The sequence below is a fragment of the Mustela putorius genome, unplaced genomic scaffold, assembly GCF_011764305.1.
Source record: "Mustela putorius furo isolate JIRA1106 unplaced genomic scaffold, ASM1176430v1.1 tig00537248_pilon_pilon_pilon, whole genome shotgun sequence".
NCBI lineage: Eukaryota > Metazoa > Chordata > Mammalia > Carnivora > Mustelidae > Mustela > Mustela putorius.
Genome location: NW_025422387.1, coordinates 8,989,470 through 9,131,626, shown reverse-complemented (window position 1 = coordinate 9,131,626; position 142,157 = coordinate 8,989,470). Strand labels below are relative to the sequence as shown.

At 50.0% G+C, this 142,157-nt stretch overlaps 1 protein-coding gene and 1 long non-coding RNA gene across 5 annotated transcripts; one reads left to right on the top strand and one right to left on the bottom strand.

The window, feature by feature from the left end:
• Positions 1–58,671: 58,671 nt before the first annotated feature.
• Positions 58,672–62,432, bottom strand: LOC101686275. 2 transcript variants are annotated; one of them, XR_199473.3, is made up of 2 exons: positions 62,028–62,432; positions 58,672–61,759 (listed from the first exon to the last, which is right to left on the bottom strand). It is a non-coding gene; the product is annotated as an uncharacterized LOC101686275 (long non-coding RNA). The 2 variants fall into 2 exon arrangements; XR_001179549.2 differs by lacking the exon at positions 62,028–62,432 and adding an exon at positions 61,911–61,993.
• A 238-nt stretch (positions 62,433–62,670) lies between these two features.
• On the top strand, positions 62,671–110,286 carry TBX5 (T-box transcription factor 5). Of its 3 annotated transcripts, none has more exons than XM_013056570.2 (10): positions 62,709–62,796; positions 64,961–65,097; positions 66,797–66,981; positions 68,582–68,676; positions 70,813–70,932; positions 71,702–71,849; positions 75,304–75,456; positions 83,566–83,657; positions 98,772–98,998; positions 108,144–110,286. In XM_013056570.2, the coding sequence occupies exons 3-10, from the start codon at positions 66,835–66,837 to the stop codon at positions 108,716–108,718; spliced, it is 1,557 nt and encodes a 518-aa protein (XP_012912024.1). In that variant the 5' UTR covers positions 62,709–62,796; positions 64,961–65,097; positions 66,797–66,834; the 3' UTR covers positions 108,719–110,286. The 3 variants fall into 3 exon arrangements, with proteins under 3 accessions (XP_004753354.1, XP_012912024.1, XP_012912023.1); XM_013056569.2 differs by lacking the exon at positions 62,709–62,796 and adding an exon at positions 63,945–64,326; XM_004753297.3 differs by lacking the exon at positions 64,961–65,097 and having other exon boundaries at positions 62,671–62,796.
• Positions 110,287–142,157: the final 31,871 nt, after the last annotated feature.

The following is a 142,157-nucleotide window of genomic DNA, read 5'->3' as shown; positions in this document are numbered from 1 at the left end:
CGTAGGAGCTGGGGACTTTGCACAAGTTCCTGACTTCCTTGAACCTCGGTTTCTTCGTCTAAGTAGAGATAAAAATACCTTGCAGGGCAGGGCACCTGAGTGGCTCAGCTGGTTGAGCATCTGACTCTTCATTTTGGCTCAGGTCCTGATCTCAGGGTCGTGAGATCGAGCCCTGCCTTGGGTTCCACAATCTGCGGGGAATCTGCTTGAGGATTCTCCCTCTCTCTCCCTTTGCACCCCCCACCGCACCGCCGCCTCTCTCTCTCTCTCTCTCATAAATCTTTAAAAAAAAAAATACCTTGCAGGGCTAATGTATGGATTGAGTATAGTTTTATATCTAGTAAGGGACCTGGTAGGTTCCCCTTATTCTTCAGCAGGCATTCACGGGGATCCCCTATGGCCCAGCCGCTCAAGGGGTCCAACCTTGCACCGGGAAGTTCTTCATATCTCTCATGGGAACCCCACTAGCCCTGCTTTCCAGAGAAGGAAGGAGTCTCTCTCACCAATGGGCTGAGAGAGGGATAGTCTTATAGGACTTGCCACAGAGAGGGTGGCCAATCTCTTGACATTAATCCATCACCTGGCATCAACCCATCATTCTTCAATAGTACCTTCTTGGCAGATGGGCAGGTGCCCCATGTGGTTAGCAGCTAGTGGCTTCTTTTCAGGTCAGGTGATCCGTGCAGCTGCCAACAAGCCTCCAGTCACACCCAAAGCCCCATCTTTTCAGAGCCCGGGAACCAAGAAACCACTCAGTGGTGGACAGCTCTCCACGGTCCCACCTGGGTCCCGTGGGCTCACTGTGCACAGTAAGGATGCAACTGGCCCAGGACCCCGGAGCTGGAAGGGCTGGCACAGGACTTTGGGGCCACTGTATGGCACCTCGGGGCCCCCCAGGATCAACGGGCTGTGGGTGGTGCTCTCTTTGGACTCAGGTGCTGGATTCACCCCCCGTGGGTCTGCATTTCTGTGTGTCTGTCCCTCTCTCTCCCCTTTATCAGCTTCTGGTTCACTATTCACTTATGCTTTTGTCTTTGTTTTCATGCAACTCTTTCCTTGAGGTCCATCTCTCTGTTTCTCTCTCTACATCTCTCCCTGGCACCCGACATACAGTCCTAAGCTGAGAAGCCTCTCAATGCCCTTCCCCAAACCAGCCTCCTGAGGCCGCTGTCCTTAGGGACCCCAGAACCCCTTGTGTCCACTTTGCCTACCTCGCTCCTGCAGGGCCCACCCTCCCCCGCGGCTGCAGGAGAGGAAGGGACAGAGTGAGCTCAGCCCTGCAGGGGCAGGACCAGGCACCCCCCTCTCTACTGCCATGCCCCGGGGTCCCTTGCCATCAGGAGATTTCAAAACAACAATTTGAATTAGGCTTTCCATTACTCCTAAAACATGTATTTCATCCTTTGGGTCCATGAGCCTGCCTGAAGAAGTCTGGAAGCTTTCTGCAATCAACTGAATCTGCATTTCCCAGGCCTTCCAGGGGCCAGTCCCCTAAAGAAATATCTTTGGGCATCAGCCAGAGGTCTTGGGATTTGATGCCTTATTTAGGGGCAAAGCGGGGGGGGGGGGGGGGGGGGGGGGGGGAGGGGAGGGGAAAGCAATTTAGAAGCCCTCTCTCTGCACCCCAGGGCAGGAGTGAAGGTCTTGGGGCCCATGAAGAAAGGACTAGCAGAAAGGACCCCGGAGCCCCAGGAGGTGACCTCGCCAGAATCAGGGGTGCGGGAGGAGTTTCCAGCGCGCCCCGGCTGTTCAAGCTAAGCCAGAGCCCCCAGCTACAAGTCCTGACTGCCAGCTCCTGCTTTCTCCAGAACCGGGCTGTTTTTTTTTTTTTTTAAATTCCAAAGTAATAATTTTTAACAATTAGGTCGCGATTACTCCAGGCAAACAGTTCTCATCCCATATTTCAGTGGGGGAGCGTTCAATTCCAAGGCAAACGGCCCTGCAGAAAGTTTTGCAAAACCTTCCCCTTATTGCGCAAAACCGGTTCCACCCGCCCTACCACCCCCCAAAAGAGCGCGGACGCGGCATGCCCCTAAAAAGCACTGTTTGCAGGGGGAGAGGGTCCACAGTGCTCATCCAATTTTCAAAGAGCTTCTAGAAATCCACCGCCACCGCTGGAGGGTGAAAAGGTTAAGGAGCCTTGCGGAGGTGGCCGGCGCTGCGCGTTGCGCCGGGAGGAAAACCTCCGGCTGCCCACCCCTCTTTATTTTGAACTCCCCTCCCTCCGCTCCTCACCCCACCCCCTTTTTCCTTTTGCAACTTTTCTTTGACATTTCAAAGCCCCCTCTCCTGGTTTCGATTTGAAGCTCCCGGATAAAATCGATCAATTTCAAAAAGGGATGGATTCCGGGTCTGGAATTCCAGGCGCTCGCTTTAGGGCGGGGGCGGAGCAGGAGCGACAGGCAGGAGAGCATAAAAACGTTGCTCCGGCACCTCATTTCCCTGCTGCCTACCCCCCTCTCCCCGACTGGTCTCCACCTCCCAGAACCTGCCCCCCCCCCACCCCCGCCGCCCCGCCCCTCTGCGGAAGGAAAAAAAGAAAGAAAGGAAGGAAGAAAACGATCAAAGAAAGAGGTTTTAAGTCCTCGGCGCGAGCCAGCACCGCGCACCCCGAGCGCGCGGGGTCGGTTGAACTTGCCCCGCCCGCTAAGCGGCAGGAAGCCCCCAGCTCTGTTCACTACCTGCCTGGGCGACCTCAGGTATTTGAGGAAGCCAGTCCGGCGACTTGAAAAGGCTGCGAGGTGGCCAAGGTCATAAACTGGAAGACAGGAAGCGACTCTTGGAGCTGAGAGCTCATTCCTGTTTTATTGATTAAGGAGAGGAGCCCACAGGAGTAAAAACGAGAGGGAAAGTTGGACTGTCCCACCCGAGGCCTCGGGCTGGCTTTCAGTCCAGAAAGTCTGACTTGTCACCCCAGCTCACCTCGGGCTCAGGGAAGGGGGCGTCCCAGGGAGGGAAGGTAGAAACGGATGGCTGTGGCCCTTACGGGAAATTCAGGATGGGGGTGGGGACGGCATGAGGCCAAGGCGGGGCGGGGCCGGCAGACTTAATCTCACCCCCTAGGCTCAAGGTGTGGGCCGCAGGTGGGCAAGGATGCCCCGACTTGCAGATCCTCTCTGGGCTTCAAAGACTGATGTTTGGTTCGCGGTGAACTTATTTTTGAATTAATTGTGATATTTAAAAAAAAAAAAAATACATCGCATTATTATTATTATTTTTTTTTAATCTTGAACACTGAGGTTTTTTTGGCCCCACTTTTTCTGTTGTACTTGAAGCCTGCCTGGGTCCAATCTCTCGCGCCCCCGCCCCCTCCCTGGCTGGCAGGGCAGCTGGGATCTGGAAGGCCACGTCTTGGTTTGGGACACATATGGGGGGTTGGGGCGCTGCAAAGAGACATAGGCACTTGGGGGGTTGCAGGAGAAAGTGGGGGAAGATGAGGATTCCAGGGTGCAGAGCTTGGTTCCCTGGCTGGAGGAGCGACTCCCACCCAGTCACAGGGAAGCCAGAGAAAAATCCGATTTTTCTCCCCTCAGATGTGGTACCATTCCCTGGGACATCTCTGACTGGGACTGAGAGCCAGGAGCCTCAACCATCCCACAATGTGGGGACAGAGGCCTGGGTTTTGTTGCTGGGAGCCCAGATCCAACTTCCTGTGTGGCCTGGGCCTGGCTGTGCTGTGCCCAGACTGTGGCCTCCTTAGGGGAGGTTTTTTTTTTTTTTTTTTCTTTAATGGAAAAGACCAGCCAGATACATCCAGAACATGTTAAATAAAACAGTTTTCCAAAATGCTTCTTGGCTCATGAGTACGTCCTTTTTTTTTTTTTTTTTTTTTTTAAAAATCCCCAGAAAGCCTCTATTTTATTAAAAGGCTTATAATAATGGCTAGGATTTATGGAGTGTTCACCCCAGGTCAGATGCTTTGCCAGCGCTTTCAAAGCATTATCTCTTTAATCCTCACAAGGAGCCCAGGAGATGGGAACAATCTTTTATCTCCATTTTATAAGGGAAGAAACTGAGGATCAGAGAGGGGAGGTAATTGGCCTCGGGTCACACAGCAGCTGAATAGTGGACTTCAGAGACCAGGTGAGTTTCTTCCAAAGACTCAGTTCTTAAGCGCTGCATGTTTAGGAACGCTTAGCTGCATTTGCATTTAATAACAAAGGGAGTCCGAAAAGGTTCAGAGAGGTGAGGCCACTTGCTCAAAGTCACACAGCCCGGGAAGGCTGCAGGAGTTGTCTCTGGAGCTACAATTCTGTCTGCAGATTGGCCTTCAAAGCAGATTCTTCCCTACCCTGTCCATGTACCCCAGAATGAACTAAACCATGATCCAAAAACAGCTGCTTTTTAGCCAGTAACAGCCCAGGCGTGTACTCTGTGTACCAGGGCCGTTGCAATAAGCCACAGTTCCTCAGGCTGACAGAGAAGGCTCTGAAAGCCCAGAGCCGGCGGACAAAGCAGACAGAAAACATGAAAAGAGAAGCTAGGAAGAGAAAATGTTCTGATTCCGCCTAAAATTCCAGGAAACGGGGGACACGTGATTAAAGGGATGGGTATAAGCAGAGTTCCATAGCAAGAAACTCGGCCTGTTGGTGGCTCATTAGTAGCCATTCATATCTCTAGAGTATTTGTTGTTGAAGGGGAAACAGCTGTCAAATTAAAAACACTTCCTGAGTGAGGCAACTCTGTGTCCCACAGAAGCTGGGACACATCTCATTTCGTGGGATGCATCCAATGCCGAAGCCAGCGTGATTAGACTTCTGAGATTTTCATAGAAACCATTAAGGGAAGGCATTTGGGGGAAGGCCTTAGATTTGGGGTTCAAATTTTTGGTTCAGAAAACAAGGTCATCAGAGATCAGATGGGCAGCTGGAAACGGATGACCCATAAACAAAATCTGAAATATTTGTTCCGGTTGCTAATGATAGTAAAAACTTTGATTCATAGAGTGTTCACTCTTAAGCACTTTAAACACACTTCCTCATTGTCTTCACCGTGTACTTCCCTGTGATAGATTGGTAGAGTCCTTCACCTGTGGAGAAACTGAAGCCCAGCAAGGTTAAGGTACTCATTTAAGGTCACACAGCTAGTCAATGGAAAAACTCAGATTCAACCCAAGTTTTTGTTGTACATCAGACACCATGTTCTTAACCCATTCCAGGAACCTTTGGGTCAGGGGCAGAGCTGATGGAGCATACCGAATGTTTTCCCAGGCCATCCTGGGAGACTCAGAGATTCAAAACATCAAAGAAATGCCAGAGAGAGCTTTTGAAAAGTTCTCTCTCTGTCCCCTTTTCTAGACAGGAGGCAAGAGAGGAGGCATGTTTGGGAGCTGAAGGGCAGCATGGGTTGCCTGAAGCATGGCAGGCCAGGGGGATGAGTACTGATGGATGGGTGGGTTGAGATTGACTGAGAGACACTATCCCCCAAACCAGATGCTATATGCGATTTCTCAGTGACTAGTACATGCCCAGAAGAGACATCGTCTTCCAACTTGTTTGAGCCAGAACTCAACGGAGCAGCCACCATTTGCTGTGATCTGTCAGCCATGCCCATCAAAGTGCTGAGAAAACACTTGGAAGGCTGCATCAAATTTTCTCTTCCCAATCATACGGAAGAATTATCAGGCAACTAGGTACAGTTGTGCAGGTCATGCACTGCACAAACAGCGCGCCATTCCCAGCCCTGCCTTTAGGCATTTGTATTTATTACAATGGATTTCCAGCAGATGGCAGTAAAGTGCCTGGTTTTCATGAAATCTGTATATTATGACAAATTTCCAACAAGAAAATAAGGCAACTTGAAGAAAGCGTGCCTCTTTCTAATTTTGCAAAGACATAGTATGAGCTAGTGGCCATAGCTATGATCATCCTTCCCATTCACAAGTGGGCACATTGAGGCTCAGAGAGGTGGAATCCCTAGTTCTGGGCCACAGAGCTGGTTAGAGAGGAAGTCAACTTTCGAACCCAGGACCAACTCTAGTCTGGGCTTCCAACTACTGCATTAGGGAGGCGGGCAAACAAGAGACCCAAGAAGTTGGGAGTATTAGTTCCTGTGAGGGTCTATGGAACATATCCTGGAAAGGAATAGAGGCTTGGTCGAAGGGAAAGCTCTACATTGGGTCCGTAAGCCTGATATCTAATGCAGCACTCACTACCGGCCTAAGATAACTCCTGGTGCTTCTCTGGGTTAAATTCATGCCGAGCGTATTCTCCTTGTGCTGGGATTTGCTGAAAGCATGCATCATCACGGTGTCAGATGTGCAGACCTGCCTTCCGGATTTGAAAATCTTTTCATCCCGCAGGGACACAGCTCATCTCGGCCATAGTGCATCGTGGCTCAGAGAACGGGCTTCTGGGAGTCACCCAGCTCAAGGATGGACCTAACTTCTCTGGTGCAAAGCTGTCGTACCATGAGCGAGTGCTTCATGCCCTCTGAGCCTCCGTGTCCACATCTGTAAAGTGGGAGTAAGAACAGTGCGTACCGCAGGGCAAGTGGGATAATGCCAGAGAGGGGCTCAGCACGGGATCCTGCATGAAGCGTTGCTCTGAATAGTGTCTGAGTCTTTTGCTTTCATCCATGTGCTGCGTAGACAGATGGCTCTCCAGCCAAACCCTACATCCCTGCACCAGATTTGTGCCTATGGGGCATGTGAACGTGCTTTCTAAGTCACTGGAAGGGTCTCTTGTTTGGGGACATGCTGTTGTCCTTTCTTTCTTTTTTTAAACTCTCTCGTTTCTTCAGCTGGAGGTGGAGGAATTATTGGGGCTGGGGGCACCGAGATGTTCTGTGCAGCTATGGTTGTCTTGGGTTCCTTATGGAGAGAGAAAATAAGAGAGAGGAGGGAAGAAAGAGGGAAGGTAGAAGAGATGGTCAATCCAGAAACTTCCCTGAACTTCTAAATATATTTTGCAAACGAGGACTTTAATAATCCAAGGCCAGCAACCTCTGCTGAGAAAGTCGAGTGCCACCTCATTCGGCACCTCAGTGACATTTGGAATTTAGAAGCCTGTCCCCTCCAGCCTGATGATGTCACCAGATGCAGACGATGGAATTTCCACCCGCTCCACCCCCCTGCGCCCCCACCAAAATAACCTTATGAAGGACGCTGGGGAACTTACCATTTTTAACATTTATTATATAATTGTTATGATTATTACCACTCTAATTTATTTCCCTACTTAAAAATGTTCTAGCAACTGTAACTCATTTTCGGCCAATCCTCGCGAACCAGGAGAGCTTGGGTTATTTACAGAGAGAGAAAGAGCATTCGGCCAGGTGTGTGCGTCTCAGATTTCCTCGAAATTGCTGCACAGCCTCGCTCAATAGAGAAATAAGCAAAGAACAGTGTGTGTATTATATCAATATTATGATAATGTGCACTGAACGCAGATCATAAGTGATTAATTCGGTCGTTTTCCAAGTTTGTCCCCCCGGGGCCCCTCGATCCCGACTAGCCCGTGAATGAGCGCACACACACACATAATCCCATCTTCCTAGGGCTCCGTGGAAAAACACCACGATGCAAACAAAGGTCGAGAAATTAGGTAGGGACACGGGGGGAGGAAATCAGCTTGTTCGTTGTAGGCTCAGTCTTGTCTCTCATCTGCATGAGGGGAGATTCAGGGGGCACAGAGCCATGAAAAATGACCAAATCCATTATGTATTATTTCACTAGTATTTTGCTATTACACATATGAAAAGCTCTTATAGGACGGGGGGAGGGGGCGGTGGAGTTTGCATCTGAGGTTAAATGGAGTATTTGGTCTGAAAAGCCTCTGACGAGACAAAGAAGTTGGACTCCTGCATGAACCGTTAACATAGACCAGTAGGTGTGTGTTTCTGTATGAACTGAACAATTGAAGGCTTTATGTTGAGTACATGCGCTCTGCTGTTGTGACGATGATAATATTAGGGCGAGGTCACTGAGCATCCTCTGGGGGAGGATGTGATTGGGTTCTGGAGACTTTGGATTGTCACAGCCGGTGGGGATGAGGGGACACTACTGGTGTGTAGTGGGTGGAGACCAGGGAAGCCGCTGATCATCCTACAGCTCCCCATGGCAAAGAATTATCCAGCCCAATCCAGTAGTGCCGGGGTGGGGAAGCAGTCCGCTAAGGGCTTTACATGCCTCAACCCGTGTAATATTGGCAACAATTCCTCAGGCTAACGTATTACTGTGTGCTCCCCTCACAGACGGGAAAAGGAGGTTTGGAGACATTCAAAGGACTGTCCAAGGTCACTCAAGGACTTGTTGGAGCCAGGATGCGAAATCAGGTATGTGGGACGTGGAGCGTCCTTACCTCCGGCGACAGGATAGACAACCCCTCTGCAGAGACAGCGCCCCCCCCCCAAGTCCGAGATGTGTGTTTACACATGTAGGATCTGCACTGAGCGAATTCTGGAAGGATGTACTCTGATCTATTGGTGCTTTTCTCCGGGGTCAGACAAGAGGACGACATGGTCCCTGTATCAATTTCATAAACAGAACACAACCATGACTTTAAAAAATGATATACGTGAAGTCCGTGTAGTAATGTGAGAAAGAAGGTACTATCGTTTAGTAAGTGAAAGAGACAGAGTGGGGCGCCTGGGTGGCTCAGGTCATGGTCTCAGGGTCCTGAGATCAAGCTCTGCGTCAGGCTTTCTGCTTGGCAGGGAGCCTCCTTCCCCCTCTCTCTCTGCCTGCCTCTCTGCCTACTTGTGATCTCTTCCTGTCAAATAAATAAATAAAATCTTTAAAAACAAGAAAGAAAGAAAGAAAGAGACAGAGTAGCAAAGTACATCTCCTGGGGCTACTCTTGGCTTTGCAGGACTGTGAACTGTGGGTGTAAGCCAATCCCCTTCCTGGAGGAAATGCTGGGGCTGGACTCCTTCTCTGATGTGAATTGGGGGACAAGCGCTTTCCCCCTCTTGTCCACACTGTCTATTAAATTGTTTTATCGCAGACTCGTATAGGGTTTGCATTACTGTTTCTTTTTTGTAAATTAAAATATGCTTACAATAATAACAGAAAATGCCTGTGTCTTATTTTAGCACATTTAATTTGTTTCAGTGTAAAAGAACCTACGTTTTTCTGGTGGGTCTTCATAGCTTTTTATAGATTCTCAAATAGATATAATGACCACCCAAATAATTATTGCAACCAGTGTAAACCTAGCATTTACTTTGTTCCAAGAATTATGCTAAGTGGTCACAGACATTATCTTACTTACTGCCTCAACAACACGATGGGGGGGGGGCGCATACCATTTTTGTCCCTACTTGATGGATAAGAGACAGAGGCTCAGAGAGGTTAAGTCACTTCTCTAAAGCCCCACAGCAGCAAAGTCAGAATTTGAACCTGGCTCCTCCGGACTCCCAGAGCTTCCTTTAATCATGCACCTCATAAAAAGAGCTGAGAAACACAGGATTCAGTTATTCTTCAGGGCTCTCCCAAGGATGACATTTTATTATTTTCCAAGAGGGTTTTAGGAACATGTGGGATAGAACACTTTGTATCACCCAAGGACTCGTGCTCTGATGAGGCAGGGACTAATGGTGTGCGCATGGTCAGAGAAAGATACAAACCTTGTCTCTTTCCTGCTGGAAACTGGCCAAAGAAACAATCCCAAGAGAATCCCTAAGGTGCCCAGCCTGGGGGTGTCGGTGGTATCAGAGGAAGGCAGCTTCCGTCTGGTTGGAAGGGGGCAAAGAAGAGCTCGAAGAGTAAACAGTGGAGACAACTGTCTGGAATGGCTACGGATATGTTCGAGCTGTTTTAAACACACTAAGGAAACTCAAGGCAGCCTCTAAGTGTGGGCCTGTCAATCAGGGAGGATGGTAAATAGTGTGTTCCCCGTTGGCAAGACTCCTAATTAACCACAAGCCACCATCTCTTAAACTTGGGCAGTGTCTTCCACGGTGGCTCCTTGAAGGGTGGAAGAGGGTATTAAATATGTCGGTGCGGTGAGAGTGCAAAGTGGTGAAACCTTCAGTGGGTCATTACCTGGAAAACCATGACCAGCTCTGGTTATCCCAAAGCAGGCCAACCCCAAGGCAAACAACAAGGCGACTGGGTTTAGATGTAGCACGAGGACTAATACTCATGCCCACAGGTATGGAGTGGGGTGAGGGTGTGGGGCACCGACAAAACTTAGAAATCGAGAAAAATAGCAGTTTAAACCCTGTATTCTTAAAAAATCAAAATTAATGGAAAATAATCTATGACCTTTTATCTATGACCATTTTATTTAAATGGCAAATAAGAACAAGATCCAACAGGTCCAGGATGAAGGAGAGGAGAAGTAAGGGCAGGTCCAGACCCTGCTTTTATTTAAAATTGTTGCGGAAGAATTTTAAAAGAAATCCCAGCCATTGTGTTATTTCATCCTTATATACTTCCGTGGGCATCTCTAATTAACATGGACATTTTTCTTACAGAACTTTGATGTTATTATCACATTAGCAAGTTTTCTTAAGATTTTTTTAAGTTGTTTTTTTTTTTTTTCTAAGTAATCTCTACACTCAATGTGGTGCTTGTATTCACAGCCCTGAGACCAAGATTCGTGTGTTCTACTGACTGAGTCAGCCCAGCGCTCCCACGTTAATAAATTTAACAAAAGTTCTTTACTATCATCTAATACAAAGTTTAGATCTGTATTTTCCTGATTACCTTTAAAAAGTCTTTTGTAGTTGTTTTGTTGGTTTGTTGGATTAGGGTCCAAACCAAGTGCACATATGACAGTCGGTTGATATACTCCTTAGATATCTTTTCATCCAGAGTGTCCTCCACCCTTTCACGCCAATGGACTTGTTGCTGTAGTAAGACTTAGACAAGGTCCCACATTCTGGATTTGCCTATTTTTTTCCCCGTGTGTCATTGAGCTCCATTTATTTTTTCTATTGATTTCTTGTTTCTCATTTCATTGATCATTGCTGTAAGTTTTATTATTTCTGCTGTTCCTTTGACTTTGAATTTATTTTCTTCTTCTTTTTCTAGTTTCCTAAGGTGGAAGCTTAGATTGTTCACATTAGGTCTTTCTTCTATTTTAAGCTATACATTCAATGCTATGAATTTCCCTCTGAGAACTGCTTTTGCTGCATCCCACACATTTTGATAAGTCGTGTTTTAATTTTCATTTAGTGGAAATATTTCTTAATTCTTATTGAGAACTCTTTGACTCATGTATTATTTAGAAGTGTTGTTTAATAGATTCTTAGGTTAATCTATTAATCTATTTTTTAAAGGTTTTATTTCTTTATTGGACAGTCAGAGACAGTAAGAGAGGGAACACAGGAGGGAGAGTGGGAGAGGGAGAAGCAGGAGCCCCACTGAGCAACCCAAACTATTGATCTATTAACATGCTATTTAGAATGTCTTGTTTAATCTCTAAGTACTTGGGGATTTTTCTAGCTATCTTTCTATTATTGATTCCATTGTGGTGTAAGAACGTAGACTGTATGGTCTCTATTCTTTCATATGTGCTATGGTGTGTTTTATGGCCCAGAATGTGGTCTGTTTTGGTGAACATTCCTTGAGAGCTTGGGAAGAATGTGTATTTCACCGTTGTTGGATAAAGTAGTCTATAGAGGTCAGTTATATCCAGTTGGTTGGTGTTCTTGCGTTCAGACATGTCCTTAAAGATTTTATGCCTACTGGATCTGATCAAGGGATACTGAATTCTCCAACTGTAATAGTGGATTTCTTTCCCAGAGCTACACAGTGGATGAGCAGAGGTGGGGAGGGTGGTCCTCTCCACAACTCCTGGGCCCACAAGCAATGCTGCTTGATCCCAGAGTAACCCGCTTTCTTATGATATCCCCTTACATCGTTCTGCCACCAACCCCCATTCCTTGCAAGCAACTCTCAAACGCACACCTCTCTCTTCAAAATCATGCTCCCTACAGGACAATGCAATGGCTCAGGACAGACCAATTTCCTTTGTAAAATGACCACATCTTTATTAGCACAGAGATCAGTAACCTCAAAAGTGCAGCTCCCAACGATACTCAACAAAAAAGTGTTTTCTCCATTTTGGTGATTTCCCCCAAAGCCCAAAGCCAAAGCAAAATTTCCATTTCCAAAGATAAAAAAACTTCTTATGACTTTTAAAAGAACTTTTCCCACAGGTGATTTTCAAACTATTTAACAAGAGATACAACAGGGACATCAGTGAACCCAGACTCTGGCCATAAAAAGATACAATAGACTTGACACGTGCCAAGTGTGATATTTAGTCCTGGTTCTTCTCTCTTCCACCTCCAGTGTTTTGTTGCAAGGATCTGGCTGCATCTAGGGTACCTGCTTTCAGATGTGAAATACCCCAAGACACTCTTAAATGATGAGCCATTTTTCCATTCTCCTAATAAGGCAGCCAGAGATTGGGGGATCTGCCCCAGATATTTTCACCTCTGCACGGATGCCATTTCCACTTCATTACACCAGCCTTGACATTGTACACACAGAAAAGCTGTCACCGGTTCGACTAAATGAAGCTTGGATCGATCTCAAGCCCCGCTTCTCCTCTACTCCTCTGGAAGCTTCAGTTTATTGAGGGAAGTTAAATAGAACCTAGAGAAGAAGAGGAAACTTTGGTTTGGTTTTAAACTTCAACTTCAAACCAGTTGGGAGCAGGTGTTATGACAGACCAACTTCAAAGGGAAGGTTGGCCCTGAGCTGATGAAGAACCAGGTGTGTAGAGAGGAGCCATCTGGGGTCCTGATGTGCCTTGGGGGGCCCTGGAGTCCTGGGGGCCTTGGGACGATGACAGGAATACATCGTGTTCTGGCAAACCTTCTCCCCTGGTTATCTCTGGGGCAGTCTCCAAGCTTCTCCCTTTCCTGAAGAAGTCTGGAGGATGGAAGGGCCTCTCTGAATGCTACCTGAGTGACGGGCACACCTTTCAGAACCCACTTGTCTACGGTGAGGCAGGCATTCAGCATGATTCATTCTCATACATGCACTCATTGACACCTCACGGCAATCCTACAAGGTAGACAGAACTATTCACTCTACAGAGGAATAAGCTGGGGCTCAGAAAGGAGAGAAGGGTCTTGTTATTGCAGCGAGGAAGTGACAGAGCCCATGTTAAAACCTGTGCTAACTTTGTCTGACCCCTGTATTCTACTGCCTACCCAGATCTGTTACTAGCCCAGGTCAGCTTCCCTACTCTAGGGATGAATGGGGAAGCTCTCAACATAAGCAACAAAGCCCAATTGGGTGCTGGCAGGGAAGGGTTTATTTTACTCAACAGCAGCCCCAGGTAGGGTGGGTTTCAGGGCTGGCCGACTCACAGTGCTCTAAAGGGAAGGCATCAGGGACTCAGATTCTTTCCCTCTCTTTGCTCAGCCAGTCTCAGTGAGTGGACTTGGTCTCCAACAAGAAGATCTTTTATGTCCCCAAGTTCTCCAGTCATTTAACTTGACATGTCCAGAGTTAAAGGGGTGTTGGGGGTATCTTTCTTTATCTCTTTCTTAGAAGCCAGGAAATTTTTCGAGAAGTTTCTCTTTCATGGTTCCTTAAGGTGACTGGGTTCAACGGGGAAGTTCTCACTTGGGGTCTCTCATGAGACTGCAGTCAGATGACCATTGGGGCTGCAGCCATTTGAATGTCACATGCCTTCACTGTCCAAGATGGCCACTTGTCCAGTGCTTCAGCTGGGATTGGGGAAGAGCTGGAGGATGGCCAGGAAGCTCTCTCTCTCTGCAGGGCTTCTCCAAGTGGCTCATCTGGGCTTCCCCACAGCACAGTGGTCTCAGGGAAATCAGAGTTCACTCAGCAGCCGGCTTCCCCCAGAACAAAAGAGGCCATTGGGAGCTACCAGGTGGCTGCCACAGTATCCTATGAGTCAAAATTAAGTCCTAGGGCCAGTCCAGATTCAAGGGGAGGAGACAACACAAGGGCAACACTTTGGAAGGGGGCATCTTTGGAAACTAACCCCCTTCTTCCTAGGAAACTTCTGCTTTTATGTCATTGGCCAGAACTGTGTGACAGATCCACTCTTCAACCAATCACCGTCAAGGACATCAGATTTGGTAGGATTGATCATCATATTCAGGGATGTCCCACAATGAGGGGTCACCACCATCGGAGGATGAACTCCACGTTTTTGTGAACCCCACCATTGGCCCCACATTTTTGTGAATTCATTGTGGTTGGTTCTCACATTAATCCCTTCCCCCAATGTCCAAACACCATCTTATCTCCCTCAAGGCGAACCAAAGAGCTGAAGGCTTAGCCCAGTTCTGGATGGTTGCCCATCCCCGCTGCCATAAAGCATAAGAAGGCTGGAGCAAGGTTCTCCGAGATGTTTTTGCTCAAGTGCAGCTTGTCCTCTAGGTGGCATGGACCCACTTGCTGTCAAGGACTACTTAATAATTTAGTTAGCTTCTAGAAGCCTCTGAAGCTCTCCCGTGTCTACAGTTGCCTCCACGTGAACCATACAACAGATTATTCACCTATAAATGATAATGATAATTGCAATAAAATATAGTTGTTCAGATGTTTGAATGAGATACTACCCAGAAAAAAAAAAAACATGCAGTGTTATAGAAGTGGACGCTACCCTTCTGAGAGCAGGCAGAGAGTCTCTGGGCCTGAGGGTGGGGGCAATAGAGTCAGAAGCTCGGGATCTGGGCTCTGCCCCTCCCTCACTGTGTGTGTTCTTGGGGAAATGACACCATCCCACTCATTCTCAATTTCCTTATCTGTCAGAGGAGGGGGTGTTGGTAACAGCTGCCTATCTGTCTGGCAGAACTGGGAGGGGGGAAGTTCAATTGAGATAAGAGATGCGAATGAGATTTGAGACCCATCAGATGCTCTATCCATGGAAAAAGGAAATACAAGAGGGAAGCAGATTTGTTTATTAAAGGACGTGGGATGGGGTTGCTGTAGATGTCTGGAGTTGGGTCTCCAGACTCCAAGCCTGAGACAAGACTTCAAGTGTAAGGAGCTGATTTGGGAGGTGACTGTCGGAAAAAGTGCGGGGAGTTGAGAAGAACGTGGTGGGGAGGGGAGGAAGTCAGTGCAGGGTTACTCCTACAGGTTCTGGAACTTAATCCCAGTGGGGAGTTGTGGGAATCCGTGTAGACAGCACTCCACAGAACAACCCACCCTGGGGGCAACAAAAGTACGGATTGTACTGTGTTCCATAGGTCATTGATGGAGGGTCTGCCCTAGTTGTGGAGGCGAGGCATTAATAGCTTGGCAATTCCAGTTTGCTCCGACCCAGGAGGGCAGGCTCCAGTGGCAAGAGAAATTCTTCAGCCAAGAGTTTCAGGTGCTGGCAGTTGGGATGTTCAACCAGCATGCTGAAAATGAAAATGGGAACACATGCAAATGGTGCCTCTGCAAAGAGATGACCACAGTTACCTCTTAGATCCAACCTACCAACCAGACGGTATAGAGAATGAAGCCATGGTCAGTTCCAAGGGTTGTCTACTGCCCAAGGGGTGTTATCTTGTTTGATCCTCATAACAACCTGTGAGGTTAAACAAGATAATGTATAGAGAGTGTTTTGCCTGGGGTCTGGTGTGGAGTAAGCATTTGAATGCAATTAGACATTCTTCTTGTCATCATTATCACTGCAAAGGAAGGAGCTCTCACCATGCAGAGAAACTCAGAATTTGTGGTTGACCTTTGAGAGGTCTCATTCAACATCTGAGCTTCTTCATCCTTGAAAGGGGATCCTGACTGCTTCTCCCCTCCCTCCCTTTTCTCACTGGGCAATCGTTGGGAGTGCTGGGCATTTGGGGTCCCTTATAAGGAGGCCCAGCGTGACCATAATCTTCAGAAGTGCCTCTCACTCCAACCTGGTACAGGGCCCCCACTCCCTCCTCTCAATCTTGGCTTTCGTGCATCTGGAAGTCCTTCTCATCCCACCCAAATACCCATAAACCTCTTTTTATTAGTCTTTTCCCCTGTCTCCCCCCACCCCCAGTCATTTTACAGTGAGGACTTCAGAGGTATTTAAAATACATATAAAGGAGTCCATTCCATTGAGAGCAAAGAAGGGAAAATCATTTTCTTCCTTCCTTCTTTTTTCCCCCCAATATCTACAAAAGAACTCTTTCTATGTACCTTTCAGAAACATCAAAAAATAGGAACAAGCAAAAGAGAAAAGATGTAAAGCATCAGCAGACCAAAGTACCCAGAGATTGCCAACTCTGCATGTCTTTTAAAACATTGTTCTATGCAAATTCACAGTCATTCTTTGACTATATATAATTTCAGGGTTTTTTGTTTTTTGGTTTTTTTTAGAGAGAGAGAGCATGTGCAAGAGCAAGGGGCTGGGGGTGGGGGTGCAGAGGGAGAGAGAATCTCAAGCAGGCTCCATGCCCCATGACTGTGAGCTCAATCTCACAGTCCTGAGATCATGACCTGAGCCGAAATCAAGAGTTGGGCACTTAACTGAATGCACCATCCAGGCGTCCTGTATTTTCAATGGGCAAACATTCACACCATTCCCATTTCTGTAGCTACAAAAGCATAGAGAGTGAAAACTCAACGTGTGGCCCCTGCAGTTCCATTCCCCAGCCCAGACGAACATCGTCATCACTTCCTTGGACATTTGGGGTGGCTCAGTGGGTTAAGCATCTGCCTTAGGCTCAGGTCATGATCCTAGGGTCCTGGGATCCTAGGGTCCCATATTGGGCTCCCTGCTCAGCAGGGAGTCTGCTTGTCCCTCTCCCTCTGCCTCTTCCCTCAGCTGGTGCTCTTACTCATTCTCTCTCAAATGAATGAATAAAATTGTAAAACAAACAAACAAACAAACAAACAAACTGCTTTGTGGTAGGTGAGAAAACCATTTTCACTCATGAGCTTCAGTTTGAAACAGATCAGTGAATCAGAATGTCACTCCGGCAGGCATTAAGGAGACAGAGAAGGAGGAGAAAATCGCAGGTATAAAGCCTCGAGTTTTTGCGTTTATTTATTTTGAAACGAATGAAGTAGCAGAGCTGCTTTCTGGTTTATTTCTTCTCCAATAAGGATTCCTTGTTTTAGCTCATACCGTGCAAATAAATTATTTATAAATTACATTCCTCGCTTTAAAAATAAACACCACTCCTCCAGAAATTTAGATAAATAAAACGTCATCTACTTATCAAATTGAACTCTTCATGCCTAATAACCCATGGCCTAGCTAAAGGAATTGTTATCTAACAGCCAGGTCAAAAGTGCAAGAGTCCAGACTTATTAATTCTAAGCCGAGCCAGGCCATTGATTAGCTCTGTTGAGGGAAGAGTAGGAGGGAGTGGCCTGTGGACACTTCAGTTTTCTGGGTCTTCTCCCCTCGAAGATGATACCAGTGTCCCTGGCCTCAGCCTGTGTGTTTAACAATGTTTGTGTAGTGCTCAGATAAAAGGCTCAGGGTGAGACTTAAGTGGTTGTTAAAATTGTCAGCCCCAAAGTCATCAGAATTCCGAATGATAACCCGCACTTACAGTGAGAGGAGAATTTGTTTTTTTAGGGAGGCTGATTTTCCCTTTTTAATGACTGGGAAAATGCCCCAAGGCCACTTGCACTTTGGGATATTTTTATCACCAGCACCCTAGATTTTATTAATTTATTACTATTATTACTTTTACTCCAAGAACTGAGCCTCTGAACTAGCAGAAGAAGCTCAGAACGGCCTGATTTGGAAAGTCAAGATAAGTAGCTTTCACAAACCCAGGGTCTGAGAGCGATGTATAGTCATGGAAACCGAGGTCCGGTGGAACGAGGGGCGGGGGGCGAGGGGTAGCAAGGAGCCGTGGGGAGAACCGCCTTGCCAGGGCACGTGAGTTGGGATCAGGTCTGAAATCAGGACTCGGTTTCTTCACTCTTGGCCGTGTTCTTTCCCTTAATGGTTTCTTGACGGCTCTACTGAACTGAGACCACTCCCGGGGACCCCTTTAACAGGTGGATTAACCGAGGAAGAGATGACCACACAAAAACCCAAGGCGAGCATCCAGAATGCCTAATCGCTGCTCTACATGCTCTCTGCTCCTCAGAAACCTTGGAACCTATTTTGCATTCCACTACACTAAAATCCAGTCTAAGGTTTACAACCGTCTAGCTACACAGGAGAAGTGTTCTGGGCCATGGCTGGGAGGCAGCCTGAGTCTCCATCGCATCCTGAAGGTGGTGGGACTGACGGGGTGGGGTGGGGTCTGATCTGCCGTCACTGCTTATGGGCTCTGTGGCCATGGGACAGGTATCACCCCAGGCCTCATCCATGAAATGGAGATACTAATAAAGAAGCTTGCCTTTTCCATTTGTGAGAACAAAATGAAATAATCCATGTCCAGTTAATGTCTATGAATTAAAAAATGTAAAAAAAACCCTCTATGCTTAGCACAGTGCTGGGCTCCCGGGAAGCCGTCAGTCAATGATGCCCTCTTTCCTGATTGTTGCTTTGGTCCTCGTTACCTTTGGGCAAGTCGCTTTACCTCCCCATTTCCTTCCTGCAACCATTCCCCCTCCCCCTTGTAAAATAGCTCTACTACCTCCTTGAAGGGATTATTTGAGGAAGAAATGAGATAATATACCCACACTTCTCCACGGGGTGTCTGACACGTAATAAATCTGAAATAAAGGGTAAGTGTAATATTTACCTAGGATATTTACCTGTAATAAACAGAAAATAAATGGTGGGAATAATATTGACTTTGTAGAACTCGTTTCTTTCAGCATGCCTCAGGACCCTCTAGAAGCGAGCAACTGTGATGCCTCCAGCAGTGTTCTAATTGTGGGGAGCAAAAGAGTGACCTGGGTGAGTGTTAAAATTGCAAAGGCCGCAGATTTGGATTCATAAGCTTGGGGTGGGACCCAGGAATTACTGTTTGTGACCCGTCTGTCAGGGGATAGGGAAGCAGGTGACCTCAGACAAAGCCTGAGAACAGTCAGGAACTCATTGATGGGTATGTGCCTACATCAAGTAGTTACTGGGGCCCACTGGGTTCCAGGCACTGCAGAGGCCCGAGTCCCACAGAACCGATGGGGATGATACGTGGCCACTCAGTTGCTGAGCCATCGGGCTCTATGTCTAGCTGTGAAAATTTCCCCCTCGCCCTTCGCTCCAATGCCACATTGCAGGTGTCTGCCACTGGTTGGCTACGAACATCTACTTCTGGTGCTTCCTTTAAGGAGTTCGGCCAGAGAGGGCAATAATCAATTTTCTTGAAAATGGCTCAGTCAGTGCCTAGAACCTCTGTAATGGGACCTCTGTCCCCCTCTCCCACTGCGGGCGGGTCTCCGTGGCCCCACTGTCAGAGCTTTCAAAGACCATTTGGAATTACTTAGCCCCAGGGTCACTGGGCCTCCCTCCAGCCCACTGAGATGTCCGACTTTGCCATTTTCCTGTTTCAGCTCCACTCGGTTTCTTCATTCATAATAGCAACCAAATGTCCCCCAGGCCTAAAAGGGCCTCTGCACTCTCCTAGGGACGGGCCTCTCTAGGTTAACTCCTGGCCCCACAGAATAACCTCTTATTGCCGGCTCACCTAATTGACTTTGCCAGACTTTGTCCCTTTTCCAGCTCATTGTCAGAAGTGCCCAAGCTGACAGCACCCATGGCCTCTGCTCAGGTTAGCAGGATATAACTGGGTCTAGAGCCCCCCCACCCCCGCCCCAGAATCCAGAACCCTGGCTGCCAGAGCAAAGAAGCTCCGAGGGGAACCCTCCTACGGGAGCCACAAAGGGAAAATGAACTTGAACAACATCTTTTGTACTTAGCCACACTTACGAAAGAACTCTGCATCGCTATCAATGTCGAAAATATTATGGAAAAATTTTGGACATGCACAGACGTAGAAAGGACAGCATTAAAAACCACCATGATTTCACGCAGCTCTAAGATAGCCATTTGGAGGTGGGAGATTAAAAAAAAAAAAAAAGTCCAGGAGCCTGGGTGCCTTCAGCTCAGGTCATGATCCCAGGGTCCTGGGATGGAGCCCCGCATCGGGCTCTCTGCTCAGCGGGGAGCCTGCTTCCCCCTCTCTCTCTGCTTGTCTCTCTGCCTACTTGTGATCTCTGTCTGCCAAATAAATAAATAAAATCTTAACCCCCCCCCTCAATTCTGTAATCCCCCCCCCCTGATTGTTAATATTTGATGTACACACAACACCTTTCTAAAATTGAAGTAGAATCAGGGCCCTTAGAGGGCTCAGTCGGTTAAGCGTCTGTCTTCAGCTTAGGGCGTGATCCCAGGGTTCTTGGGATCGGGTCCCGGGATCGAATCCCTCATCGGGCTTCCTGATCGGCTGAAAGCCTGCCTGTCCTCTCCCTCTGCATCTCACCCCGCTCGTGCTCTCTCACTCACGCCCTCTCTCTCGCAAATAAATCAAATCTTTAAAAATAAAATAAATCACATGGAGGTCAAATCGACCTAAAACATATATTATATGTCAGGTGAAGAAACCTAATGATGTGAAATCTGTGCACACCACGAAATGATCACCGTGGTAAGTCCGGTTACCATCCGTCACCGTCCGGAGTCACACAAAAAAAGAAAAGAAACGTCTTTTCTCACGTTAGGAACGTTCGAGATCCACTCTTGCCGAGACGTTCCAACAGGCCAAACAATACGATTAACTAGAGCCCCCGTACTGTACAGGACGTCCCCGTGACTTATTATTATTATTATTATTATTATTTTTAATAAGTGGAAGTTTGCGCTCTTCTTGGCCCCTTCGCTGGTTTGGTCTCCTCTCCCCACCCCTCCGAGAGCCACCGAACTGTTCTCTGTATTTGAGGATTTAGTTTTGTTCATTCATTTCAGTTTTAAATTCCACGCGTAAGTGAAACCGTACACACACACCGTCTTCTTCCCGGGTATGTAATTCACACCAGCAGACACACGCACCTGGAAAAGATGGGATCGTAAAGATACTTACTACCTTAAGTCTGTTTTTCTCGCTTAAAATCGGATTTTTAGTGACTACATACTATTCCACCTACAGAGGAGACATAGTTTTACCAATCTTCTACTTTGATACGTCTAAGCTCTTAACTCTTCTTCTCGTGACCCATTTCACGGCGGTGGACATGCTTACAGAGCTATCCACATTTCTGTCTATTGCTTTAGGGAACTTTGTAGAAGGGTAGCAGCCATGCATGCATTTTGAAAATAAACTGCAACTCCAGGTGCGCCATTTTCGATTTTGAGGCCCCCCTAGAATGGTAAAAAGAGACCCACTGTTTTGGTTAAGATCAGCTCTCCAAAACCCCTGAATTAGAAGGCCCCAGAAACGTGGCATGCATTCCTTGTCATAATACTCCCTCCCTGGAGAAAGGGAGCTCTGAGGAGAGACCCGGAAAGAGGGAATGAGAAAGGGGATAGCTGTAGAGAGAGGAGAGGAGACAGGCAGGGGGAGGCAGAAAGGCAGGGGGGGGGGAGGAATGCAGGAAAGGGGTAAGGATCACACGGGGGCAGGGAAAGAAAGAACCAGAGTGAGAGGCGGCAAGAAACAGAAAAGGACCAAGAGAAAGGGGACATCACTCTTCTTTGCTAGGGAGCTAGAAACGGCGGGGCAGGGGACAGCAGGCAAAAGCATGGTTGTTCGTGTTCGAGACAACTTGAGATCTTGTGGGTCCAGCAACTTTTCACCAAGGTGCTGGAGGCAGGCACCCGGAAGACGCTCTGTGTTTATAAACCCTATGAATGCAAGTACAAACACCATCTGGGAGAAGAACTTTGCATGAGTGATTTGAGCCCAAAGGCAGACAAAGGGAATTTATAAAATTAAAAAAAAAAAAAAAAAGTAGGTGGTAACCATATTGGGGTTGGTGGGCAGGAATGGAATGAAAAGGCTGGTGGCTTAAATTTGTCTACACCCTGGCAGAGAAGGTCACACGGGAAGCCAGACCGAAATAGGCAAGCCTCATCCCCGCCCCGCAGCTCCCTTGTCCTGCGGGGCTGCTGGTGGCGCTCAGCCCTCCGCCCTGAAAGCCAGCCCCTCCGCCCAAAACACAGAGTGTCTCTCTGACTCTACCCGGTCGGTCTCCCGAGAGACCATTTAAGGCTTTGAAGAGCTCCTGCTCTGAAATGCAAGTCCAGTGACACTCCCGTGCCAAGAGCGGATGAGCATGTTTTGTTCCTGGGACATCTGCTATCTCCCACTGGAATGCAAGAGCTGTCTGAGCCTTCCAGATCCTCACTCCTGCCTCTCCATTTTCTCCCTCCCCTTCCTCATTTCTGTCCCCAAGCAGCTGAAATGACCCTGAGCAGAACTTGACCCCACACGATTCCCCAGGAAACCAGCCCCACCAAGGCCCTTTTCTGTTTTTTTTTTTTTTTTTTTTGTTTGTTGGTTGGTTGGTTGGTTGGTTGGTTTGGCACTTTCTCCTTCTTTTAAATGCACGGTGATCAGCGATCAAAAGCCCGTCATTTAAAAACGCATCAGCAAGTTAGCCGAATAATAAAAATGCAAAGCAAAGAGCAGTTTGGAGCGGGAGGTATGTTTGCAATGTAAAAGGAGGCAGAACAGAAAGAAATACACAAAACACAAACTTGGGGACAAACAGCTGGGAATGGGGGGAAAGTGGAGGAGCCCTGGTCAGCTAATCCTTGCACACTATCCTCTTCTCCTGTATGGGTTTTTTATCATGTGCATTTATTTTTTTAAAGCCTTGATTTAGGGGTGCCTGGGTGGCTCAGTGGGTTAAAGCCTCTGCCTTCGGCTCAGGTCATGATCCCAGGGTCCTGGGATCAAGCCCCAGATTGGGCTCTCTGCTTCCTCCTCTCTCTTTGCCTGCCTCTCTGCCTACTTGTGATCTCTGTCAAATAAATAAAATCTTTTAAAAAATTATTAAAAAAAATAAAGCCTTGGTTTATTAATTAATGTTTTAGAAGGCGGATGGATCAGGTTCAAATCCTGCTGTATGCACTAGCTGGGAGAGAATGGGGACATGACTCTGGGAGCCCTTGGCTGTGAATCGGGGCCACAATATCGAAGTCCTGGTGAGAGTTGTTGCAAGGAACAGATGAGTTTGTGGGGGTGCCTGGGTGGCTCAGTCGTTAAGCATCTGCCTTCTGCTCAGATCATGATCCCAGGGTCCTGGGATCGAGCCCTGCCCCCCCCCACGGTGGGGTTCCATGCTCAGTGGGGAGTCTGCTTCTCCCTCTGCCTCTGCCCCTCCCCTGCCCGCTCACGATCTCTCTCCCTCTCTCTCTCTTGCTCTCAAATAAACAAATACAATCTTAAAAAAAAAAAAGAAAGAAAAAAGATAAAGTCAGCGTGCAAAACTCCTAGCACCAAACCCAGCCCTTCGTCATCAATAAATGTCCGCCATCACCATCACCATCATCATTATCCTTAGTGTTCGTGTCTGTGGCCGTTCTGCTGCCCCCAAAGAACCTGGCTGATTGTTTGTTTCCTGAAAGCCAGGAAGCCCCTTGTGCTATCACCCACTGGCTGTTCTTTGAAGTAGGGCTGCGAGCTCGGCCGGGGAGGGAGGGAGCCATGTGTTACAGTCCCGAAGCATATAGATCTTCCCCCACAGATCATTAGGCCTACGTTTGTCACATTTATTTTAAGGAAACTGGTAGGCAGAGGGTGGGTGAGGTTAATTGCTCTGTGGATCCCGGGCGGCCCTGTTCTCCAGATGGGGGAGGTTCAACAAAGCCTGGAGTGACCCCAGAGGCATGGCCAGGACCCCAGGCCCCAGGCCCGACCGATCAGAAACATGCCCCAGCCTGGAGAGGGGCAGCCGGGATCTATGCTCTCATAGAGACCCCGGGACACCCCATGGGGCTAAGCGGGAACCCCGAATGGTTTGGCTGCAATTCCTGCCGAAGCTTGGGAAAGCTCCAGGCTTGATCCCAGCCAGAGGGAGTCCTGCTGGACTCTGGAGCCAGGGCCAGGCAAGGGCCATTGGGTTTGGAACTCTTTTCTGGCCTGAATCATTTCCTAGGGCAGGGAAGAAATGGCACCGGGGCCTTTCGGGGTCTGACCGCTCACCTCGTAGGTGGCAGACGGCTCCCCAAGACAGACTAGTGAGTGCATCTTTTCCTTCCATTGCCAAGGTTCAAACTTTCCACTTTCGATACACCTACTGTGTGCCCGGCTGCTCCGGGCTGATCTTCCTATAGCCGGGGGGATTCTGGGACCCCAACCACCTCTCTAAGCCTCCACGGATTCATCTGCAAAGCGAGGAAAATAACAGTCCGCACCCTCACAGACCTTTTTGAAGAATTAAATCACGAAAGCACTTGGTATTAAATGCTAGCCACTATTTGATGACGATAGTGAATTTTTCAGACCAATTAAGGGCCAGCATCAGTTTTCTCCTGAGAATCTTTTCCTATCTCTTAAGCCCTCTATTTTCCAAAAGAGAATACAAAACAATCCATTAAATGGTGTGCCTCAGCCCTTCCAGAAAATAATCAGGAACACACAGCAGCCCCGGATAAATTGGTAGAAAACTGGTATCCAGGAACAGGCAATAGGTCTACCCGATGTTGATTTTCTGACCACCAAAATATTCCTTTTTACGGACCTGCTCGAGTTCTGTGGATTAACAACTCCAGGCTGGGCCGGGCACTCGGGCACTCATCGCCCACCCAGGCAAAGCTCCCCAGGCCCAGAGAAGGTGTGACTTCAGACCTAATGGTAAGGATTGGGGGGGCGGGGGCGGAATGCAGGCCTGTGTGTGAAGTGATTGTAACCAGAAACACCTCGGCAGGCATCTCGCTGCTGTCCTGAGCGCCGCTGGCAGGCCGCCGGGCCCCGGAGCCAGGAGCCGGCCAGAGGTGCCCTGGCTCGCCGCTGACCGCCCCTCCTGGGCCCGGACGGCCGATAGCTTATCGGGCCCACTCGGGGGGCGCCCAGTGCTACAACCGGAAACGCGGCCGGAGGCCAGTGGATGCTTGATGGAGCGCTTTGCGCCCGGGCGCGCGCAAGTCCGCGCTTAGGCGGCCGGCACGGGCCCGCGTCCACACGGCGACCAGGTAAGGCGTCAGGTGGGTGGGGAGCGACTGACGTGCCTCCACTCTCCGGGCACTGTTCCCTCTGGGGCTGCGAACGGCTGGTATTTTCAGAGAACCAGAGGGGCGGGGAGGAACATGGAGTTGAGAGCTCAAGCAAGGGATGGAAGGGGTCAGTGCAACCTGGCAGCCCAGGGCTGCAGAGTGGGGATGTTGTGAGGGCGGGGAGGAGAAAGGAGGTGTGCACCCCAAGTTGTCGGGAAGGGTGCGCCTGGGAGGTGTGTGCCTGGCTTCTGATGCGCGTTGTCACTTTCCCACTGTGGGGCTGGACAACTCCTGGGCTCCGGCCAGGAGCAACATGTGCTCTCATCCCTTGTGAATTGGGGTGCTTGTGTTTTGGGATGGAGGGGCCTGTACTGAGAAGCTGATTGCAGTGCATCAGCAAAATGACAGGGATTTGGAGTCTGAAGCCCTGAATTTGACTCCAAACTCTGCAGTTTTTACTGTGCGCTCTTGGGCCAGTGGCTTAACTTCTCTGGGACAAATGTTAATAGTGAGTAAGTGGGTTGTTGCGGTTTAGTAAGGTGATCCTTTGAAAGATCATTTTAAAAATAGGAAGAGCCTTATTTTGGGTGGTCTATTCTTAGAAGATTCTGGCACTGGCTGGAGGGAGCCAACCAGCAGCCCAGCTGTTTGGGGTGTGCCTTCCCCTGGAAGGGGACCCAGGTGGGATCAAGCAAGTTGAACCACAGCCAGCGTCTGCCCTGAGCAGGTGTCCCCAGTCCCGGGGAAAGACGTTTGGGGGGAAGAGAGACCGAATCCGTGAACTGCAGAAAGACTTGGCAGACGCCAGCCCAGCGTGCCTTCAAGGCCTCTAACTCCAGCACCCCAAACTAGTTGCTCGGGACTGGGCTCTGGGAGATCCGGCCGGATCCCGGCCCCCAGGAAGGCCTCTCCAGGGCGCGCCCTCGCGCTGGTGCAGCGCGCTCCCAGCGCTCTTCCAGTTCACTCGGGACCCGCGGGCAGACGCGCAGACAGACAGACGCCGCGGTGCCGGGAGGTCTCCGGCTGCGCCCGGGTCTGCGAATCAAAGGAGGGGCGTACTCCTCTCCCCCACTCCCCCTGCTCGGCTCGCCCGGGAGCACTGGGGGGCTCGGACTCGTCCGCTTTCAGGCCTCGAGCCCCTTTCTAAGGCCCTGCTCAGGGCTTGCTCTCCATCTCCATCTATCTGCTTTTAGCAGGGGACCTTCACCTGTCCAGGGACTCCAGAAAATCAGAAGTGAAACTGACGACCCAAGTGCGTTCTTTCTTTGGTGCGGAGAGGGCTTTTATTTTTATTTATTTTTATTTTTTTTTATCAGCTTCTCAAAATGACTACATTGCGCGGGAAAGGTTAAGAAGCCCTCTTCCCCACCAGGACTTTAAGGCCTTATCCTTGGCACCAGGTTGAGCATTCCAGATTGGGCGTTCTTCTCCTCCATCTGCCCTCAAGGCAGCTGGCTGTGAAAGACAGCACATCAGCGTGTAGACACATCTCAGAAATGTCCCTTCCAAAAGCTTAAAGGGAAACTGAGGCTCCAAGGAAGGGCTGCCACTGCATCAGGGTCAAGACAACTAGTTAGAGGCTGAAAACCAAGCTCAGGTCCCTTGGCTCTTAATCTAATGCTGGTAAGAATCCCCAAGTATGGTGAGTCCAAAATGGAGCTCAAATAGACATCCAAAACGCCCTAGCTTAAGGCTCTGGCTTCTGGTCATTGTTAGATTTCAAAAATGACACACGCGAGGCTGGTTTGAAGGACCGAAGTTTGCACAGAGCGGGCAGCTGCCAGCAACCTGGGGAGGTAAGAGGCCCTGCTTTGCTCTTTCCTTAATTAGGGGGCCTTTAACCTTTTGGATGACAAGGTATCCACAGAGAAGCTGATGAAAACTATGAATTTTCTTCAGAAAAGTACACCAACGTTCACAGTTTCGTGAAAACCATCCAGGGCTCTGCGGACCTCTGACGCCCATCCATGTGGATCACGCTAAAGCCACTTCCCTTTAGCGGAAGGGAAGATCGCAACCCCGGGCAGAGAGGCTGATTTGGGGAACGCCCTTGGGAACCGCATCTCTGGAAGAGACTGGTCCCCAGCAGTGTGTGGGAGTCTCACCCGCACACGGGTGCATGCGCGCGCGCGCGTGCACTGGAGCACAGTCCATCCGCAGACCCACACAGGCACACCTCGTGGTTATTAGCGTGGCCTCGCAGAGCCCGGGCGATGCATCCACGGGCGAGCTGCGGGGTAGCCCGGAGAAAAGTTCAAGTCGCCAGCCCACGCTTAGCTGAAATGGTCTTTAACACCCCAGCCCCTTTAGCCCCATTGTTTATCCATCCGAGCGACTCTCCTAGCCCGGCCCACTCCCACCCCCACTTTTCCGAGGTCGACTATAAAAATAAACTATTTTTCCTTGTTAATAAATCTCCGCCCGGCGCCCTCTTTTAAAGAACTTAAAAAAAAAAAAATCACTGCGCCCCGCGCGAGCGAGCAGAGAGATTAATCTCGAAGCAGGATTTATGTGGCGCGGGCATCCTCAAACAATTGGAGTCATAAAGTGAAATGAGATTCGGAGGCGGGTGGGGGAGGGGGAGGACCTCGGGAACCACAAACACATTTGTGTAGCTAAACAATGTGGAAACTCTTAAAGACCCTTTTCTGCAGACATCTTGCAGCAACGGCGCTTCCCTGTCAGCCCGCGGGAAAGGGAGAGAGATATATTAACTGAAGACACAATCTAAAATTACTTAGGGGTTTTAAACATGCGGGCAATGGGGGCGGGGGCGCTGATAAACTGTTATCCATATTTCCTTCTCTCAGTGTATTATTTTCAAGACATTTTACCCCCCCCCCCCGTCACAATGTCCCCTCCCTCCCCATCCCTTCTTTTCGCTCTCCATTCATTACGCTGACTAGCGTGCAGTGGCCGAAGCCTGGCGGGACTGGAGATCCGCGGACAGCATCTTGGTTTGCGCCAACGCGCGCCGCGTAACTGTGCCAGTGCGTAAAGATGCGGGTGGGGCGCACAGCGCGATGGCTCAGGGGCTTAAGTCACATCTGCCTCTGGGTGACCTTTCTCAGGACCCTTTTCGTTGTAACCTGCGGCCGCTCTAGGTTCTTCGGGGCTTTAGGAATTCCGAGCAGTATTTTTATGCGCCGCATTGGGCAGGAAAGCAGAAACTCCTTTTCTTCTGCCTCAAGAGAGAGCGCGCGAACCCAGCAGCCTGAGAGCGCGCGAACCCAGCAGCCTAAGATGTGACGGGTCCCAGCCCTGATCCGGAAGTTTAGAGATGGTTACAGCCTCCTTAAAGCGTCTGGGCTTAGTCTGGCTGGACTGCTTGGCTCCAGATCCAGAGCGAGGGGTGAAACAGATCCTCGGTGCCGTTGTTTTTAAAAATCTGGAGAAAAATGGGGGCCACGGGTTCAGCATTGGTCAGACCCTGGATGTGGCATCTAGAGCACCGAACTCACACAGTCATGAAATCCCTGCATGAACCAAGTGGTCTGAGTTATCGTATTTGAGCTCCTGGTTGGTCATCTGTAAAATGGGGGTATAACAGTGTCTACCCCTAATAATTGTCGGGGAGTCAGTGAACATAAAGGCTGATGAAAAGCATAGGTGGTCCGTGAGTGTCAGCTGTTTCTGTGGTTATCACATATTATGACTGAGTCTGGAGAGCCTGGCAGGGGCCACAAGCCTGCCCCGTTACTCTACAGGGGGGACGATGGTCAGAGACAGACTTCCGGTGTCCCAGAGGGGGATTATGATACCGTTAAGACTGAAAGCCTGATTTCTGGCTTCATACATTGATTTCATAAATATTCCATTGTTTTCAGTCTCCGTCCTGGGCCCTGGGGACCCAGCTGTGACCAGGACGGTCGTCTACCCCGTGCAACCTGCCTATCCCTGGGGGAAGAACGGTGTTGAAAATCACAATGCCTTGTTCGGTGCCAAACTTTTTTTGCCTGTTCGAACTTTTGCCTGCCCCATTCCGTAATGTCTTTCTGGTCACAGCTGGGGTGCTGCAGGCGGAGCTGTGCCCCAGGGGGCATACAAATGTGGAGGGCACTGAAGGAAGTGGGGGGGGGGGGGGGGGCAAGCGCGGAGGAGCACACGGTGGCCGCCGCTCAGCGCCAGCCTGGGACCAGCGGCGCAGCTTTGCCTGGGCCGCCGGCTGCGGCTGTCGCCCTTGCGGGGCGGGCGGCCAGAAAAACATTTCCAAACGTGTCTGGGCCCGATTCCGGAGTGTGAGGCAATCCCTCTGGCCCACGCTGCCGGCGGACCCTTTATTTAGGCGCGTTTCAGCCGGGCAGCCCTCGTCAGCGCCACTTATGTCATCTTTGTTGGGTCCGCGCGGGCAAATCTGCTCTGAGCGCACCCAGCGACCCTCCCCTCCGAGGGGCCCCCACTCCGGCTCCTCCGAGAGCAAGGCATTGGCTCCAGGGGGGCTTGGCCCCCGCCACCGGGCTGTTCTCAGGGCCCCACCAGCGTGCCCCAGGGGGACATGCCAGCCCTGACCACGCCTTTTGAAATGAGACAAAACGAAAAACACCATTAAATTATTTACCGAAATCGTTACAAATTCCCCCATCCTATGCCTCTGGCATTATAGGGGCGGAATGGCCTGTTATCCGGATGTTACACTGAATTGTCCAGAATTTCTTGGATTTGCCAACTGGTCAAAATCTGCTCTTATGGGGACAACTGTCCGCATTGTATTAGCAAGAGTGAGAAGTTCCTTCTTCCAGCCCTGACTTTGAAGGATATACCGGCTCCTGAAATTTCCAGATGCTTCTGGTGTTTTTCGTTTTCCCTTTTTGCCAATTTCCCCCTGCCCGAAGGCTGGCAAGGAGGGAGGAGAGGGGGTCTGGTGAGGAGGGTGGTGAGGAGGGTGGTCAGCTTGGCTTCTTCTCAAAGGAGGCATCGAGACGCTTTCTTGGCCTAGGGAAGAGCCTCAAATTTGGCCCCACGTTTCCCACACGGAAGCACGCATAACCCCCGCCCAGCCAGAAATAGAAAATCAAAGTGCTCCTTCTAATCACACAGATACTAGAAATCTAAACTTCCCCCAAATATCCAGATCATTAAGTACATAGAGGGGAGGGGAAGCGAAGCCCCAAATGTCTGGATTATTGTCTAATCTTTCAGCCCCATTTTCCCCAGGAAGGTGTGGATACACGTTTTGTTTTGAAAGGCAAGCACAACACAACACAACAAAAAATTCTGTATTTGTGGGTTCGGTTTAACCCCCCCCCCCCCCGACACACACACACACTTGGCAGCGGTATGCCCACTCCAAGCCGGTGGAGGCAGTGGGCAGCAGGGACAGTCGGGCCTGGGGACAATTCTGCGGATTTCTTTCAGCCTTTGGAAATGTCCATCAGATCTCATCTTCCAGCGGATACCATTTTGCTGCAGAAGGGGCAATTTCTCACGCTTTTGTTTCCTGGAGAGCGCCTCCAGGAGAGAGTGTTTCGCTGGTATCTTGCTAAGGATAGACGCTCATTTTACACTTACAAAGCCCAGTGAATTCACCCACAAGGTTCCCCCCCCCCAACAATTTGGATATTTGGCAAGGAAACCCGGCTGGGGGCTGGGGCTTGGGGGGGGGGGTCAAATAATCCAGGTGGGCTGGGTCTGAATTCCTTTCCCGGTCCTACATTTCCAGGGAGGAGCGCTTCCCTTGGCAGCAGGAGGATCTGAAAATCCAGGCAGGGAAGTCCCCTTCCCCAGATGCTCTCCTCAAGACCTTGGTCGGTGTTTTCGTTCGTCCTATGGTCCCTAGGGACTTTTGTGAGGGCACAGTAATCCCTTGGTGTTTACAGTTAGAGGGAGGGGACTAAATGGTGTCCTCCACCAGCACACAAAAAGGAGGGAAGGTTGGGGTGCACGAAGGATCAAAAATCCTCTGCCCCGTTGTCTCCCCAAGGAAGCCTGTGGAACTGTAACCAAGTCACAAGCAAGGTCTTGGACCCCAGTCACGGTTCCAAAGACTTGTCTTAGGGTGCATCGGCCTCCTTCCTCTTGGAGAGGAGACCCAGAGTTTTTATTGTCTCTAACCAATCCTCTCCACCAACAGTCTCTCACCTACCCTTGGACTCCGATTAAACCGGGATGCCTTGGGGTTGGGTTGGGAATGCAGTTACCCGAATCAAAATCCTTCTGGGGTCTGAAAGCCTGACCTGAAACTCTGCCCTCCTTTGCTGAGAGGCATTGGGCAAACTATCTAACCTCCCCAAACCTCTTCCTCATCCGTGAACCACGATGAATACCCTCCTTCCCTCCCTCCTAGGGTTGCTAGGAGAGGCAAGGCACGTCTACCCTGAGTTCTCAGCCAGAGGGTTGCAGAGCGCAGGCTGGCAGTGCTTGTCTCAGCCACCCAATGCCAAAATACATTAAAATACACCCATATTGTTGGTCTAGTCCAGAAACAGCAGCAAGTAGTGCAGGGTATCTTTCCACCAAGCTGGGAGGGTAGATGTCTGCTTCCCACCCACTTCGACTGCCAGTCTTCAGGTTCTGGGTTCCAATCCAAGCCCTGCCCCTTTCTAGCTTGGGAGCGCTCAGCAAACACTTCTCCTCTTTGTACCTCCAGTGCAGACAGCGAGAAATGAGTCCTGCCCCCAGGGTCTTTGTGGGGATCAAATAAGCCAGTAAGTGCGCGTGGGCACATGGTAGTGAGATTGAGAGATACAATATCACAACACGTCGTAACAAACACATAAGCACAGCCTAACACAATATACACATCCTAATGGAAGGTAAACGCGGTATAATATTCGATATTACGATGTGTTATATTGTATTATAATTCTAGGCACACGTGTGAGCGCGCTGGGAGGGACTGACTGCCTTAGCCAGGACGTGCTTCGCCATTGCAGTGCCCGTGGGGGACACATGGACTTGCTATCCCCACTTTTCGCCTGGTGGTTGCCGACTGGGGTTTTGCAGCGCCCAGAGAGCCCTTGGCAAAACGCGAGGACTTTCGTTTTCTCCTGGTGGCACTGCTCTGGGCCGGTTGTATCCGGCCCGGGAAAATTTTAGGAGGCTCCGGGACACTGGGGAACCTTGGTAGGGTCTGGGCGCTGTGCGGCGGTAGCCAGTTACCCGTGGGCTCCAAGGAGACCCTACATCCGAGGGAAATCTTGAGGCGCAACGCGGTGCTGTGTAAACGCACGCAGCTGCTGGAACGCACAGACCCCGCGGAGCAGGAAGTTTGGGGGAGGCAAAGAACCCGAAAACGGCTCCCCTCTCTGCTTTCCCTTCGGCAGGGGGAGCAGCCAGAGCCCGCGTGGGAAGCAAGGCACTTTTTCTTTTACGCTGTTTCCCGGGACTTGGGCAGTCCCGAAGGTGTGCAGTCTGACCCACCACCAAGAAACGATTTTTTGGAGCCCTTTCTTTGGCTCTGCAAAGGCGTCACACATCACCACGGTTGTTTGCAGCGGCAGAGTCCTTGGCGCGAACACTAAACACTTGCACACGGAACAATTTGCCCAAGGAATTAAATGCACGTAGAGGTACCAGCACAACCCACCTAGTTGAAACGTCGAAATTATTTGCACATTAGTAACAGTTTGCACTTTCCGAGCCTCGGATAACTTGCGCGTAATTATCTGTAGACAGAATCATCTTTGCGCACACAGTTATTCGCACGTGCCTTACCGAGTACACACTTCAGGATATACATGCAAATGCGGGCACACCGCCGCCTTTGCACTTCTGCACAGCCTTGGCACGCACCCACACCCTCAGACCTGGTGTCTTAAGAGCAGCGTGAGATTGAGATCTCCAGTCTAATCGGGAAAAGTCCCGGAGTTTGGCCGGGGGCGGGGGGACTCGCTCCAGTCCATGTTGGGTCTTTTTTTTTTTTTTTTTTCTTCGTTGTTCTTTTTTCCGGAGAGAGGTCCGGAAGCCAGACGATTTTCCTGCTAGGAGAGGTATCGGGACAAAGGCCAGCCAGAGAGGCACGGATTTTGAATAGAGGTCCAGGAAAGGTTCCAGGGTTCCCGGCAGCGCTCTGAGCGCAGAGCTCTCGGCGCAGCCTCCCCTCCTCCCCCGCAGGCCCCAGAGCCAGGTGGGGCCAGGAGGGACCCTCGGCTTGTGCTCAGAGGCCCGGGAGTTGTGTTTATTTTCGAGTTATTCTTGGCCGCGGTCCACGCGATTATTTGGAGCAGCACAGGGACCTTCGGGGAGAGCTGGGGCCTTGGGGGTGGGGTGGGGTCCCTCTGCCAGGCCCCACGAGTTTTATGGCGTCGGAGCTCCGGGGGCGAAATTACAGGCGGAATCAAAATGTGTAAATTATAGGTTTGTGTTGTAAAGAGGCCTACGCGCGCCCGCCGGAGAAAGGCGGTTGTGGGTTCCGAGCGGACCCGAGCCAGCGCCGCGTGCGCCCCTGCGCGCAGGGCGTCTGCGGGCTCCGTCCCCAGGCGCAGGCGGCCGGGGCGCCGGGAAACAGGGCCGCGACGCAGGCCTGGGACTCTGTCCTACAACGTGTGGCCTCGCCGGCCGGAGAGAAAGAGACCAGGCCGGATGACCAGCAGCCAGGACTGAGGGAGCTGGGACGGCTGTCGCCCTCCGGCTGTCACCGGGGCGATGGCCTTTTAGCTGCAGCTCGCTGGTGAGGTTTCGTCGAAAATGCCTTTCTGTGCCCAGCCGTGAGAGGGGTGGAAGGCTCGTTTAAGATCTGAGATGTCTCTGCCACCACAAAAGCGGGTGGCAGATGACCGTTGGAAAGAATTTCAGAAACATCACCGTCCAGAGCTCTCCTGACTTAATTTTCCATCATCTGGTTTCTCCCTGGGTCTTTTCCACTTTCTCTTCTGTCTTATCTCCCCCCACCCCCCACTTTTATCACATCTTCCTTTACCGTAGCCTCCTTTCCCCTCTCCCCTGCCTGCTTGCCTGTGGTCCCTCTTCCTTCCCTCCTGGATTCCCTCTTTCCCATTAGATGCTCAGTGTTCTTTCTTCTCTCCCGTCTTTTTCTCCTCCCGGTTGCAGGATTTCAACCCCACCCCCACCCCCGCCCTTGCTGGAGTCTTTCCCTTTATTTACACTATTTTGCATCCCTCCTTGGTTTTCCTCACACCCTGCTCTTCTGCTCTCCCTCCTCCCTCGGCCCTTTCTACTCTAGCCCTCCACTTCTGGACTTAGAATGTGCTGCTGTTGAACTTAAACGTTCTTGACCATGGAAGAACCATATGCCGCAGGTCGCCTTGGTCTGGAGAAAATCAGAAAGGGGAAGAGGACATTTTAAGAACCATCCAGGAGTCCTGCACTGGGTTAGCACCGCCCTTCCAGGCACCCCCATGTGTGTTGGAGAGGAGGAAGGGTTGGAGGATTACTAGAAGCTCAGAAACTCTGTAGTAGTCATCAGGACCATCGAGGATGGGATGAATACCCAGTGACCACCCCATCCACCCCGGGTGTTACTCCCACGCGTGTATATCAGGCTCTGTGCAGGTCTCCTGCCCATTTGATTCCCACCTTTGTTCTGAGGGCCCAGGAGAAAGCCTTGCCAACAGTTAGCAAGGATTTCAAGAAGACAAACAAACCATCCGATGTTAAAATCCTTCCTAAGACCACGTAGCTCCCTTTCTGGATAACAGATTTCTATCCCCCCCCCCCCCCCGGGCCCCATGAGCACACACCTCCCCCTTCACAACAGCTGTTCATCCATTGTTGTATTTATTAGGTAAATAGGAATCCCATAAATACACCTGAATGAAAAGCGTCATGTTCCATGATTTGCCATTCAGAGCCACCAACATTCATCTTCCAACCGGTTCACTTCTTTGGTTTGACAAAGAGGGTAGGAATGCCACACTCTTGCCCCTTTTCCTAAGTGATGAGAATATTAACATGTGACCACGCTGCCCCCATAAGTAGCCTCCACCCCATCTACTTTCCCAAAGCTTCCTTATTAAGAAGAGGTCATTTCCTCCCTAGGCCTTAAACCCAGGCTGCAGCGCAGACCAGACAGGGAGAAAATGTTGACGTTTCTGAGCCCCTGGCAATGCCGGGTGATCTTAGCCTCTGAGGGGCGTGGGGAGCAGAGGGCAGAGGCTGGCTGGGGACCCATGTGGGCCACCTATGCTTCTAGAAGCAGGAGAAACAGGTGTGCCTGTGTGGAAATCAGGGAGGGGCCTTCAGGAAAGTAATACTAGTAGCACACAGTTCATTTCCCAGAGCATTTGCTCTTTACGCCTGGCTTTCTGGAATGACCCAAGCAGCTGGCTGATGAGCCCTATTTCTTTAAGTCCTGATTGCCTGTTTGTTTGTTTGTTTTTTTAAGAATTTTATTTATTTATTTGACAGACAGAGATCACAAGTAGGCAGAGAGGCAGGCAGAGAGAGGAAAGGAAGCAGGCTTCCCGCTGAGCAGAAAGCCCAATGAGGGGGCTCAATCCCAGGACCCTGGGATCCTGGGATCATGACCCAAGCCTAAGGTAGAGGCTTTAGCCCACTGAGCCACCCAAGCGCCCTAATTGCCTGGTTTTCTTAAAGCTTAGAAACCGGTAAGATTGGTAAAGATGAATGTATTTAATTACCACACAGTCAGGCACTCTGAGAAGTCATGAGTAGGGAGAGGTGGATGGTTGCAGCCAGGGTGGGGAGGAGTGATTTGAGATAGCCACCCAAAACAGGAGAACAGGACACTTTAACTCAGCAGTTCCACCCCTCCAAGCCAGATACCAACCCTACAGATAATCCTTCATATGCAAAATGATAGGTGTAGAAAGATATTCAATGCAGCACTGCTTTGATGGCCAAAAAAATTGATAGATTGATCGGTTTTGTTTTGTTTTATTTTAGATTTTTAGTTTATTTATTTGACAGACAGAGATCACAGGTAGGCAGAGAGGCAGGCAGAGAGATGGGGCGAAGCAGGCTCCCAGGACCCTGGGATCATGACCTGAGCTGAAGGCAGAGGCTTTAAACCACTGAGCCACCCAGGCGCCCCAGATTGATTGGTTGTAATGGGATTCTGATTTAGATGAACTATGGTAAAAAGGAACAGGTAAATGCGGTGCGTATGTAGAGAAGATGGGGGAGCTGTCTGTATGGGTGAGAAGAGATCTCTGAGATATAAGTAAAAAAAAAAAAAAAAAAAGGTGAAGGGCAGATCCGTTTGTACAGTGTTTTCCTGTTTGTGAGAGGAAATGCAATCACATGCGCTAACGTGTAGACGGGTGTAGGAGATACTGATCCTGCCTCCGTTCTTACTTCCGGAGCCTAACTAGATGGGCAGGAGAGGGAGATTTCCTTTCACTCTATAGTCTTTTGTACTTTGGCTATTGTTTTGCCCTTTGCATGTCTTGCCTTTGCCAGGAGTGTTTTTTGTTTTGGGGGGTTTTTTTTTAGATTTTATTTTTAAGTAATCTCTACACCCAACATAGGGTTCAAACTCACAACCCTGAGATTAAGAGAGGCACACTTTACAGACTGAGCCAGCCAGGCGCCCCGGAAGCAATTTTTTAAAAAAGATTTATTTATTTATTTATTTATTTTAATGTTATTTATTTATTTGACAAACAGAGATCACAAGTAGGCAGAGCAGGGGCAGAGAGAGGGGGAAGCCGGCTCCCCACTGAGCAGAGATCCTGCTGTGGGACTCCATCCCAGGACCCTGAGATCATGACCTGAGCCAAAGGCAGAGGCTTTACCTACTGAGCCCCCCAAGTGCCCCCCAGGCACCTTTTCTAAAAAAAAGGTTTATCTTATGGTTCTTTCTGAACAGCACCCCTACCCCTGTCACCCCCTTCCCTGCTTCCTCATCTTCAGCATAGCAGTCCCCATCTGATGAACACTCACCATGGACAGAGTCCTTTAAAAACTTCTCATTTCAGGGCTGGCATCTGCCTTTGGCTCAGGTTTATGATCCCAGAGCCCTGGGATCAAGCCTTGGGATGGAGCCCTGCCTTTGGCTCCCTGCTCCTCCGTCCCTCCCCCCTGCTCATGTTCTCTCTCCCTGTCTCTCTCAAATAATATACAATTAAAAAAAAATCTCATTTCATCCCCACATCAGTTGTGCCAGAGAAACACCCTTAGCCCCATTTTACAGATGATTAAACTGCGGCTCTGGGGCAAACCCCTTGCCCAGAGTCACATACTTACTAGGATGCCCTCAAACCCAGATCCTCTGTTTCTGAAGCCTGATAACTATGCTTGAACTTACTGCTGTTTCGGCTTCCTTCTCCTCTTCCACTTTTTTTCCTTTTCCCAAGTGCTGGAGCCCCTCGCCAACGCCTTCATTTCCACCCTACCTCCCACCACTCACGATAAGTAAATGAAAATAAAATGCTTGCAAGAGGACAGCTAAGTCCAGACCAACATGAACCAACAAGTTCTACTGCCGATTCAAAGACAATTGGCTAGAAACCACGGTGGCATTGAGGTAGACTTGATGGAGACAGAAGTAAGACAGGCACACCCCTTAGCTGTTCACAGGAAACCCACCCATGGACTCAGGCTTCGAAAGGATTTGGTTCTGAGCCTGCCCTTCTCCCCTGCAGTTCCCATAAATCCTAGCAGGCCTCCATTCCCGGAGCCGGTGCTAAGCCCTGAAAGGTAATGGGGTGTGAGAATATGGCTTCGAAAATTGCTTGGTTAAGATCCGGATGTGGGGCTAAGATTCCTGTGGGGATCCCTTAAACATAGGAGCTGGGGCTGTTACCAAAATTCCTCTTATCTGAAGTCTGGGCTTCTGCCTGTGATGCCTTCGAACTTCAAATGCATTCCTTCACTACCTGAGCGACACTCCAGGAAGATACCAGGAATCCTGTTTTTTTGGCAGATGGGACTAACTCACGGTCAGGTCAGCAAATAGCTCTCGAGAGCCCAAGATGTCCAAGATGCTGCACACTCAAGATGTGGGAGCGTGTGTTACTCTCACACACGCTTGTATACTGTACGCATGAAATTTCAACTCTGAGAAGTTATATTGGGGGGGGGCGCCTGGGTGGCTCAGTCCGTTGAGCGCCCCATTCTTGGTTTTGGCTCAGGCCATGATCTCTGGGGCCTGAGATCAAGCCCTGTATAGTGCTTAGTGCAGAATCTGCTTGTCCCCCCTCCCTCTACTCCTCCCCTTGCTCGCTCTTTCTCTTTCTCTCTCTCCAATAAATAAATAAAATCTTAAAAACAGTTACAGAATGAAACTATGTCTCCTGCTCCATCCCTCCCCCCACAGCCCAGTTTCCTTCTTCCCAGGCAGTTCCCGCTGTGATCTCTCTCTTGTCTATTTTCTGGATACAATCTATGCACAGTTAATGTCTTCTGATTTGAATGGTAACTTTTCCTACTCAATATATAGCCTGGGCAGAGTGGGTAAGGGCCCGGTGCCTGGATCCACATCCTGAGCCATGACCTTTTTAGGTCTGTGTCCTTGGGCAAGTTCCTGAACTTCTCTGCCTGGGTTTTCCCATCTGGATACTGGTGTCTGCCTTAAAGGTTTCCTATGAGGATCAAATGTGACTGAACATGCCAAGCACCGAGGATTTGGCCTGGCACCCAGAAAACATGCAATGACTATCAGCTTGTAATATTAGCTAGTATTTTTTTTAAGAATTTTTTAAAGGTTTTATTTATTCATTTAACAGAGAGGGAGAGTATAAGCAGGGAGAGCAGCAGGCAGAGTGGGAGAGAGAAGCAGGTTCTCTGCTGAGCCAGTAATAATATTACTATATTATTATATAGTAATAAGTGTAGCTAAGGTAAGCCCGATGGGGGACTCCATCCCAAGACACTAGGATCATGACCTGAGCCGAAGGCAGCTGCTTAACAAACTGAGCCCCCCAGGTGTCCCAATGTTAGCTATTATTATCAAAATAAATAATAAATAAGCATGCTCTATTCATTCTGTGTTGCTATCCCATTCTCCTTTGCTGGGTTCCTTCCTGATGCTGGTCATGGTGTCTTAGCCCATTGCTTAAAAAATAACTGAGGAATGATTTTTATGGAAGAAACTCACAACTTGAAGCATTTGGAAATAAAAGGAGAAAGAGGCTTAAATCTTCTAATCCTGGCTTCCTCCAAATGGAGAGATGGGGTAATGTTGTACACAGTAGCGCTGGTGTTTCTGTTACTGCTGTGGTGTGTGTGTGTGTGTGTGTGTGTGTGTGTGTGTGAGAGAGAGAGAGAGAGAGAGAGAGAGATCTCAGCAGTTGAAGCAAATGCCTACCCCCAGAATCTGGCTCCTCTGAATGTGGGCCGACCTCAAGGAGGAAGGAAGTTTGCATTAAACTTGAAAATGTTTGTGGTCATATTAAAAAGTAGGGTGGCATTTACAAATTTAAGGCTGTTGCACACACTATAAAAGGTCTATTGACTTTTGAAATGAACTTTTCTGGCTAAAAACCCATTCCCTTTCCTACTGTGTTTTGGAGCATTGTTTACTTAAATTAATCCTATCTTTGCATAAAGTATTGGTGTGGCCTTGGAAAAGGTATTTTCTCTGCATTCCTTTGAGAGACCTTGCAGGTTGGCAAAGGAGGGGGAGGCGCGCGGTTCAGAGAGTGGGTGAAGGTCTCTATATCTTACGGAGACAACCTTGATCGCTGGGTTCTTCCCTGGAGATGTGTCTTGAAAATGACTTCCTAGTTCTTTGCAAAGATCATCTTACAGTTGGACGGTAAATGATGCTTTTCTTTTTTGGTCATTAGTAAGTAAAATTCACGCCTCCTTCCCACCAGGAAAGAAGCCAAAGAAATAGGAGGGCAGCGAGCAAGAATGACAAACGTGCTGAGTGTGAGGTTCTCCTAGCAACATAAACAGAGAATTTGGGGATCCCTTCTTTACACTTGGAAAAAATTCTGTAAAGACAGAAGAGCGCACTGACTATCGCATCTAATGTCCGTGTGCTTCCCACCCAGAAAGAAAACAGAAAGTCACCTGTAGTGCTATCGGCTTCAAATCCTTCTTTAAATACCAGAAGTTCAATGTTATAAAGCTGAAATGATTTTCCTTTTTCTGATACCATCTTCCTCTCTTCCTCTCCTTAAATGGAACCATTATCATCATTTTGGCAAATACCTACAGTTGCATTTTTTTGCTTTCATAAAATATGCACTTCTCCCATAGTGATACAAAAATTGAGTTGTTGTTTTTTCTTAATTTGCATGAATCTCATATTGTGTATAGAGTTCTCCAGTTTGCTTCCCCCCCCCTCCACATGGTGTTTCTGAGAATTACAGTTAGTATTGCTAAAAAGATGCAATATGTAATTGCGGGTATCCTAAATATATTTTGCTCATCCTAATCACTGCACAGGAATTTATTATATAGTAATAAGTGTAGCTAAGGTATGCACAGCACTTTCCAGGTACCAAGCAGTTTATTTCATGAATTCATTAAGTGAATTTATTTAATGAACTCTCACACCTATGAGAGAACTGCTATTCTTACCTCATAATTTAGATAAGTAAACTGAGGCATACAGGAGCGCCTGGCTGGCTTAGTCGGTGAAGCGTGTGACCCCTGATCTCAGGATTGTGAGTTCCAGCCCCACATTGGGCATACATATTATATAAAAAACAAAACAAAACAAAACAAAAACCAACCTGGGGCACCTGGATAGCCCAATCGTTCAAGCATCTGCTCTTGGTTTCAGCTCAGGTCCTAACCTCAGGGTCCTGAGATCCAGCCCTGTGTCAGACTCCCTGAACAGAGCCTGCTAAAATTTCTCCCTTCCTCTCCCTCTGTTCTCCTTGCCTCGTGGGCGCATGCATGCTCGGTCTCTCTCTCTCTCTAATAAATAAATCTTGAAAAAAAAAAAAAAAAAAAACCTTGAGGCATATAGAGTTAAGTAACTTGCCCTGGGGCACCTGGGTGGCTTGGTGGGTTCAAGCCTCTGCCTTTGGCTCAGGTTATGATGCTGGGGTCCTGGGATCGAGCCCCACATAGGGCTTCTGCTCGGCAGGGAGCCTGCTTCCTCCTCTCTACCTACTTGTGATCTCTGTCTGTCAAAAAGTAATTTGCCCAAGGTCACTTTCTCTGTTGATGGATATCTGGGTTGTTTCGTGTTTGTTTTTTGTTGGCTTTTTTTTTTCCCACCATTACAAACAATAATACAGCGAACATCTTTACACCTGCTTCTTTATATATGCTGGTGACTTCTCTGTGCAAGAGTTTCTATCAAGTAGAAGTCCAAAAGAAGTGCTGACTTAAGAGTCTACATTGCAGATTTTATTAACCATTTTCAATGTCCTATTTGCATGTGTGACCTTGGGGGGAGCCTTGACCTTGCCGATCCTTGGTTTCTTTGTATGTAAAGTGAGGCCATATAGGCTGGCTTAGGTGGTGAATGAAAGGGATGTACAGGGTACAGCTGGTTGTGGAGTGGTTCCAGGAGTACTCATAGCTGTTAGAGTCACTAAGGAGAATATTACTGTTGCATTTTACCGTGGCCATGTTGGCCAGACTCTAGTCAAGGATACATCATCCAAAGTTGAGAACTGATTGTGAGGATCAACCAGAAAAACTCTTCTTAGTTGCCGTCTCATTTTATAGGATTGAAAATAAGGCACAGGAACTTCTGTTGAATGTTTCTATCAAACCACATCAAACAACCTGGGGGGCGCAAAGTGAAGCAGAGACTTAAGATACAGAACTTTGGACCAGCTGGCGGTTGCTGTGTGACCGTAGGTGGACCACTCGACCTTTCTGTGTGTCTAGTTCTCCAGATCTCATGGGACAATAATTACACTTTGTCGCCTTACTACGTAAGGCTGCTGTGAATGAACATAGATGGTCAGGTGGGGTGGCGGATTGAGTGAATCCTTTTTGAATTATTGAAGATAAAAGATTTGGCATATGTTTATTTTTTTAAGTTTTTTAAAATTTATTTGAGAGAGAGAGAAAGCATGAGCAGGAGGAGGGATAGAGAGAGAGGGAGAAGCAGACTTCCTGCCAAGCAGGAACCCAACAAGGGCTTAATCTCAGGATCCCAAGACTCTGGGATCATGAGTGGAAGGCAGATGCCCAACCGACTGAACCACCCAGGTGCCCCAGATATGGCGAATATTTAAAGATGTTGTTTTCTGTACCTTAGATTTGGAGGGGCACCCAGAAGCCATTTTTCTGCTGCATACACATCTAAAACATTCCAGAAAATTCTATCTTAACTTTCGAACTTGGTTTTCCTTCAGAGATAAAGAGAACACTGTATATGGAAGTGTTATGGGATTTTTCTTGTTACTGTGCCAACTTCTGGTTCATGAAAATATGAAAACTTTCTTTCCCTACATTAACTGAGGCAGCAGAAAGAGGGGACGGAGGGGAAATACACATCAAACAGTTGTTTTGCAAACACTTGGTGACTTGATGGAATTCAATTCCTCGTTTTCCAAAACCTCCTGGTTGACCAAATTCGGTCTATCTGCCCCCACTGCCAAGATGTTAACCAACCCCCCCTCCCCAACTAGTTGTGTTTAAGATTTCTTCCATCAGTTATCAGCTAAACTCAGCTTCTTTTTATGTCAAAAATAGCTCACTGGTAGCTTGAGTAAAGCCAGGTGGCATCTCTTCAAACTGGTTTGTCTGAGTCTTGGAGCCACAGGAAATGCTCTGGTCCTGCGCCCGGTTGAGACCTCATTGATGTCAGTTGGAATGGGGCCATTTTCATTTGCTAATAAAGCCCCAGAATCCGCGGTGAGGAACCGATGAAAGACGCTGGCTGCTGCGGGTTGCCCGGAAACAATGCAACATATCCTCCGGGGAAGGGAGAAGGGCAGAAGGAAGCTGAAGCAGTCATCCAGACCTCTCTGGCAGCCCAGTCCTGATGGTATCCTGGCGACCCTACTCCTCCACAGGCTGATGGTGTGGGGAAAAGCGGGCTCAAAAGAGACAGGGGGTAGGTAGGGAGACAAAGAGGGATTGGAAGCGAGGAGGTGATGGAACAGCTGTGCTGTATTTGTGTGTATCATCCCGGAGAAGACTGGAGAATGGCTCTCACTCCAACATAGAAGAGAGAGTTGGTGTTCCCTGGGGTGGGAAGTTCTAGTGCAGCATCGGTTGTGTGTAGGATGGCTGTGTCACGTTGGGCAGAAGTAGGGCCTTGTTACTATTCTGCAGTGGGCATTAAATATGATTTTAGGAGTTGCGTGTCTGGGAGTGGCCATGGTGGCTTTGTACGGAGTCATGTATTATGGAATCACTGCTTCCCCAAACTGAGTCTTGTTCGCTGCGGGATTTTTGCCACCCGCAAGCCCTGCCTGCTCAGTTTTCTTTTTCCCACTCACCTTTCTAAGCCTGAATATCCATTTTGGGCTCATTGTAAGCAACCGTGAGTTTGATGAGTGAGTTTACTTTTTTAGTAATGATCATAAAAACGAATATATAAGAATTAACCTTGTTTTCTAAAGTTCACCTTGTCCCACCTAAAATCATCTCAAGAATGGCCACGTTCGGGTACGCATTTTAGGGTGATGGTGAAAAACACAGGGTTTGGCATCAGCCAGACCAGACTGACCCCGGCTCTTACCCGGAGCAGCCGTGTAAATTCCTTCTATTTATTCGAACGCCTTGAGCCTCAGTCTCCCTATCAGTAGAATGGAGCTATTAGTGCCATGTAATTTTTAAAGATTTTATTTATTTATTTGAGGGGGGGGCATGCTCACAAGAAGGGGGAGGGGCAGAGGGAGAAGCAGATGCCCCACTGAGCAGGGAGCCTTGACATGGGGTTGGATCCCAGGATCCCAGGACCTGGAGGTCATGACCTGAGTCGAAGGCAGACGCTTAATGAATGAGCCACCCCGGCACCCCAGTAGTGCCATTTTTATGGGGCTTTTGGGAGAATGAAATGAGATGGAGCATGTACTGTGTTTGCACACTGCCTGGCACAGAACGAGCTCCTTAACAAGTCAGGAAAATCCTGTCACTGGCTGAACTGTGTTCTCCAAATATTCATGTGCTGAATTTCTAACCTCTGGTAGCTCAGAAGGTGACTGTGCTTAGAGACAAGTCTTTTAAAGAGGTTATTAAGGTAAAATGAGGGTATTCAGATGGGCCCTAGTACATGGTGCCTGGTGTCCTCCTGGAAGAGATCAGGGTACAGACCAGAAACACACACAGAGGGAAAGCCCCCATGAAGACCCAGGGAGAGGAAAGCCATTGAAAGCCAAGGAGCGAGGACTTGGAAGAAACCAGCCCTGTCAATACCTTGGCCTTGGGCTTCTGGCTTCCAGGACTGTCAGAAAATACATTTCTGTTGCTTAAGCCCATAGCCCACGGTATGTGGACTCAGGCAAACGAGTATCAGATAGACAGCGTATATATGGACAGGAGGCTCCAGGTAGAGTCCTGGTAATGAGTCATCTGTGGACAGCGATGCAGGCTTTGTTCAGATTCAAGATGATGATAGAAACCACCAAAAGTAATAGTGGAAACTGTATCAAAGCAGCACCTTCTTGCTGCTTTCTTGGAAAGTCCTTAGAGATGTCATCCTGGAACGTGGTTGTCACGTGGGGAGGACAACTGAGTACCAGTGAGTCTCTCCGAGGTAGTTTCTAAGTATAGATCTGGGGCTTTGGTGAAATGCAGGCCTTATTTATTTATTTATTAAAGATTTTATTTATTTATTGGAAAGAGAGAGCATGAGAGGAGAGAGGTCAGTGGGAGAAGCAGGCTCCCTGCTGAGCAGGGAGCCTGATGTGGGACTCGATCCCGGGACTCCAGGATCATTACCTGAGCCAAAGGAAGTTGCTTATGCAACTGGGCTAACCAGGCATCCTGCAGGCCTTTTTAATCAGGTTCCAATGTCCTCAAGAGCTTCTGGCCCAGAGTCATGGTGCAAGATACAGTTAGCGTTGTCAGAGGTTTTTAACAGTCTCGCAGGCCTGAGAAATTAATGTTCATCGAAGAACGTGTTTTCAGGGATGCCTGGCTGGCTGATTAGGTTGGGCCTCTGCCTTTGGCTCAGGTCATGATCTCAGGCTCTCTGATCAGCGGGAAGCCTACCCCCACCACCGCCCCGCCCCCTGTCTGCAGCTCTGCCTACTTGTGATCTCTCCGTCAAATAAACAGATAAAATCTTAAAAAGAACTTAAAAAAATGAATGTGTTTTCAGCTACTCTTGCTTGGCACCATGCCCCTGCCCCCCCCACCACCTCCTCACCACATGCCCAGCCCATCACCAGCTAGACTGTGTTTATGAGTTAATGAATTCCAAAAACATGGACTAATTATCATCACATACCAGTGTCCACACACTCCACTCCCCACAAGCTGTGAATACAGTCGGCCAGGTGGGGCACACAGGGTCTTACACCACTCCTCACGTAAGTGGATGTTTGAGGGTTCCATCCCCATGGAAACAGTCTCAGTGAACGAGGGTGAACTTGGCCCCTGTAGGCCAAAATGAGATGAGAATTTGGGTGGGTGGAAAAAAGAGGAGACGCTATTTCAAGCAAGGAGGAAAGGTTGAGAAACGTCAGAGGGCATTGTCTTGTGACCCTCTGTTATGTGTCTATCTCTTTATGAGACCATGGTGAGACCATTAAGGGGAGGGACAGGGTGTCCCTTCTCATTGGACACATGTTGTAGAGCACGGTGTCTGCAGCATGGAGGTCATCCAAGGGAAGGTAGCGGTCATTGTCAGGACCCACGCAGTGCTCCCCGTACCTCACTTAATTGACAGAAACATGACTCAAACTGGCTTAAGCGAAAAACATTTAAAAGGGGAGTGTTTTATTGGCTCATTAAATTGGAAAGTCTGAGGGTGCATTGGCTTTAGGCATATTTGGCTCAAGGACCTCAAGAATGTGTCAGTGCTCAAACAGTTTTCAGTATCGTGAACTAGGTATTTGTATGTGTATACAGATCTCTAGTCACCTCTCTGTAGGGCTGGAACCCACCATTAACTTTGAAAATAAAGACCTTCATGGTCCTTTCCAGGAAAGCATTTGAGAGAAAGCTGGGGACAATACAGTTGACATTGCGTTGTGCAAGCCTCTTATTCATTCGTGGTTGAGCAGCGTGACATTAACATGAGCTGTGTGAGGGCTGAGATGTTTGTGGAGCTGGGTCCACAATCAGATGTAAATAAATACATCTAAAATTTTTTTAAAGAGTAATATGGGGTTATATCATTAAATGATTTCCAGGTATAGCTCAGATCTACATCTATTAAATGTCTTTTGGTTGGGTCCAAAGATGGACGCAAAAAAGATGCTCCCAGCCTTAGACCCGTGGGACCAGTAACTGAATGCCAACATTTGAGCCGAGGGGGGGGGTGTTAAAGGGGAATAACTGTGAACTAAAGCAAAATTCAGTCCCGTGGACTGGTTGTTCTGATTCCCCACTGAGGATTTCCACCATACCCCATTTCTAGTGATTGGGCTCCCCTGCTGAGCCACGCACTCCACAACCTTACCCGTAACCTATCAGGTGGGTTTCTTTTCAGGTAAAGTCACTGAGGCTAGAAACCACCTCTTCAGCATTGGTTTTCTTTTCCTATTAAAGACTAGAACACATTGTTGTCAGTTAAGGGAAGCACGTTTTCACAGTTCTACACATGGACCACAGAGAGGAAGAAGGGTAATTTTGCTACATCTGCTGGCCCTCTGTCAGTGGTGTGTTAAGTGTTGTACACGAATCTCTTATTTACTCCTCTTGGAAATCCCAGAAGGGCAGTGTTAGTGTACCCATTTTGCAGAAGAGGAAACTGAGGCATAGAGTTTAGTAACTCGTGCATGGTCACCCAAGTTGGCCTGCCTGTGCTCTGAACCATGGAATGCAAAGGCCCTTCGTGGGGCATCTGACTCCTGAGCTCTCTTGAAAACATGCTTTGGCACTGAGAATCCTTTTCCCAGCCCTGCCATCCCCCAACAAACCCCTGGCCGAGAAGTCCTGGGCTGTTTTCACATCACACTAGAGATTACTCCGCGCTTCGCCATCCCTCTTCCTCCAAGTCAATGAAATGAGACAACAGATAGTGCGTGGAAGTGTTGCTAAGAAATGTCCACTGAATCCAGGAGTGGCCACGTGAAGACACCCTTCTGGACAATGTCCAGGGCTGCTGAGATGGGGAAATCAGGCTGTGGCCGGTGGTAGTGACCGCTGGCTCGACCGTCGGGCCCTCCATCCAGATTGGAATGACTGTAAGTCAACTCCGAGCATGACTGCCCTCTTACTGCTTACCAATCTCCTGGGGATCCCTGGGCATATTGTACCCCTCCACTGTGCTTTCTTTTTAGGGGTGTAGAAAGGGATATAAGGCTTTGCTGTAAATAAACAGAGACTAATATTCTGGGGCAAAGAGGACGTGGTCCTTGTGATCCATGCAGGCTGAACCAACATTTCTTTCATTAAAATAGAAATGGTTCCAAGTAAACTACTCATGTCTCATAGGAGATGGGTCAGCGCACAGTCACTCACTGTCTCTTCCTATAGATCAAGGCATGGTTGCCTGTTGAGGTGGGAGGACAAGGGGCAGGTGGGTGACAGAAAGACTCAACCAGACAGCAGGCAGCTGAGCTGTCATAAAACAACACCTCGATCTTTCCAGGTGTTTGAACCTACACTTTTGCTTTTGGGGTTTTGAGCTCCTGGTGACCTTGCACAATCTCAGCTTCATTCACTAATGTCTCATCTAGAAGTTTCCTCTCTCCAAAGAAACATGTCCAGCCTTTCCCCAGGGAACTTGAGTCGAGTGATCTGCAGCAGAAATTTTAGGTCATTTGTCTTGCTCAGTGGGGCTCGGCTCCGAGGATGTGGGCCATGATGTATGTGTACTTAAGCTGTTTTTCAAAACTGGGGTTTAAAGCAAGCAGCAAGGCTAAAACTGGGGTGAGGGGAATCACTAACAGTTACTGAACACTCAGTAGGTTTGCTAGATTGTATGTGATGCCTATCATTTAGGGGTATGTAGGGGAACACATATTATTAGTCATTTAGCTATCTTCCCCAATATGATAAGGCAAATCTTGAAATTATTTTTGATTTTAGACATGAAGATACCCAGGCCACGTGGTCTGTAGTTGTCAGTGTCTGGACTTGAACCCAGATCTAAAAGGGTTAACTATACCACATTGTTCCTCAGCAACAGGCCAGGCCCCTTCATTTTCCCCAAGCCACTTGCATTCTTTTTTTTTTTTTTAAGAATTTTTTTATTTCTTCATGTAACAGAGAGAGAGATCACAAGTAGGCAGAGAGGCAGGGAGAGAGAGAGAGGGAGGCAGGCTCCCTGCTGAGCAGAGAGCCCGATGTGGGGCTCCATCCCAGGACCCCGAGATCATGACCTGAGCCGAAGGCAGAGGATTAACCCACTGAGCCACCCAGGCGCCCTATTTCCATTCATTCTTGTAGCGTCTTGCCTCTGCCGTCAAGCTCAAGGGACAGATGAAGAAGGTGAAGCTCAGAGAGAATAAGAAGTTCATCCAGGAGCTCATGGCAAAAGATACAGATCCAGATTGAAAGCAGCATCTCCCTCATGACTTTTCCAGAATGCCTGCCTCAAAGACACTGCCCTCACAAATGTCCCTCTGACCCACCACGGCTGTGAATTTTACTTATCAGGACCCTGGAGATGTTCAGGGGGTTGGGGGGGGTGTGTCTGGATGTGCGCTGTGGGTGACCCCAGATGTTACCACCCTCTTGCTACAAGTGGCATTGTATACCCCACCCCAACCCCTCCAAATTCCAGCATCAGGTCCTAACTCCCAGGACCTCCAAACGTAACCTTATTTGGAGAGAGGTCTTTATGGTGTTAATTAAGATAAAGGAGGTCATTAGGGTGGGACCTAATCCAATACAACTACTATCCATATAAAAAGGGGAAATTTGGACACCGAGAACCCCAGAAGGGAGAAGGGGATTGCTGACGCCTTGATTTCAGCAGCGAAGTTATAAAGGTCTGCTGTCGAGCCACTCGGGCTGTGGTACTTTGCTAAGGAGCCCCCCGAAACGAACCCAGCCCCGAGGAAGGGAGGCATGCAGGATAAACTCAACCCAAAGTCAAGTGCTGCTCATGGCAGGCAAGAACTCCTGCAGGGGCCCACCGGTGCCGCTGGTGACCAGAGGGAGTTCAGGGCGGCTCATCTCAGACCACCCTCCCTAGGGCAATGCCTGATGAGGCTCAGGGTTCTCTTCGCTTGGAAAGCCCGGCTTGCGGGTTTTCCTGGCGCATCTGGGAGTGTACGCCCCCGGCCGTGTTCACCGGCGTCCCCGTGCACAGAGAAAGCATCATAAGGACACTACCAGGTATCTGCTCAGTTTAACCAGTAACTAAAACTAACCAGTCTTAGTTACTGGTTAAAACGCTGATCGAGCCCAAAGATGGCATCCAATTAATCACAAGAGCTAACACTGAAGGATCACCCGGCTGGTACGTGGTACGTTTCATCGATTATCTCATTAAGCCCTGGCCAAAATTCTAGAAGAGAGTGCAATGAGTATCCTCTTTTCACACGCAAGAAAAATAGAGTCCGAGAGATGCCAGAGCACTCGCCCATTTGGGCAGGCTCTTCCCTCCGGGTGAACGCTAGGCAATAGGCGTCCATCTTCCTGTATTTCCGGCGGAAGTCCCCCCAAGAACCTCTGATTGGATAGAATTTGGACACACGCCTGTTGTTGAACCAATCACTGTGGTTGGGGGGATGGAATAGGCTAATTGCGCATCTCCGGGTAAGAAGAGAGAGGAAGGGGTTATTTCCCAGAGCACACCGGGGGCGCTATGGCTGAAGGAGGAGCCGGGTGCCTTCCTCTGTGGCATGGCAGCCTGCCCTAGGGAAAACCTGCCATTGTTCTCAAGAGTCCAAGCATCCTGCCTCCCTAAACCCATGTCTGTGTGTTTTCCGTGAACCAGGAAGTTGGTTCAGGGTAGACCTGGCCTTATAGGAATTCTCCCTCATACGAATTCTCCCTCATTTGTCCAAACCAGTTTCCCCAGTTTGGAGATAGAAGCCCCAGTCTAGTTCTGTTCCGTTCCGTTCCTTTCCTTTCATTCCATTCCATTCTATTTTATTTTATGTTTTTACTTTCATTTCTATTAGTTAATGTATAATGTACTCTTAGTTTCAGAGCTTCAGGGATTCATCAGTCTTACATAACACCCACTGCTCATTACATCACATGCCCTCCTTAACGCCCATCCCCAGTTACCTTGTCCCCCCTTCCCCCATCCTCCCCTCCAGCAACTGTCAGTGTGTTTCCTAGGTTAAGTCTCTTACGGCTTGTCTCCCTCTCTGTTTCGTCTTGTTTTATTTATTCCCCTCTTCCCCTAGACTCCTGTTTTGTTTCTTAAATTCCACAGTGAGATCATATGATTGTCTTTCTCTCATTGACTTATTTTGCTTAGAATGACCCCCTCTAGTTCCAGCCATGATGTTGCAAATGGCAAGATAGCATTTTTGATGGCTGAATAGTATTCCACCCCAGTCTATCTCTGATGCTTTAAATAACCAATCCTGGAAATGGAACCCAGGGCTTGAAATTGTGCAGCTGGAACCTTAAAACTCCTTTCCTTGGTAAAAATGGGAAGGTAGGGATAGTCAGGGCTGGATTCAGATCAGGGCTCTGTATCAGTTAGCTACGGCCACAGTAATGCCATGTAACAAGTCATCACCACACTGGCCCCTGTAGCAATCATTCTTATTTTTGCTTATGGGACTGGGTTAGCCAGCTGCGACTGCCAAGTGGGGCTTGGCAGCCAATGAAGTGGCTTTCCTAGTCTGGGCTGGGTTGTCTTAGTAACCTGGGGCCTTGGCTGGGACAACTGGTTGACTCAACTCTGTGTCCCATCCTCCATCGGGCTAGCCCTGCCTTTGCACAGAGATGGCAGAAGGACAAGGGAGTAGAGACCCACAAGGTGCCCAGTGTATTACTGTGCCATTGGCCATAACAGGTTCCCGAGGCTAAGTCTGGAGTCAGTGTGGGTGGCAGCCATGCAAAGGTGTGAAGAAATTGGGTTATTAAATGCAATCAAGCTTCCATAGGTCCCCAATGTATTTTTCAAGTTTCCTGATAAGAGGACACCCAGGAAGTGAGAACTGTACTCCAGCTAGCAGAGAAACAGGATCCTCTCACTCCCAGCTCCAGGCCCTGGCCTCATGGACACCCAGACCCAGGACCACAAAGCCAGAGAGAGGGCCTGGCTCCATTCAGTCTTTCAGCCATTCACAGTGAACGTTCTTCAGGTTCTGGGAGCTGCGGGATGATCAGAAGTGCTGTGTCCTAGGGCAACAGGGCCTGGAAGTCAATCGTTACTGCTTAGGTTCTTAGCCAAGGTTCAGGAGCTGCTGTCACAGCATGGGGCCCTGCCATAGCCCCCGTCCCACAATACTGAAGTCACAAGAGAATGGCTGCTCTCACCTTCCTCCCCTCCCCCTGGAACAGAGGCCAGGGCTTGCTGGGCACTTCTGGCTTCATTCACCTGCCCTTGCCCTCTCCTCTGCCCCAGAAATCTTTGTCAGAGAAGACCTGGCTCCTCCTTCCAGACACTAGAAGCTGGTCATCCGCTCTCAACGACTCAGTCCCTGACCTCCTCTCTGTCCTCCTCCAGCCCCGGGCTGCACCCCCACACAGCCCCCACTCACTGGGAGAGGATCAGCCTTCTTCAGCATGGCGCGTTTCTCAGTGTAGTTGTGCCTCAGTCGGGCACTTGTTACTCTAAACTAGCACCAGACATCTAAATAGATCATTTCTTTTTCCCTCTTAATAACCACTGAGGCTGGTGTTCTTAGGAGACCCATTGTACAGATGGAGACACTGAGGCTAGGGGAGACAAAGAGGCTTGCTCAGGTCACACAACTTGGAAGGGGCAGGGGTGGAGCCGGAGCCCATGACAATGTCCAGGAACTGAAGAACCAACTTTATGGGCTTCTTCTCTTCTTCTGGAGGCCTTTCCCACCCCAGATCTCTGCTCTCTCCACAATTCCCGGTCCTTGCTCCTCTTTGTACTGTAACACAGGAAAGTCCTGCTCCAGGAGCCCAAGAGAGAAATGGAGGGACTGGTCTGGAAATATTGGTTTGTGAAAAGCCCAGCAAATGCTCCTTTTAACTGGACATTTCCCTCAGCTTCCTAACTCTGTCCCGCGAGGAACCCAGTTCCCCCCCTTCCTGCCCCCGGGAGCCTCCACCCGGGGAAGCGGGAGGTCAGAGGGTGGGCGACAGGCCAGCAAGATCAGCTAGAAACAGTTCTTTCTTTTCTGCCAGTGACGGGTCCACACCCTGGCTACATAAATCCTTTCTTTTATTTTTATTATTATTATAGCCCAGGGTCTAGCATGGGCCATAAACGGATTTAAGAGGCTGCTAGAGTATAGAATTTAATATATTTGGCATCATTAAAGAGTGGCGTAGCAAACCCACTTGGAGAAGGCTGGACCCCTCCCCCAACACCACCCTTCCTCCCCATCTGTCTCACCACCCCCACCCCATCCCACAAATCCTCTTGGCAAAGGTTTCCTGTGGGGCAGCCCTCGCTGGAGGGAAGGGCAGCAGGGAAGGGAGCAGAGGCAAAAAGGCAGGAGGGTGGAGAGGACATTGGGCAAATGACCAATTAGGGACACTTGGGGGAAACGGGACAAAGCTTTCTAGATAAGCGTGGTTTTTATCAGTCTATAAAAATACCACTTTCACTAATCTACTGGCTCCTTCTCCAGACTCCCGGGACCAGATAGAAGGGTGGACAAAAGGAAGGTCCAGAGGACAAGGGACAAGGGAGGGGTAGTAAGGGAGGGGTATTCGGGGCGGGGGTGGGGGGTGAGGTGGGGGAGGGGCACGTGGGATAGGGAGAGAGGAAGCATTTCAGGACTTCAAGGCTCAGAAACCCAGAACTAGGCATGGGTTTTATCTCCCCTCTAAAGTTACCACCATTCAAACCTCACTCCTTATTTTAGTGCCTGGAGCATGTAGTGCTGTGCCCTTCAGTATTCCTTCTATATGTTCTATGTCTCCACATCTTTGACTCTTGAGTTCTTCTGTTTAATACCTTCACATACTTTATTCAACAAGTATTTATCTAGCATCGACTATGTGAATGGGATGGGCACCATGATCTCTGTCCTCAGCAGCTTAGACTCTAAAGTGAAGATAGATAATAGACAAGCACATAACAAAAATGACAGGAGGCATGGCCATGAGGAAAGCTGGGGAGGGGCAGAGGGAGTGGAACATGCAAAGGCCCTGGGGTAGGAATAAAGGTTGGTGCAAATGAGAAACTGAGAGGAGGGTGGATGGAATGTGGAGGTGGAAAGGGGACCAGGAGATGAGGTGAGAGCAGTGGGTGGGAGCCCACCAGCCCCCCGCCCAAACATGGGGGACAACATATGAGAAGGAGTTGGGATTCTATCATAAAACTTTTGAGATGCCATTTGGAGGACTGTAAACAGGGATGGGATGGCACTGGAGGCAAAAGACGGGGGTCCTAGTTCCAGCTCTGCTCCCAAATCCTGAGAAGCTTTGGCAATTCCGTTTCAGATCGCAGCACCTCTAGACCTCAGTCTCCCCACACGTAAAATGAGAGCTGGACTAGTTAGAGCTCAGGGCCCACTAGAGGGTCTATGTCAAAGTTTCAGGGCCTCTGTGGGGGTTGGGGTAGAGCTGGAAACGAGGTGGGCTGAGGTTGAGGGTTTATCTGGAGATGGGCTTCTCCCTTGCCGGCCACAAAACTTGCACGGGCTTCTTTCTCCTGAGCTGGTATTGTCCAGCCCGGGGCGGGGGGCTGTTGAATCGAGGGATCTGTCCTGAGGAACCTCACCAGGCCTTGGAGAATGATCGCTGGCAGTGCCCATCCAAATGCTCCTCCTGGACTGGAGCAGCGTCCAAGAGCTCCTGCTTGTGTGTCCACAGCAGAGGAGACGTGAGGGTCCAGGCTGAGGGGGAGCGTGGGGTGGACTGCAGAGGGAGGGAGGGGAGGGATTGTAATCGTGATCGTGTGACTTGCCATGACAGTTTGTGATCGAATGTGTGGCTGAGTTTGTGTCTACCTGTGTGCGTGACCACGATTGTGTGTCTGCGTGTGTCTAGTTTGGTGTGTCTTTGTGATGCGGCTGTGTCTTTGTTGGCAGTGAGTAGGAGCCTCTGTGTGTGTGTGTGTGTGTGTGTGTGTGTGTGTGTGTGACTGAAACAGGAGTGTATCTTTGGATATTGGCTTGTGTGAGGTTGCAGGAGACTGAGGACAGGTGTGTGCGTGCGTGTGTGCATGTACGTGTGCGCCCAGCGGCAATGGGCTGGGCATGGCGGTGTGTGCTCTAAGTGACTCCTGAATGGCCTGGTCTGGGGCATCTTGCTGCTTGACCTCTTGTAGACAGAGTGTCCTGCCAGCGGCATCCGAGAGGGGCGGGCCCAGGATAGTCGGCTTCCTCCCAGCACCAGGGGACACAAGTGGCTGAGGCCCAAGACCATATTCAAGGTCTCGAGGGGCTGGGAGAGGGCCTGGCTAGGCAGCCCAGGTAAGCGCCGTGCCCCTCCCGGGCTCCAGGAGGATTTCTGCAAGCTTCGCTGGTGTCTGCCTGCAGGGAGACTGGAAGTAGCAGATCTATCAGGGAGGGAGCCCACCAGCCCCCCCCAACATGGGGGACAAGGTCAAATGCTGCCTGGAGTGAGGCACTTGGGGGCAGCCCTGCTGTAGCACCGGATCCCTTGGGAACTGACTTCCAACAAGTAAACACGGTTAAGATTTAGAGCCAACTCTGTCCCTCTGGGGTTGGGGAGGGCCCTGGGGGTGTGCCCGGGTCAGGGCGGCATGATGGGGTGGGGAAAGGAGTGTGGTGGGCTTGTGTGTTAGCTCCCCATGTGCTTAGCTCTGCCTGCGGAGGAAGCAACTGGGCTCCGGCGACCGTCCAGGTGTATATCGGGGTCCACTTGCACCTGACGTTTCCAACCTGCCAGGAACGTGGGGCTTCCCCTGAGCCCCATGGGGGCCAGCAGGGGGCTTCCTTAATGGACGCGGCCCCCTCTGCTCCCAAGCACCTCTCACCCAGTTCCCAGGAAGTGAGTGTGGAATTCGTTTCCAAATATAGACTCTGGTGGCCCAGCAGCCTGCGGACAGCCCCTCTGGCCTCCCGGGTGAATGGCAGGACTTCAGCTGCCTTCCAGGGGGCCCAGGCCTGCAGGCCTCCACTTGGAGCTGTGGGTAAAAATAATAATCATAAAAGTGGTCAATAAAAATGGAGGGGAGCTGAACGCTGGGTTATGAGCCCGGGACACCACTTGACCTGTGGTGATGTTTGGCTGGTGGCCGCCGGGAAGCCTTATGCACTTACAAGGCCGCCCACACTCACACCCACAACCACACATCCGGGCGAGTGCACCACCTATTCACGTGTTCTCACGTAAGGAGGTAACACAGAAAAAAATATATATGTAAAAGAAGGACATAATGACACATACACACACACTCAGAAATGGCAGAGACACACACAGGTTCTCCACAAATGACACACAGTCATGCAGAGAGACTCCAAGGATAAGGTCATACTCAGTCACACAGGACGAGACACGAGGCCCATGGGTCCAGGTGGAGAGGGGTCCCTCCAGCTGGCAGCTGGATCCAGCCTTACCTGTGCGCTGATTGAGGTGTTCCCGGATCAGGCGCTCACTCCTGGGTCCTGGGGCGGGCTTGTGTGTTAGTTTGTTAGTGCTGGGAACTCACCAAGATGCACTAGGAGCAGGCACGTGGGGCCCTCGGGGAAGCCGTTGATGGTGAGGAGCTGGTATTGGAGTGGTTTGGGAGGAACCCCAGAACAACAGCTTGGTGTCCTCTGCCAGCAACCCGAGGGAGAGGGGTCTAGGAGATTGCGGGGGAGGGGGTCTGGAGAGGTGGCAGCCTCCCAGAAGGTGTAATTTGCATGGTGACAGGAAGAATCATTCCCTGGAAGGCCAAAGGGCTGGCAGGTCCCTGGTGGAGGGAACTGAAAAGTGGCTGCTGGAGAGTGGGGACCCCTTGGGCCTCCCTTTGGGGTGTTCTTCTCAGGCTTTGGATCCAAGTCCTCAGCTTCTAAAGAAGTCCTTCCCTTTCTAACTAGTAGCAGCCAGCGCTGCACCAGGGCTGGCCTGGGAGGAGTATGGGCAAGGGCAAACAGGGAGCAAGAGAAAGGGTCTAGAAGTGGGAAAGCAAAAGGCCACACCTGCGGAGGCCTCAGGACCGACATCAGGCCTCTGGGCCCAGGCTCTGGAGCTCCTAAAAGGCTTGGGAGCTTCCTGAGACCCGCCAATGGGATCTTGAGGCCACGGGATCCGTGCATATCCTGAAGTCGTGAGAGTCTGGGGTGGTGCAAAGACAGAAGGGTCACCCTGAGAGCTGAGCGTCTGGGAGGGGAACACCGGCGACCCGCAGATTTCGGCCTCTGTGCCTCCAAGGCGGGGGGCACCCACAGCAGGCTGAGCCCACAGCCAGCTGTGGGAAGTGGCCGGGGTTCCCTTTCAGGCTCTCCCTAAATGTGCAAAACTAGGGAATGGCAAGGAGCTGGGTGCATTTCCGTAGATGCTATGTAACCCAGGCAAGTCTTCGCCCTCTCTGAACCTAATTATTTGTTTTTAAGAAACAGAACCAGGGCATCTCCTCCCCACCTCCCCTGTATCCTACCCACTCCCATTTCCCTCCCGTCAGGGGACAGTGTGTGCTGGGATCGAGGCTGTGATGCATATGGACCAAGGCTTGGGAACAGAACAGGACTGAGAGCGGAACACTGAGGCTGACAGTGGGAATGTCCACACCTCTCCCATCCTGCTAAGTTCTCCTGAATCTCGGTCTGCATGCCCACTAAGGCCCTCTTCTGCTTCCTCATTGGGAAGGAGGGAAGGGCATGGAGACCCGACAGAGAGATCTGAGCCCTTACCCCAAAAGCTAAGTCTCCAGCCACTGCCCTCATTGGACTGAGTGTGCTTTTTATTTGTTTACCTTTTTAAAGACTTTATTTATTTGACACATAGAGAGAGAGCTAGCAAGAGAGGGAACACAAGCAGGGGGAGGGGGAGCAGCAGGCTTCCTGCTGGGCAGGGGTGTGGGGCTCTATCCCAGGACCCCGGGATCATGACCTGAGCTGAAAGCAGACACTCAATGACTGAGACACCCAGGGGCCCCTAAATGTGCTTTTAGATGCTTAAAATGTGCCCATTGTGCTCACTGTGGGTGACTGTGGCCAGGGCCCCAGGAGCTACCTCCTCATGGAGCTACTGAGAACTAAATGAGTGGGAGAAACTGTGTTCCGACAGCTCCTAGCCTGTTGTAAATGTCAGCTATTATCACTCCTCAAATGCTAGCAGACTTTTGAGCCTGGAATATCCACATTTCTCTCTTTGTGGCCCTATAGATTCAAGCAGAACTCTTCCAAAAACATTAATGGGAAATGTTGGGAAGGAAAAACCATGGGGGCTGAGGCTCAGACTGGAAAGGAGTGGATGGGGGCAGTGCAAGGCAGCTGGGACTTTTGGGGACATTAGATGCCCCAGTGGAAGCTGAGGGAGTGGATGGGGGCAGTGTAAGCCAGCTGGGACTTTTGGGGACATTAGATGCCCCAGTGGAAGCTGAGGGAGTGGATGGGGACAGTGCAAGCCAGCTGGGAGTTTTGGGGACATTAGATACCCCCCAGTGGAAGCTGAGGGAGTTTTGTCTTTCCAGACCAACCTGGAGATGGACGGTGTCTCCTTCAGAGAGTGAAACAAGCGGGGGGGGGGCGGGGCGGGGAGCCAAACCCCAAACCTGCAGCCATGGGTCTCCACCGGCATAGAGGTCTGCACCCTTCCCTCTGAGGCTCACTCTCTGGCTCCCTCCACAGTCTCGGAGCTAGTCAGTGCCCTGGCTGTTTCTGGGAGCTCGCTGCCTCCAGAATGAAACAGAAAAGTCAGCCTGTATTGTGCACGGCCCACCCACAAATAACAAGAGGGGGCATTTCGCCCTGCAGGCTCAAGAAGCAAGCCATGGAACCCCAACATACTATTTGAATGTTGTTTCTATTACACCCACAATGGAAAATGTTTTCTCTAAAAGGTGGATAATGTTTGCAGACGGGACTTGGAGTTCCTGACTTTCCTAGTTCCATTTAGATGTTAATCCAGGCAAGTGAAAGAGTTGCTGGGATCCAGGCAGGGAGCCTCGCAAGCGGATGGGTAAAGAGTTGGGTGGAGAGACCCAGCATTCCCCGAGGCCCAGGTCCCTGGCTGGGATTTTGGGTTGTGGCTCCGGTGGGATGCTCTCATCGCCCTGATTGCGTGCCTCTGAGGTCATGGCCGGCCTTCAGTTCCAAGTCGGGGCTTTTGCTCCAGACCTGAACCCAGCCTGCAGACGTGGCACTAAATCTGGATTTTTCTCCTCTGTTTCAAAAAGGGGGGGATTTGTCAGTCCCTGCCGCGTTGAACACATGCAGGAGGTTTGGGAAAGCCCAGACCCACCGGTGGAAATGGAGCCTTGCAGGCCTTGGAACTCAGGGCAAAAGCCCGATGGTCCTGCGGAGCACCGCACTGTTGCCAGCGTTTGATGGGATTCCTGGGTTGCCATGGTGACCAGGAAACCAAGGGCCCCTGCGGAAACGGTCGCCAGGGACCTCTTCTTTGCTACCAACCTGTCAGGGGCACCCCAGGACAAGCCTCGGTCAGTTTCACCCCAGGGTTTCTCGCGTGTGATTGTGCGCGGCAGCTGGGGATCTGGGGTCCCGGTTTCTGGAGCCTTCCGTCGGGGCTGCCCCCAAAGGCCAGAAACCCAGCAGTGGGAGGCCAGGGGGGTCTGGGGTGGGGTGGAGGCGGGAGGGAGGGGACCCGCTGCGGGCGCTCGAGGCCCCGGGCTGAAAGGGAAGAAAAATTAGAGGTCTTGACCAAGCAATCGTTTTGGTGACGGATCTTTCCAGTTTGGGGTCTGACTGCCTTCCTCACCCGCACCCCCACACGCGTCCCTTCACCTCCTCAAGGTCATTACTACAGTTTTCACTCGCAGCTCCGGGTGGGGAGGCCGTTGCTTCCTCCACCGCCACTTCTCCGGCACTCGTGCAGGGCTCCTCCCGTGGCTGGGGCCTGGAGCCGTCCTAGCAAGTTTCTCTAGGAGGGAGAGAAGCAGCGAGGGATGCGGAAGGAGCTGTGCAGATTAAACTGGCTGTTCCAGCCTCCGAAGCGGGACTTTTTAGGTTCTCTTGATCCAGGCAGTTCCAAGTCCCAGAGGTTGATCAGACCTTAGGAATTCCAGAATCACTGGCCTGGCTCATTTGGGTTATAAAGTTAATGCTACCTGATTCATTGGCTTGACTAGGAGGTATCAAGCTGGACTTTCTTGCAGTTTGGGGCGGGGGACGGTCACCACTCCCATCTTTGTTTGCTTTGCTGCAAACAGTCTGCTTTCGGACTCCCTGCAGCACAGACAGGAACCATGTCCCTTGCCCCTTAAAGAAATCTCTTTATGAAACATCAGATCGGGCTCTCTCCGGTGTGGACGTCTTGCTCTGTGAGGCCCAGGCTGGCTGGAAGGAGGCCCACGGGCAGCCAGAACTGGAGTCGCGGTTTCGTCTCTGGTTTTGAATCCGGCCCTTTGAGCAAGCTTAACACGTGTGGATTTAATTTCCCTTTCTTTCTCGCTTTCTTTTCTATCCCCCTCCTCCGCCCTTGCGAGGAAACAAGAAAAATAGTCTGCCGTGTCGACAGCGCGACACCGTTCCCTTTGCCAAAGAAAATTTGTCTTTCCAGAGCCCCGGAGAGCAGTGGGTTCCCAAATTTCCACTGCACCCTCCAGTTGAAGGAGGAGGTACCCAGACAGGGTCCCCGCCAGACCTGGAGGTATCAGCCTGGGTCTCTATCGTATTGGGTCAGAGCCCGGGAATTCAGCATATTTTCCCCCACATTTTGGGGGACTACACGGGAGGCCTTTCTGAAGGTCCTGGGCTGCAGACACGGTTGGAGCGTTAATGCTCAGTGAAACCCATGGGGTAGGAGGCAGCTCAGTTTCTCAGTTCAAGACCCTTCTCCTCCACGGAGGACTCCCTAAATTGGAGGGGGGCAAGAACAGAGATGTTCCTTTGCATCGCAGCCTTGCTTTTTGCCACCTTCTCTGCTCTTCCGGGAGATTGCAAATCTCTAGCCTTGCGATCTCAGCCAGGCCTCTAGAATGATGCTCCTGCTTCCTTTTCTCATTTTATTACCCTGATCGGGGCGGCGGGTACCTCACGCGCCAAACTTGGGGGAACGGGGAGGAATTTTTCCAAAGCACAGGGAAGAACACCAACATGAACAAAAATAGGAGCAATAATAAACCCTGGTGAAAATACTGGAGGAGAATATGGGATATTAAAATAATAGCAATAGCCAGTATTCTTCCCAGATGCTTCCGGACTGAAGGGAAGAAGCTAGGAACAGAATCAAACATTGGGAAGGGAGATACCATGGTCCTGGAAAAAAAAAAAAATATATATATATGTATATAACAGAGACAGATTTAACTAGGCAGGAGGGGAAGTGACCCCCTGAGAAACGAGGAAATTTCTCTCCCTTAGTCTGACTCCCTCTTTTGCAAAAGGAGTTGGTCCAAGTTTCCTTGGGTCGTATCTGTTGTTACAATTCTTACTCATTTTCCCAGGCCCTTCTGCTCTTCTCCTTACTTGATGCCTCCAGGAGAGACTCGAGTCAGGCAGGACGCAATGGAAAAGAAACGGAAAAGAGGGTGTCTTTTTAAGCCACTTCTTTTTGGGGAGGAAAGAAAAGAAGGTGGTTTGGGACTCGATTCTGTTAAAAACAGAGGCAGGAGGGAAGATCCAACAGTGGTTTCCTCTTGCTTTCGCCTGGTTTTGTTTTGGACTTTTTAAGTGGGAACCTCTAGTCTTCTACCCACAGTGATATTAAAATCGGGGCCGGAATTTTGCAAAATGAGGAAAATACATTTTGGGGGGCAAACCCAGCTGGGAGCAGGTCGCGGAAAGCGGGGATCCTCCCGAAGAAGGAGCGAAGGCTGCACGTTGCCGCCTCGCTTTGGAACTCACTGCCCAGTGACTGGGGGAAGGAATGGAAAGGCTCAGCACAGGCTGAGGTCTCTAATTTATCCAATTCGGTCCGTGGTCCGACTCTGGAGCGTTTGGAACAGAGGGCCAGGGATGCTGAGGCTTCGGAATCCTCTGCGAGCTGGTCCGGGGGGTGGCGGGGTCCGCGCCGGGGATGCGAGACAAGGGAGCCGAACGGAAAGGAACTGGCCCCGCTCGGAGTTTCGCCTTCCCCCTCCAGCGCCGGCGGGGCCCAGGCCTCCGCTTCCGGCCCACCTCGGCCCCGAGGTCAAGCGGGAACCCATCCCCGGTGAAGGATTTCGGCTCGCACTTTCGGCGTCTGGAAGCAAATGCTGCACCCAACGGACCTCAGATGGAGGAAAAGATAATTGTTAATAACTTGGGAAACGGAAGAGAATTTGGGGTCGGTCAGTGCGGCCTGGCCGGACGGAGGGACGCGGGTCCTGCTTGCTGGAAGCAGCAGAGTCTGCGGCCCGGTTGGCCCCGGGCGCCCGTGTCCTGCGCTGGAAACCACTGCCCGTTCTCCCCGCGGGCCTGACCTTGGCTCCTGGGGCTGTTCGGTCGGCGGCGTTCCTGGCTTTTCGCGGCCGCTCCGGCCCCAAACGGCCCGGGCCTGGAGCCAGGCCCTGCTTCGGAAAGCCCTGAGGGTTAGGCGCGAGCGAAACCCGGAATGGAACCCCGAAGCTGGGGTGCGAGGCCAGATTCCGACGTCTGCTTCCCTCTCGGCCCCTTGGCGGGGAGCTTACCCTTGCGGAAGGCCCGGCGCTCGCTTGTTCACTCCGGGACAGGCCTCTAGCTCTTCTGGGAACGTCTACGCTGTACGTTTCGCCACCGCACCCAGCGCGTTTCCAGCCGCGCGCAAAAGCTGGAGCGCATCCGCCATGGGGCGCTTAGACGTTATGGCCATCGGTGAGCCCCCCAAAACTGCGAATCCTTATTACAAAACAAAATAGAGCGTCTCACCCAGTGCAGGCCCGGTGGCTGTAATATTTCTCTGCAGAAATCACTCCCTCTACCTCCTCCTCACCACCCACTCGTAACCCGCCCCCGCCGGGCCACCCTGGGACGCGTTGCATCCCCGGACCTAGCTAGGGGAGCTCGCGCAGAATGGGCTTTTTCTCAGCAAAAACTTTACGGACGACTCTCTTTCTTCCCCGCCACGCCTCGATCTCATTTCCCCTGCGCGATAACCCGTAATTACTTCTACGCAGGTCTGCAAGCCGGCGCTGAGTTATCGCGTCCCCAACTGAACCAGCTCGAGCGGCGCCTCGATATTCGTTTGCCGAGAGCTCCTCCTCGGAAAAAAATAATTTTAAAAGAATAAAAGGACTCTCGTGCCTCCTCCAAGGGACCCCGTTCCACCCTAAACAATCTGATTTCTTCCCAATCGGGGGCGCCGGGGGCGACGGGGGCTCCCACCTCCCTTTGCCAAGAGCCCCCTCCCCCTCCCTAAGGAAATCGATCTTGGCTCTATTTGTGCCTGATGTTCGCCGCCCCCATTTCCCCCAGAGAGCGCTGGGTTTGTTTATTTCCTTATTTATTCCCGTGGCCGAGGTGTCTGGGACTTGTGGCTGCGCAGCCCCTGGGCTGATAGGCGAAGACGGACAGAAATTAACCTCCCGCCGCTGCCCCCCAGTCGAGCGTGACAGCGCGCGGGCCGGTTGCGTGACTCGTGACGTCTCCAAGTCCTATAGGTGCAGCGGCTGGTGAGATAGTCGGTATCGCCTGGTTGCCTCTTTATTTTATTGGGGTATGCCTGGTAATAAATAGTAATATTTAATTTGTCGAAGACCACAAACCAGCTTCGCGAGCTGGGAGGTACACACTACTCTTGACAGAGGCTGGAAGAAGGCTTGGCCTAAAAGGAGTCTCTTTTGGGGGCCTTTTGCAAACTTCACTTGAACCCCCACTCTCCAGCAAGGCGCCACTGTTGGCTTCTGCCGTGGAAAGAAGAGGTGGGATTTTTGGAGGTGAGTGTCCCCCTGGACAGCTATGGGGGGGAGAGGTATCCCTCAGCACTTCGCCTGGCCAAGGCCCCCTGGCTTTGCGCCCCAGCTCGGTCCTGCGGAATACCCACTCCCAGAGATGCTGTTTTTCACCATGGAAATAAGAACGCACGCTCTTGCGTTTCGCCTTGGAGTGTCACCTGGCAGGAATAGGTTCCCGCTGGAGGTTTCAAAATCCCAGTTTCGCTTGGTGGCCAGCACAGGCTGTGTTCCCACAGACCAAGTGAATCTGGCCAGGCAGTTACTTGGGGGAGTTCAGATGTGCCCTCCCGGGAGGGGGCTGCAAATTATTTATGGGAATTTATTTTATCCGTAAATCTCCGAGAGTTTAAGGGGATTGGAGAAGTCTTTCTGGATTTCCCCTTCCTTTTGCCAGAGATGCAGAGATCCGAGCTCATCCTGAAGCCATGTTTGTTTCCAGTCTTCGGCCCGGGGGTCTCCTCCTTAGCAAGCCCAGAGTGAGTCCTCTGAGCTGACATTCTGGAAGGGTGAGGGTGTCTTCACATTAATAAATAAACTGCTGTGGTGAAAGGTTGTTTGCAAACAAACTTGGAAGGTGGAGTGAGAACTGTCACAGACGCTGGGCTTGCTTATTCCCCCTGGTCGCCCCACTTTTAGGGATGAACAATCCGCTTTGCAATTTTGCAAACGGGTATGTTACACCCATCTGGCTGCTGGTTTCCAGCGCGTCTCTCCTCTCTCCATCCCTCTCCCCAGACCTTGGCCTGCAGGCCCAAGTCTCTAATCAGAGCCCCAGAAAAGAATACGGTGAGGGGGTATGGGAGGCAAGGTGGGAAACGGAAGGGAACCCGGACAGTCATCCCGGCCCCGATACTTGGTGCTCCAAACTGGGTCTGCTCAGGCTAAGACCTACTCACTGTGTTTACGCTTCTTTTGACCTCTTCAACCCGCAGAATAATACATTTCAGAGAGCCGGGAGGGCAGGGAGAGGGGCCCAGTAGAGATGAAAACCCCAGCCAGTCTCCCATGACTGTTTGATTATTTTAATAAAACCGGGGACCGCCTCGCGTACACCTCCAGCCGGGGAGGTCTGGTGGCCCTGGGGGTGGAAGCTCCCCCCACCAACCCCGGGGCCGTTTCTTGGCATCTTTGATCTGGGTCCCCGTCCCAGTGCACCTTCACCCTGCTTTCACCCTGGAGTCACTGGGAGTTGGGGTGGTGAGTGGGGAGGGGGAGAGATGTCAGGACGGCCGGCGGCGGCCAGCCAGGCCAGGCGGGGTCACGCAGCTCTGTCTTGAGGTCAGCGCTGGAAGGAGAACGTGAGCCACAGGCTGCAGAGGGGGCGCGAGGCGTGTGTGTGTGTGTGTGTGTGTGTGCGCGCGCGCGCAGCGTACTGTGCTCAGACTCCGCTCTCTGCACAGCCCTGTCCCCGACATTACTTCCCAGGCAGAAGCCGAGCGGGTTTGCGATGATTTGTGCAGGATTTTTTTTGCAGCCACCGAGCCGAGCTCAGGGCAGCGGAGATGGATGGAGGTTGGGAAGGGGGTGGAGAGGAGGGGTGATCTCGAGGTCTGGGTTTGAGAATAGTGCTGTGATTTGAGTGTTCGGGAAATCTAATGGAAAAGGTGGTTGGGGGAGGGAGTGAGAAGAGGAGAGAGGGAGGGAGAGAGGGAGCGAGGGAGAGAGGGAGGGAGGGGGCGGGAAAGAGGCAGAGGCAGGCTGTGTGCAGTGGGAGCTAGTTGGATAGGCAATTTCAGTATTTTGTAAGCATCAAGGCAGCCCAACGTCACTGAGCTCAGCTGAGTCGGCTTGTATTTCTGAGACAGAGAGAGAGAGAGAGGGAGAGAGAGAGAGAGACTCTTTCCTTGGATTCCAGAACTTTAACCCTGAAAGCGGCGCCCAGAAAGGACCTTGCCCATTCCCACAGCTTCCTCCTGTCTCCCCAGCTTCCCCTCCCGAGGGGTGCAAGTGAGAAGCAGGGCGCTGAGGTTTTAACGCTGAGGGTGCTCCAGGAGGCTGCTGCTTGCGTTCTTGGAGCCCTTCTGGCCCCTGACAACTTGGAAGTCTTTAGGGAGAGCGAGTGAGCTAACGCAAAGCGGAGGAGGTGTGTGTTGGGGGTGGGCAGCCGCTGCCGAGGCTCCAGCGGTGGGTGATCCTTTGTACGCAGCGGTAGCCGCTAGTCTGGGCGAGCAGTCCCGGGCATAAACACCCCGGAGCCACCATGCCCGCGCCCCCGCCTCGCCGCTGGTTTCCCTGCTAGGAGCAAGAAGGGATTTGGTGAATGCACCGGCTTCGCCCAGCGAGGTAACCGTACCCGCAGATGGCCGGGGAGGCTCGGGGAGGGAGCCCCTCCAGCCGAATCGGCTCCGGGAGGCGCGGTCGGTGGGACTCCAGCCCTTCCCGGGATGCGGCAGATCCCGGCTTGCAGAGAGCTCCTGGTGCATGGAGTCAGCCGGGGAGGCGCGCGGCCCAGGAGCAGCGTGGAGGTTTGCAGGACGCGCGGCCTGGTTCTGTCAAACCGCATCTAGCTCGCCCCCGCCAGCCCCGGAGCTGCCGCCCGACCCCGACCGGGGCGAGCTGGTTGCGATTGTCCCTGCGGCCCGCGGCGGAGGCGAGCGCACGTGGGGGACGGCTGCTCCGGGTTCTTTTGTTGCAAGCCGGCTGCTGGGGGCTCCCGTCACCGCCTCTCCCGAACCCCGAGGGTGTGGTGAGGGAAGCTGCTTGGGGAGTTGGGCCTCGGAAGCCGTCCTCCTCGGTCGGGCTCTGGGCGTCCGGCCCCCGCAGCCCTGGGTGGGATCCAGCCACTTGCAGGAGCGGCCGCTAAGCTTTGGGGGGCCATCCTCGGCGCTCCTTTCCCAGTCTAACCGGGTTTTGAGGGAGGAAATCCTTACTTGGAAACGTGGAGGAGATTGGAAAGCGATCAGAGCAAGAGGCAGGCTCCTCCGGGCTTGAACAGTTCTGCAGCTGTTACTTTGCGTGTTCCAACCTCATAAGCCTGCAACCGGGTCATTCTACCCCTTGCGCCCGACCTAGGAGGCCGATCCAACGACGGAAGCCCAGAATTTATCTGGGACCCATTAGACCCTCGCGGGTCCCCCAAGCTTGGGCCTGCAGTTCTAGCGAGCCAGGCGCGGCTGAAGCTCAGAGAAACTCCCCTCGGCCTGGCCGCTCGTCAAAAATGCCCGTCTCGGGCCGGAGAGCCGAGAAACCCGGGAGAACGCGCCGCCGGAGCAGGCGGTGGGGTGCGGGCTGCCGGCGCCCAGGAGCGCGTCTCCCTCCGCACGACCCCGCGGCTGCTGCCCTCCTGCCCTTTCCGTTGGGCTACTTTTCATTTTTTTTTTTTTTAAACCGTTGCTAAAAGTTGGGGAAAAGGGGGAGGACTCTTACTGTTGAAGGACTTTTAATTTTAAAGCCTGTAACTGATAAAGGATGAACGTGAATTCTCCCGCGGACCTGGTCTCTCGTTCTGCAGATCTTTTCCCTCCTCTGTTTTTGGTTTTGCCAGAGGCGGGTTGTTGCAGACATTTTGCCTGCTGCCCAAGAAATATGCCTCCTGCGAGTTTTAATAAACAGAGCTGTGATGTCCTTCTGTACATTTGAAGAAGAAAAACAATTCTAAAAGGACACTAGTTTTTTGTTTTGTTTTTGGTTCCTACCCAATGGCTTCCAAAAATACCCAGGCCTTATCTTTATTGGCTCTTCCAGAAGTCCAGACAAATTTGACGGGCAGCTGGCTTATCGTGGGGAGCCTGCGCAGGGGAGATGCGGGCCTCGCCTCCTCCCGTTCTGACCCCGCTCTTTCGCAAGAGGTTGTGTGCGCTCAGAAAGGAGTAATAATGATAATAATAAGGGGACCTCCTGCAGCCTCCTTCAGCTGGGAACGGAGGTGCTGGGAGCTGGAAACTGGGGACCCGGCTGCCCCCTCCTATCACTAGAACAGAGTTTCCAACTGTCTCTTCTGTCTCTCTGCCTCTGTCTCTGTCTCTCTGCTTCCTGTCCTCAGAGCAGGACCCTGCGCGGGCACAGGGCGCCGGACACACCATGGCTGACGCAGACGAGGGCTTTGGCCTGGCGCACACACCCTTGGAACCTGACTCAAAAGAGCTACCCTGTGACTCCAAAGCCGAGAGCGCGCTGGGGGCCCCCAGCAAGTCGCCGGCGTCCCCGCAGGCTGCCTTCACCCAGCAGGTAAGGAGACCTCTAGCCTCCGGGCCCTTTGAAGAACCGGAGGCCCTCCTGTGGGGGAGGGGTGGGGGTGGGTTACTCATTGTCCCCAATTGTCCCCTTTCTTTCCATCCGCCCTCTTTCCACCTTTCCATGCCCTGCATCCCCAAACACCAGTATACTCACATCCACTTTATTGTGACAATAATCTTTACGGCTAGAGGATTTTGGAAATACATTTAGGTTGTTAAAGAAGGCTTAATTATCTGGCTATGTGGGGCTGGCTAACAATAGCCCAGATCATGCCTTCGCTGCTGCACTAGGCGTAGACTCAGCCCCGAGCGCCTCATTAAGGGCTGGGTCAGCGTCCGCTTCAGGCCGGCGTGAGCGATGGCTTGACCCCTCTTCAGATCTGCTCTCCCCTTCGCCTCCATGGGCCTCCTCCACGCCACCGCCCAGACCCAGGAGTTGCACTGTTTGTATTGGGTCAGGCTCTGGAGGGCTGACTTGCCCTGGCTGGGGGCCGGGAGCGCAGGCGTGTGCGGGGAGGCTATTGGGAGCCACAGGCTCCCCTGGCTGGAAGCTGGGCCCCAGTAGAGGGTGAGGCTTCCGCGCACTCTCTGTGCCCTCTTCCTCCGGCGCCTTGGATGTCAAGGCGGCCCGTGCAGCTCTTGATAATTTACATAAGGCGTCAGATGGTGCAAAGGAGGGTGACTTGACCAGCACAGAAACTTGGATGTAGCCAAAACCCTTCTTTGGGATTTCGATCGATTGATGTCTTTCCTGCCTACTTTATCACCTCTCGGCCTTTCCCATCTCGGGAAAATGCGTGTACGGTTATAGAGAAGCCGAGGGTAGTGGGCACAGAGTTTGGGAAACTCAGATTGTTTTTGTTTTCGGAAAAGCAAATCCGCTCACGAGACAGTTACGGATTATGGCAGAACGGAGGTTTTCGTGTCTGTATATTTTTTGCACCGGTTTTGTAAAATAGCTTTTAGTTGAAAGTGGAAATGTGGAGAGCTGTTTCGGCTGTGCCCAGAATCAGAACAGCTCAAAGTGAACGAAGCTGGATGTGAGGAGAACCTGGAAGGTTTGTTAATATAGATATTTGCGGACTAATTTTTTTGGACTGTGGGAACCTATCATCCTATAGAAACATTTTTTAAATTAAGATTTTGACATATGTCTATGTTGGCCCCGCCGTGCGGGATTTGCACATCTGTGTGTTTGTGTGTGCCCTTGTGGGTGTCTGCAGAAAGATGTTCTGAGTGGGCTTTTTGAGATCGAGCATTTTTGTTTTTGCCTTTTTTTTTTTTTTTAAGCCGCATCTTGGCTGAAAGGAATTGAGATTAGTTCCCCTCCCCCCACTTTTTTTTTTTTTGGTCTTAGTCTGTCCTCTCACGGGCATGCTAGAGGACCCTGATGTTTGGGGACTCTTCGCCCTTGTGTTGGCATTAGGAGACAGCAGTGCACCATGCGGTGGGGTAGCGTATGGGGCCTGCACAGGGATTCCGACCCCACGCCCCAGAGTCCACGGAGCCCTGCCGTGTGTTTGGGGGCGTTTGGGAAGGAAAGGCCCCTGCTCCTGGGGCTTGTCTGTGTGACTTTTCTCTCTTTCTTATAGGGCATGGAAGGGATCAAGGTGTTTCTCCACGAAAGAGAACTGTGGCTGAAATTTCACGAAGTAGGCACGGAAATGATCATAACCAAAGCTGGAAGGTGAGCTGTGGAGGGCCTAGGGAAATCAAAGGGGAGACGGAGAAGGAAAGGTGTCTCGGAGACCCGAGAGAGGGAGACCTGGAGGAGGCGGGGAGGGGGGGCAGAGAAAAAGGCAAGAGAACCGGAGAGAGCAGAGAGAGAGAATGAATGTGTTTTTGTGTGGCCCAATTTGGGTTCACGTTGCTTGGAGAGCTTCTCCAGTGACTTCCACCCCTGGTGGGGGAAAACGCCTTCAAAGCAGGGCACGTCTCCCGCCTGATACGGAAGGATCGAGAGCTTGCACTGGGGTGGTGGGGGCTACGCTTATGGCGGACAGATTGGTAATGGGAGACAGTAGGGCCAGGGGGAGAGAGAACGGGAAACCAGAGAGTTGCGGAGTCGGCTCAGAGACCCGCTCCCAGCCTTGACTCCCGGCCCCCACCCTCCTTCCCGCCCTCCCTGACCTTGGAGCTGGTCCAGAGTCCCACCCGGTTGCCAAACTCCGAATCGCTGAATGTATTCGCTACCTCTTTCATTGTTTATAGAAAGCAGGCGAAGCCTTTGAAACTGAACTGGGGCTCGGCCGGGCTCTATATACAGACACCGATAAACACGGCCGTTTCAGCAGTTTCGCCAAGACACTCACCCCAGAGTTCCTCTTCAAAGCTCGCAGTTTTTCTGCTAGATGTGCTAGACAGCTGGGGAGGCTGGGGGGCAGGGTCCTGCAGCTCTGGACTTCCGAGTGCTAATTTGCCCAGGCCTGGGGACAGCCTTCACCACAGGCCTCCCCGTGCCGGACCGACCCTCCGCATCCCGAAGGGCAGAAAGCCCGGAGTCAGCCCCGACCGGGCGCGTGAAGCCCGAGAGGCCAGTAGGCCCGAGTCGCCGAGCGTGTGAAGGGGGAGGGAGGAGCCGCTACGCCAGACGCCCCCGTTCTCCAGCCCGAGCCTCCCTCCCGCAATAAACTGACAACAGTGACATTTATTATTATTTGAAATTAAACAACGTCTTCTCCCCCGCTCGGCCCGAGTGAACCAGGAGACGCATTCTGTTTATACTGAAAAACTAAGCTCTTCTTCCCGTTCTGCCCAGGAAGGACACACACGGCCAGGCCCCCTCTGCCCTCAGCCTGAGCTGAGGGGCTTTAACTATAAAAGGCCTGGGAAGCCTCTCCTGTACCCACGGTGCACCCACGGTTTATCCGCCAGATAAACACCCCCCCCCCCAAAACACCCCCTGGCCCGGGCTCCAAGGCCACCCTTCACTCACCCCTTCCTGCCATCCCTGGGCGAGCCAGGATCCAGCAGCTTGTCCTTGCTGGCTTTCCCGGGCACGCACATCCCCCGTCCCCTCCACAGGAGGACTGGGAATTTGGAGCGCAAGTCCCAGAACCCAGAAGGAGGGGGTACACAGCACCCACCTGCCCGTGACCCCATCCCGGTTCCAGCTCTGGTCTTCCCAAAACTAGACCTGGATGGGTTTGGAGTTTCTTCGTGTTTAGACTCTCCGAGGAGGAGTGCCAGGCACGTCGGAGAAATTGGGGGGCATTTAGAAATAAATTTCGGCTAGAGCCTCGCGGCAGAGGTCACCCGCTGAGCTCTACTCTGGGAACGGCCGTGGACCATAGCGAGGGCGGGAGCTATATGGGCACCCACGGGTGTGCAGTCCCGAGGGCGCACACAGCCCTGTGTCCGCCGTGGGCTCAACGACAGGACCACCTGTCAGGGCGCAGGACGCCAGCGTTTCCCCCAATAGGGCTCCTTCTACCCCTAAATTAGAAAGCAGGTCTCTGGCTCTGAAAAGAGTATTTACAAAGAGCAGAAATGGAGATTCCAAGCAGGGCCTTCTACACAACTGTTTCTTTCTGGAAGCCTTGGCCTCCAGCTTTCTATTTTTCTCCTGGTTACCAATAGTCACCAGCCTCCAGCTCACCTCCGGGCCTATCTCCTCCCCAAAACTTCAAGGGAAACCTGGAATGGATTTTTGCCAAGAGCGGAGCGGGGGCCACTTTTCTCCCCACGCACTTCTGGAAGAGCTGCTGCTTTCATGACAATGTGTAGCGTGCCCTTTACTGGATTGGCAGTAAAATTCTCTCTCTCTCAATCTCTCTCTCCCCCCCCCTTTCCCTTTCTCCGTCTTTTTTCCCATCTCTCCCAGGCGGATGTTTCCCAGTTACAAAGTGAAGGTGACGGGCCTGAATCCCAAAACGAAATATATTCTCCTCATGGACATCGTTCCAGCGGATGACCACAGATACAAGTTCGCAGATAACAAATGGTAGGCACCCACCGGCGCGAGCTGGTGGGAGGAGGGGGGGTGGAAAGCCAGACTCCCTACTCCCCGCATTGAACCAAGAAACAGTTTTTGAACGTCCTACTGTGTGCCAGAGGCTTTGGGTGCTATCCCAGACCACTCTGAGAGGAAGAAACAGCAGCCATTAGTCCCCATTTTATAGACCAGAAAACTGAGGCTCAGAGTAAGTCAAGGGCCTATATCTGTGGCTGCACCCGCGGGTTGTGGATTTTTAGAAAAGGGTATTGTTTCCAAGCGCTGGAGGTATTTCTGGGGGCATAAAACCATTTACAGTTATTTTTTATGAGTTACCTGCTTTGAACATGCCTTTTTATGAAATAGCAAGGTTCGGCCATGGTATTTGAGTTAAACAGGCAAGAGAGGAGAGGTCCATTCCTTGGCTGCCAAGCATGCAGAGAGGCTCGAATGGCAAGGCCCGTTTAAAAGCCCTCAAGAACTTTGCTTAGACTTTTTTGTCCAGACTTCCAGAACCTCCTGGTGGTCCCTGGTCAGCAAGAGGCTGCTAGGCCGGGCAGTGGCACCCCGGTGCAGAGGGAGGAGTGAGACCAAAGAAGAATGAGCCGGTTGGGGGACCTGCCTGGACGCTGGCTTGCAGAGGCCCAGGGGAGGCCCAAGGGTTAGGCCATTTCCAGATCACTCTCCTATTCAGCAGCTCTTGCCTGGCCTGGCCCAGGACCCCCGCCAACCTGCCGGGATGCTAAGTCTGGGCGGGTTCTGCCCCTCCTTGCTCCAGGTCCGTGACCGGCAAAGCGGAGCCTGCCATGCCCGGCCGTCTTTATGTGCACCCGGACTCCCCGGCCACGGGAGCGCACTGGATGCGGCAGCTGGTCTCCTTCCAGAAACTCAAGCTCACCAACAACCACCTGGACCCATTCGGGCACGTAAGTACCTGGTGCAGTTCTCAGTCTGTCTGTCCAAGTCAGTCGGTCTTGCCCTCTCTCCTCTCCCTCTGCGGGGCTCCCTCAGTTTTCTCTCTCTTCTTGCCTCCCTATACTCACCTTTCTCCTTTCCTTGCCCCGCTCACTCTACGCATCTGGGTCTTTTCTCTCTCCGCTCTCCGATGGGGTCTTTTTCCCTTCTGGTTCCAGCACTCTCCTGTGCAGTCCTCTCTGTGGACCACCGTCCTGTGCTCTGGGGCTCCCTTTCCCAGGGAGCAGGAGAAAGGGGCTCTGGGGGAGACTGAAGCGCACATCCCTGGTCTGGACCTCAGGCACACCAGTGATGAGGTGTGGTGGGCTGTGTATTTCACACCCCAGAAAATCCAGTCCTTCTAGCCCAGTGGGGACTTGGCACACGCTGCCCAGAGACAGGACCAAGGTGGAAGCCATGGCTGCTTTCCCTGCTCACTTCCAAATCCTGTCTTATTATTGAGATGTTCTAACTGACAAGGAGATCCTGGGCCACCTGCTCCCTCTTTTACAGATGGGGAAACCAACCTGCCAGAGGCCAACCCTGGCGCCCCTTTTTAGCTGATATATTGGGTTTATCCATTTTCTCCTCCCAACAATCTCCAGCTTCTCCCCCTGCCCCCGCCATGCCCAGAGCAGGTCAGCCTGGTCCTGAGTCCCATTCCTGGAGTCCGCAGGGGCCCCCTCCCTCAGAGCAGCCTGGTGAGCTCCTGAATCTGCATGGGGAGCATTGAGTGTGCTGCCCCCCACCTTCCAAGAGAATATGTAGCTTTTAGCAGATTCTCTCCCTTAACCTAGATTCTCTTCCTCAACAAAAACCAAATGAAGAACAAAACACTGATTTGGAGGAAAATGTCTCTAGATCTTTTCATTGGCAGTGATGGATCGCCAGGACAGGACACCGTCTCTGACTGAATTCAGTGTGTCCAGAACCCTTGGCTTGATAATTCCACCATCAAGGGGGTCTTTGGGCATTTGGCCTTCATAGCAACTTAGAAATGAGGACACACATATGCAGCTTTTATAAATGGGAGTCCAGAGGAAGGGAGGGGACCCGCCCAAGGTCACACAGCTTGTAATTTGGAGCAGGGATTTGAGGCTTGATCTTTCTAATTCCAAGAGTGGAAATTAGAGGGAAGAATCAACAAACACGGTCCTCAGTTGAGGGAACTGGGGTTGAATGGATCTGATTCGGAAGAGGGACAGTTTGTGAAGGTCCAAGGGGAGAATTCTGTCCTGTGGGGCCTTAGGGCTGAACCGCCAGGGTCAGTGGTGGGGTTGGGACAGTCTGCACGTGGTGGATGCGAGCTTGAACTGCTGGCCTCTGGGGAAGACAGAAGGGAAGGCCCATTGCCTTCCTGCCCGCTGGGGAAGAAGCAGAGGGTGCCAAGGGCCGTTTCAGGGCAAAACGGCGGGCCTCCTTCCTGTTTCAACCACGCAGTTCGACATATCGTCGCTTCCCGCGGGCGGGACCATCCCTGCGCCGAAATGCCCTCGAGCTTCTGGGGCGTTGGCTGGCGGGGGTGACGCGCACCTGCGGGCGCAGAACTGGGACTATCAGGGTGAAGCTCCGGGAAGAATCGGGACGGTTTTCCCGTCTGGCCCGTGGCCTTGTGGAGGCTCGATAGGACGCTTTTGCTGGGGGGGGTACTCCGTGCAACCTTGGTGCCGGGCAGTGGGACTCGGGCGCCTGGCTTTCCCTCTGCAGGCCGGCGGTGCCCTTTGGGGTGGGCGCCTGGGGAAGGCGCGCGGCCGGGCAACCAGGCCCCGGCACCCTTGCGAGTTTCCAGTCCACCCGAGCCCGCGGGAGAGGGAGGGTGCTCGGGGTGGCCCCCTGGACTCCCTTGTTGCCACGCAGCCCTGCCCCCCCTCCAGCTCCGAACTCGGAGTCCAGAGCCGCCCTAATGAAATTAGGAGCCATTAGATCGCCCTCGCGCTGATGTCTCCACACTGTCCCCGGCCGTCAAAGCAATTTGGCTAAGCCGGGACGATGGCCGCGCCGGCCGGGGGCTGCGGCGGCCCTGCTGCGTCTCTCTGTCGCCACGCCGCCCCGGCCGGCGTCACTATCGGCCAGGGAGGCGGCCGGGCCGCGGCGGCCGGAGATTAGAGCCCGGGTCGTCGGGAGCCGCAGGGCCCGGGGTCCTCGCCCCTCCCCGCCTCCCCTCCCCCGCCCCCCCCCGCCCCGTTCTGGGCGGGTCTCAAGGTTTGGCCCGAGGACCCTGCCCCAGGGTCATCAACGCAAATAATCAAAGACACCGGGACAGCACCGCGCCCCGCCCCCCCCAACCCGGCGGTCCTGGGGAAAAAGCAGGCCAGTTCTCCGGCCCGTTCAGCGCTGCGATGGGCCCGTTCGGTGGGTCTGTATCCGAGCGATTTGATAAATTCGCGTTCTCAGCCTCCTGAAATCATCAAAAGCCAGGCGTCTTCAAAACCCCAAAGCTAGTTTTATTAGCAAACATGCTCATCTCCTAGGACTAGTCCTGCTCCAGCAGAGAGGAAGTCTGGAGACCCCCCCCTTCCCCTTAATACTGATCATAGCGGTCCTATGAGAGGTGCAGCCGGAACAGGAAGACTCTGCTTGCTCCTGGGAGCACCCCGGAACGTGGAGATGGTGGAAAGGAAGGAGAAAGAGCGCATTCCCAAGAAAGCAGATGTAATGGTTCTGTCTGGGGCCAAGTCTGGAGATAATTCCGACTGTGGATCCCGAAATGTTGATAAAGTTGTAGAAAGGGAACCAGGAGAGAAGCAGGCCCTCGTCTGGTGGCAGTAGGATTGGGGGGGGGGCTTCTTCCCGCAATCTCATCATCCTTACCCACTCCCCAACCCACTATCTTCTTTTTTTTTCATTGACTCTACTTTGCACCTTCTAATGAAGGACCAAGCCTGTGATTTTTATCCCAGTCCTGCAAACACTGCTCTTTTCCTTTGCCATCTATGTGAGGGAAATTTTTTTTTCGGGGGGGGGGATGTTTATTTGTTTGTGTCTTCTCCCCTGTCATTCTAAAACTGACGCTTAAACTTGCCCCTGGGTCACGAGTTCCTTGCTCCAGACTTGTTTCTCCTGTGGTGGTGGTGGTGGGCTGCGTGTGTGTGTGTGTGTGTGTGGGGGGGGGGGGAGGTGTGCCCTATGCAGGAGTTAATTTATTAAGCAAACTTTATTAAGAATTCTGATTTACTGCCTTGTGTGCTTTGGGTAGATTCCTGGAATATTACCCTGGCTTTTTGGGTTGGAAATTGTCATTTTTGAAATGTTTCTTTTTAATGAAATCACTGGCCCCTTTTCAAAACAGGAGGGAAAAAAAAATCAGACCGTTTTTTTGAGAGTCTGTGTAAGGAGGTGAATTTTAGGGGTGGAGAGAGGGGATTTATCGGGAAACAAAGGAGTTTTGATTTTTTCTTACAATCTCATTTTCCTTATTATTTTTAGATTATTCTAAATTCCATGCACAAATATCAGCCCAGATTACACATCGTGAAGGCGGATGAAAATAATGGATTTGGCTCAAAAAATACTGCGTTCTGCACCCACGTCTTTCCTGAGACGGCCTTTATCGCAGTGACTTCCTACCAGAACCACAAGGTAAGCCCGAGGCCCGGGAACCATGTGCTGGGGCTGCTGCCCATGTCTTTGCTGGAGAATGCAGGGATCTCTTCTGGAAACTTTTAAGCTTTAAGGGCTTCTTTATTCCCTCACAGCGGGCACCAGCTGTGACCCCCCTGGGGGCGGGGCTGGGGTAGGCACCAAGCTATGGCCTGAAAGTTGCAGCTGTTTGTACTGTACTCACGGGTTTTGTGGGACATTCTCTCTCTGTCTCTCAACGCACTAGTCAGACTGTAGGTGACAAATACAGGAACGCATCTCTCTGCACTCACTAAGTGATGGCTAGGAAGAAAGGTCGCTTTACTGCAGGGGTCCATGCTCTTGGGTGGAGGCCTGGGGCCAGCTTCGTGGAACGTCTTTTTGTGGGTGAGGGTCTCTCTCCCACTCTGCCTTTTGGGTGCATTTCAACTTGACCTCGGGCAGGTGACAGTTGCCATGAAGCTCTGGGCTTGGGTTTGCAAGGTGCTTCTCTCCTTGTCTCCACCGTTACTGATCGTGGACCAGAGTGAGGCAGAGTTGGCATCGTAGAAAATAAGAACAAAAACCCCAGCGAGCTATGCCCTGCCCCCTCCCCCGCCCCCCAGCAGCTCCCAGGAGTTAGATGAGACCACAGTAAAGCCAAAGCTTGCAGAGGGAGGCGAGGGAAGCCTTGTCTTCCAGAAGGAGGCTGGAGGCTGGTAGAGACATAGGGTACAGCTCGATATTGTCAACAGCAGACCCCGCACTGTTCAAAACCCACACCCCAATTTGGGCATTTCCAAGCTGGACAGTGGTGCTGGAAGAAGGTACCCCATCACTGCAGTTTGGGGGTGGTGGATCTTTTCTTCTTCCCCAGGAGAAAGGGGTCTGCTTGACTTGTCATGGTTCGCTTCTGGTCTTTGGAAACGTGAGTGCCCCTGGATTCATTTTCTTGGTGGGAGGACAGGATTGAGTGATTCTCAAGCCGAGTTCTGAAAGACATAGAATCTGGCACGGCAAGATACAGGGCGGGTGGGGGGGGGCGCACTGTGGGGCTGCAGGCTGTTAGCATTAAGTACTGTGGTCTGGGTTGGAGGACTGTTCAAGGGGAATGGAGGGGTTTCCATATGGGATCAGTGAGGGCAGGTCACTGGGGCACCATAAGGAGATGGACATGAGGATGCTGACGCCCTTCCTCTTTCACAGCTCCAGTCCCCATCAGCAAGATCAGGGTAGGTTGGCAGGAAGTTACAGGTGCCTTGAAGCCAGGTGGGAGAGGCCAGGGCAGGGGTGAGAGGTGGGTTTAGCACCCTAAAGCCTCCTGCCTACACACTGAGTGTCAGATAACACCCCTCCTTACCTCCCAGCAAAGCCGGGGCAGTTCCAAGATGGTAATCTCCAAATTTGGGCTGTCAGTCAGCAGGCCAGGAGGTGATGGATGGTCCCTTCAAGGCCGCAAGTCCTGTCTGGGGATCCAAGTCTTGAGAGAGCTTCCCTCCAGAAGGATACTCACTCTCTCCAAAATGCAATTACTTTTTAAAGGGGAAGAAGGATTTTTCTGAATTCCACCCCTGACTTGTCAAACCAACAAGAGTAAAAACATTAAGGTCAAATACTCTGAAAATTGCAAAACTATTTCAGGCTAATTTGGGTCTGGCTGCGAGAGACCTGTTTCCTCTATGGCTGTTGTAATCTATGTTTAACTTTGTGGTGACAGTCACAAGGGAAAAATTTGGAAGAAAATAGCAACAAGGACACTCAGTCTCACCACGCCTCTCTCCCTCCCTCCCTCTCAAATGTGTGTATATACATACACACACATGTATGTCTATGTGTTAATACACACACACACACACATGCACACACACACGCTTACACCTGACAGAGGATCCAAAGATATATCAGATTTTTTTTCTTTTCTTTAGTTTTCTTCTCTTTTCTTTTTTCTTTTTTTTTCTTCTTCCTTTTAACTAAGAAAGTCCAGATTCATAACAGAAAGGACAGGAAATAGATTCCTGAAAGTGACCTGCTAAAGAAAGATGTGAGTGCTCAGGTCCTTTGGGGGGAATCCCTAAGCTCTGTGCAGTTATGATCTTAGGGTCCATCAAGCAAGACTAGATCTGGGAGAGTGTGTTCTTTCTTCCTTCCTTCTTTCCTTCTTTCTTTCTTGTTTTATTTGAGAGAGAGAGAGAGAGAGAGTGCACAAGTAGGGGGACTCAATCCCAGAACCCTGGGATCATGACCTGAGCTGAAGGCAGCTGCCCAACCAACTGAGCCACCCAGGCGCCCCTCTGTCTCTGCTTTTTGAGGCATAACTGTCATACAATAAATTGCAATATTTGAAATATACCATTTGGTGAGTTTAGCATGTAGGTAGCCATGAAGCTGTCATTGCGACCACTTGTGAATATACCCCACGCCCCCCATTTCTCCTTTTTTAAAAAAATGCCCTCCCCAGTGAATATATTTAATGATCCATGTGCTTGAAGGAGTGTCTGCCCAGTAGGGTGTGTACGTGTGAGATTTGAGCACAATCTAGGGGATTGTGTGTCTAAATGCTCACGGGTCTAAAAATGTGTGTCTCCAAATATCCATCTGGATCGATGTGTGTCTGATAACCACACAAAGGGTTCGCAGATGGGAATTGGGTTTGGTTTGTTTTTAATTGGTTGGGTCCATAAAGGTTTTTTTAGCCTGACATCCGGAAGAGGGATTTTTTTTTTTTAAAGATTTTATTTATTTACTTGACAGACAAGAGATCACAAGCAGACAGAGAGGCAGGCAAGAGAGAGAGGAGGAAGCAGGCTCCCTCCTGAATAGAGAGCCCGATGTGGGGCTCGATCCCAGGACCCCAGGCTCATGACTTGAGAGGAAGGCAGAGGCTTCAACCCACTGAGCCACCCAGACACCCCTCAGAAGAGGGATTTCATAGGAGACAACCTTCCATCATTCTTCTTCTCCTGCCCCCCCACTTTTTAGTTGTGGACTACCAAAGGCATCTCTGTTCCTTGTCAGGCAGTAGTCTAAAGTCATACGTTTTTCCAGCCCAGTCCGGGGCCTGTGCAGGCGTTCCCTGCATGGATGTAGGGCACGTGACTTAAACACTCAGGCCAAGCTGAGTGTGGTTTGTGGACTCCGTCTTGTTCCTTCCTTGTCCCACGTGGGCCAGGTGTGGAGACTCTTGACTTCGTGGGCAGAAGCCACCTGCTGTCTTACCCTTGCCTAGGGACCAGGGGGGACTCTGGAGGCAGGCTGCCTGGGTTTAAATACATTTGACTTGTGCAAGTTACTCAGTTTTCCTCATCTGTGAAATGGGGCTGAGATGAGAATCACTCGTGTTTACCATCACGAGGACTAAATGAGGTAGTCCTTGGAAAATGTGTAGTACAGGGCATTCATTACACACATGCTCACCCAGAGGGTGAGCGAAGATCCCATGGATTGACTGCTCAACGAATTCCTTCATAACAAGACAATGCCATCCAAAACGCAGGCGCTGGGAAACTCTTTGCCTTCCCTGATTATTTTAGAATCAGAAGAATTGAACTTTTATTTTTTTATTTTATTTAAAAATTTTTAATACAATTATCTTTTTTTTAAAGATTTTATTTACTTATTTGACACACAGAGAGAAATCACAAGTAGGTAGAGAGGCAGGTAGAGAGAGAGGGGGAAGCAGGTTCCCTGCTGAGCAGAGAGCCCAATGCAGGGCTCGATCCCAGGACCCCAGGACCCTGAGATCATGACCACTAAGCTACCCAGGCGCCCCAGAACTGAACCTTTAAATAAGTTCTTCTCACCGTGTTTGAAAAACAACGACAAGTGTCCGTCTTTGTGGTTGAAGGCGTTCCCACGCTGAACATGCCATCAATTTAAGGACTGTTTGCAAAGAGGTTTGACTACACGAGCAAGGACAGAACAGCAATCTGTGGGATTTAATTGCCAGGACAATCTGGGACCATAGGAGGCACTCAGTTTTAGTGTAAGTGGACCGATGCCTCCCAAATGCTCTTTCGCTGGGATGCTGCTGTTCCAGGCAGAGGCAGGTACATGGCAACCTTTGTTTGTGAGACTGGGGTCCGTGGGGGCTCCTAATGACACAACATGTTTCCTCAGCCCAGCTGTGATCCCAAGCTGGATTTGAGAATTATTTCCCCAGATGGCTGACAGCTTGAAAAAGATGTTTAAAAAACTCGACTCTTCCGCAGCAGCGACGTTTGCTCTGTGAAACACGTTTCTGTAAGGTTTTCACTGAGGCTGTCAGCAGCACCCAGAACGAGCCCTAGAAATATTTAGGTGTTAAAAAAAGGTCACGTGGCCATTTCATTTCTCTGCTCTTGCAACAATGGCCGTGTATGCAAGCATGTCTGTCCCCCGATATTAACTTACTTTGCCATTAAAAGGCATTTTTCCTCCTGCTTAAATCATTGTGTAAGGAATCTGTATTTATGAGGTATGAGCTTTCTGGTTGGGACCAGGAAATGAACCCCTAATAGAGAGACATAATTAAGATTTTTGGCTCTCGTGAGGGTTTTTTTTTTTTTCCAAAAGCAAGAATTCACAACAATTATTCTCATTAATTTTTACAACCTCTGTCTCACTGGTTGGAGCTGGCATTTATATTGGTTTTAGCCCCCTCTTCCCCCCCCGCCTCCTCCACCCGGATATCCGGTTTTGTGCTGATCTTGGAGAGGCAGAGTGCCTTTGGTGACTAGCGCAAGTCGGTTTCAGGGGAGCCTTTTAGTAGAACTCAGACATCCGACCGTGTCGTGTGCCTGTGAGGGAGCCAGCCAACAGGCAATGTGTTTGGAAGGGAATTTCAGAGACGGGGGTGGACAGAATCAGGCTGACGTTTTCACCTGCTGTGGAGCTTGAGTATTAACGGTTCTCCAAGGGTAATAATTCTTAGGTCCTGGGGACCTGTGCACTCGGTCTACAAACAAGACATATGTAGGAGCCACACACCTAAGTGTCTGTGTAGCAAACTGGGCTTGTCCTATGCAATTATATTTTTGGAAGCTCAAGCATTAGGTAGGAGTAGGACGTGTCTGGGGTGCAAGGAATGGTTTTGAGTGAAAGATTTTTGCTGATAAAAATATCAAAACATGCCTTCCCTTTTTTTCTTTCTCACCGCCCCCCCCCCCCGCGGTAATTGTTTGTCCTGAGCTATGGATGGAACAGTGACGTCATGGACCAGGCATTAATTCAGCCCCGATACCACACCCGTGTTGCCTACGAAACTCGCGGGGGGTGCAGCGAGGATTTCCTCCACCCCTTTTGGAATGACCTGATTTTTACTTCACATATTGAGCATCCCTCTCCCTGCCAGCTTTAAAAAAAAAAAAAGCATGATTTATGGTCAATGGGGTTGCATTTTTTTTTTTTTTAAATGACAAAGCCTGAGTGGGAGAGAAAGCTCTATTTAAGTGACTCGGAACAGAAGCAGCCCATTTTAAAGGCTGTTTTCCTAAGAGACTTTATTTTTTAACGATTTTGTTTATTTATTTGACAGACAGAGATCACAAGTAGGCAGAGAGGCAGGCAGAGAGAGAGAGAAAGGGGGGAAGCAGGCTTCCCACTTGATCTCAGGACCCTGAGCCAAAGGCAGTGACTTAATCCACTGAGTGCCCCAGGTGCCTCATCCTAAGAGACTTTCACAGACCTTTCTACTCATTTGGAAGGGTCAAGTCAAAATCAGAAAGTTGTAGGAATAGGTCCAGTTTAAAAAAAAAAAAATGAGGCAATAGGGAATGTGTGTTACCCATAAAGACCCACCCCTATTTTATAAGTTTAAAAATAGGTATTATATTTTTAGAGTAGCTTTTTAAGATGACAGCAAGGTTAAGTGGGAAATACAGAGAGTTCTCTTGGACCTCCTGTCTCCGAAGGGGGAGACCCTCCACAAAGGCTCCCGCACCATCGACATCGCCCACTGGGTGGGACATTTATTATAATTGATGAATCTATACTGAGACATCAATATCGCCCAGAATCTGCATGAGGACTCACTCTTGGGGTCGTAGATTCTGTGGGTGTGGACACGTGTACAATCATGGACATGTATGGACCGTTACATTATCACCAGAATAGTTTTATTTAAAGTCCTCTGGGCTCTGCCTATCCATCCCTCCCTCCCCGCACCATCTCTGGCAAACCACGGATCCCTTTTTGCTGTCTCTTTAGTTTTGCCTTTTCCAAAATGTTGTCTGTTTGGAATCAACATATTTTTAAAATGTTAATTATATATATATATATATATATTTAAAATATTTTATTTACTTATTTGACAAAGATCACAAGTAAGCAGAGAGGCAGGCAGAGAGAGAGGGAGAAGCAGGCTCCCTGCAGAGCAGGGAGCCAGATGTGGGGCTCCATTCTAGGACCCTGGGATCATGACCTGAGCCAAAGGCAGAGGCTTAACCCACTGAGCCACCCAGGTGCCCCGATTTTTTATTTGTTATTGCAGGCATACACACATCCACATGTGTCACATAGTAATTTCATGTTCATTATAGAGTCTTGGAGTTAGAAGGAAACCTTATAAGGCCATCTCTTCTGGAAAACAGAATGTACCAGAATGCCCGCCCCCAAATGGATGAATTAGGGGCACATTCACTAGTTACTACTCCTGGCTTCTCAAAGAGACTTTCTCAAAGTCTGTAACGCTACTACTGAGGGTAGCTGATGTGGTTTTTGTGGGTCCTTGCATAGGACAGGAACACAGAAAATTGTTCTCGTTTTGATTATCTTTCTACTCATCTATCAGGAAGAGAGTTTAGTCCCAGTGTGTGTTAAATGCATTTCTAAAAGTGTCTCGTTTCCCCTTGCCACAAAGTCAGGGCAGGCCTTGGGTTTGGAACTTTCTGCGGGGGCCAGCAGAGAGATTTGATACAGTAGTTTTCCTTTTATCGAATAGCTCATGATTCTAGCTTGAGGTGGAGAGAGGTGATATAATATTTTTTAATAAAATAAATATGGAGGCATCTGTGTGGCTCAGTCGGTTAAGTGACTGCCTTCGGTTCAGGTCATGATTCCAGGATCCTGGGATTGAACCCCACACCGGGGTCCCTGCTCAGTGGGGAGCCTGCTTCCTCCTCTCCCTCTGCTTGTGTTCTCTCTCACTGTTTCTGTCAAATAAGTAAATAAAATCTAAATAAAATAAAATAAAATAGATGTAAACAAAAGGTGGTGAAATTTAAATAAAAATACTAAGCAGAGAGCAGCGTATAGGTAGATACACTGTTATAGATATAATTTTATAAGTATAAATACATATTATATAATGTTATTATATAATAAGAAGATTATAGATATAATAACGATGGCGAAGGTGAAGCTTTCATGATTGAACCTCGTGAATGCTGCCTTGGTGGCTCTCAAGAGATTCGATAAATAAAAATTCAATTCACACGCAGCTTTTAGGAAGTATTTTAGCAGACTCCATACGGATGTCCTCTTTCACCAGAATCTGTCTTGTACGCTCACGCTTAGAGACTACGTGTTGATGGTTTCCGTGAAAGTTCTGACCATTGAACCCAAGATCCTGCTCCACTGCTAACCTCTGTGCATTGCAGCAAACACTTCCAAGAAGAGGGCTCTCTCTTCTTTATCTGGAAAATTGAAGGGCTTTGGAGTTGACAGACAGCTGTCATGCCTGTTACAGCCCTCTCTCCGGGTGTTTATTTAATTCGGCACCAGCTTCCACCTGTGCTAGCTAGCTCTGCGAAGCTGAAATGAACAAGGCATGAGGCATAGCAGAATCTTGAAAGCAACCAAGTTTCTCCAAATGGCGGTCACCAGGCTGCGGGAAAGGGGCACCATGTCACCGTGCCCAACTTTCCGAGGGGGAGGGGGACTCCAAGATTGTGTTTGAAACACAACATGCTGGGATCAAACAACAAACCAGCCCGGCTGGAGTGATGCAGAGTATGACTCCAATTAAGGGGCAAACCGAAACCAGGTTTTTTTCCTTTTTAAAAGCGGTCTGATCTAGGGAATTTTTCAAAGCCTCCTCTAGAATGAAGTGGTGGGTCCCACTGACGTGATTGGCTTAATTTGCTTCTTTTGGTCGCCAGAGGCTGCATTTCCAGCCATCGAGTGAAAACCGACTCTCTCTTCCCCTTCCTGCAGATCACCCAATTAAAGATTGAGAATAATCCCTTCGCCAAAGGATTCCGGGGCAGTGATGATATGGAACTACACAGAATGTCGAGAATGCAAAGGTAAGAAGGTGGAGTGCTGGGCTCTGGTCTCTCCAAGTTCCCTCCCACCCCCGCAAGGAACCCAGGAGAGCCCACAGCCGCCTCCCTCCTCCTGCCTTCCCCACAGACACCCAGGCATGTTGACCATCGAGAAAAAGGAGAGACAGCCACCTTCGGTCCCACCATCTGATGACCCCCACATGCTCCCATGTGGCTCACCCTATGGGACAGCCCTGGGCGGTGGTGTTGGGGGGAATGTGTCCTCCGGGGATGGGAAGGGGGAGAAGGCACCAGGGAACTTGGCCTTCTCCATCTGTCCCGGGCAACAAAAGCTCCAGCTTTCTCTCCCCTTTCTTTGCCTTCTCTTTCCTTCTCGTGAAATCAGTCCTTTCTCTCTTTCTTCCCATAAGTCACAGCCGATGAATGATTTTCTTTTTGGCAACAACTCTTGGTAAATGAAAGGGAAGTTAATGACTCGATTTCCTGGGGGTGAAATGCAGACAAATTTGACACCACGTGGTGGTCCGGGGCACTGGGGAATTGGAAGCTGGTGATAAAAATTGCTCGGTATTTTTACATATCCTGTGGTCACAGTTGCTGATATGATGAATAGAAGGGGTTGTAGCAAATGTACATAGTGGGAATTTGGTCTGATTTGAAGGGATTGTACGAGCATTGCCAATTTTGTCAAACATTCTCTGTACCTCTTCATATGCTTCCAAAATAACTTACCATATGGCAAGAGAATTAGAAGTACATCTTGATTCCTTTGACCAAGAAAGGGTTCCTTGCCTCCCCCCTCTTCTTTTGGTGGGTTTAGTGTTTCAAAATAAAATGAGGTCATGTAGGAAGCTTTTCTTTATCCTTTCTGGAAGACAGGAGAAGGGTGAGTCAGGCAGATGGGACAGACATACTCATTCAGGGATCTAGGAGAGGAACAGAAAAAGGCCATAGTGTTGTCGTTTTCACACTGGTTTGGAAATGCATGCCGCGGTCTAGTGACCAGACTTTCCTGATCTAAGTTTGCGTGCTTTTATTTATTTATTATTTTTTAAAGCACTTTAAAAAATAAAGATTTTATTTATTTACTTGTGAGATTGAGAGAGAGAGAGAGAGAGGGAGAGAGAGGGAGCACAAGCGGGGTGAGCTGTAGGCAGGGGGGAAGCAGGCTCCCTGCTGAGCAAGGAGCTCAAGGCAGGACTCGATCCCAGGACCCTGGGATCATGACCTGAGCTGAAGGCAGACTCTTAACTGACTGAGCCACCCAGGCGTCCCAGATTTTGCATGATTTTAAAGAAGAACTACACCCTGACCTTCAGGTGTGCGTAACTCTGCCCCACTCGTCTGCATTTCTGCATTTAGAATGGGGTTTCTTCCCAATCACGGATCAGGAAGATGCCTTTTGTGACTCTAAGAACCAAGCTCTTAAATCATCATCATTAAAAAATAACAACTGGCTTTTTGAATGTCTGCATTTTGAAAATGGAGTTGGATTGAATCTATGGTCCGTGGAAAAGCTGACAACAGGTATCCTAGAAAGGGAGAGGGGCCGACGACCTTCTAGTTGTCCCTAAGGGATTTTAGGCTTTGACAGATTCTCACCTCCGTCCTCCAGCCGGTGAGGGTCGAGGCTGTGCAGGTAGGGACTGGAAGCAAGGCACCCCGTTCTAGCCCGCAAACCAGGGGTCTTCCCTCCTTTCCACAAGGTCAAGAGCAGGTGGGATCGTGGATTTGAGGTGTTGTAAATTGCCCTCTCACGTGTAACCAGTCACCAGGTCCTGTTGTTTCTGCCTTCCTAACATATGTCTGAATTCACCCCCTTTCTTCTGCCGGGCTTTGTCCACTTTCTTGCCCACCACAGCCTCCTAAGTTATTTAAACCCTTCCAGGATGTTCTCCAGGCATCTGCCAAAGACATCTTTGTAAAACACAGGTAGATCAGCGAAGGTTACTCCACAGCGTAGAACACACCCAGGCTTCCTGTTGCCCTCAGGCTAAGGCCCAGACTCCTCCCTGGGGTGGGCCGTGCCCTTCCCTTCGGACGCAGTCACTCTCTCGCTCTGACCCCTGCCAGTGTCCGCTCTCTGTCTCCATCACGCTGAAGGCGATGTTCCACGCCTGTATCCTTCCTCCTGTGTTTGGCCCTTGGAACAGCAGGTCTGGTCTTCCGCAAGCTTTCTTCCTTCCTCTTTGCTCAGCCATCTCCTGTCCATCACTAGGTGTCCTTGGAGCTGTCCCTTTTTCCAAGAGGCAACCCCTGGCCACAGACTGTGGATATCTATCCCCCACGACCCCTTGGCGCTTTCCTGTGTCAGGCCTGGGCCCTTCACTTTGGAAGCTGATGGCATAGATGATAGGCACGGAGGGGAGACACGTGGGGAGGACAGGTGTCTGAGAGATGAAATGTCGGTCACCCCAGAAACTCTCCCCTGAGGTTCTAAACACAGCTGGCTATATATTTAGGCGGATGGCTCTACTTTGGTCTGAACTGGCTGTCCTGATCATCCCCCTATCAGTGCAGGTTGGCTGAGGGGTCGTCTACGTGTCCTCTTTGGGTAGGCACTTGCAGAAAAAGGCGGGACAGGGTTGGCTGGTAGTCCGTAGGCACTAATTGACATATTGGGTGCAAACCTGCAGCCAAAGAACCACGTGTGTCTTTGTGGCTGTGTTAGGAGTTGCGCTGGGGAGCCAGAGGGCTGATCTGAGCACTGACCAGGCCGGAAGAGTAGATGGGGTCATCTGCCCAGTCCTGTGCACGTGGCCCCTGGGAAGGAGGAGGAGTAAGACAGAGTGGCTCCAACAGAAGGCTCTGGGACTCAGACGAACCTGGCTTCCATCCTTGCTCTGCATTTGTGAGCATGTGACCTCGGGCAAGTGACTTAACCTCACAGAGCCTCAGTATCTTTATCTGTAAAATGGGCATAAATGACAGCCTCCGCCTTCCACGATTCTTATAAGAATTATATGAGAAAATGTCTGTAGGGTGCCTGGCTCCTAGGCAGTGTATCTGATTTGGGAGAAGACTCCCCGTTACTCCCAGTTCTGCCCTCACTCGGCATTTATTCCGGGCTATGGTCCCAGCTCCCAGTGACAAGTGGGGAAGATGGCTGTCCAGAGTCGGCCGTGATAACAGCCAGGCCAGAATGGCAGGCTCCCTGTTCATCTTGTAATCCTGTTTCCTGTCCCCCACACACCCGGTGACAGCTGGCCCGAGAGGGGGAAAAAGCAGGAGGAATGACATTTCCTCTAATTCCAACAGTTGGAAGAAGGGGAGAGGGCCGGACACAGACCCGCGCGTAGCCCACATAAATAACGTCTGGATTAGCTTGGCAAACGTCTGGACACTCACCCTATCTCTTCGAGCCCGCCTCTCTGCGTTTGGAAAATGCAGATGGTGTCTTAGTTGTTTTTCCACCGCTCATTTATGGGCTCTGGTTGCAGAAGCAAGAACCGCTTGTTATAAAAACGGGTGAGCTGTGGAAAAAGCACAAAAAAGAAGATGAAATTATTTTAAAATCCTGTCTCCAGCTGACCGATTAGAATATGTGCCAAGGTCGTTTCGAAAGGTTAATCCGCGGCTTAAGAAAACGTGTTACCCTAAACAAATAATATTTCCCAAATTGCGGGACCTCTAGCCTGGTGACAGATGGGAACATCAGGCAGATTTTTAGAGACAACGTTGCTTGGAATGAGAGTAAGTTCTGAGGAAGGAGCGAGGAGGGCAGGGGAGAGGTAAGGTTGATTATTTAAGGGAAAATAGTAATTAAATGAGAGTAGAACGGGTATAAAATTTTGGTGGACTTGTCAAGGTGATATGCAAGTAACAGAAATTGGAGAAATATCCCTAAATGCTCATCTTAACAAGAAAGGCGTGGGAGCTTTCGCTGTTTGAAATGACCTAGGCCCTGGTTTTCCATGATAGGTTGCTTTCTTTGACCTTTGCTTTAGTCTTTAAGATGTGTTCAGGCAAGCTGTGAACTTCCTAAGAGTGGAAGGTGCTGGAGGCCAAGGCCAGGGCCCCTGGGGGAGGGGGTGGGGGTGATGGGGGGAGGGGCGGTGGAGGAAGGAGGGGAGGAGAGGCTGGGAGGGAGGCCTTGTGGGAAGAGGGGTCTGCGTGTGTTGGGAAGAAGGGTTTTCTGGGTTGGGTCAGGGTAGAAGCCGGCAGGGATCTGCAAGTCTGGAGGAAGGGTCAGAAAGTCTCCGAAAGCCCCCTGGGGTGGCACAGTGGAGGGGGAAAAAGGGGACAGTTGCTCCAAGAACGTGACATTCTCGAGACAGAAGGGACTAGGGGAGACAGCGTCTCTTCCAATTTTGCAGAAGGAGAAACTGAGGACTGGAGAGTCACTTACTTTTCCAGTGTCGGCTCTGTCGGTCTGTTATGCGGGAAGACATACCGATGAAGTGCTCATGCTGGGGCAGGTCTTCAGGCGGCAGAGGTGAATCAGACCCCAGAGGGGCAGCATCCCCGGGGAAGAAAGCTCCGCGGTTGGGCTCCCCCAACTCCACCCAGCCTCTACTTCCTCATCTGTAAAATGGGAGATAATTACAGAACCTACCTCCAGGGCTGTTGCGCGGGTGGAGGAGGTAATGCGTGTGTCCTGATGACTCTTGCTACGTAACTGAGTATTCCCGGGTCTCCCTGGGGCTGGCTGGGAAGCCCTGGGCCGCAAGCGAGGCCATCCTCTCTCTCTGTATGTGAGGGTAGATCCAGGAAGAGCCAAAGCTCTAGAAACCACTTGCTCTGTGCCTCCACGGCTCGTTCAAGGGACGCGGAAGTGCAGACGACCTCAGTTCTGACTGGTCGCCACTGTATGCAAGGCAAAGCATGAGGTAACACGAAACACTTTTATTTTGTTCATGGTTTGTGGGTCAGGAACTTAGAAAGGGGTCATCTGGGCCATCCCTGACTGCCTTCCGGTGTTGTCTGGGGTGGCAGGTAGCTGATGGCACCAGGCTGGATGTCCGGACTGGGACACTGCTGTCTCCCATGCTCCATGCTGGCTTTCGGCTGGGCTGTCAGCGGGGCTGTCCCCTGGAGCATGTGCACCCGGCCTGGCCAACACGGCCGGTCCCTGGGGAGTCAAACTCCTTCCACGGCTGTGGACTGCCCCCAAGACAACCAGGAAGAAGCGGTGAGGCTCTGTTCACCAGCCCTTGGAAACTGTAGCATCCCTTCTGTTGCATTCTGGTGTTGAATGGGACTCAACCAAGGGGGGACCGAATTCCAGGGGCAGGGATCCCTCCTCTAGACAGAAGGAGAGTCAGAGTGTGTCCCCATATTTTAACACCATCCCCATAGGCATGGAAGCACTTGGCCCCGCATCGGGCCCAGACGGGTTGATGTCAGGCATTGAGACGGGGTCCATGTCCTTGGGAAGCCAAAGGCCAGGGTGACGTGGCCAGGGCCACGCAGCTGGTCAGGGGGAAGAATCCTGGCCGTGAGCTTGGTTTCTTAGGAGGAGAGACTCACCTGCCTCTAAGTGATTTTTTAAAATATTTTTAAAAAGATTTTATTTATTTATTTGACAGACAGAGATCACAAGTAGGCAAAGAGGCAGGCAGGGAGAGAGGGGGAAGCAGGCATCCCGCTGAGCAGAGAGCCCAATTTGGGGCTCGATCCCAGGATCCTGGGATCATGACCTGAGCCGAAGGCAGAGGCTTAACCCACTGAGCCACCCAGGCGCCCCTCTAAGTGATTTTTATTGACCTCCATCTTCTTCCTCCAAGAAGGGCTGGGTTTCCTAATCAGGGTCCCTATTGAAAGTCCAATGAAAGCCAAGGACTGAAAAACTCACAAGATATAAATAGACAAAAATTTCAAACCACTTTAAGGGATTCAGGGTTCTGGGGCTCCCAAAAGGTTAAAAACCTTCCACTGGCAACGCCCCTCCTTCTCGGGGCCTGGCTTCCTGATTCTAAATTAACGTTCAGCTCCTTAACCTCAAATGGTCACTTCTCAAATGGCTTCGCACTCTTGTATTCCCATGCTTGCGGTTAAAGGTAATCGGAATGCCCGGTTAATGAGCAGTGATTTCCAAGACAACATTCTGGAGATGGCATTAACTCCCTGCTTCTTGCTGAGCTTTTGGCTAGCCACACGGCTTCCCCCAGAGAAGTGTGAATTTACGGAAAACAAGAGGGGGTTGTGTTTGGGAAGCTGAGCCAGCCTAAGTTGCAAACTTGAGGTTTGTCCCAAGGGGTCTCACCTTGGCTCGAGGTTGTCTGTTGAGGATGTGGAGGCTCAGAACAGCCCTCCCAACCCCCCATCCTCTGCCCCGACCTCCCCCTCCCCGATAACTCCTCCGCTAACAGAGGAACTCCCCCTGTTAGTCTGCAACACTGTCCCCACCCTCCCCTCCCCCACCCGCTGCCCCAGCACCTACCTGCTCTTCAGGGACTGTGTCTGTGGGCAAATCACTCACTCACATTTAAGCAGTGCTTCTCAGACTTTGGCAGACATTGAAATTACCTGGGGGCAGGGGGAGCTTGTTAAGAAAAGCAGATTTCTGGGTTTCCTTCTCAGAGGTTCTGAATTGGTGGCTCTAGGGAGGGCTCCGAAACTGCCCTTTGACAGGTTTTCTGATGGAGGGGTCCCCTGCTTGTACCTGGGTAGTCCCTGGGCTCTGCAGCATGAGCAAGGGCATTCAGGTAAATGCGTGAAACAGATCTGGAAATAGATCCCATGTGCTGGACTATTTTATAAAAAAATAACCCTTTGCTCTAAGTGCTCAACCCTGGCTGAATATGAGAAGTGCCTACAGTGCTCCCCCAATGTTTTATTATGAAAAATGGAGGATCTGTAGAAAACATGAAGAATTGTACAGTGAACACCCACATACCCACTGCTTAGGTTCTGTAGTTAATATTTTGCTGTATATTTGCCCTATTATCCATCCATCCATCCATCCACGCATCCATCCATCCACCCATCCACCCATCCATCCATCCCCTAGTCCATCCATCCAAACCCTGACCCATCCATCCATCTGTCTGTCCATCCAACCAGACATTCTCTAATCCATCCATCCATCTTATTTTCTTAAAGCGTTTCATACTGAGTGGCAGACATGAGTATATTCCACTCCTCTGTTCTTCTGCATGCGTATCATTAACTAAGATTCAATTTTTGCTCACAAATCTCCATTTTAGGTAAAATTACATACGGTGAAATGCACAAATCTTAAGTGCACTGTTCACTTTTTAACAAATGCACATTCCTACAAAATCCAAGCCCCTGTCGTAATATAGAACATTCCCTCACCCCAGACATTTCCCTCATGCCCCGCCCCAGTTAATTCCTGCCTCCACACCCCCACCAGAAGCAGTCCGTGTTTCAACCTTTTTTCTTTTGACTGTAAGTTAGTTTTGTCTGTTCAGAATTTTGTGTAAATGAACTCTTGCAGTGAGTCCTCTTTCTCCTGGGGAGATTTATTTTTTTCAAGGTTTTATTTATTATTATTATTATCTTTACATTCTATATTTTATATTTTTATAAATATTTATAAATATTTTATAAGTATGTGTATATTTACATATTTACATATAATATATTTTATAAGTATATATTTATGTAATATATTTTATAAATATGTAGTATATAATATATAACATATATAAATATCTATAAATATTTTATATTATAAAATAATGTATCTTTTTATTATTTTGTTTTATTATTTTATATTCTATATTATTTTTATATTTTAATAAATATTTTATAATATTTATAAATATTTTGTGAATATTATAATAATATCATATATTATTATGATTATTTACTTTTACTGTTTTTAGGTGGAGGGACCGATTTTTACGTTAGCACGTGGGCCGTTTAGCATTCCTGCAAGGGTGGTTGCTTTGGGGTGACTTTGCCAAGGTCGTGATTTGAACTAAAGGTCACCAGAAGCTGCTTGATTTTCTTCTGTGTGACCGAGGAGCCCCCAGGGCAGAACCAAGGCCTCAAGACCATCCCCTTCGGTACAGGAAGCAATTCGAGAAAGGTCTGTTCATCTGGACCCTTTCAGTCTTCCGTCCTCCAGAAAGAGCCCAGCCAAACCTCGGAAAGTCCTCTCTACCTTCCCATCCTCCCTCCCAAATCATGAAAACAAACAAACAAAAAAGAAACTACTAAGACAGAGGCATGGTTAACCTTGTTAAAATTGCTACTTTTAGGAGACAGAACCAAAATGACGAGTTCCTGTCTGTCGTTTCCCGTCATAGTTCTTGCTCTAGGGGCTCACGACAAGGACGTGAGACGTGGGCCTCATGATTCTCCTCCTGTGAGTGGAGACACTGAGGCCAAGGCTGACCTCATCCGTGCTCCGTGCAACGACCCAGGGCTTTCTCCGTGATTCTGGAGCTGCCCCTGTTGTGTTGCTCAAAGCTTTATTGAGTAGGTGATATGAGTGTGGACTTCTCCCTAGAAAAATTTACAAGTTCTAACTATCTAATATTTTGGGAGGGGAAAAGGGGGCTCATAGGCCATCTGGAGACCTTGCAATGTAAGAACTTCTGCTTCCGAATTGAATCCTGGGCAATCTGTAAGCTGGTGTCACACTGAGCCGTGCGTCCCAATATATGCTAAATCTTTCCCCGCATTGTATTGTTTTACAACCCCGGGAGGCAGTGAGTCTTATCATTCCCATTTTACAGACAGAAGACTGAGGCTCAGGGAAAGGTGGAACCGAGCCGGCTCCCCCCGTGGCCAGGTTTGACGCCAGCTACCGAAGTGAGGCATGTCCGACTTCAAACGCCCCACTCCACACAACCACCCGCATGGTGAATTACCTAGAGATTTAACAAGGGAGCCCGGGCTCTCCGACCAAAGTTGCCGCAAGTGGGGGGGGGGGTGCTGCTTAAACCCATAGAGGGAGGCATCCTGGAATTTCTTGGCACTCCTCGAATCCTACTGCCCTGGTGGGATCAGCGTGGGGAAAGGCATGCGGCTTCTCTGTGCACCCCGTTCTCACTATGCACTTCTCCAGCTTTGCAGGCTGCAGGGGAACTGAGTCCTAGAGCGACCTGTAAAGCACCGTAGACAGGAAAGAGGCAGCAATGAGGATCTGTCCCGAGCTCAGTCCGGCCCAGGCATCCCGCCACGCTAGATCAGAACAGCGTCCCCGAGCGAATTAGAAAGTTAGTCGTGAGCGCTCTTGTGGGATGATGGGGCCCCTTTCTGAATTTTAGTCGCAGATCAGGGTACTAGCCAGAGGAGGAACTCGCTCCAGGAGGACGGGGATCCTGAGTCCCAGCCCTGCCCCGCTCGGTCAGTCGTTTGAGAGAGGCTGCCCGTCCTCGAGTGAGCCGCCGCCCCCCTGCCCCGCGCCCCCCACCCCAGCACCCCGGCGCCCCTGCCACCTGCTCCCGTGAAAAGACCGATTCAGTCGGCCACGGTGGAAAACGTTCTTGGGGGCGTTCGTTAGCTGGCGGCGGGCGGTTTGGCCGTGGATCTCAGTGTTCCCTTGTAATGTTTTACAACCCAGACCCGGCGACAATGGCGTCATTCACTGCACTCGCTCACGTGGAACAGAACGTGAGAGGGGGCCCGAGATGGGGAGAAGCCAGTCTGCGGGCTGCGACACCCCGGGCAGAGCCGAGGTGCTGGGGGCCCTGGCTAGCATCGGCAGGGTTGCGGCCAACGGCAGAGGCAGCGGTGGCTTGGGACATCCCGGTAACCTAAAAATGGCTCCGATGGTAGGACGGACAGATTGACCAGTAGCCCTTGACGTTGCCCATGCAGCCCGTGTCCTGCCGTCAGCCCCAGACGGCCTTATAGAACAGGGTGGCTCTGTCTCCCTGCTGCTCTGTGCTCCTCGTTGGTATGAAGGCGCCGTCCTATGACCGAGTAGAAGTTCGCTGGCAAGAACTTGGGAATAGCGCTGACCCAGGGCCAAGCTCAGCTTTATCCTTTTCTTAGCTGTGCTCTCTGGGGCCAGGTGCTTACCCTCTCTGAGCCACAATGTCTTTACCTCTAAGTGTCGCTAACCCTGCCAACGAAGTGTGCTGGTTGCCCAGAGGGAATGCGCGGGAGTCGACCAGCAGAGCGGCTGGAGCGTTGAGAAAGCACCAGAGACCAAGGCTGAGGAGGAGTTGGAGGTGGGGGACAAGGATGGGAATTAGTCTGAGAAAAAGAGCTCTCTGTTGCCGCCTCTCTTCCCAGACATGCAGGAGCTTCTCCACTTTTCCTTTGCTTCCTTTGTGCCCTGGATTCCTCGCTAATGCTCGCGAGCTGCAGGGCCAGAGTCTGTCTTCACAAGCGCGGTCGACAGAGGGTCGCACGGCCACAGGTCGTGTTCCTTGGGTCAGGGAGCCCGGAAGATGCCCACAGCCCGTGTGATTGCCGTGTTCTCCTCCCTCTGCCTCTGTAGCCCCGCGCTGGTGGAGAACACACTTCACCCTTGCACGCACACACCCATTTTGACACCTGTCCGATGGACCTGGGGACGTGCTCCTCCTGATTGACGGCGGGGAGGGCGTTGCCAGCGCCCTGGGGGAAAACAAGCTGCGAGGGACGAGCGGTTATTGGGATAATACGGCTTTCCCACTTCTGTGAGTGTTACTAATCAAAAGCAGGATTTGGCCTTTCCAGAGAGTAATTTTGCAATTTGGCAGCGCTGGAAGGGAGAATTCCGCGGAGTCCATTGATACATTCTCTTGTAAAATCCCTCAGCCAATTTTCCCCCCCTGTGGTGGTGGCGGGGGAGGGGGGGGGAGTTGTTTTCTTTAATTAAAAAAAAAAAAAAAAACCGTCCCCATTAAGAATATAAAACTAAAAGAGATTTCCCCTTTCCTGTTGGAGCTCCGGCAGCTTGGTTCTGGAACTAAGCAGACCTAAATGGATTTGCCAGCGAGATTGGACAACTTTTATAATGTTTTATTATTATTATTATAATCTCCCTCCTCCTTCTTCTTCTTCTTCTTTTTTTTTTTTTTTTTCCATTACATAGCTGGAGCCACAGAGAGGACTGTAAAGTGAACTTCATTCCTTTCAGACTTCTGGCCCCAGGGGGAGATTTGGAGTAGTGTGGCTGCTCAGGATAGTTCCAGCTTTGGTTCAGAGGTGGTACATGCCACAGGAAAGCTCCGCCGGGGGACCCCCGGGTGTCGTGAGGGCCCTGTAGCCTCATGGAAACTTGGCAGACGCTCCGTGTGCCCTACTTGGCTACTCTGATGTGCTTTTGCATGACAGGCAGGGGCCGGTCTGGAGACGGTTGCCCCCCGAGGGGTGGGAAAAGCAGGAGAGGAATCGTGGGCCCTGAGCCCCCTGCTCCTCTACGGGTTTATTTGCATCCTAGAAATGGAAAAAAAGTCATCAGGAGCATGCCTAGGAGTAGCGGTTAGAATCCTGATTGTGTCACTTTTAGCTCTGGGACCATGGGCGAGCTGGTGACCTCCCAAGGCCTTGGTGGCCTCATCCCAGAATGTGGGGACAAAACCTACTTCATAGGGTCTCAGAAAGGATGGAAAGGGCCAGTGAAGCAGCCCTCATGCCATGTTAGATGTCGTGTTCTTGGTACCTGACCTGATTTCAGGAGGACTTTTAAGGCATTAAAAAAAAAGTAGGTTTATGGCAAAAGTCACAACTAAGTTGGGGACTTGCTGATATGTTATTTCTTCTAGGGAGACGTTCTTACTTAGGTGGTTTGGTGCCATGGGCCTCTCTGGTGGTCCAGTGGACCTTATGGGTCCCCTGTCTCAGAATAATATGGTGAAAGGCAACCTATTAAATGCATAGATGGCCAAAAGCAAACCAGCGATCCTGAAACGTAGTCATCAGAATGTTCTTCGACGGCGATGTGGAGTTACGCGTGCTTCCTACATGCCTTAAATAACGGGATCTAGCAGCAGGTCCTAAAGGACTGTAATTTTGAAGCCGTGATAAGCACAAATGGTATCTTGAGGCATGTGCAGCAGCTGGGTGGAAATGAAATTACTTCGTTTCTGTTGATGACAGTCGCTACCACTGCTAATGCAGCCGTGGCTTGTTGCCTACATTTGGAGCAGAAAGGAACGCTCAACTTCAGTTCAAGATTAGTGAAAATAAAGACGTCATTTTAAAAATCCAAATTTAGACCCTTCCGTTTTCCCCTGAGTAAAGACCTCCCAAGTCAGGGAGACAGGCTATGGGACTGCTTCCCCTGAGAAATTCTGTGGGCTGAAAGTGTGAGTCATTTTTGTGAAGGTGCAACAGAAGTTTCTACCAAGTGCCAGGTATTTTCTAGGGCATCTGGTGGGAGCTTTTCAACAGTCTCGTCAGGCTCAGAGAGGTTGGGTGCTTCATCCGAGGCCACACAGCATTAGCTGGCGGATCTTTTAGAGAACACATGTCTTCCCGAATCCAGAACCTTCCTTCTTTCCACTACATCCAGATTCTTAACTATGTGAATAGAAATCAGGGTCCAGTGGGTTCTTCAGGGATAGGAAGGTATTGGTGTGTGTGCGGGGGTGCTCAGAGTAGAAGGCTGCGGTTTCTCCGCATCATCTTAGCATTTTCCTCGTTTCACAGACCTGCTTTATCTGAGCTCACTGGGTTAGCGAGAATGTTGGGCTGGGTGTGCTACAGCTTCAGGCATGGGGGCCGGGGCGTTTTATGAAGACTGGGCATTTCCTGGAATTAGCAGCTTCTCTGCATTTCTACGTGACTTGGAATCAGATTCAAGTCCTGTTCTCCCCCACCCACCTGCAAGTAGTCTTCTTGGGAGAAGCGTGAGGAGGGCTTTGAATATCTTCCTCTTTTAAAAAAAAAAAAGATTTTATCTATTTATTTATTTGAGAGAGAGAATGAGAGAGAGAGAGTGTGAGAGGGGAGAAGATCAGAGGGAGAAGCCGACTCCCCATGTTGCTGGGAGCCCAATGTGGGACATGATCCTGGGACTACAGGATCATGACCTGAGCTGAAGGCAGTTGCTTAACCAGCTGAGCCACTCAGGCATCCAGTATTTTTGTCTTCGTCTTTGTTTTACTTTTCACCCAAACAGGGCTCCGCTTTGCACAAAACTGTAAGTGCCCTTAAAGTTTTCCCACATCCCCAGTTCCTGAGGGAAGCCCTGGCAGTTTTCGTAAGTTAGACACTGTTCCTTGTCCTCCTGCCTTGGCTTGTCTTACATGGCTTTCTGCATCCCTGTGCGGACAGTCTTCAGATTCTTTTTGAACCCTGTATAATATTCCATTCTCCACACTGTCAGAGTTGACTTAACCACTCATTCATGAAGGCGTTTAGGCTGTTTCTTGTTTTTTCCCTATGACAGACAGTGCTGCAGAGAGAAGCCTCATGCTTATGTCCCTGTACACAGACTTGGACAACTTTTTTTTTTTTCAAGATTTTATTTTATTTTTTTTTTAAATAGAACAAGAGTGAGAGAGAGAGAACGGGAGTGCAAGAGTGGGGCTCGATCCCCGGACCCTGGGACCATGACCCGAGCTGAAGGCAGACAATTAACCAACTGAGCCATCCAGGCGCCCCTGACTTGAACAACTTCTTAGGAAAATGTATAGTAATTGGATTGCTGCATCTGGGTATTGTGTGATTTTAAGAAAGGGGCTGCTATCTTGTTGCCTTCCAGAAAAGAGCTGGGTCACCCCTCCGACCGCCTGCACGGTGTAACTGTGATTCTCCTGCCCACAATTTCCGCTTTGGCAGCCCCCTCCCCTGCCTGGATGAACGTGTGCTCTAGGCCAGACCATTCTCCTCTTAGGTGTGTGTGTGCGAAAGCTTCTCTCGCTTCTCCCTTTGGTCTTGGAGCCACCCCTCCTTCCAGGTCCTCTACAGACTCCCACTCTGACCCTCCCACCCACCTGGCTTCCAGTGGGGGGTCCTGGGACTGCTGAGCACCCCTCCCTCCATCCCGGGGAAGCTTCTGTTGCAGACCCCTAGCCCTCATGAGGAAGAGAGTGGGAATACTGGTCTGAAAGCTGAATGCAAAGACCTGTGGGTGGTGTCTCCTAAAAGGGTGAGGAACCACATGTTGAGCCCTTGGGAGGATGTTATTGAGAGGACGTGACTGGGTTTTATTCTGCTTGGTTCAGCTACTCAGACCACCGAGGCTCCGAAGGGCACACAGTCTGTAAGTGATGGAGATGGGACGTAATCTGGATCTGCCTAATCTTAGATCCCATGCTCTGAGCTCTGTTTCCTTTGTCTTTGCCCTTCCTTCTTCCTTTCTTCCTCTCTCACCCTCTCTTTCTCTCTGCCCCCACTCTCTCAAAATAATGGCGTAATGAGGATGCTTCCCCTTTGTGGAGCACTTGCTCTGTTCAGTCTTTCACACGTATTAATTCATTTCTTGTCTCAGCAACGCTTTGAACTGGGGATTTTTACTAGCCCCATTCCACAGATGGGAAAACCAAGGCATGGAGGAGAAGTTAAATATTAATGTCTGTGGTGACAAATACAGCCACTCAAAAGGAAATTCGAAGGCACGGGCAGCAAACTCCCCAGATGAGGGTAACGGGGGATCATACCTGAGTATCCTAGGTGGTCAGTGACTTCTTCACTAAGGTTGGCTGAAGACCTCAGCCCTGTTTTATTTATTTATTTAAGATTTTATTTATTTATTTGATAGACAGAGATCACAAGTAGGCAGAGAGGCAGGCAGAGAGAGAGGGGGAAGCAGGCTCTTCACGGAGCAGACAGCCCGATGTGGGGCTCGATCCCAGGACCCTGGGATCATGACCTGAGCCAAAGGCAGAGGCTTTAACCCACTGAGCCACCCAGGCGCCCCCCTCAGCCCTGTTTTAAAGATGGAAACCCAGAAATTCAGTCTAAGTGACTACTCAGCTCTTCTAGCTTTCGAATTAGGGAATTCAAAGACATATACATTAGGTTGAAGTATTTCAAAATGCCATGTGAAGAGGGGTTCTTCATGGGAGATGATCATTTGGTTTTCGGCATGCACATAGAACTGTTCATAAGCCTACTTGCCTAATGTATAAGGCATGAAAAATTAGTGCGTGAATATGTGTGTCTGTCATATTCGGTGCATTCGGGTATAATTGGATCACGGTGCTCATCAAAGACTCCTTTGTTTCTTATCCTGTGATGCATTTCTGGTGGATTCTTTGACCCTTTGGTTCCGCCTGCGGGGGGGATCTGTATCAGGGCACTGATCAATGTTATTTCCCATCTTCTCTCTTTCAGTAAAGAATATCCTGTGGTTCCCAGGAGCACAGTAAGACAAAAAGTAGCCTCCAATCACAGTCCTTTCAGCAGTGAGCCTCGAGCTCTCTCTGCCTCATCCAACTTGGGGTCCCAGTACCAGTGCGAGAATGGTGTGTCTGGCCCCTCCCAGGACCTCCTGCCCCCACCCAACCCATACCCACTGCCCCAGGAGCACGGTCAGATTTACCATTGCACCAAGAGGAAAGGTGAGTGTGACGACCTTTTTCTGTGTTTCCTTCTTTTCCTTGGGGGAAAAAAGTACACTTATGTATTTGAAAAATGTAAGCAATATAAAAATACATGGGAATTGTAAGAAATTCAAACTGTTCAGTAAAAGTAAAGGATCTTCCTTTGACATGTCTCCTTCAGTTCTGGGGCCCCTTCCTTGGGGAAAACCGTTCAGTCCTGTTTAATGCGCTCACACGTATGCACATGTGTGCACGTGTGCAGAGACACATAAAAATAGTTGTTTCTGCTTTTAAAGTGATTTTTTTTTAAGATTTTATTTATTTATTTGACAGAGAGAGATCACAGTAGGCAGAGAGGCAGGCAGAGAGAGGGGGAAGCAGGCTCCCTGCTAAGCAGAGAGCCGGACATGGGACTCGATCCCAGGACCCTGAGATCATGACCTGAGCCGAAGGCAGTGGCTTAACCCACTGAGCCACCCAGGCGCCCCTGTTTCTGCTTTTAACAGTTGATATTAGACTGTTTTGCAACTTGGGTTCTGAAGCTCAAGAATACATTGTAGATGATCTTTCCATGAACGTAGAGCTGCCTCGTGCTTTTTTTTAGCTGCTGAAGAGGAAGCAGAGTTTGTGTTCACTGCCACGAGTGGGCAAAGGTGGCTGATTCTCGAATTTCTGGGTGTATTATAAGCTAGGCTGCAGGAAGCCTTCTTGTAGTTGGATGTGCTTTGGTTTATGTGCTAGGGTTTCTCTTAGGTGGGTGGTTTCTGAGCTCTTCTCTCCTTTCCAGATCAAAAACAAAATCAAAGAAAAAAAAATGGAAAAGAAAATCCCAGCCTATCTTCTCTCTCTTGCATTTTGTCTTTAAGTTTAGTTAAAATTCCGTCTGAGACCCTTCATTGTCTTCTTTGCCAAATGAGATATGGGTGGCTTTTCCCAAGTCATCTGAGTCGAGGGCTGTAACACCAAAGGACATTTCTGGTGGCACATTTTTTGAGCCAGAGTCGAAGCAGATGCAGTTGAGTTCGGCTTGATAGAACAGTTACTTGTGTGAACAGCAGACCAGCGCGGGGAGGACAGCGTGGGCGACAGGGCCCGACGGCACAGGCTCAGGTATCAACTCTGCCACCAGCTTCTTGGGTGACCTCAGCCAGTCGTCCTGGCCTCTCTGTGCCTCATTTTCCCACCTTGTCAACAGTGCTTGAGTTCCCGAGAGCGCCTGATACCCAGCCAGCGCCCAGCGTTTGTCAGGTCTGATTGTGGGGTGGGTACGGCTCCAGGCAGAGCATCCACAGAGGAAGAGCGCGCTGTTTCTGAGTGAAGTTTTGAGAAAGCAGATATGGAGGGGGGGCAGGGACCACGTACAATGGGGATGAATCCCACCTTTGCCATTTGCAGATTTTTATGATTAGGGGCAAATTCCTTAACTGCTCTAAGCCTTTTTTTTTTTTTTTCTAATCTGTAGATTTGGTCTCATGATTGCACCTGTGCCTTAGGCATGGTGTGAAGATGTCATGAAAGGGTGCTTGCCATAGTTAGCACAGGGTGGACCCAATAATCAGTTACTGGTTTGCTCCGGCAGGCCCAAATCTTAGTCTTTAAGAGTGGCCTGTCGTACCTCCCAGCCTCCATGGCCAGCTCGATGCCTTTAGAAGTCCTGTGCCCAGTGTCTGAAACAGTGACCGCTTCTTCCTTCTCTCCCTCCTCCTCCTCCTCCTTCTCCCTCCTCTTCTTCGTCTTTGTCTTTATTTTCTAAGTCAGCTCATAGGAACTGATGGACACGGATCCTGCGGCAGTCTTCTCGGAGCTGAGGTTACTTGAGGAAAGTAACACGGTCTGACTATTTGACATTTACCCATCTCCCATTTTGAAGGAGGGAAGGGCTGTCCTTGGTTCAAGCCTGGGACTGGGAGCTGACCCAGGGGAGGCTGAGTTTCCAGACCTAACCTGAAGCCTATCCAAGCTCCTTGAATTTTGACATTCTGAACAATATTATCACCTCCACAGGCCCCCTGGCCCAGCTCCCAGCGTGTCTACTGCTGCCTGGGCTGGAGACCAGAGGCCTGCAAACATGCCCGCCTCTTCAGGCAGGAGCCAGGGGTTAAGGATGTCCCCTGGGGCCTAGGTACCTGCACGAAGTTTCTGGTCTATGTCCCATTGAAGGGAAGCCCTGCCTAGGTTCTGTGCCCCAGCCTTTCAACAGCACTACTGAGTAGGTGCTATTATTTACCCACTTTACAAACAGGGAAACTGAGGCTCAGAAAGCAAAAATCATGGGCTGTTGGTTCCCGAAGGTAGAATTTGAACCCATGCCTGGTCTGCAGGCTCTGCCTGAGCTCCGAGTCCCATTGTAGACGGACCTCGTTACCTTTGCTTATCAGCCATAATCCCCCAAACGCCATCTTTCACTAGAGATTGGTCTGGAGACTAAGTCAAATGTACTGCTTAAGAGCTCACCAGGTTTGAATTAGGGAGTTCCATCAGTTAAATTCAGGCCAGCCCAAAAGAAGGGAAGGAAGAAGTTAAAAAGCATCCAGGTGCTTTTTAAGTCTCAGCATTTACAGCAGCATCTTTGCAAAGGTTTTCTCCTAGAAGGTGGTGTGGGGTGGCTTTAGGGGGTGAATTCTTCGGATGGCAGGATCCTCAGGTGAGCTCAGGGTCAGCTTGAGGCCGCCACTGGGGACACCGGACTCGGTGGCTGGTCTGCCGCGGGACATCCCGGCAGCTGAGGCTTTCCAGAAATGTGGCCATGGGCAAGCTGCTCGCATTCTCGGCCTCAGTTCTCTTTGCTGTAAAATGAGGATCTCAGCAGCACCTCCCCTGTAGGGTCATGATGAGATGGGAACCAGGGGGTCCATGCAAAACCCCAGAACAGTGTCTGATCCAGAAGTGCCCAGCGCACGTTATCCGGCCACTGCTCTGCCCTTAGGAAGCTCACGGTTGCAGGCGGGTCAGATGTATAATCACATATGGTGATGCGACTGCTTGATTATGTGGGTGATCTGACGGTATGGAGGAGATAGAGAGCTTGCTGATGCCTATGGTGCAGGGCGGGGAGGCAGGAACGGGGGATCAGGGAGGATTTAAGCCAGGATCTGCAGAGCGGGACCCGGATGGAAATACAGGGGAGATGGCTGAGGATCCAGGCAGAGAGAAGGGTATGGGTGCAGCCCCTGAGAAGACGGGGAGCCAGCCCCCCACGGGGGAGCAGACACAAGGGCAGTGTGGCTGAAACGCAATGAAGGGAAGGGGAGGCAGATGAGCTACAGAGAAAGGCAGGAGCCAGCGCCCTGCTAGCCCTTGTAAGCCATTTTAAGGACTTTAGATAAAAAAAAAAAAAGATTATTTATTAGAGAGAGAGAGAGAGAAAGTTCACATGAGCTGGGGGAGGAGCAGGGGGAAAGGACCAGCAGACGCCGTGCTGAGCAGGGAGCCCGATGTGGGGCTCGATCCTAGGACCCTGAGATCATGACCTGAGCCAAAACCAAGCATCGGAGAGTCAAACGACTGAGCTACCCAGTTAGATTTTATCCTAACACCAACAGGTAGCCCCCGGAGGGGTTTCAACCCGTGAGGGACATGATGAGGTTTCTGTTTGGAAGCTGGCATTTTGCTGTGCTGGGTGGGTGGGTGCGTGGGGGTGGGGGTAGGGGGGACGAAGATGGGCTCCAGAGCTCTGCTGAGAGGCTGTCGCAGGCTGCGAGGCGGGAAATGATGGCGCTCAGCCCTGGGTGTGGTGCCAGGGGCTGGAGGTGTGGGTACAATCAGTCCCCAGGGCCCATTGCCCGGAACAAGGGGAAGAATGGCCCCTTTCCACAGAGGCGGAAACTGAGGCTCAGAGGGACTGAGTGATTTGTCCTGAGTGGTCCTGCCCGGGGTTCAAGCCACGGTCCGTGCATTCGGGGTGCCTGGGGTGTGCGCCGTGCAGGGACCCTTTCACCTTGCCACAAACCTCTGCCTGTCCCTCCTCCCTCCACCCCCAAAAGGGCGCTCCCAGGGACAGGGAACGTTCCAGCCGAGCTCCGTCTGTCCCGGTGCCTCAGAGACGACAAAAAGCAATTCATCATCAGCCTCCATTGTAAGGTGATAAAGAATCAGCAAGGTTTCCTTCCAGTTTGGGATTCCCGTGAAGTGATGGCTCCATGGGTGGCTTCCCCCCTTCCCTCCCCCCCGCCCCCTCTTGGGGCCCCTGCCTGCCCCACTATCTGACTTCCCCTCATTGTCTGTCTCCTTTCCAAGGAGCCCAGGAGGCAGGCCCAGTGAAATGTCAAAGGGCCAGGCAAGCCGGAGGGCTTCTCGTGTTTGGACCCGGCTGTCTCCAAACTATCTCTCCCCGAAGGAGGGAACCCAAAGAGCCGGGAAGGTCTTTTATCAATGCCACTCAATCAGATCCAGGACCCCGGGTCCTGGGAGAGCGCTCATCTGTCTTTCTTTCCTCCTCCCACCCTGATAACCGCCCCATACCCCCCCAACCTTAGAAATCCAGAGGCAACCCAAATAAAGATTTGAACAAAGCCATCTACTGCCCTGGCTATTCAAAAGGAAGTCAGGGGAGTGGGAGAGGAAGGGGGTTCTGTGGGGTGCGTTTGGTCAGTGCTGGGTGCTTTTTAGAGCAATTTCACATTGTTTTCTTCACTGGATCCTCATTCCAGCCCCTGAGCTGGGGAGGGGGTGTCTTCCATCCCCAATTTGCGGGCGTATAACGGGGGACCAAGAGGTTGGATTGGCTTCCTAAGGTCGTGTGGCTGGTGAGTGGCAGATCTGGGATGCCTTTGTGGAATTAATATTGGTTGAGCATCTCCTTTGTCCCGGACACTGTCCCAAGTGCATGTGATAAAGGGACAGCAAGGGGGCGAAGGCTCCTGCTCTCCCCAAACTTGTGATCTCATTGAGGGGACAGATAATAAGGAAATAAATAAATGTCATGATTTTCAGTTGGTGGTTCAGTGAGAGTTGGACCCGAGTCTTTTGATTCCCCATTCAGGATCTTCTCACAATACTGATTCAGTCTGGCCCACTTTGAGCTAAAATCTAACACTACAGAGATGCACACGCCCTTCATGCATCCTTCTGTCCATCCACGCATCTAACCATCCATCCACCCATCAGGTCAAGGTTACCATCTTTTCCTCTTTTCTGGAAAGTGAGTTTCACGAAAGCCGAAAGGCTAGACTGTCCTTCAGAAAGAGCTGTGACGGTGACTGGGTGCTGTGACCCAGAAGGCCCGAATCATAGTTCCACTTCTGACTTTGCCAAAGGTCACCCAACCAAGGAATGGTAGTTCAACAGGATTTTTTATCCGAATGAACCCAGTCGGCAAGCGAAATGACCCATTTGGGAATAGTGACAATATTTGCTTAATGGGATGAGCAATATAAAAGCAGCCTTGTGAGTTTTCCTGCTCTAGGATCTCCCCAGGCACCTTCAAGCACTGGACAGTCCCCAGAGCCATCTGTCTGATCTTCTAAGAGGGAACAGAGAGGAGACCCATGTTACTCGGACAGATAAGATCTGCATACTTACCATCTCCATTCCTGCAAGAAATTAAAGCATTATCCCCCTACTTAGTCAAGCACTAAGATTGGGATATGGTGTAGTGATCTACCCAACGCCACATAGCCAAGGAGAACCAGAGATAGGCCCTAAAATCTGTGCTCTGGATTGATCATTAAAGCCATTCATCCAGAATCAGAAACCACTAGAAAAATGCAAGGGGCCGGGATATTTCCCAGTGCTATGCGGTGCTCAGAATCAGGAAGAGCTTTCCTGGTATTCAACAGACTCAGCTGGGTTCAGGACAGGTGGAATGTAATGGACCACTCTTACTACACACCTTTCCGGGACTGAACTGTGGGCCTGTCTCATGGAAGACTTGATGCTTGACTACCCGTTCCCCAACTGTGGAAGGTAAACACGGCTCGGCTGGGAAAAAGAGCTTTGCTGTTGACCGGTTATCGGGCTCCCAGTAAAGAGAAAGGAACCGAAACCGTGACCAAAACAAACACAGGGATTCCATCCCAACCATTGATCACCACCGACCTGAAATTTGGATCCATGCTTTGGAATTTCTTTACAACGTGATGAGGTCCAAGAGGAATTTGAGAACACTCGGGACCCGCTTTCATGAATAAGCCAGACTTTTGCTTTTCTTAGGACTCTGCATCAGATCTTTGGGTTATTAAAGACTGGAATGTGTAATTTTACGATTTTCCAAAATGTGCTCCGGCCTTTTTCATATTATTCTTCCTTCTTCGCTTGTAACAAATCTGGAAGGGGATCAGAAACTCGGGAATGGTTCATTTGCCTTGTTTTTTTTCTCTTGCCAAGGGTACCCTGCAGCTGTACTCTTGATTATTGAAAAGGGGAAACGCCCTGGTTAAATGGAAAACCCAAAGGTTATGATTCTAGCAACAATGGAAACATTCAGATTTATGGATCCGGGGCGTGGGGGGGGGTTGTTGTGCGTGGGGGTGGCTGGGTTGGAAGGAAGCACGGAAGCACGAGGTGACTGAGGGAGGAGGTGGGGAGGACAGAAAAAGTCGAGCGTAACAACATCTTCAGGACACCAAAGACAAATGCCCTGTTGAAAGGTGGAAAAAGTGGCTACCAGCTCATCTGGCTATCTTCACACATCTGAACGGTTGGCATGATGTGTTTAAAGCACCTGGAAGAGAGGCCACATTTTTGGCTTTTATTCTGGACAAGTGTTTGGTCATCCTATGGGGCCCAGATGTGTCCCAGAAAGATTCTTGCTGAAAATAAACATGCTCGCTGGGAGGTGGGTACAGTCCCAGCCTGGATGGGTTTACATGGGGTCAGAGTCTTCACCCACCTGTGGGTGTCACTCCGGGCGTGATGCCCATGGAAGGATTCCGCGGAACCCAAACCCAAGCTCTCCTACTTGAGTTGGGGAGCTGTTTTAAAATCTGGTGCAAAACCAAAGGACTCACTGTGGGGTGAAGCTTTATATGCAAGGCCCACCTCCCCTTCACCACCTGTCAGCCTCCTGCCGCGTCACTGCTCAGGGTGAGATGGAGAGGGTCCTCCTTTACCACCTCCAAGTGCACTGAGCTGGACCTTGGCTCATTATTGGCCGCTCTGGGCCCAGTACCTGGCACCTGGGAGCGGCTCAGTACATCTCTGTTGGAGAACTAGGTGAGTGGCATTCGGTGTGAGAAATCAAGAGAGCTAGAAGCAAGGTGCCATTGGTAAGGAAAGCAGACTTGGCTTGGATTCCAGTCCACGCTCCTTTCTAGTTCCGTGACCTTGGGAAGGTCACTTCTCTGAGTTCGGTTTCTGCCTCTGTGACAGGCCACCTGGAGGAATTACTGTGAGATCAGGCATTGGGGAAGGATCTGGGGACTCGCCCGAGCTCCCGTCCATCTGTGCACTTGTCCCTCTGTCCGTCCGTCTGTTGCACAGATACTCAGTGCGTGCCCTTCTGTGCAGCCTGGTCTCAAAGAGCAGAGACTCCTGCCTAATTCGATGACTTGAATTCTGGCTCAGTAGGAGCTCAGTACATAATAAGGATGATCTTCTCCTCTTAGTCCCATGTCCTGCCCCCAGGCCACTGACCATCACCGCAGAGGTGCAGGAGCGCCCAGTGTTTCCTTTTCTTCACACCCCGCCCCCCAACAACAGACCTTCTCAGGCACGTATGATGTATTGATTCGAAAGAGACTGGGAGAGGAGGACAGAAAAATCTCCAGGCTGGGGAATAAAATTCCAGCAAAGGAATGAATCTGTGGGACATTTACACCTTGCTGGAAACTCTTAAGATGGCTTCCCTGAAGGAAACACCTGGAGGCGTGTTACTCAGTATCAGGTCTGCCGAGAGACTGACTGGTGGTGTTTCCTTTGCAGCAAGAGCTGCTTTTGTTGACAGATATCAGGAGATTTACGGGCTTGATTTATTGAATTCTTAGCGGCTCAGTGAGGTAAGTATTATTGACTTGGATTCAGACATGCTGAGCGCAGGTCTCAGGGCGGAGGCCTACGGCTGCGCACAGATAGGAAAAGTAAGAGAACCAGACTGAAACCCAGATGCGTCTATACTTCTTAACTTAGGGTCTGGATTTGAGGGGATCCCTGAGCTCCCAAAAGTGCATGCAAAGCTGTGCTGGGCACATGGATGGTTTTTAAAACGTGTTTTGTTGTGTTATTTTGGAGAGAGCCCAGCCCTTCCCAAAGGAGGCAGTGACCCCGACTAGTTACGGAAGACCGTCTTTCAGGGACGGAATGATCTCCATGGCCCTGTACCGGGGTCTCGCTGGTGTCTGGGGGAAGGGAAATGACTTTTTCAATAAAGAAATGGTGACCTGTTAGGTTGTACCAGCTCTAAGAGATATTAACCGGGACTTGCCGACACAGGCATCAGGGAAGGATCTGGGGACTCGTCCGAGCTCCCATCCATCTGTGCACTGTCCCTTTGTCCTTCCGTCTGTTGCACAGGTACTCAGTGCGTGCCCTTGTGTGTAGCCTGGTCTCGAAGAGCAGGGACTCCTGCCTAATTCGATGACTTGAATTCTGACACCCCCGCCCCCAACCCCGATCCATTGTTTAGCAGCTGCGTAACTCAGACCTTGGGCAAGTTGCTTGACTTCTCTGGTCTTCTGTTTTGTGATCTGCAAAGTGGGGACCCTCACAGAGCCCACCCCATGGGGTTGCTGGGCCAGCTGTCTGGGGTCCCTTCCGGAGAGCGCTTCGGACAGCACCAGGCAGAGTAAACGCCGTTTGTGTGCCTTCATACTGTAATCGTGGACGGTATTATTCTTGCTTTGGTTCCTAGGTATGTTCTGGATTCTGGGGGATACCGTGGTGGGGAGCACAGACCATGTCCCGCCTTCGTGGCATGTGCACACCAGGGCAGAGGGAAGAGAGCAGGCATCTTTACGGACGGGGTGTTGTCTGCTCCTGAGCCCTGGCCTCGGTGCTCAGTCTGTGTTCCAGCATCCCTTTGTCAGCACGTCCCTCTGTAGCCTCCTTTTCTTGCTAGAGATGAAACGGAGCTCAGGAAGGTCAAAGTCTTCGTTCAAAGTCTCCACTGTTACTGATCAGAATGGGGGCTAGTCCCCCCCACCCCCACCTGGGGAAGGGGTCCTTGAGTCCGTGGCCACGTCCGCCTCTAGCCCCGGCCTCACTGGTCTCTATCCTCCTGTCTCTGCAGATGAAGAATGTTCCACCACGGACCATCCCTACAAGAAGCCCTACATGGAGACGTCGCCCAGCGAGGAGGACCCCTTCTACCGGGCCGGCTACCCCCAGCAGCAGGGCCTGAGCGCCTCCTACAGGACAGAGTCAGCACAGCGGCAGGCCTGCATGTACGCCAGCGCCCCGCCCCCCAGCGAGCCGGTGCCCAGCCTGGAGGACCTCAGCTGCAACACATGGCCCAGCGTGCCTTCCTACAGCAGCTGCACGGTGGCCACGGTGCAGCCCATGGACAGGCTCCCCTACCAGCACTTCTCGGCCCACTTCGCCTCGGGGCCTCTGGTCCCCCGGCTGGCTGGCATGGCCAACCACGGCTCCCCACAGCTCGGAGAGGGGATGTTCCAGCACCAGACCTCCGTGGCCCACCAGCCTGTGGTCAGGCAGTGTGGGCCGCAGACTGGCCTGCCATCGCCCGGCGGCCTGCAGCCCTCCGAGTTCCTCTATTCTCACGGCGTGCCACGGACCCTGTCCCCGCACCAGTATCACTCGGTGCATGGGGTTGGCATGGTGCCAGAGTGGAGTGAGAACAGCTAAAGCGAGACCTGCTTCCTTGCAGACAGTGGCTAGAGAGAGAGAAGAGACAGAGAGAGAGAGAGAGAGGGAGCGAGAGACAGTAGCAGAGAGAAACCCCACGGACGACAGTTTTCATTTCCTTATTCAAGTCTTCACCCATGAGAGCGCTGATCTAATCAGCCGCTGGAAACCACAATTCAAAAAATGTGACTTTGTTTTTTGTCTCAAAACCAACCGAGACGAGATGAGCCCCCACCGCTGCCCCCACCCCACCCAGCCCCATGACCACCGCACTCATTGGCCGGCCATGTTCACACCACCTCCAGATGTCCTCCGTGATTCCTTCTTTCAGTCTCCAGAAAGCCTTGCCTTATCGAGTGTTTTAGCCGAATGGTGTAGTTGGAGTCCTCCCTGTCTTGGTGTTAATGTTGACATTGTTATATAATAAATAATAATATATTTTTTTTCCTTTCAATTTTCTTAATGGGACCCAGTCCCTTATTTCGGGGGAGGTCTGAGGCAAGTGTGTTTCAAAATATGTACTTGTGGGGATCCCGCCACAAATATACCACCCCTGAAACCTAAATTTTGCCACCCTGCCCTTGACTAAGTAATGACTACCTCTACCATGTGACGTTCCTGAAAAGGTTCCCCAGGTCCCAGCTTTTGTCCGATTTTTTCCTCCGTTGCCCATCATCTTGGGGCCCAGCGTGGCCCTCTCCTAACGCTGACCACCTTCTGGCCTCCAATCTCCCTTGGCCCTCCTGTCTTCCCAGCTCTGTGTCTTTCCAGCCGTCTGTCGCTAAAACGTGGCCTATAGCTTCCCGACCGGAAAGCTTGCTTTGAAAAACTTGAAAAGCCCTGGTTTACATGTGGGCAGAACTGTGATAAAGCAAGAAGCAACCTCTGTGCTGACAAGCATTGCGAAGAGGCCAAAATAAATATTGGTCCTGATAAAACACAAAGCCAGCCCAAGCTTCCAGACTTCCATCACCGGCGACCCGCCCCGGATGCCAGGCAAAGCCCAATGTTCCTACAGAAGAGGCCAGACCTGTTCGCTGATTGGTTCTCCCCAAAGAAGTCACACCGACACCAGATGCCGACACCAAACTGTGGTTATTGAAAGCAGAAAACAGTATAAAAAAAAAAAAAATAAGCGTGTAAGTAAAACGTTATTGCAGGGTTCTTCAGAGGTAATATTTTACTGGTACTATTTATTTATAAATAGGAGTTCTAATTAAGTAATAACATGAAATGAAATCCAGCATGGGAGCTGGCCAAGAGCTTTTAATTTTATTAATACTCAAAACCAAGTTTGCGTTTTCTTTTTTTTTTTTTTTTCGAATGTGCTTTGCTTTCTTGATTAAAAAAAATTTTTTTTTTAAACCGACCCTAATAAAGAGAACAGGGTAATATGTGAGGCTAAGTATGTCCCAGTACGTGTGAGTGTGTAAGTATGTTTGTACGTGAGTGTCTTCATGCGATTATGTCTTTTTATGTTGCTAAGGGGTGGGGTGAGAATTAAGTACTCGTTTCGTATATTTGTGTGCCAATTAATGCCTAATAAATACCATGTGCTTAAAAAAGTACAAGGGACTTGAATACCCTTCTTTTCCCCCTGTTCTTTTTACCGACCGAATAGAGGAGAAGTTAGTTGGAGGACGTGGGAAGAAGTTGTCTTGCGGGTGTAATTCTGACCCCATCTTCTTTCTTCTGCTGGTTTCAGGGAATATTTGGAACCCTATACTTGAGTGTAATGGAGCTGAATATGTTTCTCTCCTGGCTTATATCCCTGGGATGGAGTTATTTTCTTTCATTGGATTTATGACAGTGTTAAAAAAGCAAGATCATCAGGAATCTCAACTGACCAAAAATATTGGTCAGATTTTCTATAACACCTAGTACTTGATTTCCTGAAGGATCTGTTTCTTTAAATTGGTTGCAGAAATCAAGTGTTTTGGAGGTCCCCAATGAAGCAACCGTTGGGACCTTCGATGGCTATTTATTTAAAACCCCCAAATTTAAGATTTGTGAGTTTGTCCTGTATGATACATATAAGGCAGGGCACAGCAGCAGAATTGTAAGTAAATTCATGCTGCTGTTTTGAAAAGTTTTTGTGATTTCAATGCCCGCACCTTTGAAATGATCAAGAACCATCAGATATGACACATCCCCTTGAAACAGGAACAACTGGATAGTTGATTACAAATTATTCATTGAATCAGGTCCTCCTGGAAGCTTTCCTAGGCAAAGAACTCCCAAAACATGTAAGTTAATGATCAAGAAATGACAATTCAACTTCTTGTAGGTACAGTGGAGAAACTAGGTCAATGACATCCTTGTTCCCACATAGAATGAATTAGTAAAATTTCACTGAATAAATTCTGACTGTACCCTAAGTGAGCATTTGTTCTGATGGATTAAGGGGAAAAAAGGTTGCGCTTGAAAAAATTACCTTCCAAAACTCATTTACCAATGATACAAGGTAGCCAGTCTTATTTTTTCACAAGAACATCAGAAGAATACTGAGTTAGCACCCCTCAGGCACAGCGATCAAACAGTTGTTACCAATGGAACATCACTAAAAACGTGCTCACCGCAAATTTCATAGGCCAGAGAAGGGACTTTTTTTTTTTTTTTTGAGAAGGGACATCTTGTTCCATCACAGATGGTCGGTCACTTCTTCGGGTTTCAAACAATGGTTACAAATTGACTGAATTGAACCTACCACTGAATTGGTAGGTTTAAGGATGTCACATGCAAATATTCATGTAGTTTATTACTGCTTAGGTGTCAAAAGCCATGGTGTAAATTGTTATATTCCTATAGTATATTTAGTGAATGTTTCTTCTGGACTGGACATGTGTAAATGCTGAGGACACAGTAGTGAACAAGGTGATAGAGGTTGTATCCTTCTGGAGTGTATGGTTTAGTGAGAGAAACAGCCTTTAGGTAACCTGTGTCATCAGTGGATTGCAAAGGCAAGAAGACCAATGAAGGCAGCATGCATGATGTCATAAAGGGACAAGACAAGGAGTCCTAACTTGGTCTGGAGGAGGTGTCTTCTGAATTGAGCCCTGAAGGTTGGGTAGGAATTAGCCAGATGAAAAGTTGGGAGGAAAAGCATTTCAGGCAGAGGGGATAGCTTGTGCAAAGGTCCTGAGGCAGAAATGGTGTTGAAGGAATGAGCTGTAGGGTTCATGAATGGGCAGTAATGACCTACTTTGCGTTCACTCATTTATTCAAGAAGCATGTGTTAAGGTCCCACCCTGTGTGGTAGACACTCTGACTTGCTGAGCACCTACTAATTGTGTAGGCTCTTTTCCAGTTAGTTCCCATGACTGCAGAGTACAGTCTGGATCTGTGAGCTGGTAGGCTTCTTCGTACCTGAGAGAGGAGAGTTAGAGCTCTTCCTGGCTTCCTGGACTCAAAGTTAGGGGATCACCAGGAGGATGACTGGAACTTTCAGAGACTCAGATCATTAGTATTCTGGAGCTCAGAGAGGTTGGGAGCACCCCCAACATCACACAGCTGGTGTGCGGCAGAGCTCAGCATGGAACCTCAGTTTGCCCAAGATTTAGCTTCCTTGTCCATTAAAAGGAGATAGTGTGTCTGCTTCAAAGGACTGTTGTCCTTTGAAGTTTAAGTGAATAATATCTGTAGAAATGTACCATAAAGGACCTACCACAGCACATGTTCCATGAATGCCTGGAAAGACAGACTTAGCAGTGAAAAACAAGTTAAGCCTAACTTGTATGCATTAACTTAGCAAATGCATAGTCAAGTAATCATGATGCCTATTGCTAATGAGAAAATAAGCCCCAGAAACTGCTGCCTGGAATGAAAATAGATACACCTTTTAAGAGGAGAATTTGGCAAAAGATACCAGAAGCCTCAAAATTGTACTCATCGGTTCATTTGGTAATTCCACTTGGAGGAATCAGTCCTAAGGAAATAATCAGGGATGTGCATCATACTAATTTTCTGGGAAGTTCATCATGATTTTTAAAATCATACAAAACTGGAGACAGCCTTATTATCCACTAATATGGTGCTAGTTAAATAAATTAGTGTCAATCCATGCAATGGAATACCACATGGCTTGTTAAAAAATACATTTGTGAAGCCAATTGGAAAAGGATATTTAAGATACATTGTAGCTAAAAGAAGCTGATTACAAGTCATGTGCATGGCAGCTTCTCAGTCTTATCGAATGCAACTGCATTCATTCCAGCTTGCAGGGCAAAAAAAAAACCCCAGTTAGTTTGTGGAACATAATCATAACAGTGGCAGGACTGTGAGTGTTTACATGTTCTTTGTGGTTTGGGATATTTCTCAATTTTTTTAAATGAAGATGAGTTATCTTTATAATTAGGAGTAGGATTAGTCAAATAAAATCTAGTGTATGCCTCGGCCATTGTCAACTCGGGTTTGTGAGGAAGGTGGGGTTCCCTGGGTCAACTTGGAGAATGAAGGGATTCAGATCCAATCAGAAGGGCCATTGGCCTGGAGAGAGACAGAGCTGGGTACCGGCACCTGTCAGCCGACTGCTAATTGTGGAACATTCTCCATCCGAAACAAGGAGACACCAGCTGCTTCTCTGTTTTCACTTTTGGGATTGCCCCTTGCTGGCTTGCTCCTTTTGGTGGGTGAAGCTATCATCCTGTGGTGGACTCTGATTCTCCTGTTAAGAAATCCAACATACACAGGTACATGCACATGCACACAGACTCACAAATACGCATATACAGTCACACACTGACACACAACACACAGACACACACACAATGTACACATATATAATCACACAGAGACACACCCACGTGCAAACACACACACAACAAATGCACATACACACATACTTGCTGGCTCAGGTGGTTTTAAGAATCTCCCCTTTGTTCTCTACCTGACCCGGCTTATAAAATTCACTTTGTCACTTACAGCTTCAGTGATCTTGTTGTGCAAGTCACTTACCCTCTTGGACCCTCCATGAAACCATCTATTGAAAGAGGATAATAAGAGTACCTCCCCCTCCCCGCCCTGGGGCAGGGGGATATTATAGGAGGCAGACAGTGAGAGAGTGACTGTAAATTTCTGAACACAGTGCCCGGTCTAGGGCAGTAATTGTTAGTCAATAAGATGATGAATTAGTATTAATTATTTTTAAAAAGGTTTTATTTATTTATTTGACAGAGAAAAATCACAAGCAGGCAGAGGGAGAGGAAGGGAAGCAGGCTCCCCGCTGAGCAGAGAGCCCAATGCGGGGCTCAATCCCAGGACCCTGAGATCAAGACCTGAGCCGAAGGCAGAGGCTTAACCCACAGCCATTCAGGCGCCCCAGTATTAATTATTATTGCTATTCATCTCTCCCCTGACCCCCCTTTTTCCCCTCCCTCCTTTGCTGGTTGGGAAATTGGCCCCTGTGATCCGCTATTATTTTTATAATGGACCTCAGCTCAGCGAGGGTTAGGAAAACATCCCCATCATCGTCATCACCATCCTCATCACTTTGAACAATAATTAAAACACAGCTTTTCCACACAGGCACCATCTCAAGGATGATTACAATAGCTAGCTTTGTAAGTGACTACCAGCCGTGGATCCTCTGTGGCAACCAAGAGGGGTCAGAAATTTCTACATCCCCAAAAGGCTGACAATCTGGCACTGTCTCTTTTCTGACCTCAGAATGCCTTCTTCGACCTCTTAAAAAAGCAGTCATGCATGCGAATCCTGACAAATGTATAACTTTACATTCCTGGAGCGGCACGCGCTGCGCACTGGGAGCAGCCCGGAGAGCAGGTGGAGGCGCTTCTTGGCCGAGCTTTAATGTTTGGCCAACGTCCCCTACTTTTGTCATTACAAGCAGCAGAAGTGATAAAGAGCATCTTTCATTCCCTGACTGTACACCATTTGCTGGCCCCCGTGCCAAGCAACCTACACAGTCCCTTTCTTGGGAGGTAGGAACCAGTCTTAATCCCACTCTATAGATGAGCAAGCACCCAAGCAGAGAGTGTCTGTGTCATGTCCAAGGTGACTCTGCTTGTGAGTGGCTTGGCCACCGTTATGTGCTGCTGGCTCCTGAATGTGAGGAAGAGATCCGTGTCATCTCTGCCCTTCCCTGTGGGCCCGGAGAAGAGAAGGAGGGACAGGGTAGCTGGTGTGTGCCAGGGAAACATCTGGACCTTCAGGAGGTTGTGCGATTTTGCACCTGGAAGCTGGGCAACGCCTGTTGCCTTCCTGATCTCGGAAGCCCCGCTAACCCTTGGTGCAGGAGCTACTTACTCACTTCCCCGAGCCTCTGTCTCCACGTCTGAAAAATGGAGGGTAAGATCTGCCTCTCAGGCCTGGGAGAGGGATTACATGGGAGCCATAATGGGATGTGCTCTGCAGGCAGCTGGCCGTCTGCACATTTAATAAACAGAGGCCTAAACACGGATCTCAGCTCAGCCCTGACGTCTGCCAGGAGGGCTTTGCTGTACCCGAGATGAGTCAGGAGAGCCTTTCTTCTTCCCGAACATTCGTCGCGGTTCACCCTTCTTACTGGCGGAACTGCGCATCTTCTCTCCTGGGATCGTGAGAGTGGGAATGTTCCAGCGTTGTCTGCTTGTATTTTCATTTCGAAGGTGTTCCCCAAAGATGGGGTGAATGAGTTCATAAGTATAGCCCAAGAGATGCTCTCCTCAGCGAGCAGGGCTCCACGAGAAGTCAAGCACTCCGTGGCCAGGAGACTTACGGCGTTTGCATCCTCTTTGGCCGCCTCAGATTTGAGGCGTAAAGGGGGACATTTCAGTGCGCGCTGGCAGCCCCAGACTGCAAGCATCCAGCCCTGGTCTGGAGCCACAGCGAGCGCTCCGAAATGGTCCACCGCAAAGCCTCCGAGGCAGGTGTCAATCACCGTTTAGTGTCGCGCATGCGCCAAATGAGGCGCTAGGTGGTCTTGCTGTTGAATCCACCTAGCGGTTCTGCGCATCGGGGCCAAGTTCAGCTGAGCTCGGCTGGGCTCCGGGGCCGGAGATCGGCTGGTGATGGGCTGCGGGCAGGTGGATCTAGGAGGCCTTTGCATGGGACGACTTAGTTCTGCCTCACGTGGCTTCTCATCCTCCCTGGGGCCCTGTATCACACTGATGTTAAGACCAGGCTGAGTATGGTGGGTAGGGAACTCATAGACACGTCTTTCCTTAAGGGGTTTTCTCAGCCCGTCTAAGAGCTGAGGAAGTAAGAGACATGGAGATATTTAATGCAGGGGATTGGCTCATGTGGTTGTGGGGGCTGATCGGTGAGTCGGAAATCCTGGAGGGCAGATCATTAGGAAGGGCAGTGCCTCGCGGTCTGCTTGGCTGCAGGAACAAAACCCCACAGACGGCACAACTAACCAATAGAAATTTATTTCCTCACAGTGCTGGCAGCGGGGAAGTCCAAGATCAAGGTGGTTTCTGAGGAGAGCTCTCTTTCTGGCTTGTGGATGGCCACCTTCCGCTGTGTCCTCACCTGGCCTTTCCTCTGTGCACATTCAAGGAGGGAGGGAAAGAGAGGGAGAGGGAGCTCTGGTGTCTCTCTGTCTTATAAGGACACCGGCCCTACTGGACAAGGCTCAGGAGTCAGGCCTGGGCACTCACAGCCGCTACTTACACCCACCAAAACCACTCACCACGAGGGAGAGATAAACCCAAGAAGAGGAGAAATGGATGCAAAGAGGTCGAAAAATATTGAATACCCATCACACGAGGAATCCAGAATACAGTTCTGCACGGATGTTGGCCCCACTTCTGCCACTCAGTAGCCCCACAGCCTTGAGCACTCTCTCTCTCACCCAAACAGACCACCACTCCCGAATCCTTGTTCCAGGCTCTACACTGAGGAAATCCTAAAGTAAGAGAGTAGAGCTGCTAATCCAATAGCGCCCCATCCCTTAGACCACAGAGGAGGAGTGCTTGGCCCAAGAAAGGCTCATTGTCTCTGTCGCTGTCTCTGTCTCTATCTTTCCCAGAGAGAGAATTATTTTTATTTTATTTATCTTATTTTATTTTTTCTATTTCTACTTGTTTTATTATTTCTATTTTTTAAACATGGGGCTTGAACTCACAACTCTGAGATCAAGACCGGAGCTGAGATCAAGAGTTGGACACTTGGGCCGCCTGGGAGGCTCAATGGGTTAGGCCTCTGCCTTCTGCTCAGGTTATGATCTCAGGGTCTTGGGATCGAGCCTGCATTGGGCTCTCTGCTCAGCAGGGAGTCTGCTCCCCCCCCCCCCGCCTGCCTCTCTGCCTACTTGTGATCTCTCTCTTTGTCAAATAAATAAAATCTTAAAAAAAAAAAAATCTGGACACTTAACTTACTGAGCCACCCAGATGCCCCACCAGAGAGAGAATCTTGAGCAGAGAATTAAGTAGACTGATACTGCTAGTACTTACTCACTCTAGGCCCTGACTAAACTCTCTTTTAGTTCCTTCCACCTTGGTCCCCAAGATTCTTCCTTTCTTATAATTGTGGTTCTCCAATTTTCCTGTCACTTCCGTGAGTTCCCTTTCAAAGCTGTCACCCACAGTTGTACAGGCTGAGCATGGCACAACCCTCAGAGCATAGTCTTCATAATGACAGTCTACCTGAATGGTGCCTCTCAGAGTTGTGGCAGTGCACAACCTGCCCAACTGTTCATGGCAGCTCTGAACCATTAATACTCTCAATACATTCTTTTCTTTAAGATTGTGCCATAGCTGATAAAAATCTTGATATGGAAATCACTTAGAGATCTTCTTTTTCAGCCCCCTCCCTTCAGATAAGTCATGAGATAGTTGCAATATAGTGGGACTCCTACTGAAACACAATTCAGGTATTTTCAGGTTGACCTTTGTCCCTAAAACAAAAATCCAGAGAAGAAAAAAGTCAGCTATCACTAGGGAAGCTTGGGGCAAAACAGCTGACTTGGTTTTCTTAGTACCAATTGTATATACGGGTGAGACTTATTTTCGTGTTATGTTTATAGGCTTGAAGTAACTCAACCTGCTGGAAGCCCAGCCATTGGCCGTGGCCTTCTCCAGCTCTCTCTGCTACCTGCCTGCTTTCCCTAGAGAAAAATGCAGTGGAAGGAAAAGGGAAAAGAAAGAGAGGTCAGGAAAACTTTTACATTGCTCTAATTTCTGAAACATAAAAGCTATTCTTTTCGAGTAAATCCATTTTTTCCCTGTGGCATTAAGGACAGAGAAATTCCTATGAAAATAATTTGTCAAGTCCCGACTGATCAAAGATACATATGAAAGGACCCCACTTTTTTTCTTCCCAAAGGAAAAACCAGCCCCCATCGCAGCTCAGAATGAATTGGCAATTCATTTACTGACTGTCAGATAAAGTAGCACGATCCCCGTCACATCTTTAACCAGGACGGGACCAGAAGGAAGCAATTCCATGCCCACCGAGTGTACAAGCTGGGGGTATGTTAGTGATTAAGGGATCCTGGCCTGGGGGAGGCAGAGAGATATGACTCAGATTTACAAATGTACCATAAATCTCCCTCTTTTATTCAAAATGTGTGTTTTATAGTCGTTTCCTGGCCAATTGCTGCCTTGAATAAATATATAACATATCTGGACTTAGCTTTTGGGCCTGGAGCTGGGATTTGTCTGGAGGGCCAAGTATTCTTGATATTTCCAAGAGCTAGCAAAAAGCGAATAATGAAGCTCGCCTTTCTTCCTGACTCACCAGCTGCATTCTACGTGGAAAATACAAGTTGAACTTGGTGCTAATTGGGCCAACAGAGAACGAGCAATGCCCGGTCTGTTGAGCTAATGTCTCGGATCCTTCAAATAGGCCCGCTGTTCTACCTTCTCGCCAGGCGCCCCTCCACCGGCACCCACCAATGGGGCTGCAGCCTCTGCGGTCATTACACTGGGTGCCCCAACTTGCAACCCATAGAGTCAAGGCTGCCCCTTGCAGAGGTGGGAAAGCCAGAAGACCAATGACCTTATCCACTCTTTCTCTCCTCTTGCCATCAAACTCAGTTGAGTTTAGACCCAGCCCCAGAGAGTTCCCGGAGCCCTGTGGGTTGAGGGCTGATTGTGTGCTGAGCCTTCTATGGGGTGATCAGACACAGCCCCCAAACTTGCTTTGGAGGAGTTACAGGATTTCCGACACAGCCCTGGTTATAGGGGAGCCAGTGGAGGCTCCGAGAGGTGGTCACTTATCCAAGGCTTCATTGCTGAACCTTCCACCTTCTCCATTCACGATGCTAGGTGTTCACCAAGTGCCCAACTTCAAAGCCAAAACGTCAAGGTCCCTGCCTTCTAACGTATCTCGGCCCTCTGTGACATTAAATGTCTCGTGTCTGGATTCCTGAGAGTTAGCTCAGGGCCTGGCAGGAAGTGGGTGCTCAGAGATTTTCTGCCAAATTCCCCCAACTCCCCCACAGGCTGGCTGATCTAAGTTGGAGAGAATGTTAATCTTGATAGATGTGCAGAGGTCAACGAATACTCTCTTATTTCTCAGAGAAAGTTGGGCATAAGAACACTCAGGGGTCGGAGAAGGTATCTGGGGGTAGGAAGGGCTCCTTCTCGCATGCTCTTCATGTTACAAGTTCAAGTCAGAAGCCTGGTGCTGAGTGAGGCTCCAAGGATGGGATTGAGCGTGGAGGCGGGGACTCTACCTGGGGCAGAGCTGAATGGGGCTGGCTGGGAGGCACTTGTCTGCCACTTTTCTGCCTTGCCAGACCTGGTGAGTTTCATCAGCTTCCTACACTTTCATTTCTTCACCTGTAAAATATGGATAACCAGATTGTTTGTGCATTAAAAGGAGAAGGAAGGCTCTCTTTGCACAGCGCCAAACATATAAAAAGCACTCGGAATACAGTGCTGATTAAGCCGGTCTAGGGGCAGAGCTGAGGTCCTCCCCCTCCTGTCTCTCTGTTACCTGGTTTCATAAATAATCTCGGGCTGCAATATACACGCAATTCACAGATGACAATTAGTAAGGCGATAAAGCCAAGCATCATGAGCACAAATCAATAGACTCTATTTGGTCCCACGTGGCAGACTGTGTTTTCCCAAAGTGGCCCCAGCAACAATTTTATCCCTCATTGTCTTCTGGAATCGTGACGCTTCTCCCATCCAGAGATGGAGTCTGACTTTCCTCTTGATTATGAGCAGGACCTGGTGGTGGGGTGGATGCTCCCTAGCACTGAGGGCAGAGTTAAAAACAGCTCAGGTCAAGGGTGGGGGTTGGGGAGTGACCTCCTCGGGCAGAAAACCTCCCGAGGCGAGGTCATGAAGAGTGAGACCATTTCTGCCTTACTTGCCCCTGCCCTGGGACGCTCACTCTTGAGCCTCAGTCACCATGCTGTGAAGACGCCTAAACTAGCCCCCAGGGAGAGTCCCCAGGGAGCAGTCCACATGGAGGGAAGCTGACTCCCACCTCCAGCCTGCCGGCACTCCACCAGACACATGAACAAAGAGCCTGCAGGTCATTCTGCTTCTGGCTCCTGACATGGGGGTGCCGTCTCTGTGGCCCTGTCCTGCCCTGTCTGAATCACCCACCCACAGAATCTGGGTTCCCCGGGGTGCGTTGGCTTCATGCCGCCACATTTTAGGGCATTTTGCTCCTCATTTTTTGGAGCTGGGACATCCTGTATAGTTAATAGAAATGTGTTTGGCTCTGAACTTCCTAGCTGCCAAAACAGGGAGAGAATTATAGTTCTTTACGATACTCTGAGAGTTTGCACAAGACCAACGAGTCAAGACGTTTGCTAAAAACCAGGAGACAGTTCTTCGTTTGGGTTCTTGTGAAGACGACGTGGTGCTACGTGACTTTTGGTGCCCAACAGCAAATGTTATAGAACGGTTTCTCCTGGATTCTCTCAATGGGCTGTAAGACCCCAAATCACAATCTGGCAAAATCAAGTGGTCCACTAGCCAAACCGAGGTCTCTGCAGGTCTGGCTCAATCAAAGGGGATATTTTCTAAGGATCAGGAAGCAATTGAGGCCCTGCCTTTATCACCAGCACCCAGGGCAGACCCTGGCACAGAGAAGACGCTTCAAAAGCATTTGTTGAATGAATAAAGAATAAATGGCTCTCCATTAATTCAGATAACCCATCAACATGACTTCTCATAACAGAAGGGTGCAGGGAATACCCAGGTTAAGACACTAGGAAGTCAGCTTTGGAATCGAGAGAAATCTAGGTTCAGATCCCATGGATGTCCCTGATTGGCTGTGTGACCCTAGGAGAGTTACTCAATGTCTCTGGTGCTGATTTCCTTGCTTCAGGGACAGGGAGGAGATGAGCAGTCACTTCTCAGTGTAGTAGGAACTGCAGTGATGTGCGTTTTTAAAGGATCTGGGGGCAGAGCTGAGGTCCGTTGGAGCCAAGGACCTTTCCCTTTTGCTCACTCTCTCCTTCCTACGTTTCACACTCCCCCGGCCACTTGAGAACAACAAGCTTCGGTTTCAAGTGGTTCCCCTGGGAATGGGGTCCCAGGTAGGGAGCCAGGGCGGGACCATCTCCCCAGCACTCAGGGCTGATCTAAAAACAGGCCCCAGGGCCAGGGGTGACCTCCTCACTCTGCACGCCCCCGTCCCTGCTCTTTGGGGAAGCAGGCCAGCCAGGGCGCCCTGTCCTACATGCCTCCCTTTCTCCCCTCCCCCCTCACCCCCATGTCAGGCTTCTCCTCTCGAGGAGGGAACTGTAAGTACTTTAGACAACAGGCTGATAGTGTCAAAGAGATGGATGGGACAGGCAGCTTATCTCTCTTAAAGAGACATGACCGGCTGGGCCTGTGGCTCTTCCCCCCTCCTCTTGCTTCCCAGCCTGTGAATTTAATTTTCTTTCAGACACATGCACGTAAGCACAGATGCACACAGACCTGGGAAGCTTCTTTCTGTTTCTCGCGGCCGCTTACCTTGTCTTGTTCACTGAACTCATTGCCTGTAAAACTCAGACGGCAACCAGGATGCAGATCGCATCCCCTTAAGGAGGCTGATTCTGGAAATTTCAGGTGGGGGGTGGGGCAGGATGAAGAAACTATCCTCCCCTCCCCTCAGCAGAATGAATTAAAAAAAAAAAAAAAAAAAAAAGGAAGAAAGAAGAAAATCAGAAAGAACTCAGCTCCTCCTCACCCTTCTTACTACTCCCGACTTGTAGGCTCACATTCCAGATTTTGGATTCTAGAGTTGTATTCCTAGATGTGACAGCATGCCCCCGCTTCGGGGCTGCAGGAGGCAGTGTGAAAAGTGGAGGTGCTCGGGAGTATGGCCCCAAATCTGAATCCAGAGACCCAGGGATGAAGGGATAGCATGTTTGGCCGGGGGATATTCCCAGGAAAGCAGAGATTGCGAATCAGCTTGGGCACTCTGGAGCGTTGTCAGCTCCCAAGAAAAAAAGGTGCACCCCTCCCAATACAGCCAGTTTCCTTCAGGATCCCTACCCCAGAGCTGTTGTTCTCCACCAGGCGTGATTTTGCTTCCCAGAATCTAGCCATGTCTGAAGACTTTTTATTTTATTTTATTTATTTAACAGAGATCACGTGTAGGCAGAGAGGTGGGGGGAAGGGGGAAGCAGACTCCCCGCTGAGCAGAGGGCCCCATGTGGGGCTCGATCCCAGGACCCCGGGATCATGACCTGAGCTGAAAGCAGACACTTCACTGACTGACTCAACAGGATACCTCTGGAGACATTTTTTAACTGACATACAATTGATACAGAATATCCTATCAGTTTCAGGCATACAGCCTAGAGATTCAGTATTTTTGTATCTTACAAAGTGACCCCCGTGCTAAGTGTAGATACTGTCAGCTCTCGGAGTTGTTTTGATATTATTGACTCTGTTTCCTATGTTGTACGCTATAGCGCCGTGACTTGTTTGCTTCATAACTGGAAGTTTGTACCCCCTAATCCTGTTCCCCTATGTCTGGAGACAGTTTTGATTGTCGTGATGTCTGTGTGGGTTGCTGCTCAACATCGGAGCGCCCAGGACAGCCCTCCGCCAGGAAAAGGGATTATCCAACTCTGAATGACCCCCCCCACCCTCAGGAAATCCATACAGATGCCTCAGGAAGAATGCACAAAGGACTCAGCAGGCTTTCAAACAAACAAGCAAACAAACAAAACAAAACAAACAGAAAAATCTTGGAAACAGCTTAATATGCATGACTAGGAGACTGACTCCTTGAATAGCTCCTGACCGAGGCTGTGGGCTGAAATCACCGGGAATTCTTATATCTGATGCCAGAGGGACCCAGGCATCCCGATTTTATGAAGGACCCTCCTAAACACCTTCACCTTGGTGTTTTAATGCACAGTCAGAGCAGAATAACCTAGGTTTCTGTCTCCCTTCAGAAATGCTGTGTAGTGTGAAAAGAACCAGGTTGATCTGTGCGTGTCTATGAGGCAACACCCCCAGACATCACCGAATGGAAGAAACCAGGGACAGAATCATCTATTCAAGGAGATGCCACTTGGAAAAGAAAAAATTAATCAACCCGCCCCACTGGGAAAGTCTGAATAGTGATGGCTACACAGGCAAATTAGCTACCTAATGCATGAGGTACCGTGTGTCAAGCCTAAAATGGGTTCTAAAAAGATGTATCTCCCCGCCCCCCAACGGTGCTGTCAGCAGTGGTTACTTCCTGGGAGATGTTGAGGGGACCAAGGTGGGGCTGGGGTCCTTGTGGCCTTATTGGCAAGGTTAATTTTTTTTTAAATGTTGATTTATTTAAAAGTAACAAAACCCCACTACACATTAATATCAAAACATAGTTTTATAAAAACAAAAGAGAGCACATTTTTATGAAAAATAATTGTTTCCCCAAATAAAAAAATATTTAATTTTTCTAAGCAAGCAGAGCGTATTCGTGGTTTTATAAGTGTGACTTTACAGTAGGAAAACAGGAGACAATTGGGGATATAGTCCATTAAAATCCAGTGAAATGGGACATTGTCTGGGGGCACCAGACCTTTCTCTGCTGAGGCCGGGGCCTATGTATGTATTTAATATCTGGAGGCAGCGACTTCTTGCTTGTTCTCTTCCCACAGCCCCAGCTTTGGGGCTGCCCCGAGCCTCCACGTGTGCCCCGAGCTATGGACAGCTGATTGGAGCAGAGGCTGACAGCCGCTCATTTTATTAATAAGTGTCATGGCCAGGGAGCTTAAAGTGCCAGATTTCTCTCTCTTTCTTTCTTCCTAGAAGGCTGCTGTTAGTGATCAAAGCTGTTCTGTGTCTCTGGGCAAGGTGGGGGAGAGCAGAGGGGCCAGGAGGCTGTCCCACCCCCAGGGGCTGGAGAGGCCCACCTGGACTGAAGAAAGGAGAGGGGAAAGGCTGGAAGCAGAAAGACAGGCAGGGGACTCGCTCGGGAGCCCCTCCACTCACACCTGATCAGTTAATTTCCATTTGTTGCACACCTATTATGCGCCAGGTCCTGTGTTGGGCGATGACAAGCTCTCCGGAGTGCAGTGAGCTGGGGCAGGGGGGATTTCAGGACAGTAAGTGCAAAGGTGGGGACAGAAGGAGGGGACACAGCGAGAGAAAGCAAGGGACCAGAGTCTCCTTTGTCTTCATGCTCATTCCCTTCTCACCTCTGATTCCTCGCCGCTACATTCCTCTAGCTGCACCCCAAATGGCCACACTCGCTCAGCACTCGGGCATTCTGTTTTGCCTTGTTTTCTGTATATGCCCACAGGTGCCCTCAAATTGTTTCAGGCGTGACTGTCTTGCCCTGCTGAGATCGGATGCCCTTCCACCTTTGAGGCCTCTCGGGCAGATCCCATCAGTTCCTGCCCTCATCATGTCCTTTTTGCCTTGCCCTGATCAAGGCAATAGCACACCCATGGCAATCCCATTCCTTTCATTTGGTTAAATATTTGCTTGTAGTTGGAAGTGGCCAGGGGAGGGGTGCCTGGCTGGTGTCTTGGTTTTGGCTCAGGTAGTGACGTCAGAGTCATGAGATGGGGCCCTGCATCAGGCTCCGTGCTCAGCAGGGAAGTCTGCTTGAGACTCTCTTTCCCTCTCCATCTGCCCCGCCCCACCATGCTCTCTGTCTCTCTCTAATAAAACTAATAAATAAAGCTTAAAAAGAAAAAAAGAGGTGGCCATGTGATTCATGGCCCAAGAATCATGAGGAATCCTCTTGTGGGGTATTTCTAGGAAAAATTCTCCTTCTTGTTAAAAGGGAACACTTTTTTGTCGGTCCCTTTCTCCTGGATTTGGACAGTGGAATGAAATGCAATATGGGTGCTCTGGCAGCTATTGTGTGACCATGAGGCAACAAGGATAAGACTGGAAGCCTTGTTAAATAGAGTGAAGAGAAGGGATAAGAAAAAAAATCTGCAGTTTGATAAATTTGTTGAGCAGCTGAAGCAACAGATAGGAGATTTTTACCCTCAGACTTCTGTTAAATGACATATTAATAACCAAGATATTTTAATATTGTCATGGTTTATTTGACTGTTACTTAATTATTTAAAATATTTATTTGTTAATTTTTGAAAGAGAGAGAAAGATAGAGAGAAAGGGAGAGAGGGAGAGAGCAGGAGATAGGGCAGAGGGAGACAATACCCAAGCAGACTCCCACTGAGTATGGAGCCCAGCGTGGGCTCAATCCCATGACCTATGAGATCAGAGCCTGAGCTAAAACCAAGAGTTGGACGCTTAACCAACTGAGCCACCCAGGTGTCCCTTGACTGTTACTTCGAACAGAACACATCCTAAATGACAGATCATGACAAGGAGGATGAGAGATCCAGATACTGTCTCATCCAATCCCCATCTTGGACAGATGACACTGAAGCTCAAAGAGGGAAGAGGCTGGTGCAAGGTCACACAGCAAGTCACTGGCAGAGCTGAAGGCAGGATCTTCTGCCTCACTGGTCCAAATGGGAACCTAGGATATCTGTCTGGCACTCCTAGGGAAGGTCTCAATGAATGGTCTCAGTGGATGACAGAACTGTCATGAAATGTACATTTTCACTCCATTTCCCATTTACAGAAATGTCAGGCACATTAAGGAAGAAGCCAGAGGGGTCTCAGATTTCTTGTTGCCATTGACATAAAGGAAATAAAAAGTCCTTAGAAAACTAAGTATATTAGCTTAGGTCTGTGGGCTAGCGTTTAAGAAATATCAGACCTGGCTACAAACACATCAGTTGACAAAGAAGGAAGTGTTGTCATACACTGACCCATCCATCCATCTGCCCACCCACTCACCTGCCCATCAATCCATCCAACCATCTGTCATCCACCTATTCATCCACCCATCCACCCATCCACCCATCAACCCACCCATCCATCCATCCACCCATCCATCCATCCATCCATCCATCCATCCATCCATCTGCCCACCCACTCACCTGCCCATCAATCCATCCAACCATCTGTCATCCACCTATTCATCCACCCATCCACCCATCCACCCATCCACCCATCTATCCATCCACCCATCCACCCATCCATCCACCCACCCATCCATCCATCCATCCATCCATCCATCCATCTGCCCACCCACTCACCTGCCCATCAATCCATCCAACCATCTGTCATCCACCTATTCATCCATCCATCCATCCATCCATCCATCCACCCATCCACCCATCCACCCACCCACCCATCCAACCATCCATCCATCCACCCATCCACCCATCCACCCACCCATCCATCCATCCATCCATCCACCCATCCATCCATCCACCCATCCACCCATCCATCCATCCACCCATCCATCCATCCATTCACCCATCATCCATCCATCCCTCCATCCACCCATCCATCCAATCATTCATTAAAAAAATACTTACCAGGTGTGGGTGGGTGGCTCAGTAGGTTAAGCATCTGCCTTCATCTCAGGTCACAATCACAGAGCTCCTGGATGAAGGAAGGAAGGGAGGGAGTGAGGAAGGAAAGTAGGAAGGTTGGGTAGGAAGAGTCTCAGACTGCAGTGCAGTTCTTAGGAAGGTTCAGCAAGGCCAATGGCAAAGTGCTTATGCCAAAGTCATCTGTCAGAGAAATCCCATGTCTCCCAGGAACGCACTCATCCTAGTATCCCTTGGCTAGAAGCAATCCAAGGGAAGCGTGGTGCAAACTTGGCAATGGGTTTCAAACTGCAGCAGCTGGAGCGCTTGGTCAATTACCCCTCCCATAGCCAGGGGTGGTGGTGGGTGGGTGGTGGCGGTTCCTATGAGGAGCCTTTCACCACCGCTACTATAGCGTCTTTGTATTCAATTCTCCTGTCCACCCTATGGAGAGGCAACCTAAACTGATTCCACCAGAATGCATCCAGCTGCTCTAAAGAAAATTTACATCTGACAGCAGTCTCAAGGTGGGCACCACCAGGGCTGATGGAGTCCATGATGCCCTAGCCCCCTTCCAACTTCCTGCTCTGCTGTCCTGGGCCTTCTGATAAGCTCTCCACACGGGTGTCACCTGACTTCATGGTTCCAGTCCCTACAACCAGGTGTAGTGATGTTCAAGGGCAGTGGAGGGGCTGCCCTTCCTGGGTCTATTTCCTAGAAGCTCCTGACACGCACCTTCTCAAATCTCTTTGGTCTCAGCTCTGGAGCCTCATCCTTAAAGGGTCCAGGCAAGAAGAATGGGATTACCATGGGGTTTTCATGATAGGCTTTAGTCTATTATGGACTCAGTCTTGGTGGGGGCACCTGTCGCTGCTGAAACACAGAGTCACTTTGAGAAGGATGGAGTCGTCAAGATAAGAGTCTTGTCAGCCAAGTAGAAAAGGAACAAGTGCATATTGGACGTGCATCCAAGTTGGGGTCTCTGAGAAGCAGACCAGAGTTGGAATTCAGGGTGCTTGGGGATTTTTAGGGAGTGCTCTTAGGATTGACAGTTGTGGGAGGGAAGGAAAGGAGGCAGAGGAGGAGCAGGGTTGGGATGAAGAGTTTTTAAAATATTTTCAAATTTCATTTTAATTCCAGTAGTTAATATACAGTGTTATATTAGTTGTAGGTGGACAGTATAGGGATTCAACAATTCTTGACATCACCTGGTGCTCTGTGATGAAAGCCTTAAGGAAGGTTGTAGTTGACCCCACAGAAAGCCCGGTCTTATTCATTATACATTTAGCAGCTTAAACTAGCACACATTTAGTGTTTCAGAGTTCCTGCAGGTAAAGAGTCCAGGCATAGCCTTGCTTGTTCTCTGATTCAGGCTAAAGTGCCCCGAAAGGGCTATGGTCTCAGTTCAAAGCTCCAGTGGGGAATGATTTATTTCTAAGCCTCATGTGGCTGTTGGCAGAATTCAGTTTCTTATAGGTTGTAGGACTGTGACCATAGTTTCTTGTTCGCTATTGGCCGAGGACCTCTTTCGTTCTTTGCCATATGGCTGGGCGCTTGCTTCATCAAAGTCAGCAAGAGAGAGAGTCTGATACCAAGATAGATGTGACAGTCTCATATGATACAATCTCGGAAGTGATCTTCCCTCCCCTAGGCCGTGGTCTTTTGTTAGAGGCAAGTTACAGGTTCTATGTGCTTTCATGGGGAAGGGATTATGGGAGGTCACAAGAATTAAGAGGCGGGGTAATCGGGGATCATCTAAGAGTCTGTCTGGGATGACCTTTCAGGGTTGCCCCAAGTTGTATCAACTTACACCATCTCATCCACCTGTCATTGGAGGTGAATTGTCTCTGGAAAGGCTTGTGACCTTGGATGAGATGGGTTTCTGTCGATGAGGTACTGTCTGACAGCTGTGGATTATCAGCTGACAAATGTTCCAGGGGATGGGGAGGATCTAGGAGCCACAGTGACCACAACAGCACTGGCACCTGCTTCAAATACTATTCCTATTTGCCGATAAGCATGTGAAGGTTAACCTGGCCCAAGGCCACACGTTAGAATGGGATTAAGCTATTCCAAACCAAGTCGGCCTGACTCCTGGGACAAAAGGCTTAACTGTTGTTGTATTATTCCCGGATGAAATCCAAAGCCTATTTGCACAGTAAACTGATAGCCTCGTTTGCAGTAAACTCAGTTTAATCCCAACCGTTGATGTCCCTTGCCACTAGATATACTGCTCATCACAACCACTGTGGCGTTTACAAGTAAAGACAAATTCCAGAAGGTGACACATAAGTGGGTCACTGTCATAGCTCACAAGCTGACTGACTTTTTGGAACAGAATTGTGTTAGTCAGGGTAGGTCAGGCAACGCTGCAGTAACAAATCCTTGAAATTCAGTGGTTTGTCATACTCACTGCCATCACAGTCTACTACGGGTTGAGCAGCCCTTAGGGCTGTTCTCCAGGTGGTGATTCAGGGATGCAGACTCCTTCCGTCTTATGCACGCAGCCCCCTAACTCAATGTGGAAAGAGCGGAAGAGGGTGATAGATGTTGTGCAGGGAGTCTCATGGCTGAACCCGGAAGTAGTGGGTATATTTCCATCTGCCTCCCATCAGGCAGCACTAGTCACCTGTCTTCAGCCTAGCGAGGGATCCCTGGAAACAAAGGGTTGACATGGAATTTCATGAATGTCCAGCATGATCTCCGCTACACCCACCAATGTTTCCAAAAGGCAGGCAGGCAATGTGGAACGTCAACTTTCTAGAATGCACCACTATTTTCCTCCCTTTAGGTGGCAACTATTTTTCTTCGTACTTCTTAAAAATGTTTGAATTTAAATTCAATTAATTAACAGATAGTGTGTATTGTTAGTTTCAGAGGGAGAGCTCAGTATTCATCAGTCTTATAAAATACTCAGTGCTCATTACATCATTTTCCCTCCTTAATGTCCATCTCCCATTTACCCCATACCCCCATCCCCCTCCCCTCTAGCAAACCTCAGTTTGTTTCCTATGACCAAGAGTCTCTTGGGGTTTGTCTCCCTCTCTAATTTCATCTTCTTTTACTTTTCCCTCCCTTTCCCTATGATATTCTGCCTTGTTTCCTGAATTCCACATACCCGTGAGAGCATATGATAATTCTCTTTCTCTGATTGACTTATCACACTTAACATAATACCCTCTAGCTCCATTCATGATGTTGCAAATGGCAAGATTTCGTTTTTCTCATGGCTGAGTAATATCCCATTGTATATATATATACACCACATCTTCTTTATTCATTCCTCTGTCAATGGATATCTTGGCTATTGTGGACATTGCTGCTAGAACCATTTAGATCACTCCATTTATATCCGTGGGGTAAATACCCAGTAGTGCAATTGCTGGGTCAAAGGGTAGCTCTATTTTCAATTTTTTGAAGAACCTCCATGCTGTTTTCTAAAGTGGCTGCACCAGCTTGCATTCCCACCAACAGTGTAAGAGAGCTCCCCTTTCTCCACATCCTTGCCAACACCTGTCTAAAACTAACCAATATCAACAATTGCATTTGGAAGATAGCAGTTTCAGCTTCAAGCCCCAGCTTTGGGGTTTAAGTCCCCCATGTTGGAAAAATCAAATGGCCTGTATTTACCAAGCCTTTGGGCATGGAGAAAGACCTTGGTCTCCTGGGTTTCTGGAAGCCCTCTGCCGTCTGTGGATCTTGGCAGTTTCCAGCCTGAACCAAGAGACCCTGAGAAGAAAGGGAAGCTATCTGGCTTTAAACTGTTCCCAGACGATGGGGCTCTTAGCGCCTAAGCCTCGAGGGGAGAGACACTTGCCTTGAGAGACTGTCTAAGCCAACACCTGGAAGAGATTGATTGAGAGACAGTTAATATGGCTGTGTGATTTATGAGGGGGAGATATTATAGCCAAGGTGCACGGAGGCGGGGGTGAGCAGGAAGGGTGAGCACAGGCGATGTTAGGTACTTACACGAGGCAGGAAACACTTGATAAGGTTCCACAGCGAGCTCAGTTGCTGGGGGGGGGGTGGGGGAAGGGCCAGACAGACGGCCTTGGGCTTGTTGGCTCCAAGTCCAAGTGCGGAAGGGGCTGGGGCTGTGGGATGGGGAGCGCGTCTCCCAGGGATGCTGGTTTCACTGGGACCCGGGGCGCAGCCGGACGGCCTCCCATCCATCATGTGGATGAATGGTCCCGCGTGAAACATTGCATCTGTCAGGAGCCCTCCTTGCTGGCGTCCCTCTCGTCAGTTCCAGCTCCCGTCCCTCCAGTGTCTGCTTGGGGCCAAGTGCTTAAATTCACACATGTGTCCGAAACCAGACATCCCAGGGAGAGTGCGTGTTCCTCGGACGTGCTGGTTTCTGAACCTCACTCTCCTTTTCTGAATTTAATAAGAACACTTGCTTCCAGGAGCTTAGCTGATCTTTGTGCCCTATGTGTAGACCTATTAGTGACTTCTTGTGAATTTCCTATTCACCGTCCACACCACAGGTTCCGCTCTGTAAAGTGGGTATAAGTAGGCCTTCTCTTTTTGCTTGGCTTTCAAGAATGCAAGCATAATACTGCTTTAATGCTTAAGATCAAGGGGTTTAAGAGCCAAGCAGACATGGATTAGAGCCCTGGTTCCATTCCCTTCTAGCTGGGTAACCTTAAGCAAGTTACTTAACCTCTCTGAGAGAGACTCCTCTTGCTCACCTAGGAAGTAAGTGGTAACTACCTCTTAATTAATGGAAGGAATTAATACAATGATGTAGGTAAGGTGCTCGCCTCAGGGGCTGGTACAGCATGAATTCACAGCCGAGACATAAAATAGTGACTAGTGACTATAATAATACTAAGGATGAATAAGAAGCATGCACAAGGGGTGCCTGGGTGGCTCAGTGGGATAAGCATCTGCCTTTAGCTCAGGTCATGATCCCAGAGTCCCAGGATCGAGCCCCAGGTTGGGCTCCTTGTTCAGTGGGGAGTCTGCTTCTCCCTTTCCCTCTGCTCCTCCCTCTACTGGGGCGCTCTCTCTAATAAATATATAAAATCTTTTTAAAAAGCACGCACAAGAAAGTATTTACAAACATATGCCATTGTTACCATTGATTTCACACCAGGGAACTATGCCCAGCTCAGTCGGCGAGAGTTCTATAATCCCCACCAACTTCTGTAACACTCCCGTTAGCCGGTTTCATACACCTTGGCCAAACTTCTATCAGCCAGTTAGAGAAGGAGCCTGAATAAATTCATATTTAGCTTCTACTATCTGAAGAACATTGTTCTGGAAAGCTCCTTCATGTCTATCTTCATAGGTCAGCGGAGAAGACATTTAAGTAAACCAAGAGAGGAAAATGTAGTCTGATAAGGACACCTCACAGAGTCAGTACAGTGGGGGACAGAGGTAGCTCAGAAAGGAGTGATCCCAAAATCATTTTCTGGAAGGATCCGGGGAAGAATTCTAGGAGGTCGTGGCAAGGACAACTCCTGAAGAGGCTGCAGCTATGAGCCATCTGCCGGCAAGAGTCCTGGCAGGTGAGGGAACAAATTATTTGGTCCTAAGGGGGAGTCTGGGGAGCACAGGGCAGCCACCACTGCAATAGGGCCCCTGCTTTTAGCCTCCCAATGTCTCAGGCTTTGCCCTTCTCTTGGGATGTGTCCTGCACACTCGGCTTTGCACATTCTGTCGAGGGCTGCCCTGGAGTTGAAGCACATATGGGAGAAAGGAGAACCCACCAGGAAAGCACACAGCAGGAAGCAAGTGGCTTCCAAGGAACAGAGAGTCAATTTCTCAGGCAGGAAAAGGTACCAGCCAGCTGCTCGAAAGCCCCATGAGGGCAGGACTCTCCCTCTGTTTGCTGAGCTGTCCCCAGTCCCTAGTGCAGGAGCTAGCACACAGTAGGTGCTCTGGAAACATGGGCAACCTTCCTGAAACTAATAGGACACTGGTTAATTATCGTGGAATTAGGCCGTCCCACAAGGAACTCTCATACTGGACCCGCCAGGGGGCTGGAGTGGCTGGGTCTCTCTTTGCAAACAGAAGCTTAAAGAGACAGGTTAGCAGAGTCAGGATTCAAACCTCTGTCTGTTGGACCTCGAAGGGCTTATTGGTGCTGCCCTGTGGTATGGATACTTACTGTGGACCCTTCTGCAGGGAAAGGCGCATGTTTGAGGAAAAACAAACAAACAAACAAACAAACATAAATAGAGCCACTGGAGACCAGGTGCTCAGAAGAAAATGGGGTATGGTCGGAACAAGATGGAGAGAGACAAAGCATTCATTTTTAACAATGTATTTATTCAGCAGATCTTAAAAAATAATGCATTGAAAGCTAAAACAGTTAATAGCCATGCATTTTAAACATGAAAACAGTTCCTAACGATATATTTAAAACATTAAAATACTTAACCATAAGAATGATGCATCTAAACCACTTAAACATTTCAAAACAATACATTTAAACATTTATATAATATTTATACATATTAGAACACTTAGTAATAATACATTGAAGATGTTAAAACATTTGGTGATGATAATTAGAATTCTAATTATTGAGCTTGGCTGAGACTATACACAGCTGTCTCATTTAAGGCTCACACAGTTCTTTGAAGAAAATTCTATTATGATTCATGTGTGCTGACGAGGAAACTGAGTTTTAGGGAAATGAGTGAACTGTGTGAAATCCGAGTCTGTTGCCCAAGCCTGTTCCCTCCCCATGAGGCACCAGGGTCGGTGCAGCCCTTGGGGACAAATACCAAATGAGACAAGGTCCTTTCTTGCGAGGAGCCACGGGTCTGGAGCACTGATTATTCCATAGGCACAGAGAAAAGGGCCAGAGGTGAATGCAAGGAAGCAAGGAAGGTTCTAGAAACCCACGGGACTGCTGGCTTGTCTGTCCGGCTTTGCCTTCACCAGCCCTCCCTCTCTTCTCAAACATCAAACCAAAACAGGCGATTGTCCTCCAACCCTTGTCGGGCCATTTATTCATTTGTTGAATTCATTCCTTCATTTATTCAACAAATTTTATTTACAAGCCAAGTGTTGTTCTAGATTCTGGAAACACAGACATAAATAAGGCAGGAAAAGAATCTGCCCTCTTGAGGCTTATATTCTAGTGAGGGGGCACTGGCAAGAAGCCACCCATCAACTTAACAGAGAAAGTGATTTCTCCTAGTGAGAAAGAAATCAACCAGGTGATGTAACATAGCCTACTCTAGGTCGGTGGTCAGGGAAGGCTTCTTGGAGGAGGTCGCAACTGGGTTGAGATGTGACGTTGAGAGGAGGCACGTATGTCAAGGTCTGGCCGAGACTTCTGGTTGCAAGGCCACCCATTTGTTGTGTCTTCCTTGTAGGAGAGAAAGATGAAGGAATAGGGCTCCTGACCCCAAGCTGACCAGATTAAGAGTAGAGATTTTACTAACCAGCCCAAGAGCTCACGGAATCAGATCTGCCCAGTAGAGGCTCTGGGAGCTCTTTCCAAATGGACAACTGAAGCTCTGTCATCTGGTTCTTCCAGAGGCCAGGCTGTAGCTTCCCAGAGGACCTCGGAGACACATCAGCACCAGAGCCAAGGTCAGAGGCAGCCGGTGCCCACCCTGCACTAGGAGGAAGAGAATGAACCTACCCACTGCTCACCCCCGGGGTCTTTCACAGGACGGCCAACCCAGGCTGGATCCCAAGAGGGCTCCCATAAGCTTTTCCTTGCCTCCAGATAATAAAGACAGCTGCTTTAAAACCAATGTGCCTTCTCTGTTTTTATAGGGGAATGAGCTTGCTCATAGCTCCAAGGGACTGGAAGGTCATGGAAAGGCGCAGATGCTAGATTATTAGTTCTTGGGTGAGGCTGACGATAACAAGCACGGAGTCCTAGTTACTGCCTGTTTGGGCTGCGGGGGCTGGGAGTTACTAGGGTAATCAGATCTTATAAAAAAAAAAATAACAGAAGGAAAAGCAAACCCCACCCTGCCCAGTTGTGCTGGTCCTGCTCTAGGGGTGTTACTTGGATTCTCCATCACTACAGGAACAGTTCTGAGTGGTGGTTTGCTGGGGTGATTAACGTTTTGAATTCCACTGACCCAAGCTCAAATCCTGGTTCCATGCCTTACCACCACAGAACCTCGATTAGATTTGTGCCACCTGCCTGGACCTCTGTCTCCCCATCTGAGAAATGGGGATGGTCATGATGACCCACATCTCACGGGGTTATTGGAGATTCTCATGAGGCAAGATATTCAGCATGGCGCCTGGAACATCAGTAACTGAGATTTGCTGTTACTTTCAGTATTATTATTAATTATTATTAGTGATAGGTACGTTCTTATTATTAGCGTTCATCATCAGTAGCAGTGGGTCCAGCCGTCATTTCAGATGAGGAGACTGAGGCACTGAACGATAAGGTGACTGGCTAAAGGGAAATGCGCCCAGCTTCCGTGCCAGTAATGGGCTTTACAGATCCAAAGAGTGGGATTTCAAAAGTCTTCCCCATAAAGAAGGGGGCGGAAAGCGATCTCTTGGCTCTGCAGACCATTTCCTAGCCGAGGATAAGCCAGTAAGATATTTATGACGCAGCCTCCATAGAAGGATATTGTTCTGGGCGGACTGAGCACCTAAAACACTTGCACTGTTTTGGGGGCTAGGGCTGTCTTTCCCATAAAGAAAGATCTCACTGCCTCACACGGGGGCCACGGGATCACTCCAGGTGGTAGTCTGGCTCTCTGCGGAAACCCCAGGAGAATATTTCCAGCGAGAGAGGATTTGGGGGGCGGGGGCAAGATGAATTATCTGCTCTGGTTCGCAAAGCAACGAGAGGAAAACATAAAAATGGGATCAAGGTGAGGGAGGGAAATCAGCCAAGGGGCTCTGGGGGATGCGGTTGTAACAGTTTGCAGTCCTGGAGCTTCTCCTGCGTGCTGTGCGCTCCCCGGTGCTTGTCTGTCGCTTTCCCACTCTGGTCGGGAAGATCGCGATTCTGGTTTCTTTATGGTATGCATGAGCACAGTCAGCACCGAGAAGTCAAGGCGTTCTCTCTACCGAGACCTGGATTCCAGGTCCAGCCGGACTGCCTGCGCTCAAAGCCCGTCCCCCCCAGTTCTTGTCAAACAGCCAAGCTGGGATAACCACCGTGGGGCACGGGGATCCACCCTGAGGAGAGAGACCTCCTGGTGGTGGGGGGGGGGGGCAGAGGGGGGCATGTGCGGCGCACCTGGGGGGCGGGGCCGGCCCCCTTCGCCGGCAGGAGACACCCTGGCCTCTGCGACGGGGGCCCTCTTCCTTGCCAAGAGCTCCCAGAGCCCCCCACCCGGCCCCACGTCCCTTCCAAGGGTGGAGGAGCCTTTGAAGTCAGCAGTGACGCCATGGAAGGCGAGGCGTCGGGGAACTGCGGGCGAGGTGAACACGGGGCCAGCAGATAAGCAGCCTAAACAACCCTGAGCGCCCTCCCCGTCACAGAAGGAGGCATTTCCGACAGCGGCTCCTCGCCTGGGTTTTGCTGAGTCTAGTTTTCGGAGCGGTGAAGGATGGGGCTTTCAAACTCAGCTAAGCCAGAGGCGAAGGGAGCATGAGCCCAGCGTTTTGCCGGCACCTGCTTCCGGCTGAGCTGAAGCTCTGGGCTTCCTGCCTCCCTGTCCAATGCATCCACCTGGGGCTCACAGAGTTTCAGAAGGTGCACAGGGTGAGAACGTGCATTTTTCTCTTGAGGTGTCCATAGCTTATATCAGAGTCTCTGGGATCCCTCCCTGAAAAGTGCAAACGTTTTCATGATAAATGTATGAAAATATGCAAGGGGTTACCAAGTCGGTAGACCGTGCCAACTGGTTTTGTTGTTGTTAACAATATTCATCTCTTGTCTTAGGTAGAATCACCCCAGGAGTAGATAAGAATCTGAATGCGAGGAATTTTTGTTTTGTCTTGTTCTGCTTTTGGAGGTGGTCCCAGTAAGCTCCAGTGAGGGTGCTGAGAAACTGAAAGGAAAGCAGCCAGCCCCAGAATGTGTTCATGGGCGTGTTGCTGCTGGGGAAACTGAGGCTCAGTTCTCCGGGGGAACTCTGAGAGACAATACAGAACATGCTGTGGAGTTGTCCACCCGAGGGACCAAAGCTAGGGTATGTGTCCTCCAAATCTGATCTGTCACTGTCTGAGGGCTACCTGTGGAGGTGCCAACTCCCAGGACAGCTGGGTCAGGGGGAGCGCTCAGGGAGATTGCAAATGCTGACACTAGGAATGCATCCAAATGTGCAGGAAGGCTGTGTGTTGAGAGCATATGGGTGAACTCCCCACGGTATCCACTGCATCCGTAAATTCCCATTTCCTTGTTTCATCGCCGAGTGCAATTTCTCCTTATGGGAGACAACCTTGTCTCTTGTAGTAAATCAGGAACAGGGCTCATGTAATATTTATAATCTAAGTATTTACATAAAGGCGGTGAGCTTATAGGTGAGCTTCCAGGCCGCAGCATCATAAAACATTTCATTACATCGAAAGTAAATATGAGGGAATGCGGCAGAAGTACTACAGGAAATGTGAAATGAAGGAACATTAAAGTCCAGTGAGATATCTCTAGCTGGTCCAAAGGTTAAGAGCCTGGGTCAGGATTCAGAGAGTTTGAGTCCTACATCTGACAGAGAACGGTGTGAACTCCAACAACTTGTTTAACCTCTGAGCTTTCGTTTTTGTCTTTCTTCCCCCTTGTCAAAGGATGACTCGTTTTGAATTTTTTTAACCTGTCAAATAATAAAATATTGCTTAGAGCTGTCGTGAGAATTAGAGGTGGTGCACACAGACAGGAGCTATCGACTGTACTGTTTGCTTGGAATCTTTTCTTTCTTCTCCACCCTTGCTACGACCTACTGTGCTGGGGATCTGCGTCTTTATTCCACTGACGACACGTGTGGCTGTGTGTCTTACTTTGGCCAATGGTCATAACATGTGCTCCATCTGAGACTTTAAATGTGCCTATATAGAATTTTGGTGTGTTCTTATGTGCCTCAGTCTGGAACCATGAGACTAGCAACCCATGGGTAGTTGATGAAGCTTTAACTGGGGTCCTAGAGTTACAGACACAGAGGTACAGGAGCTCATCACAGGCCAATGAGTGCAAAAGAATGCTAATTATGTAAGCCAGGAGATTTGAGGGGCTGTTCATTATGCAATATCATTTCAATGTTAGCTGACTGATACACAATGTGTAACATTTAGCATGAGATCAAACACATTGTAAGTACATAAATATCATTGCTATTACTGTTACTGCTTTTGTCATTACGATTAGAAAAAGAGGGTTGTGAGGCAAATACATCTAGCACACTGTATGTGATACCCCTCTCCGACATGGAAGATTTAGAAATAGCATTAACATATGAAAGGCTCTGACAAGTTCTGTAGTTAAAAAAAAAACTTGGAAAATGTTTTTGTAATAAACATGTATTTATATTTTTCAGAGCATCTGGGGACATTTCAATACACAGGTTCCACATTCCAGGTCAGAAATTGGTTTCTCCCCATCACTTGTCCAACAGGACATGAGAAGCCTCACAGCTCACTGGCTACTGCCACTGTTCACACTTTCCAGCATCCTGTTGTCAGTGAGGGGATCCCCTTCTTTCTCACTGCTGTTCTCGGTGCCAGCCACACATGTTCCTGGCAGAGAGGTTGGATGGCCACTCTATAACACTCCAAACTATCATTCTGCTTGTTCTGGTCATGTACTCAGAGTTCTACACGTTTCACTCTCCCACAGCTCTACCAGGTGAGAATTTTGCCAGCTCCATTTTACAGAGGAGGAAACTGAGATGCAGAGGAATCGAATAGACTTGCCCAAGGCTACACAGCTAATAAGAATGCCACCCGCACTCAGATGCAGATCTGTCTGTTGCTAATTGATATAAGCATCCAATTACATTGCCTGTTGCCGGTGAAGACTGAAAGCGAAGACTTGCTTCTCCTTTCTTGCATCTCTTCCACACCAAGGGGAAGGGCAGGGGTGGAATGAAACTTTCCAGGAGTATGCCAAGACCTAGAAGTAGTCAGGCACGAAGTAGAAGAGAATGGGGAAGGAAGCTCTCGCGGGAGACACAGAATCAACTGTGTATTGCCCAAGATCACCTGGCCAGCTAGAGTCGAAGTGGAGACCAGAACCCGGGCTTTCTGACTCCCAATCCGTCCTTCCCCAAGGCAGGGCCAATCATCATTTTCTCTTGATTCTCTGGTAAAAGTCCCCCGGTTGCTGGAAGCAGCGTGATGCCTGGTCAAAAAGAAATGATCCCTGGAAGCATCCCGTGTGGACAGAAGTGCTAAAGATGAATGTAAGCGGAAGTTAATGGGTGGCGCTACTATAGAGTGTCTTTCTTTTGTCCCTTCCCCTTCCTGATATGATGGCGGAGCTCCCTCGGCCCCCTGTGATCATGGGTACAGCCATGAGGATGAAGGGCAGTGCTAAGGAGGGAAAGCAAAAGGACTCCAGCCAGAGGTACTGATGACATCACAGGGTTGCCTCTCAGCCCTGGTTGCTTAACTCCAGGGGACGCTACTCACAGATTCTGCTGTGCATGGGGGTGTTGGCGGTAGCACGGTGTGGCGGCCCTCGCAGCCCCTGAGTTTTTTTCCACAAGAGGGGACAAATCTCTGTCTTGCTTATTTCATGTCTCTCATAGGCGGTGGAATGCAATTCCATTGGCTACATCGTTCTGCTAGGTTTCCATGCCAGGAGTCTTCCTGGGTTCCTCCAGCCCTCCCTCCACGCTGCACTCCCTAAACAACTGAGCTATGTAGACTGCATCAGGGGACCCCACGTCTCTGGCTTCCAGCTGAATTCAGACAATGGGAGACCCCAGTAGGAGATGCAAAGGATGGAGGACAGCGCCTTTGGAGTCTAGCTTTCCTGGACTCCTTCCCAGCCAGGTGGTAAGGGCCGGAAGTGCCTGCACCCAAAGCCCCTGCTTTCCTCAGGAGCCTGCCTTTCCCCTTCTCCCAGTTTCTCTCTGGGCTCTGATGATATTCCGTCTTTTTACTCCTTTAGGACTGGTCATAGTAACTGCTCCCGTTGTCATGGTTAGCACCTACGTATACCTTAGGACGTCCCCAGAGGAGGGTGTCGCACATTCAAGGAGACCAATCACATCTTCTAAGGGTGTGAAAGAGACTTGGTGCTTCTTCTACCCTGAATGGTGAACACAGATTTGCCAACGACCTACATTTAAGCACAAACACTCTCACACACTCTCTCATATGCACACTCAAATGTGTCCACCTTCACACACTCAAACATGTTCACACACACACACACACACACACACACACACACACACTCACACACACCTCTCCATGTCTGAGCAGCCCCAGAAATTCCCCGGGCATCCTTGGCAGATGGAGTCACCTAAGCTCGATTCTGTGGCAGGTGAGAACCTTTCTGCTCCAGGCTCTTTTTGACTTACGACTTAAAAATAGCCTCACCAGCTTTAGGCACCTTGGCTCCGCCAGTCTCCCCAAAGTTCACATCTGATGGATTCCAAAGAAAACTTAACCGGGGCCCAGGGAAGCCAGAACACATGCTTTGTCAACAGTGGGGCCAACGGAGACGTCCCCTGGGGGCTTTTGCTGGAACTGTTGCATCTGAGACCTTCGCTGGCACCTGCCTGAGTCCCAGGTAGGTAAGCAGAGTTGAGGTGTGACAGGTCCTTCCGCTTTCCTCAAAGCCGGCTGGGTGTCAGAGTAATGAACCTATTAACAACCGTATGACTTGGGGCTAAGGAAGGCCTAAGAATCTCATGGGAAGACCGAGTGCATATGCTTTCAAAACCCATGCTTTGAATCAGATCCGCCTAGAATCAACTCCGGCTCTAAAGTTGGGTCCCCTGGATATGTCACTTACCTGTTCAAGTCTCAATTTGCTGATCAATTCACGGGGAGAGTACTAGCATCTTCTTACAGTTTCTGTGGGCATTAACTGAGATAATGCACATAAAATGTTGAGCCCACTGTCTGCCACTGAGCCAGTTCTTAGGGGAAAAAGGGGAATTTATTTCTAGAAGAAAACAGACAAGACAGGAACCCAGACCTCTAAGCACAGACTGTCCATGGCCTTGATCTCTCCAAGACCTTGAGATCGCTACAAGAGATGGAGAATCTCCGTGCACAGCTCTTTTGTGAATTCTGTCAATGGGCCCCCGAGAAGCTGCTGTGGGTGTGAGAAGGAAGGGTCCTACCAGCTGTTTAGTCAGAATGATGGGGTCAGGGATTCGGCACTCAGGCACCACCCTGGAGGCTGTCCCGGCAGCCCTGCTTAGCAATGGCCAGCTGGCAGGACAGCATATTGCCTTAGCTCACATTTGCTCTGTTTGACTCAAACTGGGGAGCCTCTGTTCAAACTGTTGGCATTCCGACTGTTTGAATCTCTGCTGGTGGTTAGATAAAGGAACAGGGGTGAGTTACGTTCCCTGTCTGTACCCTAGTTTCTTTACCTATAAAATAAACACGATACTCTCCACCTGACAGGGAAACGGGCTAAAATGCCCAGCACCGTGTGTGGCACATAATGGATCCACAATGAGTAGGTCCCATTCATTTGGAAGTGGCTTTGGACTGGAGAACTTGGAGAAGGTGTTCATGTATTATAGAGATCCTCTCAGGGTGCCTGGGTGGCTCACTCAGTTAAGGGTCCAAATCTTGGTTTTGGCTCAGATCGTGATCTCAGGGTTGTGGGATTGAGCCCCATGTTGGGCTCTGTGCTAAATGGGGTCTGCTTGAGATTCCCTCTCTCCCTCTCCCTCTGCCTCTCCTGCCCCTACTTGTGTGCTCTCTCTCTCTAATATAAAGAGAGAGAGAAAATTCTCTCTGTAAGTCTGAAGTCTGAGGAAGTACACTCTTTTATAATTATGTATTCATCTAAAAAAGTGAGGGTGGGCTATATAAATATATATGTTATATATGCAAATATATAATATATATATATGGCAAAGGTCTCAGACACAGCAGTTCCAGCAAAAACCCCTGGGGAATGTCTCCTTTGGCTCCATTGTTGACAAAGCACGTGTTCTGGCTTCTCTAGGTCCCGGTCAAGTTTTCTTTGGAACCCAACAGATATGAACGTTGGGGAGACTGGTGGAGCCAAGATGCCTAAAACTGGTGAGGTTGCTTTTAATTCATAAGTCAAAAAGAGCCTTGAGCAGATAGATCTATCTATCTCTGTATACTGTATATAAATATATATCCATACATCTCCATGTAGATAGCATATATACACACATGCATATACTTATGTACTATTAGGTTAATATATTAATAAATACTTTATGTGCAAAGATTAGAAATGAGAGGGGTGAGCTACAATATGAGAACTAATAGAAGTTCTGATATGCTCCCTCCCCCAAATCCCAAAGGATGGCTCCACACACCCGACCCTGTATATCACAGCCTAGGTCCCTGCTATTACAGGTGTGTTTCCGGGACCAGCAACACCACCAGCAGCAGCAGCAGCAGCAGCACGTGGGTCCTGTTCGGCACACGGCAAGTCAGAGCTCACCCCACACCTGCTGAATCAGCCTCCCGATCCGTTTCAACAGGACGCCCAGAGGACTGACTGCACCCTCAAGTTTGGGAGCCACTGGTCTCAGATAATTGGGGGGAAACTCCGCCACTTCTGTCTCGTACCTGGGGTCGAGGGAGCAACTTGGATTGTCTTTGACCAGCATCTGGGGAAGCAGCTGGGCCCCTGGGGCCTTC

Excerpts from the sequence above, each read along its gene's own strand:
- TBX5 (XM_004753297.3), top strand. The coding sequence starts at position 66,835 with ATGGCTGACGCAGACGAGGGCTTTGGCCTGGCGCACACACCCTTGGAA. Across the intron at positions 66,982-68,581 it reads AGGCTGCCTTCACCCAGCAG|GGCATGGAAGGGATCAAGGT; the intron begins GTAAGGAGACCT and ends TCTTTCTTATAG. Across the intron at positions 70,933-71,701 it reads AAGTTCGCAGATAACAAATG|GTCCGTGACCGGCAAAGCGG; the intron begins GTAGGCACCCAC and ends TCCTTGCTCCAG.